Genomic DNA, 142434 nt, shown 5'->3' with positions numbered 1-142434 from the left:
CGCCTTGGGGACACCTGGGTGGCTCATTTGGTTGGGTGACTGCCTTTGGCTCAGGTCGTGATCCTGGCGTCCTGGGATTGAGCCCTGCATCTGGCTTCTTGCTTGGCAGGAAGCCTGCTTCTCCCTCTCCCTCTGTCTGCCGCTCCCCCTGCTTGTGCTCTCTCTCTCTCTCTCTCTCTGTCAAATAAATAAATAAAAATTCTTTAAAAAACAACAACAACAAATACCCACCTTGTGGGCTCTCAGGGGAAATTACATGTGTCAGAGCATATAAAATGCCTGGCAACAGTAACTGGTCAGTTAAGTTCCATCTCCTGGGCTGACCCTCTCTCCCAGGGCTCTCTGAAGCTTGGACAAAACACTGAGCATAGCTGTTTTTCAAAGTCCCTCACTCAAGACCTGCATGATCACTGGGATGAACCTCCCAGTTTGGTGAAGAAGCAAATATGAGCACCACTAGCTCCCATTTCAATTTCAAATTCAGTAGTCACTGGGTGCATGCTCTAGGCCAGGCCATGCACTGGGCAGTGCACGTGGGGACCCAGACAGGCCCAGAGAGGAAAGGGTCCCACTTGCGGGGGATTCTCTGCCCAGTGGGAGTGGGTAGGCGATGGCTCTTCTCTCCCTCTTAATTAGGGTACAGCTAAGCCACTGTAACAAAGAGGCCCCACATTTACAGCAGCTCAAACAAGTCTTCTGATAAGTTAATTAGGAGTATATGCCAAAGTTTTATTTCAAGTTTGCCATGAGGAAAGAGGCTTATGACCGACTTGGTTCAAAGAGTCCTTTCCCTTTTATAGGGAAGTGAATGGTTAGATATTTGTCGTTGGACACAAGAAAATAGAATGTCTGATTCTGGATCATTGGTGGCACTGACGGACTGACAGCTGAGTGGATAGGAAGCTCGCTTCCTAGAAGAGGTCTTACTTGAATGAAGATTTATGGGAATGTTGTTCAAGCATTCTGTCGAGAATGCCACTGTCTTCCCAGAGGAGCATGTGAATTACATCACAGGGGAAAAGTTTTGTGTCAATCCAGGTCTGGTCCAAGTTTATCACGAGGTGGCATTTTATTTCTCTTCAGGTAACAGTCCAGAGGTAGGTGATCCTCTTGGCTGAAGCTGGCTTATGAGCACCCTATTCACGTTTTAGTCCTCAAGAGGGAGGAAAGATGGAGTGATGCAGAGGTGCCACCCCTCACAACTACTCATATTGTCAGCAAGTATTTAGTCCAAGAACAGATTTTCAGTTTTGTCAGGAGAGTTTGAGAATGCATTAATAAAGATGAAAGGAAAAATAAAGTAATTATTAACTCCAGGGAAAACAAAAAGTTGCACAATAAGGGAAATGTAATCATAGCATGCTATGTGGCTGAGCTGTGAATATTATCTACCAAGGCATAATAATATAAATACTAAAAAATTATTTTAACCAAACAGGTATATAACTATATTGGGAGGAGGAGAACAGGATGCATGTGTATGGGAGAGGCTGGGGTGAGGGTGTAAGAGAACCAAATTTTCATTTTCTATATTAGGAAGTAAGATCAAAAGCAGAAAAATCAAGAACTAGGGGTATTAACATGTTATTTAGAATCTTGCCATTTAAAGAATGATCCATGGACCAGCAGCATGAGTATCATCTGGGAACTTGTTAGAAATGCAAAATGTTGGAACCCAGCATAGACGTGCTGAATCAGAACCTATATTTTAACAAGATCCCAGGTGGTTCACGTGCTCCTTAAAGTTTGAGAAACCCTGACTTAGAGAATAGCAAACAGAAGGAACAGCTAAAAGAGTTGAATTTGTTGCCTTTAGGAAAAGACCTGCAGTACAAAGATATGGGATAAGGGACTGTCAATTTTTTATATAAGCCCTGTAGCTTTTTTTTGAGTTTTAAACAATGTGGAAGATTTACGGTGCTGGAAAAAAAGTAAATCATGCTCATGGTTTAAAATCCCAACAATACAAAATGGAATGCAAAGGCTTCCTCCTACTAGAGACCCCCAAGCTTCCCTTTTGCCTTGTCAACCATTTCTATAGTATCCATTCAGAACTTTTCTCTGCATATCCAACCAATGTGCGTATGATTATCCTGTTTATTTTTTATGGACAAGAGCACATGCAATGCACTGTTTTGCATCCTGCTATTTTTTACTCACCAATATCTTGGAGATTGTTTCGAATTCGTTTATAGTTTGGTTTTATAGGCTATTACAGGATGCCTAGTCTTGTAATTTATTTAACTGCCCCCCTACTGATGGGAAATTAGGTTGTTTCCAGGCTTCCTCTGTTCCAGGCAATGCTGCAATAAGCATTTTGTAACTGCAGTATAGTGTAGAAATAAGGGCAGGGGTGCTGGGCATAGCATGTCTGGAGTGGAAACCCGTGGCTGCTGCTAAGGCCAGTTGTTTCATTTTCATGTGCCTCATTTTCTGTGAAATGGGAATAAAAACAATACCTCTAAGTGTCTCTAAAGTGGTTGGGAGGAATTTGCTCAACAAATATTTGTTGAGCATCTATTATGTGCCAGGCACTGTTTTAAACACGAAGAATTCAGTAATGAACAAAACATAAAAATCCCTGCCTGTGTGGAGTTTATATTCCAGTGGTGGGAGACAGATAATAAGCAAGATAAATTAATAAACTATATGATGATGAGTGCTAAGGAAGTGAAGCAAGGAAGAGGGATGGAGTGGGAGGTTTGCAATTTTAGATAAGGCGGTCACAGATGGACTCACTGATACAGTGACACTTGAGTGACAGCTGAAGGAGATGAGTGGTGAGTCATGTTAATACTGGAGGGAATGCACTCCAGGCAAAGGATCAGGGATGGGGAACTCACTCACTCCTTCCCAAGATGGGTGGTGCTGGCAATGGAAAGGGCCCTATGCTTTTCGCCCTTGAGCCCTAAGTCTGCCCTTGGGGAGTCACACAAAATAGAACCGCTCCCCTGCATACTGCAGCCCTGCAACAGATGCCAGCAAGAGAGCTCCTGCCTCATGATCCTGTGTTATGATGAGTGGACCCCTGGCACCAGGGGACTTTGCCTTGAGGCCTGGGTCCTTCTTCCGGAGTGGGACGTGGCTGGGAGGAGGAACTGGAGAGTGAGGGGCTGGGATTGCTATCTCTGAGTCAGTACCCTTGTGTGGGCTCCGCTTTGCGAAGACAAGTTTCAGGGCTGGGTGAGCCGTGTGTAGATCTCAGTGAGGCGGGTCTCAGGTGTGGGACGGCAGCGCCCTCCGGCCTTGTTGATCTCTCCTTCTGAAACCAAGTAAGATCAGTTCTAGAACTTCTCTGTAGACATCTTTGGGAGGGCAATCTGATTCAAAGAGGAAGAGGAAGAGGTGATTGTTTTGTGGCAACAATGGAGAGCAGGGGTACTGCTGAATTTAGAATATGCTTATTTGGGATGACTCCGCGGGGATCTGATGAAGTGGTAGGAGGGCTAAAGCCCCGCAAGCCATCCCTTAGCATCACCATAGCCCCTGGGTCCTAGCCCCAGGGGCAGGAAGGTCCTTCTCATCCTTTAGCCTCAAAGTCTATCTCTAGCGCCCCCTATGGGCAGAGTGTACACAGGGCGCTGACCCAGAAGAAAGCTGGTTTGTAGAATCCTGCCCTCTGCATTGCAGAGCGAGTGTAAAGAGGTAGGTTTGAGTTTAATATCTGGCATGAGAGCATTTCAAATTAGTGAGGAAAAGATGGGCTAGTCTATTTTCTTTCTTTTTCTGTTTTCTTTGAAAAAAGATAAATCCAGATCCTTACTCAGTGGATACTTCACTCTTTATTTTTATATTTTTAAAGATTTTATTTATTTATTTGACAGAGGGAGAGACAGCGAGAGAGGGAACACAAGCAGGGGGAGTGGGAGAGGGAGAAGCAGGCTTCCCGCTGAGTAGGGAGCCCGATGCGGGGCTTGATCCCAGGACCCTGGGATCATGACCTAATCCAAAGGCACACACTTAACGACTGAGCCACCCAGGCCGCCTCATGGATACTTCACTCTTCAAAGCATAGGAAACACCAGATAGATCAAGGGTTTCAAACTTCAAACTAAAACTATAAAAGAATTAGGAGAAAATATGAATGAATTGAAAAAAAATCTCGCTGGGAAAGTGTCCTGCTGGCTAGAAAACAAGTTCAGAAATCATAAATTTGACTATAAAAAATGTTAAAATTTCTACACAATAAGAACTACCACAAACAAAATAAACACAAATGGCCAACTGTTTTTATTTATTTTTATTATTATTATTTTTAAAGATTTTACTTATTTATTTGAGAGGGAGAGAGACAGTGAAAGAGACAGAGTGCACAAGAGCAGCAGGAAGGAGAAGCAGACTTCCTGCTGAGCAGGGAGTCCAATGCAGGGATCGATCCCAGGATCCCAGGACCCTGGGATCATGACCTGAGCTGAAGGCAGATGTTTTTTTTTTAAGATTTTTATTTATTTATTTGTGACACAGAGAGCATGAGCAGGGGGAAGGGCTAGAGGGAGAAGCAGGCTCCCTGCTGAGCAGGGAGCTCGATTCAGGGCTCCATCCCAGGACCCTGAGCAGGGAGTCCAATGCAGGGATGGGATCATGACCCGAACCGAAGGCAGACGCTTAACCTACTGAGCCACCCAGGTGCCCCAACAAATGGCCAACTATTTTTATTTATTTATTTTTTATTTTTTTAAAAGATTTTATTTATTTATTTGAGAGAGAGAGAGAGAGTGAGAGAGAGAGAGCCCAAGAGGGGGTAGGGTCAGAGGGAGAAGCAGACTCCCCACTGAGCAGGGAGCCCGACGTGGGACTCGATCCCAGGACTCCGAGATCATGACCTGAGCTGAAAGCAGTTGCTTAACCAACTGAGCCACCCAGGCGCCCGGCCAACTATTTTTAAAGCATACAATCCAAATGACAGAATAAGGTTAGTATTCTTACTACAAAATTAGCTCTTACAAATCAGAAAGAGATGGCCCCCGAACCCCATAGGACAAACAAGCAAAGACCATGAAATGGCAGTTCCAAAATAAAGAAAAACAAACTGCCGACAAGTATGTGGGGAAATATATTCAACTTGTCTTGTTCCTCAAGGGTCTTTGCGTTTCCTGGTCTTTTATCTGGAACACTCTTGCCCCAGGTTGCAACACAGCTTGCCACTCAATTCCTTCAGGTCTGTGTCACTGTATCAAGTGACACGAAGGGCTATAAGTGACCAGGGGCCTGAATTACAGGATATCTCAGGTGGAAAGTCCCCTGTAATGTCTTCTGGGGCAGGGATCCTCTCTGCTGCTCTGAGGTAAGGCTAGCAGGTACCAGGCCATGCCAACAGGTAAAGAGTTTTGATTTGATCCTAAGAGCAAGTGGACATCAATGTGGGGTTCGAAAAGCTCCCTGTGGCTGCTGGGAGGGTGGGCAGGGTGGTGGTGGAGAACCCACACAGATGACACAGTGGTCCATGGTAAAGGTGACAGTGATCTGGAGAGGACTGGTGGTATAGTGAGACTGGGGAGAAGTGAATGAATTAGAGAGATATTTATTTAGAGGGTACATCTCAGGACCTGGTGAGGCATGATGAAGAGGGAGGCATCGAGGATGATGTCCCAGCATCCAGCTCGCATTTCTAGATTGATGGTTTTACCAGTTACCGAGAGTGGTATGGGGGACCAAGAAGGCAAGTCTGGCCTGGTAGGAGCCGGGGACCTTGGAAACACCTGGGTGGAACTGTGGGGTCAGAAGTTAGCGCTACAAAACTGAGGCTCTAAAGTGAGGTCTGGACAGACAGCGATTAAGGCCAAGAGCGTGTGTGTGATGTCAAGTAGGGTCAGTGTGGGGTGAGAGAAACCCAGCCTTGAGGAACCCCAACATTGGATTGCAACATATGGGGCATGAGCCTATGAAGGGAATGGAGGAAGGGAAGCCAGCATCACAGAAGTTAACATTTCAAAAAGGAGGAAGGGAGAGTCAGTCAACACGTTGAATGCTATGAGGGGTCAAGGTATATGAAAACTTAGAAGAAGTCCACTGCATTGGATGCCAGAGATAATCTCAATGTCAGGAATCTCAACACTGGCACTGTTGACATTTGGGCTGGATGATTCTGCATTGTGGGGCCTGTCCTGGGCCTTGGAGGATGATTAGAAGCATCACTGATCTTTACTAGTGAGTAAATCTAGAATCACGAGAAAATACGATTCTGTTCTTTAAGCCACGCAACCTGTGGAAGCACCCCATCCCCAGCCGTGACAATAAAAATTGTTTCCAACATTGCCTGATGTCCCCCGGAGGACAAAAATCACACCCAGTTGAGAACTCCTGCCTTGGCAGTGTTTTGGGTAGGTGTGCAAACGGAGGCAGTGACATTAGATAGATGTTTCTAGAAGTTTGCTTGTGGAGCAGAGATGAGAAATAGCATAGTGGCTGGAGAGGACAAAGGAGAGCACTTTGAAAATGTATAAATAATGGGGTGCCTGGCTGGCTCAGTCGGAAGAACATGCAACACTTGATCTTGGGGTTGTGGGTTCGAGCCCCGTGTTGGGTGTAGAGATTACTTAAATAAAAACTTTAAAAAAAGGAAATGTATAAATAATGATGAAATGTCAACCTTTTGGATTTTTTGGTCACTCTTTAACAGGTGAAAAACAGCCTCTAGGTATCGTTTTGATGTGCATTTCATTTCCCTTATTACGAGTGAACTTGGCATCTTTTCATAGGTCTGGGGAAATTATTCTTTAGAGACTGTCTTTTTTATATTTTTAATCCATTTTTCTATTGGTTCATTGGTCTTTTTATTATTGATTTTAAGAGTTGCACATATTAGGCAGGAGAGTCCTTCATTTGTGATTTGAGTTACAAATATTTTCCCCTAGTTTGTCATTTTTCTTCTGACTTGAGGGAGCTGAAAGAGAAGTGGGCACTTGTGTACATTTCTGAGGGGTTTTGCAAATTTGAATAATTCTTGTGATTGACGATTTGTCGCTATCAAAATTACAGGTGCATTTATCCTTGACTCAGCAGTCTCGCTTCTGGGAATTTATGCTATGGAGCTACTTGGCATGGATAAAAATTGTGTGTGTGTGTGTGTGTGTGTGCGTGCGTGTGCGTGTGCATGTGTGTGTGTGTGTGTGTGTGTGTACTTGGTCATTGTGGCTTTGACTTTTTTCTCACGAGACTGGAAATAGCCCAATAGGGCACAGATTAAATAAACCATGGTACATGCATAAATGGAATATTTTGCTGCTATAAAAAAATGAAGAAAGTTTCTGTGTACTGTAATGGAAAGATCGCTAGGATATACCGTTAAGTGAAAAGAAAAAAGGCAATGGGAGGAAGTGTGTATTTGGTGTGCCATCTTTTGTGTAAGTCATGGGGAAAATGGGAAATATGAAAATATTTCTGTATTTGCTTATATTTGCATAAAAAACACTGGGGAAAACAGTAAAATGTGGTTCCACAAGGGGTTCAGGCATGGGGAGGGTGGGGAAGAGGGATGACAAATGTAACTTCATTTCTGTTTTTAGGGTTTTTTTTTTTAAACTGGTGAATTATCTTTAACAAGTTAATGGGATGGGTCCAGTTGAAAGGGGTTGAAAATATAGAAGAGAGAAGTTTTCAAGAAGGTGGGAGAAGGTGGGATTCAAGGTCCTGGTATAAGGGTAGGGATTTGCCTCCGTTTCTCCATCTGTAAAATGAGGGTTCTCCAGCTAACCATGAAAGGCATCTGGAATGGACCTTCGTCAGATATAAGTCTCGTCTCTTCTCTGAAGCCCAGGGCAGGCTGGCCGCGGGGACAGGCCTTGTCCTCAGCTCCTTCAAGTGCATCGCGGGAAGACGGTCGGTGGTCAGTGGAGGGCCTGAGCCAGTACCAGTCTCCTGGCAGGTGTGTGTAGAGCTGAGCGGCGTGGCCCTCCTCCAGTGCGTGTGCAGAAGTCCTAACCCCCGCAGCCCCAAGCGTGAGCGTATTTGGAGATGGGGGCTTTAAAGAGGTGACGAAGGTAAAAAAGAAGTCTTTTGGGTGGGCCCTGACCTAATATGACTGGTGTCCTTGGAAGAAGAGGAGTTTGGGACACAGAGACACACCGAGGGAGGACCACGCGAAGACAGGGAGGAGATGGCAGTCTACACGCCCAAGCTGGAGGCCTGCCGACACCTTACTCTCGGGTTTCTAGCCTCCAGAATCACGAGAAAATACGATTCTGTTCTTTAAGCCACGCAACCTGTGGCACTTTGTTTGATAATAGTGTGTCTCTCATTCATGTCAAACATGTCGGAGGCAGGCAGGCCACATCACAGGGACTCGGGCTCCACTTTCTCTCCCACCTTTTGTTTTCAAGGTCACCTCTTGGACCAAGATGGCTGCTGGAGCTGCCTATGCCAGGTAGCAACCAGGAAGAAGGGACAGAGAGCAGGTGCCTCCCTTTATTTATTTATTTATTTATTTATTTATTTGGGAGAGCAGAGGGGGAGAGAGAGAGAGAATCTTAAGCAGGCTCCAGGTGTATCCCAACTCAGGTTCGATTTCACGACCCTGAGAACAGGACCTGAGCCAAAATCAAGAGTCGGATGCTTAACTGACTGAGCCACCCAGGCTCCTCAGGTCCCTCCCTGTTAGGGCAACTTCCTGTAAGTCCCACAGAGCAATTTTTTAACATCTTTCTGGCCACCACATAGTTACACAATCACAGTTTACTGCAAGGGAGTCTGGGAAATGTATTCAGCTAAAAGTAAGGGTTTATTCCTAGGGAACAAGGGGAGAATGGATGTTGGGGGAGGCAACCAGCCATCTCTGTCATGGACTATCACCTCAGTCCACATACTCAAGGGTGCACGAATAACTTCCTCTACGTTTTTTGTAATTCACCATCATTCCTGTTGCAAGCCAAGATGGCACCTGCACCTTGCTGTGGAATGTGTCTAATTCCTGGGTGGCCTTTGAAGTGCCTAGCTATGGCGGGCAGTGTTGGTCCTGAAGTCCATGCAGGTGTGCCTAAGACATCCGTTCTTAGCCATCTATCCCTGACCATCAGCTTACACAGCCCACTTAGTTTCTGTCTGCACAGCTACTTTGGCCTCTCCTGGTCCATTGCCAAGGCTCAGGGATCATTCTGCTGCTCTCATGCCCACTGGGAACCAAGGTACTCTGGGAAGTATTTTTTCCATCTGCTCTTGGGCTTCTCAAACCTTTCTTTGGAGTCTTGCTGCCTCCCCCACGAAAAGTAGGGTTCAGGGCCTGGCCTTCAGAGACTTCCCAAACTCTCTCTTTTTGCATTATGTCTCCTCTTTCTCTTTTTCCCTATACCCCAGGGAAATATTCCTGATCTAAAGGGGGCAAACCCTATTTTTGGCTTTTATGTTTCTCTGATAAGGACTTAAAATATTGAGACACAAAAGCCAGACCCATGGCTTTTTCTGTTTCTCACTTTTTCACATTCCTCTCTTGAGGTGACAAGCACAGCTTTTAGCTTGATGGCAGGGAAGAAAAAAAATATCAAGAAATTGAAAAGAACAGAGATTGATGTCCCCAAAATATTATACTGCCATATTTATAATAAACTTTCCTGTGGTTGACGCTGTTTGGTATTTCTCACTCCTTCTACTGTCACTGTAGTCTAGTAAACTAGACTGCCTCCTTTCCTAGCTGCTCTTGCAGCTTAAGGAAGCTGTATTTCTCAGTTCTGATCAATAAGATGGGAGCAGAAGGCTGCTCAACGTTTATAGGAAGGTTTTTCTTTATCCAAGAAAAGGGGGGGGCAGGTGTGGCTGGCACATTCTCTTTCCCTCTGCTTCTTACTTAGAATGTGAACACAATGTCTGGAGCTGCAGCAGCCATCTTGCCACCATGAGGGCAAGGCTAAGAGAATCACAGAGATGCCATAGCACCGTTGAGCAGCTGAGTCTACACAGCGTCATGTCACTTATTTACTAGTATGCAAAAAAAGTCCTCATTTTTAAGTCTTTGTTATTTGTTGCTGAAGCATTCCTAATGTATATACATATTCCTAATGTATATGTATAAATCACTGTATTTAAATTAGCACAAGTGGGTTTTTGTTTATTGTCACACATGTTGCCTAAACAGTGGCGGCCTCTTGAATTCTGGGCCACATGGATGCATGACAGTTCCTAATGACGCTCCAGCTTGCTCAGCCCAAGCCCAGCCACCAGTTCTGTCCCCAGTGGTTCCCATGCCAGGCTCTATTTGTCAAAGGGAGTCATGTGGATAATGCTGCTCAGGGGTACTCAACAGAAGAACATCTTGCTCCTTCAAGCAGCTGGAGGATGGGGATAGCTCACCAACTATTGTCAACCTTGGGACCTACCACATCTTTTTGGCTCCCTTTTGTCCAGCAGAGGCTTCCATTCACTGAATGAAGAAAATCCAGACCTGTCTACTAAAGGTTTCTACGGCATGTGTCATGATATGCTGGGCAGGTTCCTGACTGCTCCAAGAGGAGGTGCCAGGCTGAGGTCTCCCTTTATGTGGGGAGAAGTCCCTTTGCTAGTCTCTCCCTTCTGCATCCTTCCTGAGGTCACCAAAATCTGGAAATAGAGGAGTGACAGAGTACAGATATGTACCATCCAGGACTTCAAGTTAGATTCCACCCAGCTCAAAAGTGATGGCTCAATTAAAGCTAACCTAGAATAATCATAGGATCCTTTCCAGAACAATTCAGGAAGAAAATCATTTTTTCCTTTAGACTTATTCCTGAGAGGACAAGAGTCTGATACAGCCAGGGTCCACCACTAGGGGAGAGCTTGGCCAAGACCAAAGGATCAACTAAAAGACAGTGAGATCAAGTTCCAAGGACCTGGTAGGAGTCCCTGGATCAAACTATGCCTGAAGGCCACCTATACCCGGACTTTTAATATATATGAATCAGAATATATACCTGTCTTGTTAGAGCAAATTTGAATTGCTTTTCTCTCATACAAACTAAAACAGTTTCGAAAATTTCAGCCCATGACAAATAGTGTGGCAGGTGAGCAGTTAGGCTGACACCTAAAGCCCAAATTGCCTGCTGTTGAATCCAGTGCAGCATGCTGATTGACCAGAGTCTGAATCCAAGATGTCCCTGGGAGAATTTGTGTGCACATAGCTTCTCTTGATGTTTGAGCTCTGCCTTGTCTCTGAGGATTTCCCAGACCATTGGGTTCACCCCAGAGTGCATCTCTGTGCTCTCCACGTTTATCTGTGCAGTGCATTTGGCATGGAAGTGTGTGCCATTTCATTTCATTTTTGTCCTGAGCTGGTCTTTAAATCTTGGCAAACTTTGGCTGCTCTTCAACTTTTCTCTTTTTGATGTAAACTCCTCCAAGCCAAGGGCTGGCTCTTATCGATTTCATTTTCCCACACAGCTCAGGGCTCAGCACACAGATGGAAATTTTGGGTGGCAGCATGGGACAATGGAACACTGGCCCTGAATCCTGGCTTGGCCACTTACTAGCTGGGTGACCATCAGCAAGTCACTTAGCTATTCTGAGCCTTACGAAGGTGATTATGAAGACTACACAATATCATGTGTCATTCATTTGTTCATTCAGTAAATATTTACTGAGTGGGCACTCTGTGTAGGCATGGGGTTGGGGCTGAAAGTACAATGGCAAGTGTAACACTCAAGTTATACTTTGGTTGGTGGTGAGCAGTATAAACCCTGTTTCTATTCTCATTCTGACAGGTGGACCTCATTTCTTACCTTCCCTTGCAGTTGGGTGGGGCCATGTGACTACGTTCTGGTCAATGGAATTTGGGGAGAAAGTGATATACGACCTTTCTCCCCCTAAAGCACTTCTGGGGCAATCCTCCACATTCTCTTCCTGTTTGCCAGCAAATGCAGAAGATCTGATAACTCTAGAGACCTGAAGGGAGTGTTGAGACCCAACATGGAAAGGGCCTGTGACCCTGAATGACTTGCCAACCCTCCGTGACTGTGACATGAACAAGAAATAAACTTCGACTGTGTTAAGCTACTGAGATTTTAGGTTGTTACTGCAGCATAGTGTACCCTGACAACTGTGGCCAACTTAAGCAAAAGTGAATTTCTTGGTAGGAAATGGGCTGTTCATGGGGTCAACAGGAGCCTTAGAAGTGGGCAGCTCTAGAGGCTAGGAAGGAGGACTTGTCACATAGAGTGGGCACACATCTGGAACAGCAGTCCAAACATTTCTATCTTTGTCCCAATATTCAAATTCCTGGGAGGGAGGTCCATCTGGCCTACTTTTGGCCGAATGTTCCTCACCTTGGCTGGAGGGGAGAAAACTTTTGATTTCAGCCCCTACTCACTGTATTTAATGAGAGGAGAAAAACCTCAGAAGGGCATTGAGGGAGTGATGGATGTTGGGCAAGCTGAAAACAAGCACTCCCTGAAATGAACACATTCCCTTCCCTCTTAGAGCCACAGCCACAGGGAGGTACAGACTCATCACGTCCTCCCACAGTGCAGCGCAATGACTGGGGTGACCTCCATGAGGGACAACTACAGGCCACCCAGATTTGGGTAGAGAGGTTAAGGAGAACTTCCCAGAGGAAGTGATATTTGATCTTGGGCTGGAAGTCTGATAGAAGTCTACTATGTAGGGGCACCTGGGTGGCTCAGCCAGTTAAGCTTCTGCCTTCAGCTCGAGTCATGATCTTGGTGTCCTGGGATTGAGCCCTGCATTGGACTCCCTGCTCAGCAGGGAGCCTGTTTCTCCCTCTCCCTCTGTAGCTTCCCCTGCTTGTGCTCTCTCTTTCTTGCTCATGCTCTCTAAAAAAATAAATAAAATCTTAAAAAAAAAAAAGAAATCTACTATGTAAAGGGAGAGGGGGTGGAAAAGGAGTGAACATATGTAAAGGTGAGGAGGCACCACCGGAGATGTGAATTTCTCTTTTCTTCCTCCTCCCTGAACATGCAGGACTTGGAATCAGCGGAAACACCCTTCTCGATTTTCAGTCATCTCTATGAAGTGGAAAAAGGGAGGTTTCCTTCATACAGATTTTTTTTAAGTAATCTCTATGCCCAACGTGGGGCTCAAACTCACGACCCCAAGATCAAGAGTTGCATGCTCTACCAACTGAGCCAGACAGGCCCCCCTCAGATGATACAGTTTTGTACCTGGCAAACCTAAGTGAATCTGTTGGGAAAAATAAAGCAAAACAAAACAATAAAAATACTCAGTTGGCTGGGTCCAAAATTTAATGAAGGAAATCAATAGCCTCCTTATTTTTACTAAAAACAACCACTTAGAAAATAATGGAAGTGGTGACTCCCATCCAGAACAGCAACACAAAAGGTAAAGGACCTAAAAATCGACTTAATAAGAAATGCATAAAACCTATATGAAGGAGGGACACCTGGCCGGCTCAGTCGGAAGAGCACGCAACCCTTGATCTTGGAGTTGTGAGTTCGAGCCCCACATTGAGCGTAGAGGTTACTTAAAAAAAAAATCTGTATGAAGGAAACCTTAAAATGCTATTGAATGATACAAAAGAACATTGAATTTATTTATTTTTTTTCCAGGCTTTGTCTGGAGCCCAGAAGCAGCTACTCAGGTCCTTCTCCTGGTCTCCTTGGGTCCTCATGCTGACGGGGACCCTGGGTTTGCTGTCTTCTTGCTGTCACCTTACTGGAATGTGGTGCTGCTCCAGCTGTCCTGGCCAGTTCTGGGTACCTGTTTTGTTTCATGCATCAGGTTCTGGCAACTGGTCTGGCGTCTTTCTGGGAACTAAATCACCTTACTCTGTACCTGGTTTGGGTTTGGCTTCTCCTGTCTCAAACAAGAGCTTGGATTCTGACCTCATGTCATACACCAAAATAAATTCTATGTAGATCAAAGATTAACCTGTGTTTTCTATTAAAGGTATAAAAGTACTGGAAGAGAGTGTGGGTAAATTCCTTTAAACATTGGCATAGAATCATCCTTATTAAGTATGACTCAAAATTCAGAAGCCATTAAAGATCAATTAATTCAACTATAAAAAAAATCAAAACTTCTTCACTGAAAAGCAAAACCATAAGCAAAGTCCAAAGACAAAAATCTGGGAAAAATATTTGCAAGTCAATATCACAAAGGGTTAATCTCCCTATTGCATAAAGAATTCCTAGAAATGTGGCCAAAGAACCCAAGAACTCAAGAGCAAAGAGGGGCAAAGTACAAAAATGGACAGTTCACACACACACACAAAAATGTGATGTTGGGGCACCTGGGTGGCTCAGGTCATAATCTCTGGGTCCTGGGATCAAGCCCTGCTTTGGGATCCCCATTCAGCGAGGAGTATGCTCGTCCCTCTCTCAAGTAAATAAAATCTTCAAAAAAAAAAAAAAAAAGAAAAGAAAAAGTTGTGATGTCACCTCTCAGATGGGCAAAAATCCAGAAGGTTGACAGTATATCCTATTGGCCGGTCTGTGTGGAAATAGATACTGTCCGTGTAGCTGGTAAGAGTGGACAACTCTTATAGAGGATGACTCAGGAAAATCCATCAAATCACAAAGGCATTTACCCTTTGACCTAGTAATTCTACTTTTGTGAATTCCTCCTATAGAACACCTGCACATTTATGTGTATGCATAAGATTATTTTTTACAGCATTGGTTTTGTTAATAAATGAACAGAAATCACATTTTCTTGGGTCACAGTCTTACTCCTGACACTGAGGAGTGGGGTCAGCCCCACCCAAACTTCAAACACTGAGCATAAAGTAAAGATGGTCCTTGGTAGCAAAACTGGAGTTATCAGAAGGGACATGAAAAAAAACCCCAAAAAACAGATATCCCCTGCATCATCTATACCCTTCTTGTTTCACACGATGGAGACAACTTTGTTTATTTGAATGCTCCAGAGCAAACACAGGTGACACAAAACTTGGGTGTGGTCAAATAACCAGCAATCATGGGTCAACCACCTTCTACTGATGGTGGGTTCTATTAATGTGAGGGCCCTTTGCACTGCCCATGATGAGTTGGAATATACAAATATGGGGTAGCATCACGGGCAATGTTGAGGTGCCTCTCTGCATAATAGTGAGGAGAGAAACTTGAGATTTGGAATGAAATTCTGGAGGGAAGAAAGATAAAGTAGACAGCCAGGCATTATGAGGGGTGAGGGGCTAAGGCAAAAATAATCTATTAGCAGTCTGGCTGATGAAGGATTGCAGAAAATCTGAGAAAATGGGAATGAAGGCTTTAGATTGTTCGCTACAGAATGTGTGATGTAAGTCCTTTCTTCTGCATCCTTATGAAAACTTCAGTAAAGATCAGTCCCCATTGCTTTGGTGCAGGGTTTCCCTGTTGAGGGTGATACCGCCTTTGGAGCACTGGAAACACGTGGGCTTGGTTTTACTTGCCATAATGACTGCTGGGGGTTGGGGGCATGGTCATTACTGACTTGGTGACCAGGATCATGTCACCTGATGAGATGTCTCTTGCACAAGGCCAATTGCACCCCCACTGGAAACACTGCTTTGGTGTGAGTGGATTGTTATGGGAAACTTAAAGATGTTCAAAATTTTGTATCTGGGTTGAAACTGGACAAAACCAAAGCACACAGGAACCAGAGGACAAAAGAACACCTGACACCTGGGTTGCACCTGTATTGAAGACTTTGATGATATCTATAATCATCTCATAATGAGACTTTTTATATCTTCCTTCATTACAGCCTTGGTTTATTTCCTCACTTGTCATCTGCTTCGTAATAAGCTGGCCTTTTAATTTTCTGCATTTTACATTTATTTTTTATTAGTTCTAATCTGCATATAAAATAGAGGTATTTTGTATTCAATTTGTATTCATTGGTCCACAGACCAAGGCTCATCTTCTTTTTTGTCAGCACCATATTTTTGGATCCATTTGTGATCTTTTATTATCCCCCCATTTTTGTGTGCCATTAAAAAAGTAATTATTGTTCCATAACACACTGGATTTCCTAAATTTAGATCTTGTTCGGGAAATAATTTAGATAAAAATAACTATTACACACATTGTTCAGAATTGAGGTATTTCAATTTCACAGACTTTTTCCTATTAGTTATACACATATGCCCTGCTTTAGCACTTTGTCATTTCTTCAAAAGTTTGCCATGACAACAGAAATCCATTTCAGCAACTAGCTCACAGTGAAGGTGATGAGTTGGCCTCAAGCTGGAGGGTCTCTAATCTGAAGGTCGTCCTGGACTCACTGAAGCTGAGAGACCTGGGTGTGTTTTGGGGTTGGAGGAGGGGTGACCTTGCATAATGTGAGCCTGAGGTACTTCCTGTCTTTTAAGGACCCAGTCAACAGAGATGGGCCAGGTCTTAAGGTAGGGGGTTGCCCAGCGGCTGATTGGAGTTATAGGCAACTGATTTTTCATAGTCCTCCTAGAAAGGAGCTGTGATGGCTCCTTATGAGTCTCCTTAAAGGTCAGACCCTTACTATAGTATTCTGGTTATATATTGTTATATCCCCAAACATAATGACTTAAAATAACAACTCATTATTATCCCTTGTAGTTCTGCACCATTGATGGGGCCTAGCTGGGTGGTTCTCATTTGGAGTCTCCCATGCAGTTGCAGTCAGAGAGGTGCCAGAGGCTGGATCTTTCTAAGTCATGACTGGGCTCAACAATCCAAGATGGCCTCTTCACTCACGTGGCTGTGCCTTAGCTGAGCTAACTGTGATGGATGGAGCTGGTCAGGCAATACTCTCTCTTTTCACATGGTCTTTCCATATGTCTGGTTAGAACTTTCTCACAGTTTGGTGTCCTCAGGTAATCAGATTTCTCCCATGCTAGCTGGCTTGTCCCAAAGAAAATATCCTAAGAAATTCAAGCAAAAACTGTCCAGCTTTTTAACACCTAACTTTGAAAATCATGTTCCATTTCGTTCCATTTTATTGGTCAGAAGTGAATTCACAGGGCCAACCCAGAGTCAAGGTCAGGGGACTTACAAAGATGGGAATTCTGGCATGGTTCAGTGGGGGCCCTTCTTTGTAGACCACCTACCACACATAGTCTGTGTACTAGTCAGGATAGGCCAGGTTGTGCTGCAGTAATCAACCACCCCTAAATCCCAATCCCTCAAAACACAAAGTTTGTTTCTTGCTCATTTTGCTGGCCTGGTATGGTTGAAGGCAGGGTTCAGCCCCATGTAGTCACTCCAGCTCATGGTGCCCCAATCTCAACATGATGCCTCAGGGGTCACTATGGCAGGGGAAAGCAGAATCAGAGGGACTTGGACAGGCAAGGAAATGCTCTGGCCCAGAAGTGACACCGTCACTATAAACTTCCCTTGTACTTGGAAGAGAGCCGAGGCAGATACCGCTGAACATTAGATGTCTCTCTCCCATCATGCCCTGCCCATGGATAATTCCTATTGGATATTTCTGGTGGATGTCACAACTAGGTAAGACTTCAGACAAGATTTCTCCCTTAATCATATTAGTGGATGTTTGTAAATAGCTATTTATTTACACGAGGAGGTCCCTTAGGAGGAGGCATTTGCATCAGGTCTTTGGGATGAGTTGGAATGTATGGGAAGAGATGAGGAAAAGGACATTCCAAATGATGGAAGAGCCTAGGAGCCATGAGAAGTCTAGCTTGGTGGGCTTGCGGAGGGAAAGCAAGAGGTAAGGTGGGCTGCGACTTGGAGGGAAACAATAATCAATAATTAATAACTAAACCTTATTGAACATCTTTTTGATGTGCCAACCATAGTTCTAAGTGCTTCGCGTGCTTTGCCACAGTAATGGTAATGCTCTGTTGGATCTCTTCCATGTGCACCTCTCGAGTCCCATTCCCCCTTCTCAGTGTCCAGGACACTGGCCCCAACAACTACATCACCATGCTCCCTTGCTCTCTGGCTTCTGGATGGATCAGTCCAACGGGGAGCCCCAGCACGAGATAGAGAGAGGGAAGAGAGTGAATTCAGGGTATTTGTTCCACTGGCTTCCTCCGTGCAGGAACACCCCCTCAGCTGGTGTTCTTGCACCATTTTCCCTAGAGAGGTTTTGGCGGTGCCTCCTCTTGCCCCTTCAGGCCTAGGGGTCCTCATAGTCCTGCTGTTACTAGATTGGGGATACTGTATGATCTTTTGTAGGGTTTCCTTACAATCCTTTAAAAATAGCTCCCTTGTTAATTCTTCAAATTCTAACTAGAATTTCCTGATAGAACCCAACTGATAGAGGTACGTAATGGACCAAATGGGTACTAGTACTGTTCTCATTTTATGGATGAGGAAACTGAGGTACAGAGAGTTTAGCTGACCTGCTCAAGGCCATCCAGCTGCATAAGAAAAGTAAAAACTCAACCAGAGAGTATGGCTTGAGGTTCAAAGACCTTCAAAGGCCTTGAATGCCATGTTAAACAGAGAATGTTCCTATCACCTACAGAGGGTGCCAGATGTTCATCCCTTCTTTCTTTTTTCATTAAAAACATATTGAGTAGTACGCCTATGCCTCTTGAGAAACCAACGAGCTTCCTCACACGGAAAATGAGAGAATTCCTCAGGCTCTCATGGCCTCACAGAGCTGTGGTGGGGCTCTGAGAGATTTTAGCCACAGAAAGAGCTATTCTGGAAATTGGGGTGGAGCATGTGACTGAGGTCCAGACAGTCAGAGCATCACATTCCCCTGGTCACAGTGATTGGCTCAGGACTGATCCAATCAAAGCCAAGGGGATTATTTCTCTGGAACACCTGTAGCTTTCTTCTCTGCCAGACTTCCATTTGGGATATGCCAGGGGCAACAGTGTGGATAAAGGACCCCTGGTCAAGGAATCAGAACCAAGAAATGGAGAGAAACTGAGTTCTGTGATGACATTTCAGACTGCGTGCAGCCATGTCTGAAATCTATGTAAACCTTTGGATGATTCTCTTACATAAGACAATAAAATCCCTTTTCCCCTCTTACAGAGTTCCAATTCCAGAGTTGCAAACTCATCACTTGCAATGGAAAGAGTCTTGATGCCGTAGGAGAGCTTGGAGTGGAAAGGGGAGTGGGGCCTTTGCAGCAGTCAAGCGAACCTCTGTTCATCCAGCAAGACCCAATGAAAATGTTACCATCTTTGTTCAACCTTCCAACCACTCCTCCCTTCATAGCTAGTTGCTCCTTCCCCTCTTCCTTGTGCACTTAGGTTTGTACACACCTCTATTATAGCGCCTCCTTGTGCTGGAATTGTTAGGGTGGCTGTTTCTGCTATGAGGCAGTGAACGATTTGTCTGAATCTTATTCATTTTGGAATTTTCAGTCTTTAGGAAAAGACTTGGTATAAAGTTGATACTCACTGAATGTTTGTTGAATGAATAACTGAATGAATGGGACCAAGGCGGGAGCAATAGGAATGGGCAGGAGGAGATGGATGGGGGTCATCTCTGCAGTGCCAACAAAAAGTAATCGCAGTCTTAAATCTTTTTTTTTTTTTTTTTGAGTAACCAGGCTTGAGATTAATATTAATAACAAAGTGTTATTTAGTTGACTTGGACAAAATCCCTGGACAAAAATTAATAATAGCTGTGATTTATTGCATGCCTTATGTGCCAGTTGTTCTGTGTACATTCAATTTGATATTAACTCCAGCTTGGTGATGGAGGTATGCTGAACATGTGGGGACTTCAACACATCCACTTTATTCTGAGGAGTTGAAATCAACTCCAGGGGAGGATTCTCAAAGCCAATCATAGCAATTCCATCCTCCTCTGCAGTGGCTAGCTCAGGGATGGACAGGCCTGGGCCAATTAGGACCAGTAGGATAAAGTTTATTGCCATGAGAAAGGATGTGAGATAAGGTGCTCTCTCTTGCTGGATGTGAATTTGGATGTTTGTGGTACTGGCTGTTCCTGGAAGCCATCTTGAGGACAAGGCTGATCCACTGAGGAGAGCAGAGCCAAGAAAATCTTAGAGGAATGGACCCAGGGCTTCCATTACTCCCAGCATGAAATTGACCTCTTCTTTTCCTTTTTCTTTCTTTCTTTCTTTCTTTCTTTCTTTCTTTCTTTCTTTCTTTCTTTCTTTCTTTCTTTCTTTCTTTCTCTTTCTTTCTTTCTTTCTTTCTTTCTTTCTTTCTTTCTTTCTTTCTTTCTTTCTTTCTTTCTTCCTTCCTTCCTTCCTTCCTTCCTTTCTTTCTCTCTCTCTCTTTCTTTCTCTTTCTCTCTTTTTCTTTCTTTCTTGAGCTCTCTGCCCAATGCAGGGCTCGAACTCACGAGCATGCACGCTCTATGGACTGAACCAGTCAAATGCCCCAAACCTGACCTATTTCCAGAAGTCCAGTTATGAGAATTATGTGAGTCAAAGGCATACCTCTGAGTCTGAGTTGAGTTTCTGTTATTTCATCCAATTACACAGTGAGGAAGCCAAGACTTTGATAGTCATGTGCTTAACATACCTCAGCAAATGGTAAGAGCTGGTATTCCACTCCAAATCTGTCTTATCCTACAGCCTTTGCTCATCCAGCTAAGCTGAGCCAAGAAAAGTCAAGTCACTTGATTTCAGTTCTGATTTATCCATTTACTTTCGGATATGGATTCTCTAATACATGCCGTTTCTACTGTCTAGAATGGTCTATACCTCTCTCTCTGCCTTTCAGGCCTCAGATTAAATAAATGTCACTTCCTGACCTCCTCCCCATTCCAACCCTGGCGATTAACCTAGATCCCTTGGCCATTAATTCTCATGGTGGTTTGTATCTTTCTTTTACACCCTTATCACAATTGTAACTGATGACTTATCCTATTGTATAATACTTTTAAAATAATTTGTCTATTTCATAAGGGCACATGTGTATCTGTTTTCTCGGTTCTGAATCCTCAGAACCATGGATGTCACTTAGCAGGTGACAGTAAATATTTGATGAAGGAATAAATGAAAGCTGTTGCTCTCTGTGGTTAGGAGTTCTAGCAGCAGCTCTCCAAGCGTGGTCCCAGGACCTGCAAACATTAACATCACCTGAGAACTTGTTAGAAATGTAAATTAGGCCCCACTCAGACCTACTAAGTGAGAATTTCTGAGAAGTAGGGCTGGAGGGCAATCCGTGTTGAGCAGGCCCTCCAAGTGATTCTGGTTCTCGCTGGTTTGAAAGCCACTGGGTTATATACAGATTTGCTCTTGTCTATGCAGTGGGTACACCCTAGGGTTCAACCTTTGCTGATCGGGGTTCTTTGCTGCTTCTATTTCTTAGAAAATCAGTACTTTCACAAAGTAAAGTGGGTTGGAGGATAGGAACAGGAACTCATCGCATCCTACGCCCCCAGCACCTCTGCAGTTGCTGTTCCTTCAGCTTTTTCTTCTTTTTTCTAACGTTTTTTTCTTAAGTAATCTCTACACCCAAAGTAGGGTTCAAACTCAGAACCCCGAGAACAGCATGCTCCACCGACTAAGCCAGCAGGCACCCCTACTGCTCCTTCGGCTTTGATCATGCTTTCCATTATTGACTTTATTCTTTGGGTGTCGGTTTACATTTCCATCCCTCCCTTGCATTTTCTATCTCAGCCCGCTGCCAGTTTGTTGCGTTCATAACATTCACAGCACTCCTCCTTTCTTACAGTTAATTTATTCATTTGCCCTTGTTGCTTCTCTGCCTCCTCGAGTGCAGGGACTACAGCAGTCTTGCTGACTGCACGGGTCGTAGCGTCTGGGTCATAGCAGGGCTAAAACGTGCGTGAACTGAGTGACTGTAGGCTCCACGACGGCAGAGGCTGCAGGCCACGGACTTCCGGGCCGGGAGCCTGGAGCGTACAAGACGCTCCCTAAAGATCTGCGGAATGAATGGGCTACCGAAGCGAAAGGGAAACCGCCCCTTTACTAAGATGGCAGACCCAGGCCCTTTACCAACATGGCCGCCGGCCCGCGTGGATGGGCGGTGGGCGCGAGGAGGGGCCGGGCGGGGGCGGGGCCAGGCGGGAGCCGTCAGGTGCGGCCCCGCCCCGCCCCCCTCCCCGCCCCCCCCCTCCCCGCTCGATTCCGGATTGGTCCGGTTCCAGCGCCGCAGCCCGGCGGCCGCGCCGTGGGGCCGCGCCGGGCGCTCGCCACTTCCGGCGCGTTGGGGCTGTTGGTTGGGGGCGGCCGCGCGGCGCGAGCGGGCGGCTCCAGGGCGGACGCGCGCAGGGATGCTCCGGGGGGCGGCGGCGGCGGCCGTGTGGGCTGAGGCGGCGAGGACAGCGCGGGTCCCCGGGCCTCTCCCCTGAGCCGGCTGCCCGGGCTGCTCCGCCGAGGCCCCGTCAGCCTCCGCCCCTTCAGCCTCGGGGCCGGGCCCGCAGCCGCTTCTGAACGCGGAGGCCGGGAGCCCCTGCCTGGGCCCGGAGCCTCCCCTCGGGGGTCGGGCCCGGGCGGGGGGCCCCCCGAGCCGCTGCCCTCCTCACCGGCCTCCGAGCCCCATTTCCTGCTTTTTCAGTTTCCTTGGGGAGGGGCGGGTGGGTCCAGATGAATTGTTCCGGGGGTCCCCGATGAGGCGGGCCGGGGGGCCGCGCTCTTTTTAGAGGGTCCCCGCGGGGCCCGGGTGGGGCAGCGGTTGTCTTTGCATGGGCGGGGGACTTCCCGAGTCTGCCGGGACCATGACCTGAACTGTGCGAGCGGGACGTGTCCGAAGCTCGAGAGCCAGCTCACCTGAGCCGCCCCTCCCCCGGCCAGCATGGTAAGTGGGGGCCGAGCCCCTTCCCTCCCCCGCCCCCCCGCCCCCCGGTGCCGGGTCTGAGGGGTGGGAGCGGGCCCCGGGACTGCTGAGCCATCGCTTCTCCCCGGGGCGGGGAGAGGCGCGTGCCGAGCCCAGCAGTGACACATGCGTGCAGGCTTTGCAGCCCCGGCTCGGCGCTCCCATCCCCCCCAGGGATGTCTCAGGACTGGGAGGGACCTGGAAACGCAGCAGGCACTACCCTTGAATCTGGGGTTTGCCTCTCTTAACAATGTAGCTTATGTGACAGGAGCTATCCTGTATTTATTGAGGGTTTACTATGTGCCAGGGCTTGTGCTGCGTGATTGACATTTGTTACTTAAGGAGCACACTAGCGCTCTCCTGAAGTGGGGAGACTGAGGCACAGAGCAGCTAATTACCCAGCTCAAGGTCACTCTTTTTTTTTTTTTTTTTTAAAGATTTTGTTTATTTGAGAGACAGAGTGAGAGAGAGAGCACAAGACGGGTCAGAGGGAGAAGCCGACTCCCCACCAAGGAGGGAGCCTGATGCGGGACTCCGGGATCATGACCCGAGTCCAAGGCAGTCACTCTTAAGTGATAGTGGCACGATCTGAAGTTAAGCAGTTTGACTTCAGAGCTTCTATTAGATATTAACACATAGGGCTGAATGGGGTCTTGCTGTAGGTTTACATAGAAGGAAACAGAAGGTTTGTGATTTGCAGAGGTCACTCATCCGGATAATAGCAAAGTCAGGAACAGGGGTGTCTTTTGACACCGGGGCATGCCGTTTCTGCTTCATGTTCTGGCCTTTTCCCTGGTAGTGCCTGGAAAGCTGTTCATCCTTCCAGATCCAGCTCAGAAGCCACTTCTTCTGAAGATACTTTCCACGTTTTTCAGACCCAAAGACACTCTCAGCACTCCCTTACATTTGTGTATCACATCTGTTTATTAAGCCTTTGTCTTGTTATAATTGTTTCTTGAACCTTATCTCTCCACAGCAGTAGATTCAGTTCCCTCAAAGATGAAATTTTCTGAACCTTTATCTTCCCCAACTCCTGGTACATAGTAAACCCATGGGGGAGCGGTTGATTGCTCAGCCTGTGTTTGAGCACCTCCAGTGAAGGAAGTGTTAAGGCTGTCCATTCTACCCCTGTTAGGGATTTAGTAGAGAAAGGGACATAGTGACATCTGTGATATAGATGTTCAGGCCACTGGGATTTTTTAAAACTTTCAAGGGGCCTGTGGGTGTTGTGTCAGGTTCTGGGTCTTCATGGGGCTTAGAACCAGTGCGGTAAAATGCACCATTAATGCTGAGCAGCACTATATAGTAGATACTGTATGTAGTATAGTGGCAGATGGGTTAAGCTCTGTGAGTCCCAATTTTCTCATCTATAAAATGTGTTAGGAATTCCTTAATGAATAATCCAAAGGTATGAGAACATTTAGTGAGTGATAGTACTCAGTATTCCTTTTCTTCATTTATTCTTTCAGTTAATTTTCTGGTTTTTCCTTTTAAGTTGTAAAATACACAGAACATAAAATGTACCATTTTAACCATTTTTAAGTGTTACAGTTTAGTAGCATTAAGTACAGCTGACCCTTGAACAACATGGGGGTCATGGGCGCTGCCCCCCATTGATGTGGAAAATCACGTATAACTTTTGACTCCCCCAGAACTTTACTATTAGTCTACTGTTGACCAGAAGCCTTACTGATAACGTTAACTGTCGATTAATATTTATTTTGTATGTTATATGTATTATGTACTGTATTCTTTTTTTAAAGTTTTTTTTTTTTTTAAAGATTATTTATTTGACAGCAAGAGAGAGAGAGACAGCAAGAGCAGGAACACAAGCAGGGGGAGTGGGAGAGGGAGAAGCAGGCTTCCTGCTGAGCAGGGAGCCTGATGTGGGGCTCCATCCCAGGACCCTGGGACCATGACCTGTGCTGAAGGCAGACACTTAACCTATTGAGCCACCCAGACACCCCTATGTATTGTATTCTTAACAAAGTAAGCTGGAGAAAAAAATGTCATTAGGAAGATCATAAGGAAGAGAAAATAATTTACAGTGCTGTGCTGTTTTTATTGAAAAAAAAATCTGTGTTTAAGTGGGCCTGTGTAGTTCAAAGCTATGTTGTTAAGGGTCACATTGTACATTCACATTGTGGTGAATGTACATCCCCACATCCCCAGAACTTTTTTCATCTTGTAAAACTGAAACTACCCATTGAGCAATAACTTCATTCCCTTCTCCCTCATCCCCTGGTGACCACACTCTATTTTCAGTCTCTGTGAATTGGACTACTCTAGGTATCTCATAGAAGTGGAATCATACAGTATTGGGTCTTTTTTGACTGGCTTATTTCACTCAGCATAATGTCCCGGAGGTTCACCCATGTTGTAGCATATGTCAGAATTTCCTTCATTTTAAACACTGAATAATCTGTTGTGAGTACATACCACATTTTGTTTATCCATTCATCTGTTGATGGACACCTGGGTTACTTCCACCTTTTGGCTATTGTGAGTAATGTCGTGAGTAGGGGTGTACAAATCTTTCAGTGAATTTTAAGTTGCCACTGGACACCAGGCTCTAGGGAAAGTCAGATGAATAAGCAAACAAGCTCCTCCCCTCAGGGAGCTTGCAAGGAATGTTGCTTTAGGACCCCTGGGCAGAGTTTTATTGGTTTTTGACTAAGCTAGCCAAGCACCCTTGCATTCAGATTTCATTTTAATTGGCAATCAGAGCATTATGAAAATGGCCACTTTTGAGCGATTATTGTAAAGTAGTTGACTTCATGATTACGATGTACATTTTTTTCTAGGGGTAAGTTTTGAGTCAAGGTTTTTGTAAGCTAGACCTCACATAGTTCAGCACACAAGGGGTGGCCACGGTGGCTGTGACCAGATTAGGAACTTCTATTCACATCCTTTCTTCATCACTGACACTGGGGGTTCATATCCTGTAGGTGTCCCAGAGTCAGAGGTGTGGGTGGGGCAGGCCTTGTCCCCAGAATGCAAGGAAACCGTTTCCTGGTGTGTGTCTTACAGGAGGAGGAGCTTTTCCCTGGGATCACATCTCTTTCTTTCTTCCAGGAAATTTTTTTTCCTCTCTATTTCTTACTTTTAGGAGTATTAGTTGACACATGTTTGAACCTTTTTTATTTTTTAGAGAGATTTTATTTATTTGATTGAGAGCGTGGCGGGGGAGGGGCAGAGGGAGAGGGAGAAGCTGACTCCCCGCTGAGCAGGGAGCCCAATGTAGGGCTTGATCCTAGGACCCCGAGATCATGACTTGAGCTGAAGGCAGATGCTTAACTGACTGAGCCACCCAGGCGCCCCTGTTTGAGCCTTTTTAATGTCTTTGTAAAACTTCAATCCTAATGAGATGAAAATAGTATAATATGCTAAAAACACCATTTATTATATATCTGCTGTAAGCTATTTCTCATTTGTTCATTTTTCTTGTAGTCCTTCGGTCTGGTCTGGTTAACCAGACCAACCCTGCTAGGTTACATTATGGCCAGTTTTCCCAGAGGGGGAGATGACAGACATGCTGTAGGATACCTGGGTGGAGCCGGCATTTGGACCAAGGTGCTCTACTCCAAAGCCTGCACTTTTTGGCAGGACAGATCTTCCTCAATTTACAGTGGGGTTATGTCCCGATAAACCCCTTGTAAGTTGAAAATATTGTAAGTCGAAAATGCATTTACTACACCTAACCTACGGAACATCATAGCTTAGCCTAGTCTACCTTAAATGTGTTTAGAACACATAAGCACACAAGGGGTGGCTTGTTGGGCAAAACCATCTAACACAAAGCCTGTTTTATAATAGAGTGTTGAATATGTCATGTCATTTATTGGATATTGTACTGAAGGTGAAGAACAGAATAGTTGTAGGTGTATTGGTTGTTGATCCTGGTGATCATGTGCTGACTGCGAGTCGCAGCTGGCTGCCACTGCCCAGCATCATAAGAAAATTTTGTACTGCGTGTCACTAGCCTGGGAATAGATCCAAAGTCAGAATTCGAAGGATGGTTTCCACTGAATGTGAATTGCTTTTGCAGCCTCCTAAAGTCGAACCATTGTAAGTTGGGGACTGTGCATCTGCACATGTGCAGATCTCAACGTGGAAGATCATTGAAGATGATTGGACTGTCATCCACATATATTCTGTTTGGTTCTGAGGTCGATAGTGATGGGGGCTAGAGAGTATGGACATTTCCTTTAAACTGTTCCTCTAGGAGTGATCTTGACCTACAAATTTAGAACCAGTTAAAGAGATTTGTAGGGGCACCTGGGTGGCTCGCTCAGTTAAGTGTCTGACTTAGGTTAGGGTCATGATCTCGGGGTCCTGGGATTGAGCCCTGTGTCTGCCTCCCAGTTTGCTTGTCCCTCTCCCTCTGCTCCTCCCCCCACTTGTTCTTCCTCTCTCAACTAAATAAGTAAAAATCTTAAAAAAAAAAAAAGGATTTGTAGTTGTAGTACAAAATTACTATAACAGCTATACTGTAAGTACATTTGATTAAATCATTGGGTTTTGTTGAATTCCCATGAGTTCTTTTTTTTTTTTTGAATTCCCATGAGTTCTTAAGTGATGTAATATCTTAGAGGTTCCCACTACTTCTCCGAAAAGTTGTTACTTAATATTGAATGAGCTGTTGGTTATTATGGAAATTGTGTGCAAAACTGAGTTCTTGCTTAAATTAGTGTTTTTCTAGTTGCTTAGAAAATTGCTTTGGTTACAAAGACTTATGGTTGAATGTGACCTTCCGTGACATTCCCGTAATGAGTGGTGAGTGGTCCCTATAATGGAGGCAAAATCAGACCTTAGATTTGGCCTCTCAGATGGTGTGTCATCCACTTGTTCATCAATGGTGTTACATGGCGCCCCCTGCCATGGGAGGTATGAAGAAGCCATGGTGGTGCAGGGGGATGCCAGGGAAAGGTTCTGCAGTTCTCAGAGGTTCCGTAGGCAGTCACATAATTAGAGCTAGGCTGGGAGGCAGGCTCGATAATCAAGAAATGACTTTAACAGCTTTTGAGAAAATTGGACATGACATGGTTCAAATGGTGGAATTACTTTACTGGTAAAGTAAACAAAAACACAGTCTGTAATGTATAGAGAAGTAATTCTCTACAGTAAGCGAGAGCTTTTTAGTGCCTCATTTTATTCATTTGTGAAATAATTTATTAATTTCCTATGTCAAGCTTATAATCTTAGGTACTGTGGATACAATATAATAGTACAATAGTTAATATTTATAGGGTTTAGAATATGCCATGTATTTTACATATATTAACTCATTTACTTTTCCAGACGGTGCCAGGAAGTAGAGGCTATTTTTATTTCTCATTTTATGGATGAGAACATCCAGGGCCCTTCTACACTACAACTGAGTGATGGAATTGGGATTCAAACTTGGGCAGTCTGGCTCAAGAGTCAGAGCACAGTCAGAGCTCATAACTGTTACACTTTCACCCCAAGAGGGTTAGTAGTACCTGCCCTCTAGGAGTCAGTTTCATGAGGCAGATGGGACTATATTCGGCAATTACAAGAGCCTGTGATGAGGGTGATAGTGGAAGAATGCATTGGTACAAAGGTAGCCTATCTGAGGGAGACTCACTGAGGAGAGCGGCCAGGGAAGCTTTCCCAGGAGGCATATTTGAGTCTTGAAGGGTTAGGAAAAGTTGTTTGCAGATAGTTACATAGATCAGATATGTATCAGTAAAGATAACAAAATCATAGGTGTCAAGGGAAAGTGAGGGAATTAAATTTGCTGAGTGCTTAGGACTTTTTAGGGCTCTAGGTACTTGCAGGACACAAACACGTTATGTCTTTACTTCTGCAACCCAGGTCAGCTGCTGCCCCATTTCTTTGTTCCCCTTTGCAGTAGAACTTCAGGGGAGAGGGCTCTCTGATTGCTCGCCTTCCATTCTCTAGCTCACAGTCAAGGGCCAGCCGTCTGCAGGTGCTACAGTGATGGTTAGTTCTCAAGTCCTCTCCAGAGCTTCCACTCCCACTCCTTCACATCCTGCTTTACTTCTTTTTGTAGCATTTGCCTTCTTATTTATTTATTTATTTATTTAATGTAAGCTGGATGTTCAACGTGTGGCTTGAACTTGCGACCCTGAGGTCAAGAATCGTGTGCTCTACCGACTGAGCCAGCCAGGTGCCCTATGTAGCTTTTACCATTTTTAAACATTTTATATACATAACGTTATTTATGAAGTCTATTTTTTGTTGCCTCCTCCTGCTAAAATATTGACTCCATAAAGCTAGGGATCTTCACTTTGTTCATTGATGTGTCCCAAGAGTCTGGAACAATTTCTGGCATAGGAGACAGTTACATTGTGGTCGGAGTGCTGTGGAGGTCTTGGCTGTTCAAGGGACCTTTAGAGCGTGGGAGTAAGCGAGGTTCCCTGTGACAAAGAGAACTTGCAGAGAGAGCATATTTCGGAAGAGAAGGGTGTAACCGTGTAATGTTCAGATCGTTGGATAGACTGGTTTGGCTGTGGTGGTTTTTGTCAAGTAGTAGTTGGAGAGAAAGCCATAAAGGTAATTTATGGCTAGATTATGGAGGGCTTTCAATACTACTCTAGGGAGTGTGGTTTTGTCGGCTGGTTTTTCCTTAAAGGAAAATGAATCCATCTGCCGTGCAGAGGTTAGATTGGTGGGAAACCCGTGACACCTTACATGTCTGGATGTGACAAAGGTCGGTTCTTGGGTGTGGAATTAGGGTGAGGAGGACTTGAGCAAGAGAGTTTTCACTGCTTAAAAAACTGATTCTGGAGTCATCCCTTCAAGGGATGAAGAAAAGGGAAAAGCTCAAGCTGATTTTGGAAGCCTCTAACGTGGTGACTGGGAATAGTGGGTGTTTTACTTAATTGGTGATTTGGATTTGGTAGTAATGGAGATGACAGGTAAAGAACCTGACAGGAAGATGACAGGAGACTTCGCTCTGTAAGGAGATGGGCAGTTGCTGTGGTGTTGAGATGCAGGTGATTGGCATTGGGCAGGGCAAGGATCTTGACGATTTTATGAAAGTGGATTGTTGACATATGTGTCCAAATCGAGGAAGATGTGACAGTACAGGCTGGGGTGAAGTGGGGGAGCTCCTGAGCTTGTAGCTGCTGCTCCGCCTGCGCTTTCTATAGACCATTGCAGACTGACCTGTCTTCACCATTTTTCAAGATCAGCTACAACTTCTGTGTGCTGAAGCCAATATAAAGGGCTTCTTTTCAGTCCTTATGCCATCTGACTTTTCCTTTTGGCCCCTGGCAACCATTGGACTTTTTCTCTTCTGAAACACTTTTTCTTGGCTCCTATGATATTACTGCCTTGGGTCAGTCTCCCTTAGTCTTTCCCATGGCCTCAGTTAGGGCCTGTGTGCCAGTGAGAACTCGGCCTTACTCTCCTGCCCTTGGTATTCACCTGGCTGTCCTGTAGACATCAGATTAAACCAAATCCATCATCTTTCCCTCAGGCTAGCGCCTGCTTCCCTGTGCCCTGGTTCTGTTCATGACTTTTTTCACTGGACACTCAAGTGGCAAACCTGAGTCATCTTTAACTTTCTCTTTGCTTTCAGTCCCCCACCTGTAGACCTGTAGATGCTCTGCTGATTTGTGTTTTGACCCCAGCCTTTCCTTCCATTCCCTCCACTTTGGTCAAGCCATGTCTCTTGCTTTCACTCTTAGTGTCTTGACAGCTTCCAGGTTCTCCCCCTAGCAGTTCATCTTCAGTATTCCTGCCAGAGTCCTCTTCACAGAGCTCAGATGGGAGCATGCCCTTTGACTCCAAATCATTCAGAACTGAGGGTCCCCATTGCAGGGACCAAGTTTATTTGTTTGTTTTGTTTTGTTGTTTTTTGGGGAGAGAATTGAATGAGAGGGAGGTAGGGAGGGTAGGGAGGAGGGGCAGGGGGAGAGGGAGAGAGAGAATCCTAAGCAGGTTCCGCCCAGCGTGACAAGGGGCTTTATCTCATGACCCTGAGATCATGACCTGAGCTGAAATCAAGATGCTTAACCGACTGAGCCACCCAGGCACCCCCAGAGACCAATGAGACCAGAGAGTGATGGGAAGCACTTGGGCCCTGGATTTTCACAATTTTACTTTTAGTCCTCTCACTACAGATTGAAGATGATGTATTAAATGCTTAAGTGATTTATTTGGAATGTCTTTTAAAGACTTCCCAAATTATACCTGTTCTGTAGCCACAACAAACCACCTGTCATTCTCAGAACACTGAGTACACTTCATACCTCTCTTTGCTCAGTGCTGTTCCCTCTGATCTACTGTCCTTTTCTTCATTTTTTTTTTTTTAAAGATTTTATTTATTTATTTGAGAGAGATAGAATGAGAGTTAGAGAGCACAAGAGGGAAGAGGGTCAGAGGGAGAAGCAGACTCCCTGCCGAGCAGGGAGCCCGATGTGGGACTCGATCCCGGGACTCCAGGATCATGACCTGAGCCGAAGGCAGTCGCTTAACCAACTGAGCCACCCAGGCGCCCCCTTTTCTTCATTTTTGAAGGTGAGACCTTCCCTACCATTTCAAGGCCCCCCTAAATAGAATCTCTTTGAGGCCTTCCAGTTAGTAGTTTAACAGTTATCTTTGATTATAGTTAGGTTTTTTCTTTTGGCTTTTTATTATTTTGATATATTTGTTATTACTATATAGAAATTCTAAGACTATATTCTTCTAGTAAGTGTCAAACAGTTTAGAAGTTTGAAGAGCACAGTGTAAGACTCTTCAACTCCTCTAGCCTCCCTTCAGTTCCACTCCAGGCCTGCAGGTGGGGAGGATTAGTTCTTTGTCTTTAAGAGTCCATATCAGGGTGAGTCTTAGGCCTCTTTGCATTTCCAGTGCCCCTTAAGCATTCTGCAGATATTGAGGCAATCAAAAGAGGCAGGGGTGAAAAAAAATTCAAGAAGGATGACAATGGCAGTGTTTGGAGAGTGTGGTAAGATTGAAATAGAGTATGAATATAGTAAATTAGCACCCTCTTTTTCCAAAACCTAGGCAGCCAGCACGCTCAGAGAAGGGCATTTTTCCCCTGGGCAAGTCAGCACAGTGGGATGGGGGTGGACAGGCGAGCAGGGAAGTTGTTAAAAGAAATGTTGCGTGGATGTGTGCTTAGGGGGAGGCTCCAGACACTAATTGCTGCTGGGAGAACTGCTGGGGTGCAGTGGGGATGGGGTGTGGTGAGGGAAGGGGTTGTGGATATTGAGGAAACTCCCAGTGTAGAGGGAAGTGAGGGAGGTTCAGGAGGCTGATGGGAAAGGAAGGAAGCTGGGGGTCAGAGGGAGCAAAAGGTCTGCGTGTTTCATAATTACACTCGGCACTAGTCATTGTTGAGGGGCCCTCGTGTACACTGTGTAAGTCCTTATTTAATTTAACAGCAGCCCTGCAAAGTAGGTCTTATCTGTCCCCGTTGTACATTTGGGAAGATGAGGACACTGAGGCTCAGGGAGGGTAATGTTAGTAACTTGACCAAGATTACACAGCAAGTTGATAGAGATGGGATTCGGACTCAAGGTTCTAACTCCACAGCCCATGTTTTTTCTGTGCCAGTAGGTTTCTCCTTAAGCCAGTGCACATTTACACAGGCATATTTACTTGAAATGTAGCCCAACTGGGTGTATTGTCCCAGGAAAAATAGTACATCTAGTCATCTAACTGTAAAACCTGTAAAACTGACTTCATAATAGAAAGTGCAAGATGGTAAAAGTTTCCTACAATAGAGGAGAAACTAGGTCCCTGCATATCCTCTAACGTGATAGGAATAGGAAAAGCATGATTACTGAGAGCACAGTGGTAGCTGGACCACATTACAGGACATCTACAGTAAGGAGGGTGGCTTGACTTCATACAGTTCAGTTCAGCTAAGTCATTAGGTGTGGCAGATGCAGTAGCTCAGTTAACATTAAGAGCAGCCTGCTGCTGTTTTATACGAAGGTTATCATGAAAAAGATCTCTGGTCTCAGACTCCCTGAAAAGGTAAAGGTATTTTATGAGCTAAATGCAGCTGGGGGGGGGGGGAATCATTGGTTTCTAAATTGGCTTGTAATCAGACTTGGGAAGATCTCTTTATTTATTTAAAAAAGAGTAACAACTGGATAATTTTTTATAAAAATGACATGTTCTTATTAAAAATCAAGTAGTAGTAAAAGGTGCCAAGAACATTGGCAAAAAAAGAAGTCACCCCGAATCCTACTATCCTGAACTATGATTAACTTTACATAAACATCCATATGTCTTTGTACGTACGTATGTATCTGGATAAGTGAGATGGAGTCCTAAAATAAGTACTTTCATTTAAAAAGTGATCATGCTGATTTTTGGGATCATGCTTTAAAGTAAAAGAAAAATCAATTTATTACTTGCATTTTTAAAGAAAGGCTATACTTTTTGAAATATTTAAATGCAGAAAGTTGCAAAAGGAGTGCCATGAGTCTCCAGTGTGGAATCTTCAATACCTATGTCCAGTATCAAAACCAGGAAATTGACATTGGTACGTGTCAATTATTGACTATAGACCTTATTTAGTTTTCACCTGTTTTTAACCTGTAGTCACTTGTATGTATGATTCTGTGCAGTTTAGTCCATGTATTGATTCATGTAACTACCACCTCAGTCAGGATACAGAGCTGTCCCATCAGCATAGAACTCCCTCAAGCCTGATGCTGTCTGTGTTATAGCCCCCTCCCCTCTTCTAGCATCCACTTATCTCTCTGTCTATAGTTTTGTCATTTTGAGAATGGTGTATGAGTGTAGTCAGTATATGTAACCTTTTGAGATGGACTCTTCACTAAGCCTAGTGCCCTTGAGGTCACTTGAATTTAATAGCAAAACAAGAAATCAAGTGAAACTGAAAAAGGAATTGTCAATTGCAAATAAATCTTTGCTTCAATAATTGTTAGCTCTTGATAAATCCCTGTAGGTTAAGGAAAAAGGTTACGAAAGATATTAAGAAGATGGCACCATTTTTATTTTATTTATTTTTAAGTAATCTTTATGCCCAATGTGGGACTTGAAGTCATGACCCCAAGATCAAGAGTCGTGTGCTGTACTGACTGAACCAGGCTGGTGCTCCAAGATGGCATCATTTTTAATAAATATATTCCATGTTTCATTTCTAGGCAATATCAGTGAACTTAATAATAGGAAAAATAAGAACATTTGGACTCCTATTTCCCTCTTCTCCTTCTTGGTTGTTATTTTACTTTGTCAGGGTCTTTAGAGCATTTATAGTATGTTCCATAACCATATTCCCTCAGTATTTAGTCTTAGTTTTATATTTTAAAGGATTCATTGTTCCCCACTGGTTCTTTTAACTGGTCTTTCTATATCTGAAGTCTTTAATTCATCTTCCCATTGGCTAGATTTTATTGTCACTTGTTTGGTGAATTAAGAATGCCTGCTTTTATGCTTGAAGGACATCTTGGCTAGGTATAAAATTCTGGGTTTGCACTCTTTCTTGCAGATCCTTAGACATTGTTCTACCATCTGGGATTGAGTGTTTTTGTTGACCCTCTTAATCTGTTCAGGATTGTTTAGCTGATAATTTTTTTCAAAAGAGTTATGGTTGCTGTATTCCTTGAATTATTTCATGTTTGAATATGCCTTTCTGTTGTCCTTATCCATAAATGGTAATACTCATGGGTCATACCTTCTTTTCCTTAGAATTTTGTTGATATTTCTCCATCGTTTTCTGCCATCAAATGATGTGTGGAAAAGCATGGTTAGCCTAATTCATATAGTGCTGTCCCTTTACCCCAGTTAGAGGTAGCTTGCCTTTTTTACATGGTTGTTAGAAGAAATATATGTTGCTGAAGTTTAGTAACTCAATTAGGCTATCTTTTAGCGTGTGTGTGTGTGTGTGTGTGTGTGTGTGTGTGTGTGTGTTTTAAAGATTTACTTATTTTTTAGAGAGAGAGAGTGCAAACGGGCAGAGGGAGAGGGAGAGGGAGAGACTCTCAAACAGACACCCCACTGAGTGCGGAGCCTGACTTGGGACTTGATCTCATGATCACGAGATCATGACCTGAGCCGAAATCAAGAGTTGGACGCTCAACCGACTGAGTCACCCATGCACCCCAAGTGTGGATTATATTTTTATCATTTTGCCCTAGAACTTGGTATGCCTGCCTTAAGGTATTTAGCTAATTCCCTGATGCTGGCTATTTTAGATTTCTTGTGTTTGCTTCTAATACTGCAGTAAACATGTTGAATATATCTTTGTCCACTTTGTGAAATTGTACGATAAATCTCTAGGGGGAATTGTGGGGCAAACAGTAAGTGTATTTAAAAACTGTGGTAGATAGTGGTAGTCCTGCAAAAAGGTTCTGTCAGTTTCTATTCTCATTAATGGGTACTTCCTATTTCCCTGCCTCTGGCCGACCATTACAGCTTTTTAACGTGAAGAGTGAAAATGGCACATCAGACACATCATATGTGAGCCTTTCTTTAGTTGTGAGTGAAGTGGAACATCTTTGGTATTTTATTGCCATATGTATTTTTTCCCACTTCTGCTGACCACTCCTGGTCTCCAGAACTTTGTACATTTTTCTATTGGGTCAGTCAACAATTGTTTTAAAAAAATGTAATTTGGCTGAATTTTAGAATTGATAAAGTTATGTTTGGAATGGCTTGCACATTTGGTTGATGAATCTCATGCTGCTGATTTTATTCAGAATAAGAATGCAAACATTTCATGTATACTTCTATTGTGGACTTGACTAAGGTGATTGTCTTAGTGTTGGGACTGTGTAACCTGATTGTTTTCTAAACTTTTGTCTGATGATCCATGTGGCTAAGACTTAACATTCTTCCCCACTTGGCTTTGTGTTTGTCATAACATCACGTAAAAACATGTTTAATCGTGGGAAGCAATTCCATTGCCAGAAAGCTGCAGAGCTCACCTTGGTGAAGTGACTTTTCTGGTAATTGTCTCTTAACTGGGTTGATGAGCCGGAATGTTAATTTAGAATGCTAAAGTATATATGAAGTAATTTCATAAGGGAGTTTATCAGTCATGCATAGTATGTCTCTGATTTTATTTTCTCCTGAAACTCCCCTAATGGCAGAGAGCCCCTACACCCAGTTAAAGGAAGGCACCTGTCTTGGGGCTGTAGGTCAGAGCATCTCTCTGTAAATCTGACATTTCTTTTTTTTTTTTTTTTAAAGATTTATTTATTTGAGAGAGCGAGAATGGGAGAGAGAGTACATGAGAGGGGAGAGGGTCAGAGGGAGAAGCAGGCTCCTCGCCGAGTAGGGAGCCCGATGCGGGACTCGATCCCGGGACTCCAGGATCATGACCTGAGCCGAAGGCAGTCGCTTAACCAACTGAGCCACCCAGGCGCCCAAATCTGACATTTCTTGAAACTCTTGGGTTGTACCTTAAACATTTATTGTTTAAAAATCAGTATATATTCTATCTTCCTCTCTTCCCTCTTCCTGTCCTGCCCTCCCCAGTCTTCACAAGTGAATTAAAGGCTCAGGCCCATATGTTATCTTTGGGGGACACTGAATGGCCTTGATCTCATTTTACTGTGGGGGTGACTGGCCCATGTTTCCAGACCTTTGGGGGCAAACCTACGTGGCTGAGAGGAGCTGAAAAATCCCATCCTGGTGTAATTGTGAGAGTTCTAATGAAGAGAAGATACTTGAAGGCTTTTAAAGACCTCGAAAAAATACCAGAAAACATTTTGAGAAATAGAAAACCCCTTTATACCTTGACAATGAACAGATCGAAAGTGAAAGGGCTTTGAGTGGACCACTTTTATCGGCACATACTCCTTGACATTTAACACTTGTGGTTTTGATGATTGCCAGTGACCTTCAGAGCCTTTGATAAATCATTTGTTATTTTAAAAAGGTGGTCTTGCAGTGTCTAGAACAAGTCACTTGGCTAGTGAGTGGGTCCAGTCGACCTCCTAGCTCAGTGCAACCTGGGGGTTCTTTACCATTCTGGGTTGTGACTTGGGAGTTATAAAAGTCTTCATTACTTTATGGAAGATAATCCCCCAAAGAAATTCAACTACTGGAACTGGTGATACAAATGAAAAGATGAGGAAATTAAAGTTCTTAGTGAGGAAATAGAAGTCATGGATAAATTCAAGAGTAGAATGTTAAGTTTGGTGTCTTGGATTCACCATGCCCTAGGTGTAGAAAGAAAGGAAAGCAGTTCCTAATACTGGAGGAGTGCTGGGTTACTGCAAGTATTGCTGATGATGGAGGGAAAGTTGAAAAGACTTTTAACTTGCAAGGTGCCTGGGTGGCTCGCTCAGTTGAGCGTCGGACTCTTGGTTTCGGCTCAGGTCATGATCTTGCGGTTGTGGTATCGAGCCCTACATTGGGCTCTGTGCTCAGTGTGGAGTCTGCTTCAGATTCTTTCTCCCTCTCCCTCTGTCCCTCCCCACTCATGTGCGCGCGCGCTCTCTCTCTCTCTCTCTCATGAATAAATAAAATCTTAAAAAAAAAAGACTTTTAACTTGTGGTATGAAGTCTATGCATGGATATGTGTGTGTGTTTTTTTTAAGATTTTATTTATTAGAGCAGGAGCGGGGTGGTGCGGGGAGAGGGAAATGGGAGAGGGAGAAGCAGACTCCCCACCGAGCAGGCAGCCTAGTGCGGGGCTGGATCCCAGGTCCTGAGGTCAGGACCCGAGCTGAAGACAGACCCTTAACAGACTGAGCCACCCAGGAGCCCCTATGTGTGTGATTTGTAATTCTTTACCAAAACGGAAAGTTAGGAGGTGGAGGAAGCATTGTTGGTGAATTTGAGGGCTTGCTTGCAAATAAGAGTTGCAAAATAATTGGGAACAAATCTGGTCTACAGTTATTGAATGTGAGGATGGAAAGTGTGAAGAGAAGTTCTAGAAGTTTATAACTTCTGGAAGTTTCTAAGTCTGGATGAGATGTGCATGTCAGCAAATGATTCCTGTGCTGGAGGATAAGTGCAGAAATAGAGCCTTGTAAGAGGTACAACTGTACTAAAAAAAAAAAAAAACCCTGGCCAAATTGGAGAGCTGTGTCAGGGAAGGCTTCACAGAGGAGGTGACACCTCGGTTGGGTTTCAGAGCAGAAATATTAGGAAGTCAAGAGGCAAAGAATTTGGGGCTTGAGGTGGAGAAACAGAAGGGCCATTTTTGGGCAGATGGAACTACACATGGATACACATGGAAGAGTGGTCAGTTCTTGAAGATGAAAGCTTTGAAATGCTGAAGAGCGAGCTGTCTAATCTACTAGGCAGCTCCGGTGATTTCTGTGAAGGCATCCACTCCAGAAAAGGCTTTTATTTAATTCATGACAAAAGGAGCCCTGTGCTTTTATCCAGCCCAGGAAATTATTCATCTACGTTCCACATTCTGTTTTGAGAGAAAGACAAAGTAAGTGATCTTTCAAGGATTTATGTACTTAACTTAAACATCTTACTTTGAAGTACTTTTAGACATGCAGAGGAGTTGCACAAATAGCACAAGGGGGTTCCTGCATCCTCTTCTCCCATGGGGATTTAGTTTTTAAAAAAGTGACTAAAAAAAGTAGTTAAGCCTTCCAAGATTTGTGGCCAGTGAGTTAGCTCAGTTTCTGTGGCTGCTTCATTCTCCTACCCGTTTGGTGATTAAAGTAGGTGCTGATGTTGTCACGGTCTTCTCTGCCACCTCTTGATTTGCCTAGTCATTTTTTTCCCTGATGGGAAAAAGTATTTTGAACTCTGTAGACTATTGTTATAAGTACAAAACAGATAGGAGCTCACTGTCCTCTGATTCAGCTTCTTGGATTTTGTTTCCTTCTAGTCTTTTTTCCTGTTTGCTTTTTAAATGTGGCTGAGATCACACTGTAAATGCACCTTTTTCCTTCTGCTTTTTCCATGTAACATTATAGTATAAGTGGTTTTCCAGATCATCAAATACTTCATAAATATTTACAGTGGCTGTGTAATATTGCATTGCATGGATTCTTGGGCAGTTAGATTGTTCCATTTTTTTTGCCATTGTAAATAATAATGTGATTAATGTTTTTGCAAAGAGCTTTTTCTGTATTTCAGAAAATTGCCTTAGGCTCGATTCCCAGAAGGACCCAAGGGTATGAAGATTTTTTAATAAACCTTTTATTTTAAAATAGTCTTAGATTTAGTATGAACATTTTTAAGGTACGTCATCAGATATTTTTCAGAAAGTTTATTCTTCCCGCCAGCTGTAGATAATGCACCCCTCAGCACTGGGTAGTCTTAAGAAAATTGTTGCAAATTTAATAGGTTAAAAAAAATGGCTTCATTCTTCTGTAATATCTTTTGGAGGGGGGGTGGTAGGAAAAGTTATCACCAACTTAGATTTTTTGTCTGTTTTTTTAATTTATTTTATTTATTTTTTATTTTTTGCTACCTACGTCCTCTTCTATTTTTGTTTCTTTATAGGATTTATAGGTCACACTTGTAGGTTTATTTTGTTTACTATTCACTTAATCATCCTTATACTTTAATATATTAGAAATGGTGCCTTAACATTTTTTCCCCACAGTCAAGGGTTTTTGTGTGTGTGTGTGTGGTAAAATAAACATAAAATTTACCATTTTCTTTTTTTTTTTATTATTATTTATTTGTCAGAGGGAGAGAGCACAAGCAGGGAGAGCAAGCAGAGCAGGCAGAGGGAGAAGCAGACGCCCCGCAGAGCAGGGAGCCCGATGTGGGACTTGATCCCAGCGTCCTGGGATCATGACCTGAGCCGAAGGCAGACGCTTAATCGACTGAGCCACCCAGGCGTCCCTACCATTTTCAAATGTACAGTTCAGTAACATTACAGTGTGTACATTCACCATGTTGCTCCTCTGTCCTCATTCCTGGCTTGCTGTGCATTCGAGGGGTTGTTATCTGCACCCCGGGTGGGAGCAGTATTGGAGCACATTCTTCTGAGCTCCGTCTTCCCCTTCTCATTCTTTCCTTACTCCTGATTTATTTATGAGGGGTGCATTTGGAAGAGCCCAACACCACTGGCCCTTACCTGCCAGGTGTGAGGTCACTGTGTCAGAACACTGCCTAGCTCTGTCCTTGGACTTCTCTCACCTGCTTATCTTCAAGAGAAGTTTGTCTCCCGCCATGTCCTGCCTTCCTACTGTTGCTAGGCTTGGCTGGTCAGTTCAGGATGGGGAGGAGGCGGCGTTGCAGCTTTGCCATTCGTGAAGAGGACATTGGACTTTGATCTACACTTGATTGCTTGAGACTGTAGCAACGGGGTAGAACCTGGAAGGCGGAAAGGAAGTGATTGTGCTCCTTCAAAACCCAACAGTCTGTAATACGGCCTGGAGTTTTTTGCCAAAATGAAATAAATGTTATTTTAACTGGTATTTAAAATGCCAGTGCTATCTGGGAATAATTCAGGATGAAGGTGGCAAGGGTTTTACAAAACTTGCTCTTAAGCAGTTGCAGGTAGTAAGAGCAGCTGATGTGAAACCCTTTATGTATGAGCTGTAGTGTTGATTGGGATTTTAGATTTGCAGCATGTGTTTATAGTGCTCTATCAACTTCACACTCATTCATTCCCTGATTTCATGCCCTGCAAGGTAACGCCAGCTCACGCATCATCCTCATAGAACTCTGTGTCCTTCTTTAAGGGGTAGAGGAGCTGCCGCTGGGAGAGGGCTCTGGTGGCCCTGTTCAGGGCCTTCACTTCACCAATAGCTGATTGACTTTGGGCAGGATACTCTCTCTGAGCTTCGTTTTCCTTCTCTGAAAGTGAGGTTGGAGTTGCTGTTCTCTGGGGTTTGTATTTCTCTCTCAAGATTCTGTGGTTCTGTCTTAGGATTTCTTGATAGCGTGCCTTGTGTTAATGTGCTCAGTATCTCTTGCGTTTAATTGACTAGGCATGCAGATATAAATACTCATCTTCTTGGGAGAAGTACCTGGGAAAACGCAGCAGATGGAATCGTGAAGAGAGAGCCTATTTTGGGCTCTATTACTTACTTATCTTAGACAGTTTCTTGCAGAATAACTATTCTTATCATTTGCTTTTTTGGCTGTGTAATTAAAGCCTTCCACTGTAATATAAATAAATAAGCATGTAACTTACATGTATTTTAGCTCCTAGTGGGATATGCTTGTTGCCCAACCAGCAGATGCAAAATTTTTAATGCCTAGGCTACGTACTATCCTCTTCCGAAGCAGTGTGTGATAGTAAAGCTGGCATCTGAGAGAACTGTCAGTCTCCTTTCTCTTGCCTGTTGTATCCTTGTCTCACTTCCTCTTGCCTCTTCCCCTAGCCAGCTCGGAGCAGTGAGGAGCAAAGTGGGAGGGTACCAGTCTGACAGAAGTTTTAAAAACTTTTTTTTTTTTTTAAGATTTTATTTATTCATTTGACAGAGAGATAGAGAGCACAAGTAGGCAGAGTGGCAGGCAGAGGGAGAGGGAGAAGCAGTCCGGATCCCAGGATCATGACCTGAGCTGAAGGCAGCTGCTTAACCGACTGAGCCACCCAGGTGCCCCTAAAAAACTTTTTATTTGGAAATAATTTGAAGCTGACAGAAAGATTGCAAGGAATGAGTAGTAGCAAGAACACTGTCATACCCTTTACCCAGACTCCACTGTTGTTAACATTTTGCCCTTTGCCTTATTATTTACACCTTTTCTATGTATATATATGCACATGTATATATAAATGTATGCACAAGTAGTGTTTTTTTTCTGAACTGTTGGAGAAGAAGTCACCTACGTCCTGGCCCATTGACCCTCTGTAGTGTATTTTCTCACAGGGATGTTCTCTACAAAGCCATAGTGCAGTTATCAGCCTCAGTTAATATAACATTGATTCAGGACTTTATCTGATCTACTGTCTGTATCCAGTTTTGTCCTTTGGCCCAATTCTGTCCTTCATATCATTTTTTCCCCTTCAGCACAGGATCTAGCCTTAGAATCAAGTGTAGCATTTACTTGTCATGACTCTTTAATCTTCTTTAGATTTGTTTTAAATTTTTGGGAAACCAGGGTTCCTGTCCATTGGTAGTTAATTGGTTCTTCTTGTTTTTATCTACTGTCCCATATAGTACATGGATAGGTTTTCCCGGCATAAAACATACTGTCCTCTGTGTCCAAGATGTTTCCTCTAATTGGTGCCAGGGGGGCGGATGGGACAGAAAATGCTGCCTCGACTTTATCACCACCACAGGGGGACCAGTTGGACTTTCTGGCTCAGATGCCTGGCACTTACCCTGTTTCTACCTCCTAGTCCTCAGCAGTAAACAGACCCCTTTTTTTTATGGAAGACACACAGAATTTGACCCAAACCCAAGAAATACTGTGCAAACCCAAGAAATACTGGGAGATATTTTATGCCATTGGTCAGCTTGATGGTAGTTTTAGACTAATGCAGGAAAGTACCTTTTAATGATTAGAATTGTTTAGATGTGGCTAAAGTACATGTTTTAATCAGATATTAATCTGATCATCATCAGTATCTGTATGATGATACTGTACAAAGTTATATCCATGGTTACTCCCAAAGGGTACATACTTTCAGGGTTATGCTGTAGGCAAGACAACGAGCAGTCCTTCTGAGACAAATGCATAACTTCAATCATTCGTTTCAGACACGCGTTCCTGGAGTCATGGTAAGTGCTTCTGCCCTTGCTTTCCCAGAACATGGCGTGTGTCCGTTTTTTTCCTGCAGTAGAAAACGTTCTTTCCTGTAACTTCTGTACAGGAAAGTAAGAGAGTTACTTCACTGTACATCTGGAGCCCTAGACGACCCCTCTGTTTAGCCTTGCCTCTACGTCTCTATCAGACAGGCTAAGGGACACCTGGACACGGGCGTGGATGTGACGGAGTTGGGAGGCTTGGCTTGCCGCTCACTAGTTGCGTGCACGTGAGCAAGGCACTTGGCGCCCTGGGTTTCAGGGCCTGCCCTTCTGAGTGCTGGACTTCCAAGGTCCAACTGGTTTCGACACAGTTTGTTTTTAGAGAAGTGAAGTGAGATTTCTACTTAATCACGATGTGTGGTTTTCTTTTTCTTTCTTTTTTTTTTTTTAAGGTTAGTATCTGCCATTTGAGACCCACAGAACAGAGACAGGAAGGTGGGAGAAGACCTATGAACGGTGCCCTCCTGACTGGGGCTTCCTCTCCAGGCTTTCCTGCCTTCTAGTGTTTTGAGCCTGAGCTGGGTGACATCAGGGGGGGCCACATAGATGTCACATTGATTCCCATCATGCCTTCTTTTATCTTTGTATTTCATCTCATGCTTATACGCTGGCCTAAGGGCCACGGGGACTTCTTTGCTCATCTGTTTTCTTTGCCATGAAGAGAGTAGGGGAGAAAGAGGGTTCTTTTGAGAGTTTGAACATCCACGATAATCCTGTTAGCTTCCCAGGAAGTTTATATGAGATTGAATGTCTTTGCTAATGGCATCTGTTGTAACACATCAGGTATGCTTTGCATACTTTTCAGCCTCAGTCAGTAGCTAGTACAGAATCACTTTTCTCGGAAATCTTCTTTATATATAGGCAGATGGAGTAAAAACATTGTTCTGGGTATGCCACGGGAATGTTTGAATGGGACTCCGGGATGCTAGTTTTCATTTTTTTACGTTTGGTGTCAAGGAGGCCATGAACCTAAATATAGGAGGCTCATATGATTTACCTCCTTGTAGGATTTGCAGAATGTGGCTCATGGAAAAGGTGCCAAAAAGCTTGATAAAAGCTTCTTTGAAAAAGAGCCATTTTTTTTCCCCAGCATTGATTTTGTAAAAAGGTTAAGCTTTATTTTTTTATTTTATTTTTTTTAAAAGTAGGCTCCATGCCTAGCATAGAGTCCAACGTGGGGCTTGACCTCAGGACCCTGAGATCAAGACCTGAGCTGAAATCAAGAGTCAGATGCTTAACTGACTGAGCCACCCACGTGCCCCAAAGGTTATGCTTTAGAGGGGGTGTTTTATAGGCAATTAGATAAAACATAACAAATTTTAGTCAGGGTTTGAGAAGCTTGTCATGTAGGTGCCTTAAGGGACAAAGCACCATCTATCCACCTTCAGTCTCAGTGTTTTTTAAGATAAATTGTTAGCAGTCTCCTGGTTTTTCTTTTTTGTTTTTGTTTTTTTATGTATTGAGTGCTTGGGAGCAAAGGTCATTGTGGTCAGAGACCCTAAAGGGGGGAATTTAAATAGTCACATGTATCTTAAATCTGGAGGGACTACCGGTATTCCTGAGAAACTAAAAGTGACACTCTCTTGTTTCTTTTTCTCTCCTGAATTCGGACTAAAATATCTGAGCAGCAGTCCATGCTGGATGTGGTAGAAAGTACAGATGTGTTTGGCAGAGTCTCTTTCCAGGCACTTTATGTTCCTGGTTAAGGAGAGAGGCCTAGTACCGTTGAAGTGTTTGTTAACACTTACAGATGGGGCTTTTGGCCCTTACTTTATTCCTGACATTGTGTTCACTGTGTGCTTTACACAGATTATTTAATCCTTAGAATGATCCCATGTGTTGGGTTCTCTTATCCCCAGTTGGGCACAAAAGGAAAAAAAGTGACAGATTAAATAACTAGGCCGAGGTTGAGGTGCATTTGGAGTCAAACCCAAGGAACCCAAGCCCAGAGCCTGTGCTATTTCATCATGCCATGCTGAACTGACCAGAGAACAGGGCCACGGGCAAAACTGTGGTACTGATTACATGACAGAGACTCGAGATACAAAGAAAGGAGCCATGCTGTAAACTTTTGTGAAAAATTTCATGAAGGTAGAACTATGAATTGCAGACCCAGGAGCAAATGCAGGATGGGAATAGACATTTGCTTGGGAGACCATGGGTGTTCAGACTTTAGTGATGGCTTCTTGTGGTGAGTGATGGTGAATCAGGCATGCTTTCCTTCTCCTTTCATCCTAGTAAACTCTGCATTCTTCAAAACCCAAGATATCTCCTCTGCGAAACTTTCCTTCTGTTTCGTCAGACAGAGTTAGTTCCCTTTGGGCTTCTGAAGCTTTTTATACATGTCACTACTAGACAATGTAAACCATCATAATCTCTTTTTTTGTTATAGGCTCTCTCCGTCTCTCCGTCTCTTCCCCAGGCTACCTCCAGTTCCTTGAAGGGGCAGTCTTACTCATCTTTATATCTCTGGGGCTTAATGCAGAGTCAGTTACTTAGTGAGCATTGAGCTTGTTTGTCGAATGAATGCTGAGTTTCTCAGATCAGATTCAAAGGCTCTTTAAAGCTAGATTTAGAATAATTGGGGACAGAGAATCAATATTGAGAAGAATTTATCTGGTGGTGAAGCACAGATTGGATTGGAATTGGGGAAGCTGACATCAAGGTGACCAGGTTAAGAGAAATTACAGTAATCTAGGCAGGAGGGGAATAGGGCCTGGTAGAAGTAGTGGTGAGGGACAAGGTACAAATTTAAAAGACAGTGTAAAGCAGGAACCAGCCAGCCTGATGACCTTAGTTGTGGGCATAGAAGATACAAGGAAGAGTCCAAGAAGATTTCAGATTCCGTGATCCTTCCCCTTTCAGGTTTTTCTTGTAATTTATTAGGTGATTATGGGTGTTGGTTGACTTCGCTGTTCCTTAATAAATGAGTCAGTAGTAGATAGGTCTCTGGACTGCTGAACTGTGAGTAGTGCAATAAAAGGAGCAGATAAAGTCCGAGCAGGCACAGCTGAAAGCTCCTCCACTTTACAGATCTTAACTCTTTCTGGAACAGAAAACTTTGGTTTATTTTAGATACACACATAGCTTTCTGAGAGTATTTTCTGACCCAGGTTTATTTTCGATTCCTGCTCCAGGGTTTTAATTTGCTGCTGTGGTAAGCCAAGGAACTCTTGGAGAAGCATACATAGGCTTTTGGGATTGTAATCCTTTGCATTGTCACCCTCACAGCTCTGAAAACAAATAGGTGATGGCTCCCAGCAGTCCAGGAGTCTCCCACTCAGATGTGACCTGCAGGCCCCCAATTGCTCTCAGTAGTTGCGTTAATAGAAGAAAAAACACAGCTTCTAAATTCAGTATCTGAAAATACCAGCCTGAATGCTAAAAATAAGTATGACATTACTTTTTTAAATGGTGTATGTGTATTTACAGAAAAGTGCACAAATTGTAATGTAAAGATCATCCTTGTGTGCCTAACACGCAGATCAAGAAAATAGAATGTTTTTCAGTATTAGTATTTCAGAATCCCTCTTCCCTACAGGTAACCACTATTGTGATTATAACACACCACAGATTCATTGTGCTTGTTTTTAAAATTAACATACAGTGAATAATGAAGGATGTGTTTTGGCTTCTTGTACTCCACATTGTGTTTGTGAGATTCATCCATGTTGTTGCATGTAGCAATATTTATTCATTCTTGTTGTCTTATAATATTCTCCTGATGAATAAACAATTTATCCATTCCACTGGTGATGGTCATTTGGGTTCTTTTGACTTTTTTGGATATTATGAATAATGGTGCTGTGGACATTTGTGTACCTTTTTTTTTTGTATATGTGTACAGATTTCTGTTGGAGTTATCAAGGAGTAGAATTGCAGGATCATAAGGTATGTGTGTGTTCAGCTGCCATTGGTTTTCTTTAAATTCCAGTAAGTTAGCGTACAGTATTATATTAGTTTCAGGTGTACGATATAGTGATTCAACACTTCATACATCACCCTATGCTCATCATGGTAGGTGCACTCCTTAATCCCCATCACCTGTTTTACCCATCCCTCATCCGCCTCCCCTCTGGTAACCATCACATTGTTCTCTGTAATTTAAAGAGTTAGTTTCTTGGTTTGTCTCTTTTTTTTCTTTGTTCATTTTTGTTTGTTTCTTAATTCCACACGTATGTGAAATCATATGGCATTTGTCTTTCTCTGATGACTTATTTCTCTTAGCATTATACTCTCTAGCTCTATCCATGTCATTGTAAATGGCAAGATTTCATTCTTTTATGGCTGAATAATATTCCAACTCTTCTTTATCCATTCATCTATTGATGGATACTTGCGCTGCTTCCATAATTCAGCAGTTGTAAATAATGCTGCTATAAACATAGGGGTGCATGTATTCCTTTGAATCAGTGTTTTTATATTTTTTGGGTTAATAAACATTAGTGTGATTACTGGACGTAGGGTAGTTCTCTTTTTAACTTTTTGACGAACCTCCATACTGTTTTCTAAAGTGGCTGCACCAGTTTGCATTCCCACCAACAGTGCATGAGGGTTCCTTCTTCTCTAAGTCCCCACCAACACATGTTGTTCTTTAGTTGTTGGTTTTAGCCATTCTGACAGGTGTAAGGTGGTATCTCATTGTAATTTTGATTTGCACTTCCCTGATGATGAATGATGATGATGAGCATCTTTTCATGTGTCTGTTGGCTATCTGGATGTCTTCTTTGGAGAAATGACTGTTCTTCTGCCCATTTTTTAATTGGATTGTTTGCTTTTTGGGTGTCGAGTTGTATCATTTCTTTATATACTGTGGATACTAACCTTTTATCACATATGTCATTTGCAAATGTCTTCTTCCATTCAGCCAAATGGTTTTCTAAAGTGGTTATACCAGTGCATACTCCCACCAGCAGCACTCTATGCATGTTCCAGTTGCTCAGCATCCTTAGCAACACTTGTTATTGTCTTTTTAATTTTAGCCATTTTGGTGAGTGGGTAACACTGTCAGTGTTTTTAATTTGCATTTTCCTGACAACTGATGAGGTTGAGCACTTAATTTTCTGTATAGGCTTTTGAATACCTTCTAATGATGATCTCTTTGCCTGTCATAAAAAAATTGAGTCATTTGTTTTTCCTCTAAGTCCTCTGTTAGTTATCCTCTGTTAGCCCATTTTGTGACTTTCTTTTGAACTCTCTTCATTGTGCCATTTGATGAACGTTCTGATTTATCAATCTTTTCCTTTATGTTTAGTGCTTTTATGTGTCCTATTTAAGAAGTTTTCCCTTACTCGAAGGTCATGAAGATGTTCTATATTGTCTTATAGAAGCTTTACTATTTTATCTCTCACATTTTATATCTGCGGTTCAACTGGGATTTTTTTCATGTGAATGTGTCTTACTTGGTTTTAATTTAATCTTTTCTTTCCTTCGTTCTTCAAGATCTGGATCTTAAATCCAAGCACAAGCTGGGAAGCAGTTGGGTGTATTTGAATCCTGAATGTGCTTTATAAATTAGTGCAGTGCTTGAATGGTCTTTGGAAATTGGAGGCTTCTCTTCCTACCACATCATGGCACTTGGTTTTTGTTTTATGTTCTTCATCCCTTTATTACTGGAAAGTGTAGTCTGCTGGAATATTACCACTTCCTTACTTGCCTTTAATTCCTAAACCCACAGCAATCTGGATTTTGGCTTCTCCACCTGCTTGAAACCTCTGGCAAAGGTTCCAGTAGCCTTCTTGCTAGTTGGGGTGAATTCTCCAATATCCTTTGACCATTTGCAGGTCTTGAACCTGTCTTTTATGTCTTTACATCTCTGTTCTAATTGTATGACTTTGGCAAGGCCTTAGTCTCCTTTTTGTCTCCTGTAAAATTACATAGTTTCATTTTTGAAATCCAGTTGGAAAAGCCTCGCTAGATATGTTCGGACAAAGCCTGTAAAGCCTGAGGACATGAATCTCCAGTTTCAAAGTGGGCCTGACCACTTCTCTTTGTTTTGTTTTGGTCTGTTTTCATTTGGTATTTGAGACCAAATACAAATGATAACAGCCATAACTATGAATTAGATAATTTCTTAGAGTTTACATAGCAGCTTTACGTGGGTCACTCTGAGGTGGGAATTAGTACTTACTGCAGTTATCGAAGTGATTGAAAATGCGAACAGCACACTATTTGTTCTTGTTGGGAAGCACCCTACTGGGTTAGGTTTTATAGTTTCCTTTTTCATGTAACCATCGTTTGGTGGAGAGCATCCAATCTGTGATCCTTTTGGATACTTTCATCTTTCTGCTTTTCTGCTGGAATGCTTCTTGGGTTGGAGCAGGGGAGGAGTGGATGGGACTGGAAATGGAGTTGGAATTGCATTCTTTGGAGAGATTGTCCTGAACTTGCCCCAGTAGCATTTAATGCATAGCTGGTAATTGTCAGGTTCACAAACTTCTGCCTCAAGAACCAGTACAAAATAGACGTTGATGGTTGAGTGCCTGAATGTGGTGAGCTCAGGTGTTTGCTAGGATCTGCTCTGAAATGATTCACTACAAGAAAAAGTTGTGGAGCAGGTGGGATTTGAAAATGTGTCCTTAGTTCTCAGGGACCCATTTTGGCTCCAGAAGAACTGATTTATTTTAACTAAATAGCTGATATCTTTTAATTTATGTTAATTTTTATTTTATTTTTTTGCCAGTAAGTTACTTGTGAGATTTTCCTTTGATTCTTTCATATCTTTCCAGAAACTTTTCTTAAAACAGCAAATCCTTTTTTCAAATGAAATGGGTATCCCAAGTCGATTTATGAAACAGACCAAAGCATTCTTTTATTTATATCAGTTCATTTTAGGAATTTGAATTTTCAGCATTTACTTAGGAAAGTGAGAATAGTGAGGATGTTTTGATCAACACAGAAACTTGAAACAGGTGAAAAAGATTGCAGCCTTCTTTTAGCCTGACATTTCAATTTCTCCATTTGAAAAAATGTGTAGTTTTTTTTTTTTTTAAAGTAGGCTCCATACCTAACATGGACCTCAAACTCACGACCCTGAGATCAAGAGTCACTCCCTGTACCAACTAAGCCAGCCAGGAGCCCCAAAATGTGTAGTTTTTTTTTTTTTTAAAGATTTTATTTATTTATTTGACAGAGAGAGACATAGTGAGAGCAGGAACACAAAGCAGGGGGAGTGGGAGAGGGAGAAGCAGGCTTCCCGCAGAGCAGGGAGCCCAATGTGGGACTCGATCCCAGGATCCTGGGATCATGACCTGAGCCGAAGGTAGACGCTTAATGACTGAGCCACCCAGGCGCCGATGTAGTTTTTTTTTTTTTTTAAGATTTTATTTGTTTATTTGACAGAAACACAGCGAGAGAGGGAACACAAGCAGGGGGAGTGGGAGAGGGAGAAGTAGGCTTCCTGCTGAGCAGGGAGCCCGATGTGGGGCTTGAACCCAGGACCCTGGGATCATGACCTGAGCCGAAGGCAGACGCTTAACGACTGAGCCACCCAGGTGCCCAGAATGTGTAGTTTTTAATAAAACAGCTTAACTTGCAATCCAAGGATATTTTTCAGTTGAACTGATTCATTGGTTTGAAAAAAGGGTAAGATTTCAAGGGCTAATCTTGATCATAAATATAAAATTCCGACAACTCCCAAGTGCTAAAGCTCTTGTGCAGTGATGCGTCACTCAGCATGTCATTGTGAGTTGCCCTGGCACAGCCGTTCATATGTGACTACAGCATTGGAGGGACAGCCGTGCCCGGCACTGTTGGAATGCGGCCCACGTGTGCTCTGCAGCGTGCTTGCTCTGCTAGTTGTCGATGGACTGGTGCAAGCCTGACTCAGCCTCTATAATAGGTACCAATCCTAAGTGCCGGTTTATCCACAGAGATGGCCCAGGTTCCTTAGTGTCTTCAAAAGTCAGTTACCAAGTTGAGGCCTTTGGTAATATTACAGTTTGATATGTACATTTGAGTGTGGACTTGTTTTAAAATGCAGTTTTTATAGTCTGCTCTCACTCTGGGGGCAATGGAGAGGATGTGGAGAAGGGGGGAGGGTGGGGGAGGCTGGAATTAAGAGATAATTAAGAAATCAGAACTGCTCTTGGCTCTTGATTATCTCTGGGTAAATAATGCCAGTGAGGATTCAGAAATGGTCTAGGAATGCTCACCTTTCTGCAGACGGGTGAGTGAAGGAGTGTTGACTCCAACTCACTGCTTCAAATGACGTCTCCTACATGAGTGGGAGAAGAGTATATGGGTTTGGGGCTCCACATGCAAGAAGGAGAGGATGGGCATTGGGGTCGAGAGCACCTCTCCTCTCATTCTTCACCTGAGCAGCTCTGCTGAGAATCTGGCTGTCTGTGGGTCCATGGTTGGGATGTGTGCATTTTGAGTTCCCGCTCAGCTTGGCTCTTAGCTGCCTTAACTTTAGTCTCTGGTGGCTGCTCATTCGAGATTGAGAGTTGTCAGAACATGTGACTCCGGAAGTGCCTTCAGAACCCCCACGGATCCATGCAGCAGTTTAACTGCAGTTCTTCTGAATCCCAATATGGCTAATTATTTAGACTTGGGGCAAATGTATTATCGACAGGAAGTCTCTAGGGAGCCCTAACCTTCTCTCCCAGTCTCTTCACTCTGCCTGTTCAGTCAGGGCCAGGGGCTGATATTTTGCTTTTAATATATTTCCGGAATTATATTTTGAGTTATTTGTTCCCTTTTCCTTAGCATAAATAATTGAGAATCTGTTGTACAGTAGCATGAATTTATAGAGTATACTCAAAATTTGGGTTTTGAGCCAGCTGGGAAATTCCCTTCAGTTTTTCTGAATCCCATGCATTTGAAGAATGTTGAACCAAGATGTTTGAGGAAGTAAATTACGAATGTGACCTGGAGGGAAGTGAGGAAAGTAGGAGACACAGTTACTGATTTTTTTCTTTTCTTTCAAATTCCTTTGTTAGGCATCTGAAGAAGCCTCCCTCAGGGCATTGGAAAGTCTCATGACAGAATTTTTCCACGATTGTACAACCAATGAAAGAAAACGTGAGATAGGTAAGTCAAGTGTTGAGTCGTCAAGAGTCACTTAAGATGAAAAGGCCCTAGTGAGGAGGAAGGAGTTTGTTGCCTGCGCTAGTCAAGCCTGCTTGTTTCATCTGGAATTCTTGCTCTTTTTGCTCTCACTTTGCTGGTTGGTGCTGGCTGCAAATCTAGCTGTGCAAGGACTGTAGACCATGGGGCCCACTATCATCCAGAGTGATGGGTTTTCTTCCCTTTGGCCGGGTGTGGAAAACCCCTTCCGCTGCTTTGGTTCTTGAATTTCAGCAATATTAAACTTAGGTAAAAGAGGCCTGCGACTATTAACTTAAACAAAACCTCATGAAAGTGTCAAAATGACATGGTTTTGGTGTGTGGAAGTCTCATCCAAACCTTATCTAGTGCCCACAGGTCTTTAACTGGTATTCCCTTTGGGGGCTTCTTCTTTTCCCTTATCTCTACTATTGTCTTTCCCATTCTGCAAGTTTTGATGAATAAAGGCTTCAAACAACACAGAGATGTAGATATAATTACCTTGGGTCTTCTGGGAACCTCAGCTCTTTCTAGAAATTCCTTTTGAATTTCATACTCATTTACATGAACAATATTCATTAAAGCATACTGTAAACTAGAATGTGTATTCAAGTGTCAAATCTCTGCCTCCGAGACATGAGACATGTTGCCCTGTGTTCCTGGAGTATATCCTTTTTTCCCTCCGAGTCCTCACTTAACCCCTGAACTTCCAAACAAAAATGTTTTCTTCTCTATCTCAACCTAAAGGCTTTTCCCCTTGGATGTCTGCTCTGTACTGACCTCATGTTCATTGCTTTCACCTCTGGAGAGGGCTTTTTCAGTCTCTAGGACTCGGAAGGCCCATTTCTCTGCCCCACTTGACTTCTCTAAGTCATACTGGCCAGTTGAGTGTTGTGGCTGATTCCTGCCTTTAGTCCAGAGCTTGACTGGAGTCTGGGTTTCCAGGTGGCCAGTAGACCTTTGGCTGTAGCCCATTTTCTCTTGCATTCTTTGAACATCACATCAGCTCCTGGTAGTTGTGAATTTCTTAGCTTTTTTTTTTTTTTTTTTACTTTGAAACTTGGTGGTTTTAGGCCTGCCCTGTGCATGTTATGCCTGTCTTTTCTTAGGGAGTATAAGTAGAGAATTAAAATATTTGTAAATAGGGGAGTGCTGACGGAAGCTGAACCCAATAGATAATCAGGCATTTGGCTTAGAAGATCCACTCTGCTTGCTTCCCTAGATTCTCTTATTACTCAGTTGGGCTGACCCTTCTGCCTCCAGAGTGATCTTCTCATTAGTTTTATGCTACCAGAGTACCTTATACTTAAGTAAAAATACCCCTGGTGATGTTTACCAAAGGAGGTGAAGGATCTGTCCATCAGTCTGCTATAGCCCAACACTAATAGCTTTGAAGTCCTATTTTTAGCTTATTAATTGAAATGCTTTTGGTTTTTCTCTTAATTTTTTGGTTTACAAAGCAAATATTGCTCACTTTCAGTGTTCATGAATTAAAAGTGGAACCTCTGAACTAAAATTGTATTCTAATCTGATTTAAAATAGCGTTAAATAGGGGCGCCTGGGTGGCTCAGTTGGTTAGGCGACTGCCTTTGGCTCTGGTCATGATCCCAGGGTCCTGGGATTGAGCCCCGAATTGAGCTCCGTGCTCTGCAGGGAGCCTGCTTCTCCCTCTCCCACTCCCCCTGCTTGTGTTCCCTCTCTTGCTGTCTCTCTCTCTTTCTCTGTTAAATAAATAAATAAATAAAATCTTAAAAAATAAAATAGCGTTAAATAACCAGATACTACAAATGTCTAATTTAAATGCAAGCTAAGGGGGATCCCTGGGGGCTTGGTTCTGTATGGTGGGTGTGCCTTAGTTCAGTTCTCTTTGTACCTAGTCTTTGGAGCTTTGTCTGAGTGTGTGGGCTAGAACCACTTTCTTCTTTTTGATATCTTAGGAGAAACTGAAGGCTTTCCTAGTGAGGTGGGAGAAAGGAAGCAGGCCTTTTATTACAGGGGCTCCACCTGCCCTCCACCAAAGGCGTGTTATTAGTGCTGTTCGCAGGGAACCTCGAGGGACAATCTGTTCATTTTCACAGGGGAGGAAGCCGAAGCCTCAAAGAGGAGCAGTGATCACCTGGAATGAGACTCTCTGAATGAGCGGCAGAGTCTCTAGCCCAGAGTTCCTCATTTCCGGCCAGAGCTCATTCTGTCTGTTTTGACTCCCGCTCTGGGATTCTTACAGACTTTCACTTAGTCGAAAGACTAGGCATCAGTTTCCTTGTGTGGGATTTTCAGTGAGGCTGTGGAGTACTAGCAGAACAGTGATTTTAGGATTAGAATGGGCTGCTGTGCTTCCTGCTTTTCCAGGCGCATCCTAGAATCTGTTGGGGTGTTGACGTTTATATGTCTTTTTACTCTTTTAAAATTTTTTATTTTTAAATTATTTTTTTACCCTTTTAAATTTATGTTTATTTTGATTTTTAAAATTTTTACCGCTTTTGTGTTGTATTTCATGACCAGAACAGCAGGTCAAGGTGATCAAGGGGCAGCGTGTCCAGAAACGTGGTGACACACTCTTAGTGCTTGCTGTCTTGGGGTTCTGGCTGATGCTACCAGCAGTCTAAGGAGGAGGAAAATCATTTCTAACTGATTTGATATGGACTGGGCTGCTCCCGGCAACTTCCACGATTGCTGCTCTTATTTACAGACTGTTTTTGGTGTGGTATTTTAAAATAAAACCAAATGAAAACCAAATAAAGAGAATTATCCATCTTTAGTTCTCTTGCATTTTTTCCTGCCCTGCATTAATTATATAATTATTAATTAATTTTTTCTTGTCCTGCTTCTCTAGTCATCATTTTGTGTGTGTGTGAACAGTGTGAGTCTTAAGGAAATATATATAATCAGTACCCCAGAGGAGACAGGTTAACAATTAGCCATAGTTTGTAAGGTGAAATGATCTTCTTTTTTGAAATGATATTTTATAATTGTCCATACTTAGGTTAAGTAAGAACTTTTTTTTTTTTTTTGAGGGGGGTAGGGGCAGAGGGAGAGGGAGAGACAGAATCTTAAGCAGGCTCCACGCCCAGCACGGAGCCTGCTATGGGGCTCGATCTCACAACCCTGAGATCATGACCTGAGCTGAAATCAAGAGCTGTATGCTTAACTGCCTGAGCCACCCAGGTGCCCCAGGTTAAGTAAGAACTTCAACAATGAAAGTTTCTCTGCCTAAACGAGTGCACATAGGCTATTGGATTGTAGATGGCTGAACACACCATCCATGCTCATGGTCATGTTGTATGGTCTGTCCTTTCTATCTCGAAGACATGGCCGGATTTTTCTAGTTGGTTTTGGCATCAATCATATGATATGGAGAGATGTGTGTTTAAAAAACTAATGTGACAGCCTGGCCTTGTGTTGATTTCATGTCTTTTCATAGCCTTGTTTTGTTGCTGTTTAACTTTTCCAGAGGAGCTTCTTGATAACTTTGCCCAGCAAATAGGAGCCTGGAGACTCTGCCTATACTTCCTCTCCAGCACTGGGAATGACTATGTCATGATGTATAGTTTAACGGTGTTTGAGGTGAGTTGTCAGATGACTCTCTACTGTTTGGAAAAGTATTTTGTGGACACAGTGCCGGGTCGTTGGCACTGGACTTGAGCTTCAGTGTGCAGACAGCTGGGAAAGAGTGGTAGCTCAGCTCGGGCTACCTCCCACATGCTGCCTCTGTCGGGATGTCAGCTGTTCTGGGGCACCTTTCCATCTTTGACCCCAGAAAGGTGAGATGGGTCTGGGTCGGTAGGTAGGTTGTTTGTGGTAACATGTAACTTTTCCTTCCATGTTATCATTCAAAAGAGAAAGATAATGAAGGAAAAACAGTTTGGGAGGAGAGATGGTACCCATAATACTATTATTCCAACCACAAACATACTCATTTATTTCAGCTGTCTTCCAATTTTTGTATTTCTATGCACATCTTTTTTTTAACTTAATTATAATCCTATTGCTCATGCCACTAAGTATTTATACCATTATTCACCAAGCCATTCTCCTATTTTTGAACATTAAAGTTGTTTTTGCCATTTTTTGGTGGCCATCAGAGGGAGTGGTGTAATAGAAAGTTTTACACATGGAGCTTTTTGTTTCTGTGAAATTATTTAGCAGATCTTTCCAGGAGTGAGAATGTTGTATAATAGGGTTTAAATATTCCTGGTACTCTTATTGCCAAATTGCTCTAAGCCTTTGTTTAAAAGCAGGGTTTTTTGTTTGAGATGAGGTAGCTAACCATTGGATGAAAACCAGTTATTTTTGTGTATAGAATGGTTAACTTAAAAGATGTATACTTGTGTTTCAGAATCTGATCAATAAAATGTGGCTTGGGGTCCCATCTCAAGATAAGATGGAAATCCGTAGCTGTCTGCCCAAACTCCTTTTGGCTCACCACAAAACCTTACCTTACTTTATCCGGAACAAGCTCTGCAAAGTTATTGTTGATATTGGCCGTCAAGATTGGCCCATGTTCTACCATGACTTTTTTACGAACATTTTACAGGTAAGGATTTACCTAAGAAACCTCATCTCATAAGTTGTTTGTAGAAGTGATTATTTCCTTGTCTTGAAGAGGAGTTTTAAGATTAGCATTTTGGAACTGTAGTAGCAAGTTCATTATAGGATAAATGATTTCACTCACTTAACTTTGTATTCTTGAGACATGTTGTACCTTTGTGCAGTGGCAAAAGAGGGGGGAAAACCCAGTAGCATTGTTAACCTATTGTGAAATTTTGTTCAGCAAAGATTTGAAAACCTGTTAGGTACTGCGTCAGGAGTAGGGGTACAAGGGTGAGGCCTTCAGTAGTTACAATTTGATGGGGGGGCTTGCTGTGTAAACAGTAATTATCCAGCACTGTGGTAATTACTGTGTGGAAGTGCGTGTGTTCTGTGGTGGCATAGCATTTAGCCTCCAGAAACTGAGGTATTTTCAGCGTTGTTGGGTGCTGGAGTAAGTGGCCAGGTTGATGGGCCGGGGCCAGGCCAGGAAGGGCCTTGCTCTTGCAGGGGGCTTCAATTTGTAATTCGTAGTCCTTCCTTGGGAGCTAATGACAAGTGTGTAGAGGGGAGAACACATGACCACATTTTTGTGTTGGAAAGACAGTTCTGGAACAGTAGGGTCTAGATTGCAGAGGGGCAAGGCTGGAACCCTGAGTGTGAGCGAGACAGGGAGGACCTGGCCCTGAAGCCTTTCTGGTGGGTGGAGGGTAGGGCACTTAGGAGACCCAATCAAGAGGCTTTGATCATTGACGGGGTGGTAGGGGTGAGGGAAGGGAGGTTTCTGGTTCAGGTAGCCGATTTTCTAGGCCAGGGGTAAAGGAAGAGGAAATGGATTTGGGTAGAAGATGGGGAATTCAGTTTGGCAGAAAGCACATTCAGGATTTGTGTGTTCTGTGTATATCTAGTGAGAAGTTGACAGCTGTGGATCTGGGGCTCAGGAAAGAGATCTGGCCACTGGTCAGGATTTCGAACTCATCAGAGTATAAAGGTGGGACCTAAAAGCCAGGCAGGAGATGCTGCTGTTCATTTGAATCCTGTGATGAAGTTGGAAACATTTTCATATTACTGAGATAGTTGTGGGTGTACAGGAAATGGGTATTATGTACAGTTTATAGGAATAAAATTCTCTGAAAATCAGTGTCTCAGTGACTATAAGTTCAGGATTTTCTAGAACAATACCGTTTTCTAACATTCTGTCTGCTCTCTCTACAAAGCATTTGAATGATGAGGCAGCTAAGAAAAAATATAGCATCCTTATTGCTTCTCTCAAATTGCCTCACAGTGGCACAAAAATTCTTCATTCAATTTTTTTTTCTCTGTAGTGATCCATTTATCTAGAGATTTATTGGATTGATACTGCAAAGGAGATTCATTCATTTATTCAGTAAGGTATTTGTTGAATGCCAGCCGTGTGCTGACTAAACATCTGGTGGGGATAAAGTAATGAAACAAAAACAGTGTCCCTGCCTTCGTGGAGCTTATAATCTCAAGGGCAGACATCCATTAACAATAAATAAATAAGCTTACAAGTAGTGATAAGTACGACGAAGAAATTTAAATCCAGGGTAAGGAGAAAGAGAGAATGCCAGGGGGTGTTATGTAGATGGGATGATGATAGAAGGCTTTTTTGAGGAGCAGCCATTTGAGTAGAAACCTAGGTGGGAGTGATGGAGTGAGCTATGTGGGTATCTAGGGGAACAGCATTTGAGGCAGAGGGAATAGCAGGTGCAAAGACCCCGAGGAATGGCAAGGAGGCTAGCGAACCTAGAGTGGTAGGACATGAGCTGAGAGGTTTTGCTGGCTCTCTCTGATACGCTTGCCTTCACTCCAAGATGAGGACAGTTGTGGTAACTCTCCATCGCCCCCCTAGAGGGAGAATGCATTCTTAGGTGGGTTAGTGCAGGGCACGTCCTGTGAGAAGAAGCAGTGGAATGTGAGCCGGAGATGCATGGTGCTCGCCGCAGCAGGTGAGGAGGAGCCATGTTTCCACCCAGCTGGGATCACTTCCTGTGATGGAGAGCAGACATTTCCTGTCTACCCTTGAAATGTAATGTAATTACTGGTAACAAATGACAATTTGGAAGAGCATTTTTAGGTGAAGTGCTCATGAAGTTTAAAAAGGCTAGTTTTCTTTCTCTTTTGACCACTTCCCTCTTCCCACCCTTCAGAAATGACTCTGCTTACCTCATGCAACCTTTGTGACTTTGAAACACCCCGTAGTGAAAAGAGCATGGAGAGAGCATGTGGGTTTGGGGTCTTTGTCCATTTTTGTCACAGATCGTCTTTAATTTTAGCAACTCCTGACCCTTTGGGAGCGTCCATTTCCTTCTTTGTGAAACAAGAGGATTGGACAAAGTGATCTCTAAAATCCTTTCAGTCGTAATCTCTGCTTCTCATTTATCCATGAGAACCAGTCAGTGGCATGAAAGCCATGTCTAGAATAATGGTGCTTAGTTGCTGACTTTTTTTTTTTTTTTAAGATTTTATTTATTTGAGAGAGAGAGAAGAGAGCAGGAGCAGGGGGAAGGGGCAGAGGGGCAAGCAGACTCCCCACTGAGCAAGGAGCCTGACGCGAAGCTTGATCCCAGGCCCCTGAGATCATGACCTGAGCCGAAGGCAGACGCTTAACTAACTGCACCGCCCAGGTGCCTCCAGTTGATGACATTTTTAATAATGATGATGAAGTAAACTTTTCTTTAGGTAGTGGCAAACAAGAGTAAACTAGTTCTGGAGTCAGGCTCACCATCCTTCATCCTTTTTTTTTTTTTTTTTGAAGTAGGCTCCATGCCCACCGTGGAGCTCAGTGTGGGGCTTGAACTCACGGCCCTGAGATCAAGACCTGAGCTGAGAGCAAGAGTCAGTCCCTCAACCAACTGAGCCACCCAGGTGCCTCCATACTATGATCCTTTGAATAAACTATCTAAAAGGGTTTTTTCTGGCTCAGTTCCCATCATTGCCTGCTTGCTGTCTGGGTGCATAGTTGTTTGCTTTTGTTTTTAATTCTGTGATGGTTGGCTGGGCTTCTATGCAATTTATGCCATCGTTGTGGTGACCACATAGCAGGCCGAGGGGAGTTGATTTGGGGCCCCAGAAGGATACTTGCAGTTCTTTGTGTTGATTATATCCTTTGTAGCCACCGGAGAAGGAAGTAGTTGAAGTCGAAACTGACCTCTGCTCCTTCTTGCCCCCAAACACAAGGCCAAACATCACACCTTTTAAAGTCTATTCTTCAGATTCCTGAAATCTGCTGAGCTGGACCTGTGGTCACATTGTGCCTGGGACCAGATAATTAAGGGGCAAGCAGCATGGAAAGAATTGCCATTTCTTTTCTGATACGGTGGTGTAATAAAAATTATTGAACTTTTTCAGAAGCTCACACTAAGAACCTGAACTTCAACCTAAAAGTGCTTATTCTCTGTTAAAGTAAATTGCCAAGAATTACCTATGTTACGAGCATAAATTATAAATGTGAAGATGGTAAAGGGAAACACTATTTTGCTAACAAGCCTTCTGGACACAAAGCTAGTGAGAAAAAAAATACTTGATCTGGCTGTTCTTTCAGGTAAAGAATAACTTTCATTTTCAGTTGGCTTTTGCCTGGTCGTCTCCCCTTCTTCCAAATGAGAGAAAGGAGGGCTTTTGGCTGCATTTTCCATAGTGTAGGAATTTTTTATTTCTGGGAGCACAGAGCATTTCATGTCTACAGGAAAATGTATTGCCAAATGGAATATTTGGTAATACGAGGCATTCCCAGCTAAGAGGGTAAGAATGAGGGCTTTGGGGGGAAAATAGAGACAAAAGAGGTAGAGGAGAAAAACAGAAGTGTAAGGGGGGTAGTGGGGGAGGAAAGTAATGGAACTCTTTATTATTTTTATTTTTTTCAATTTTTAATTTAAATTCTAGTTAGTGAACATACCGTGCAGTGTTGGTTTCAGGGGTAGAATTCAGTGGTTTATCACTTACATACAACACCCAGTGCTCATCCCAACAAGCGTCCTCCTCCTTAACGCCCATCACCCTAAAGTATGGATTGATGACCCACAGGCCTCTGGATGGACGGAGATGCTTATGAAGGGTCAGTTCTTTATTCTGTAAAGAAAAGGTGCTGCGGGGATTTCTTGTTCCTCCCCTGTTGCATTTTCTCAAGTTGTTAGAAGTAGCCCAGACTTGCACAGAATGAAGAGAAAGCTTGTGGAGGTTATATTTGAAGTTGTAGCCTTCAAGAGAATTGATGTAATAGCATTTTCAACACGCTGCTCATGGCCACTGTTTTTATATCATGCTGCTCCTGAGGGCAGTTGAGTTTATCCTGAGTTCACACTGTTGAAGGCATTTCCCGCTCTTTGGGATGAGCTTTCCCTTGGTCTGCAGTGGGGAGAGCTGTTTTCAAGGGAAACCAAGTGCCCTGCACTGCTTGAAGTGGAAAAGAGGCGTTCTGCCCGGCTGCCGTTCCCGGTGCCCTCCTCCTCCCTCATTTCGTAGATTGAATAAACAGACAACCTATTATTATGATTAAAGAAGATGGTCAAGTGTTCCTTCAATTGTGTGTCCTTTAATAGATTGTAGCCTATAAGTCAACAGAATTTTAGTGGCAACTTGCCTTTACCAGTTTCTGGAAACTAAAAAATGAATCGTAAGTAATGTTTTGAATTTTGTGAAATTGATTAGAAAGAGCTAAGTGGTGTTATGCTCTTGAAGGTGTACCTTCTTCTGTCTGTTGCTTAAGGCAACTTACAACATAGTGGATATTGCCGGTGATAGAGTAACTAAAATTTGGTACGTAGGTATTTGCAAAATCATAATCGTAGTCGATGATGAAGTCATGGGCGGATGGCGTGTATGCATGTTTCTGCTCTGCCACATGTTTAGTCTTGAACTTTCATGAAGCATGCAAAGCTTAGAAATGTAAAATTGATTTAACACCCGAACGTTGGAAAGAGATCACAAACCGGTTCACATATATCTCTGTCGCTAATACTTGAATCTGGGCAAAGTGACCAAAGCTCTGTTGGGATTGTGGATGTGTAAAAAAAATTGTCATGTTAGATGTAAAAGAGCATTGTGTTCATGGTTAGAATCTTAGTCCTTAGACTAAGATGAGAATACACTTTGGCTCCAAAAGGGACCTAACTAGACTGTAGAGCCCTGAGCGATGCGGCCTGTGCCTGCGAGATTCAGCCATGGAAGGACTTCGAGGTTTAATGTTCCCCCATCCTCCTTGTACCTTCGTCAGCTGGACAGCCTGCTCAGAACTTCCTTTTCCCTGCAGTTGATCCAGTCCCCCGTGACAACCCCCCTTGGGCTGATCATGTTGAAGACGACTTCAGAAGAGCTGGCTTGTCCCCGCGAGGACCTCAGCGTGGCTCGGAAGGAGGAGCTGCGGAAGCTGCTGCTGGACCAGGTGCAGGCCGTGCTCGGGCTGCTGACAGGTGAGCAGTATGGCGCTGGCGCTCTGCGGTCTTGAGCAGTTGTTCTAGTTGTGACTGTGACGGAGCTGAAAAACAGAATGTGGCATGTGCTGTCTGCCGCGGGCGCGGTGTCCGGCGTGCGGTAGGACCTCCGAATGTACTTGTGACCTACTTCCTTTACTGTCTTTATGGATTGGTCGGCCTGGGAACTGTGATTAATGAGGCTGCAGGGATGTGATTGAAATGCCAAGCACAGCATTCTCAGGAAGGTGGGTGGCAAGCACCTTATTGAAGAGGATTTGAACTTAAGATCAGGAGAAGTTGGGGGAGAGGAAGATGGGAAAGTTGCAAATTTTCTGCAGAGAAGGAAGACCAGGTGTAGAATCAGCACCCTGTGTGCTAGGTTTTAGCTGTAAGTAGCATTTTCTTCGTCATTTTGTTTGTCAGAGCCTTGTGACGGCGTGTGGGGAGTAAGAATAAACAGAAAGCAAAAGCAAACCGCAGAATGAAACAGGAAGGTGGGACGAGGGTGGAGCGTGTTGGCCCAGTAGGGCCAGGCTGCTCATGAAGAGGCACAGGTGCAGCCCTGGTCCCAGAACCCTTGAGGCACGGGTGGGGGGGAGGGTGGGGGTGGGGGCCCAGGCTTGCTGCTGGAAGGGTTGTTGTAGTGAAAAAAGCCTTTTTAAAAAAATCTCCAGCTCCTCTGCCTGGCTTTCCTCTTGGATGTCTAGGAACTTTTTTCTTTTGTAGGGGTTACAGAAGTGCTTGACATGCAGTGGGCACTTAAAATTGGTGAAGAATGCTTGATCAGAAGTAAATTTGTCATTTGCCCCCTGTCCTTCCCTGCATCCCTAGGGGAAACCCACACCTCAGAACATTTCATTCAGAGCACATTTATTGATGCCCCCAACTAGAGGTTACATTTCTGCAGTTAAGGACCATGTCTGATATCTCTCTATCCTACTGTGCAGACATTAAAATTTTTAAAATTGGGATTAGTTCACATAGCATAAAATCCACCTTTACAATGTTACAACTCTGTGGTTTTTAATATATTCACAGAGTTGCACAGCGATCATACCATCTAATTCCAGAACATTTTCCTTACCCCCTCCCGCCAAGCCCTTGGAAACCACTAATCTGGCTGTCTCTGGATTTTCCTATTTGGCCTTTTCATAAAAAAGAAATCATACAGTATGTGGCGTTTTGTGTCTGGCTTCTTTTTCATAGTGTGATACTTCAAGTTTCATCTGTAATATTAAATATTTTGAAAACAGTATTTTCAAAAGCTTTTACAATCCATCATCTTATGTGGTAGGTTCTGTAAGGAGATACAGAAAGGAATAAAACGCAGTCTCTGCCTCTCGTATGGGGTACTCTAGTAGGAGAGAAAGACAGCTAAAACCAGTGTGTTAAGAATTACAGTAGAGGTGTGTTTTACGTGCAGGCAGAACTGAGCAGACAAAACTCTGGGAAAGATGACAGCTGGGTGTAACTCTGAGGGACTGATAGCAGCCATCAGTCTGGGCGGGGGGGGGGGTGCGGGGGAAGGTCAAGTTTGGAGGGAGGGAGGAGAGCAGGTCAGAGGTTGGTGTGGACGGAGTAGCACACAGTTCAGCGTGTGCAGCCTTGTGTGGGGGTGGGGCAAGGCCAGATGGGCCAGCAGAGAGGCCTGAGGCAGAGATTGTGTGGGATGCTGCTGTTGGCTGGGTGAGGAGGTAAGGAGTAGCAGCAGGTTTGTGGGGGATAATAAAGGGAGTTTGGAACATCCGAGTGGTGTTGTCCAGGAATGTCCACTTGGACATACGGTGGAGAGAGGGATGTTTGATCAGAGATATGAGATCATTTTTCTCAATCTTGATTTTCATAGGTTAGACTTCATTTCTCTCTTAAACTCAGTTTCTCCTTTCTTGATAGGTATCTTGGAGACTGTCTGGGACAAACACAGTGTCACTGCTGCCACCCCACCACCATCCCCGACCCCAGGAGAAAGTGGTATGGTCTGCCCACCACATATGCTCTTCCTCTTTTTAAATGCAGTTTGGGGTCTCGATGGGGTAGCGATTGCTTACCTATGCCACATACAGATGCTGATTCTTCCTTGATCTATTTTTGGCCTTTCTGCCCATGTTTTCTAAGGAGCTAGCTCTGCTTAGTTCTTTGTAAGTACTTGTACTTTCTTTCTTTTTTTTTTTTTAAGGATTTTTTTATTATTTATTTATTTGAGAGAGAGAGAATGAGAGATAGAGAGCACGAGAGGGAAGAGGGTCAGAGGGAGAAGCAGACTCCCCGCCGAGCAGGGAGCCCGATGTGGGACTCGATCCTGGGACTCCAGGATCATGACCTGAGCTGAAGGCAGTCGCTTAACCAACTGAGCCACCCAGGCACCCCAGTACTTGTACTTTCTAATATATTTTGAACGACTTATGTTGTTTCTTCTTTACCTGTCGGAAAGATGACATCCTTCCTTTGATCTTCTGTCATCCACCTCCATCCCCTTCAGTTTACAGCTCTTGGTTGTCCCTTCTGGTTTGTTTTTTGCTTTTTCTCAGATTTCATGGTGTCTTGCTCATGCTGGGGTTAGGATGTGCCCGTGGGCTTGATAGGTCTGCTGTGCAGTTACGCAGGGGTCAAGGTCACAAGAGCTGGTTGGCTTCCTGAAGGAGGAGGGGGAGGAAGAGGATGTGGAGGACTTTGTTCCCTACTTGGGGCTTAGGGAGGGTGAGGTCAGTGTGCAGTAATCAGCATTGACTTTACATCAGTTCAGAATAATTTGATCAAGCGTGGGCATATTTGCAGTGTCAGTAACTCGTTTACTGGTGGCTAATTATCCACAGTTATATTAGTATCTTTTTCAAAAGTCAAAGTGCAGTTTGCTTAAAAATGGCTACTTTCAATGGTAGATAGAAAGAGGAAATTGTGTTTGAGTAGAAACTTTTAGTTTCTGAATGCTTGTGTTTTACATTGAATGATTACAGATGCTTTTCAAGTAGAGTACGTCCTGTGAATTGCACACATTTTTTCCTCTACCATAAAGGTTGGTATGGCTAATGAAAGATTTCCCCATCTTTCTCCTTTACCCCAGGAAACAGGCTGTTGAAATCAGACCCCTCCAAGCCTGAGCTGTTTCATGTAGCCTGTTGTTGTTAATAAGTGGACATTAAAATTCTTGCAGAGCTGCTGTGGAGCTGAAAATATAGCGTGATGTTTTGAGGACAGCTCATAGTAAACTAATTTATTCCAGATTCCATTTATCATACTGGGATAAAAACTGTTAGTCATTTGTCACACTTGTTAGATTAAACACTATTATAGAGTTTGAGAGTGTATTAAAAGCCGACAGGGATTTGAACTTTATTTGTACTTGGTAGCTTTCATTTTCAGTGTGGATATTTGAGATGACTTAGCAGATTTATATTTTGCAATATTTGGTGATTAAAGAAAAAAATTGCAAATGAGGCAGAGCTTTGATTTTTATGGGTGTATGCTTTGGAATCTCCTGCAGTTGGGCTGATCTTAAAATGTGTCATTTCATTTAAATAATAGTTTGCAAAGATTAGTTCTGTTGGATCGGATTTGGTTTTAGGTAGGTGAATACTGGCTTAGCATTCAGTTTGGAGTTAGCAGTTTGCTCTAGTAAAACTTGTTTTTCAGAGATCATTTTCCAGTGCCAAAAGCTGTGTGTTTTAGTTGGCTTTGTTCAGCTGCATGTTCTGAGCAAACTCCATTTCTGCTTTGATAAACCTGTTTTCCTGGAGGCCAGGTTGGGGAATATCAGATAATACAAATCAAAAATATATGCTTACCTCTCTTCTGCGTTGCCTAGGTTTTGTTGATGAGGTAAGGTGAAACACAGTATGAACTAACTTGATATTTCCATATAAACAAAACCTAAAAATGTGGTGCGTACTTCTTGAAAATTGCCTCTTAGGCACTATTAAAACATTTTTGAAGTCTTGAATTTTAGTATTTGAGAAAAGGCAAAAGAAATGGAGACTGCTGGGGGCCTGGGAAGTGAAGTAGGCTTTTAAGCTGACGTACTTCTGAAAAAACAATAGGCTTACACGTTCATGTGATACGCCTTTTTTCTTTTTATGACGGTTGCAAGTGAAGCTGTCAGATCTTGTTCCATTATTTGGACAGTGCTGATGATTTAATTAACATTTGTTTTGATGGTTTTGCTCAACTGCCTCTGTGCGTTGAAGACACCAAGTGAAGCAGTAAAACTTCTAAGAAGATTGTTTAGCTTTAGTGACCATAAGCTCACTATTGTGGAGGAAAATCATTCTGAGAAACCTTAGTGAGTAAAGGAAACCCAGTGAGTAAACCAGATACTTCGTCCCGTCACCCCCCGCCCCCCCCGCCCCGCCAACCCGGGTTGGCACTCCCTGCCTGCCTCTCTCTGCCCTACCCGAGTCCCCATGCAGCTCTCTGGCAGCCCCTTGGCTTTTGGCATTTTTTTCCTCATACGCTTTCTGGTAACATTGATTTCGGTCTGATCACTTTAAAAGAAAAAAGCCCAGGAACTAGTCCCTGCAACGGCTACTCTAACAGTCTGGATATAGAAAAAGCTTTGAAGGGCGCTTGTGGTCTGCTTTGCAGAATAGTTCCTCAAATTGTTGCCTTATCTTTTAAACTTGCCTCACTAGACCAGAATCCTGTGACATAGATGATGGTTTTATCTCTCATTTACAAACAAGGAAACGGGGTTGGGGTTGGGGGGAGTCCCATCGCCAGTAAGTGTCAGAGCAGGGATGGAAACCTATCTGAGCCTAGGTGCGTGGTCTTCGTCCTAAGTCTGCTTTCTCCGCCACTGTCCCCACGTCTGCCGGCCTCCTCCTTCCCCAGGCTTAGAGCCCTGGCTGTGCCATCTACTCTGTGTCTTCCCTGACCGCTGGCCCCTGTGCTGGGAAAGGAGAGGAGGGGTCCTCTGAGGACCTCTGCATGCTGAGGCTGGGGCCTCCTGCTGCACTGGGGCAGCCTCAGCCCTCTTCCTTCCTTAGCCTTCTCTTGTCCTCACCTCTCTTTGCTTGGACAAGTAGGGGGGCAGGGAGGAAGCCAGGAACAACATGAAATGGTGTAAATAACTGAGATTCTGAGTTTGCTTTCGTCGTTCTGCGATGAAACTTGAGACCCTATCTTTCCCGTCTGCATGGTGCATTCTCTCGAGTATGGATCTGTATATATACTGGCAATGGCAGGTTTCCGGGGAGCTCAGATTGGTGGAGACCAGTTTATACCTTTCTGTTTTCTCCCAGACTTTGCAAATTGCAGGTTTTTGTGCACTTGCAAATCTTTCCACATATCCCCTTATAAGTATTCCCTTTTAAGCTACTTGTAGGAAGATGGGACTGGGGAGGGCCACTCAACTCCTGTGAGCTCATTTTATCCCTCAGGCTCCTTGAATGGAGTTTTTCCCCATTTTGCTGGATTGAGGCTACAGTGAGATCCCTGTTTCTTATTTGGGGCTATTTTTGTCCTGCAGTAGCTTTTAGGCAACATGGGGAAATATTTTAGCTAACATAATGAGAGGAGAGGGTACTACTGGCATCTGATAAGTGGAAGCCACGGGTGCTGCTGAATATCCCACGATGCGCAGAACATTAAAGAATTAATTATCCAGTGCCAAATGTCAGTAGTGCTGAGGTTGAGAAACTCTGAGTTAGTAAATGTAGAACTGAATAGAAAACATTAAATTTTAATAATTAAAAAAGTAAAAAAGCCAAAGGGATCTTTGCATGAATGCTTAACCCGTCTGGGTTGCCTCCAACTGAGTAAATGCAGCAGAGTTGTCCACGACCTCTTGGCAGGGGTTGTGTACTGCCGCCAGAGCCTGGCCTGATTCAGAGAAGCTGAAGTCGTCTGCAGGCTTGATTATAATCAAGGTATACCCTCTTGCATAGGTAGCTTGTTTAAGCTCTCTCGGGTTTGCATTGGAAACGCTGCAGCATGAAGCAGAGTCCCTCTCTTCTGTGGGAATTCCTTCCCACTTCGATTAAAATACAAGTTTTGAAAAATTCTTTGTAACCTACTAAAAGACTTTGGAACATTTGAAGTTGAATAAAACCATTTTCATTGAGAACAACCTTCAGAGATTCTTGTTTTGAGGGGAGAAAAATAATTGGTCATCTTATCCACTTAAATAATTTTTACCTTGCATCACCCCGTTCAGCATTTGTCCTTGTGCGCTTATCTTTCTGAAGTTGCGGTCATGGCATACATGCTGTTTTACTCAGGACTTCGGATCATGCATATTTTTCTGCATTTGAATATTAGCTCTCTTCCAGATCACTTTTCCTGGCTGCATGATCTTTCCAGTTGACCTGCTTTTTGGGAAGGAGCATAGGCTTAGGGGCCAGACCTCTGTTTCCGTTTCTGCTCTACTTATTAGCTGAGGAACATGGGGGAAACGCTTAATCTCTCTGTATCTTAGTTATTCTAACAGTTTGTAAATGCAGATAATAATACCTACCTTAGAGCTGTGAGCATGAGATGAGAATACGTATGTAAAGTGCTTAGTGCTGCACTGTGCATATAATAATAGCACATCAAATGGGAGCTGTTCGTCACATAATTATTGTTGTTTTGCCAACCCCCCCCCCCGTTAGCAGTCCTATTCTGGAAAAATTCTTCTGAGCTAAAGAGTAGGGACAACTTTTTTGTTTTGTTTTCGTTTTTAAAGCCACAGTTTATTTCTATTTAAAAATGTTCAAGAGACTTTAAATAGGTCCAGAGGCCCAGAGATGTTCAGGTTTAATAGAAGATCATACTGAGTTGGTGTCTTTTGGTTCCTCCTTTGCTAAAGCCTCCATTTGATTCCGGTTAATTATTTGCCCCGATAATTCTTCTAGTTGGGTAGTGGTGATTTCTCTGACTCCAGCATCTTCGGTAAATGGCCACCGGTTCATGAATGACGAGAAAAGCAATGCCAGAAACTGTCACTGTCATTGAGTGAGAGAAAGTTGTACATATGACTCAAGTGGACAGCCACCACAGCAATTCAAAACTCACCTTATTAATCCAGTAGCAAACTGGATAAGTATTTGCAGATTGTACTTGAACATCCTTCTTGCGTTATTCTTTGAAACCAGGTCCTCTCATTATCAGCGTGGGTAGCTGAGATCATGATGAGCCTCATCTAGTATTAACTGCAGCTCTTTCTCGGGGTGCCTGGATGGCTCAGTTGGTTAAGCATCTGACTTGGCTCAGGTCACGATCTCATGGGTCATAGGATCGAACCCCTGTGGGCTCTTCTGCACTCAGTGGGGAGTCTCCTTGAAGATTCTCTCCCTCTACCCTCTAGTGCTCTATCTCTCCTCTCTCTCTCAAAGAAATAAAATCTTTTGGAAAAAATGCAGCTCTTTCAGACAGAAGCCGGTGAACACCTTACAAGATAAGATACCAGGGGACTTTTTGATCTACTTTTAACAATAGAGATTAAACCCCTTATTAATAAATCACAAAATTCTCATTTTAATGGCCAAGGAGGTGAGGCTGAGAAAGGTTAACTAATCTGTTCATGTTCATCTGCATTAGTGTAAGGCAGGAGTTCTCAATAGATCTGGGGGCCCTGGAGGTCCCACAAGCCCTTTCACGGGTCCCAAAGGTCAAATATATGTTCATAAAAATACTAAGACGTTATTTGTCATTTTTACTCCTTCTCTCATGAGTATACTGAATAAAACTCATTCAGATCCCACACTGCAATTAACCTTTAAGAAATTATTACTAGTAAAATTTTTATATTGTATTAAAGAACAGGTACAGTCACTTAGGAAGGCCGCAGAAACGTTTTAGTCTTTGTCAGTTGCATATCTGTGCGAAGCCGTTTTCTTCATATACTTCAGTGAAAACAGCATATTGCAGCAGATTGAAGCAGATTAAAGAGTCTGTCTTCTTTTAAGCCAGACAGACATTACAGAGATTTCCAAAAATGTACAGTGCTATTCTCACTTATTTGTTGGCGGTAAACTACATTTTCTTCATTTAAAAATATTTTATGCTAACATGTAATGCGTTTATTAAGTGAATATTTGAAATATTTGAAAACTTTAATTTCTGTTTAATTTTTATTTAATTTCTGTGTGACGAATATCAACAGAAATAACCTGCATACACAAAAGTTCTTTGACATCCTCAGTAATTTTTAAGAGTATAAAGGGGTTTTGGGGCCAAAATGTTTGAGAACTGCTGCTATGTAAAGCACAAAATACAGTATAGAAATGTAGCCAGTGTTCTACCATCGAGAAATAACACCATTCCAGGTGCCTCTTTATATGTAGTTACAGAGACAGTAAGCTAAATAAAAAGACAAAGTGGCATCATATATTTTTATTTTTTAATTTTTAGTTTTTTAGAGATTTTATTTTTTAAAAATGTATTTATTTGTCAGAGAAGGAGAGAGGGAGAGGGAGAGAGAGAGCATGAACAGGGGGAGCAGCAGGTAGAAGGAGAAGCAGGCTCCCCGCCGAACAAGGAACCCAACATGGGACTTGTTCCCAGGACCCTGGTATCATGACTTGAGCCAAAGGCAGAAGCTTAACCGACTGAGCCACCCAGGTGTCCCTATTTTTAAGTAATCTCTATACCCAACATGGGGCTTGAACTCACAGACCCTGAGATCAAGAGTCCCTTACTCTTCTGACTGACCCAGCCAGGTGCCCTCAGTTTTATTTTTAATAAAAACAAATTATAATTTTACCTGAATTTAATGGGAGGTTTTAAAATGAAAGGAATTGCTTTTTCCACACGGGATATTAGTTTGTAAAAGATACCTCTAGGCTTAAGAAAAATAAAAGATGAAAACCAATTTCTTACTACATGTTTTAATTCTAGCCCATATATTTTGAGACTTCTTGCTTGTGAAAGAAGATTGGCTAGCACACCCTCTGTGATTCCTACATCTGTTTAGTCTTGATTCTATATTTAATTCAGTGCTTGCTCTGGTCCCCTTGCCACAGCTGCTCCCTTCCTTAATTCTTCATTTTTATTTATTGCTTTATTTGCATGGTTTCACTATTCACTCTCCTCCCTAAGAAGAGTTTGGGAGGCCGGGGGTGGTGCCTGGGTGGCTCAGTCGGTTAAGTGTCTGCCTTCAGCTCAGATCCTGATCCCAGGGTCCTGGGATCAAGCCCTGCATCGGGCTTCCTGCTCAGTGGGGAGTCGGCTTCTCCCTCTGCCCGCCCCCCCGCCACTCGTGCGCACACTCGCTCACTCTCTCTGTCAAATGAATAAATAAAATCTTAAAAAAAGAGAGAGAGAAGAAGAGTTTGTGGGCAATATATTACTTGAGTTTCTGTGTTTGAGAAGATGTCCTCTTCCTTTGTACTCAAAGGGGAGCCTTGGGTTAAGTTATTCCCTGCCCCAGCACTTGCGAACACAGTACTACTGTTGTCTGGCTTCTTGTGTGCTGTGAGGAAGTCTGTGGTGTTTTCTCCTTGGTGTATGTGTTTTTTTGGCCTACGTTTCTTCCTTATTCCTAAAATTCTTAGTATTGATTAGCTGTTATCATTTCTTCTTGGGGCAGAATAAGCCCCTTTCTTTTGTATACATACCTCTTTATTTCAGGTAAGTTTTTTTCTTGTTATAGTTTTGAATATTTGTCTTTTGTCCTCTCTAAAATCATTTTATAGCTTTTTTGCAATCCCATTTCAGTTTACATGATTTTCTTTAGTTTAATGCTTCTCAAAAGTTAAGCAAGCATGTTGGAGGTTCCTCAGAAAGTTCAAAATAGAACTACCCCACGATCTAGCAATCGCACTACTGAGTATTTACCCAAAGAATACAAAAACATGAATTTAAAGAGATAATGCACCCCTATGTTTATAGCAGCATTATTTATAATAGCCGAGATATGGAAGCAGCCCAAGTGTCTATCAATTAATGAATAGATAAAGAAGATGTGGTATATATATGCAATGGAATATTGTCAGCCATAACAAAGAATGAAATCTGGGGCACCTGGGTGGCTCATTCATTAAACGTCTGTCTTTGGCTCAGGTCATGATCCCAGGGTCCTGGGATCGAGCCCCACGTTGGGCTCCCTGCTCCACGGGAAGCCTGCTTCTCCCTCTCCCACTCCCCCTGTTTGTGTTCCTTGTCTCACTGTGTCTCTCTCTGCCAAATAAATAAATAAAATCTTAAAAAAAAATGAAATCTTGCCATTTGCAATGACATGGATGGAACTAGAGAGTATAATGCTAAGTGAAATAAGTCAGTCAGAGAAGGACAAATACCATATGATTTCACTCCTATGTGGAATTTCAGAAGCAGAACAAGCGAGGAAAGGAAAAAGAGGCAAACCAAGAAACAGACTGTTAACTGTAGAGAACAAACTGACATTACCAGAGGGGAGGTAGGTGGGGGATGGGTGAAATAGATGATAGGGATTAAGGAATATACTCGTGATGAGTACAGGGTGATTAAAGTAAAAACTTAAAAAAAAAAAACCTAAAAAAATTAAGCAAGCATAAGAATCACTTCTTGGAGAGTGTGTAAAAACAGGTTTTTGGGCCACACTCCTCCAGGATCTTCCGCAGTACATGTGGGGTGGGGCTTGATAATTCGTATTTCTCACAATTTCCCAGATTGTGCTGATGGTGCAGGTCTACAGACCTAATCTCGAGTAGCCCAGTAGTTCTCAAAAGTTTTAGTCTCTGGACCCCTTTACTGTCTCTTTTTTAAATTGAAATATAATTGACATATAACACTGTTTCAGGTGTACAACATAATGATTTGATATGTGTTAAATGTTGCAAACTGATCGCAAGAGAAAGTTAACATCCTATTACCACACATAGTTAAATTTTTTTTTCTTAGGATGAGAACTTTTAAAAATTTACTCCCCTAGCAACTTTCAAATATACAATACGGTATTGTTAACTAACTATAGTCACAGCTGTACATGACGTCCTCCGTACTTCTTTTATCTTATAACTGGAAGTTTGTATCTTTTGACTCTCTTCACCCATTTTGTCTACCCTGCCACCCAGACCCCTTTATTCCTAAAAATTATCGAGGTCCTCAAAGAGCTTTATGGGTTATATCTCTTGATATTAATACTGGGAACATTTACATTGATTCATTTAAGATTCTTTTTTTTTTTTTTTTTAATTTATTTGAGAGAGAGCGCGAACCACGAGCAGGGGAGGGGGCAGAGGGATAAGCAGGCTCCCCTCTGATCAGGGAGCCTGACGTGGGACTCGATCCCAGGACCCTGGGATCATGACCTGAGCCGAAGGCAGATGCTTAACGGACTGAGCCACCCAGGTGCCCTACATTGATTCATTTAAAAAGAGCTGTGATGAACTCTGCATATAAACAAGTGATATGTTTTCATGAAAAATACTTTCTCCAAAGCAAACAAAAATTTACTGAGCACCAAGGAGTGTGAATGGCTTTCTTTTACATTTCTGTAGATCTCTTTAATATGGAGCTTAATGAAAGATGGCTTTTGCTTTCTCTCTGTTGTAGGTAAATTGGTTTGTGCGAGACTCAATAGTGTGTATGTTGAAAGCTCTTTGTATTTCCAGGTGACTTACTGAGTAACCTGTTGCAGAGTCCTAGTTCAGCCAAACTGTTGAATCAGCCAATCCCCATCCTTGATGCGGAGAGTGAGTATATCTGTTCCCTGGCCTTGGAGTGCCTGGCCCATCTCTTCAGTTGGATTCCTCTGTCTGCCAGCATCACCCCATCCCTCCTAACCACCATCTTCCACTTTGCGCGCTTTGGCTGTGACATCCGGGCCAGAAAGATGGCGTCTGTTAACGGCAGCAGCCAGAACTGTGTGTTGGGTCAGGAGCGCGGCCGGCTTGGGGTCCTGGCCATGTCCTGCATCAATGAACTCATGTCCAAGAACTGTGTGCCTATGGAATTCGAGGAGTACTTACTACGTATGTTCCAGCAGACTTTCTACCTCCTGCAGAAAATCACCAAGGATAACAATGCCCACACGGTGAAGAGCAGGCTGGAAGAACTCGATGAGAGGTAATGAAAACAGGTGTGGAGTCGGCCGTGTCCTGAGAAGGGGCCGTGACTGTTTGTCACCCTGTGCTTCGTAGTGTCTGTAATCCTCTTTGGTTTCAGAGTGTGGGGCTCCTGATGAGGAATGGACACGTAGGTGTGTACCAGTAAGTCTGAGCTTAGCTGGAAGGGCTAGGGTGGCTAGGGGGATGAGCCGAGCTGGGAAAGTGACTGTGAATTGTGTAGGTGTGTTGTCTTTCCCCCGCTCTGCCTCCTGTCCTCCCTTCCGCCCTCCCCCCCACCCTGCCCCGTCCTCACGATTCGCCTGCAGGTCTGAGGTGGCGCAGGAGCCGAATCTGCTGCTCGTGCGTAGCCAGGAGCGTGGGAGGAGGCCGTGGAGGTACAGGAGCTCTAACACCCCCTCTTCACTTGATGTTGCCCGCCAGTGTTTACTGCCGGACCCTTCCCAAGTGAAACCGTGCAGTGTAGAGGAATGGTGTTGCTCTGAGCTCCGCACAGAGGGCCCACTTGCATCCAGAGACAGAGATGTGAATGAGGGCACGTGTTACACGTGGCACAGACTTGGGTTTCTTTGTTACCTCCCCTTGAGTGGAACCGAGAATGACCTCGCTTTTCTTTCTGAAGTACTCCAAAAGATGACTCCGTCACGGTACCGTGAGGTGTGGTCTTCTGGATGATGTCCTTTATCTGTCCCACAGCTTTCGGTGATGCGATGCCACCGCTGCGTCCCAGCGAGCGGGGAAACTGGAAACTTACAATACCAGCATCATGTTGACGGTTCAGAAACATCCCGGCGGATAAATCGTATTGAGTTAGAAAATATTTATAGATTGCCAGGCAGCAAATGTTGTTAATGTCTTAATCCATTTTCCTTGGCTTGTTTTTTGTTCCAAAGCTAGCAGAGTTAAGGCATTTTCCTTTTCCTTAGAGTTAAGCAGCAGAATAGAAAGTCAAGTGTTTAAAGATCGTCCTAGTGCTTTTTAAATTTAGCAGTTTTATTAAGGGTTTTCTAAAGTTCAAAACGTGGATTCTTAAGATTCTTTTGGTTTGGTTCATTGTAAACAAGCTTTGTGTGAAATTTTGTTTGTATAGTCACAAAAGAGCTCATAATCCTGTATGGTGATGTGTTGGTTTTATTTTTCATTATTTTGTAATAGCTTTCTCTACAAATGCAAAGGCATCAGTATGCAAACACACAATTTTATATCCTTTCTAGCTTTCGTTAAGAAAGGCTGTATTTTCATATGTTAACAAAAAGTCCAGCTGCTCGCACCAACCATCAGGTATCCGCTGTTCTGAGTTGTACTTGTAGCACAGTGTTCGTGATGGCTCACATTTGGGCGGTAGAGGAATGTGGTCACGGCTTGTCAATGTAATGCTTTTGTTATATGTAACTTTTGTGCTTTTGGTTTTATATTTTAATCCTGTGCTTCCTCTTGCCCTGAGAAAGCTGAGAGGTGCCCGGAAGCAGAAAGGTGACCTAAACAGTACTGTGTGCTTGCTTCCTGGCTCTCGGGCCCCTGACCACTAATTCTAAACAGCTAAGTCCATTCTCAGTTGTTTAGGAGCTTCTGACCTGGGGCCTCTGCCCCTCTTCTCCCCCAGTGCCTGTTTCTAACTTTCTACTGCTCATTAGCACCTGTGCCAGAAGGTGGGCAAGGGAAAGAAAATGAGGTGAAATAAAATCTAGAGTTTCAGCTACTGAATGGCCCTTGTCTGTATGCTTCAAAAATTGGGTTGGAGATTAAGATGAAATCGAGGCAGGGCGGCATTGACCCAGGACTTCTGTTTATTTTATGGGTGGCAGGGAATTGAGTGCATCTTCCTAATGATGGCTCTGAATAACCACAGCAAAAGATCACGTGATAAGCAGAGCGACGAATGAGGAGCTCCCGCTCTTGAGTATCCATGATCCAAGGCATCAGAGAGAAGTCTCCTCATACCTGACTTTCTCTAAAAACAGTTGATTCAAATGCCTTACTGTGTTTCAAGGACTTGGTCCCATGATCCACAGAGGTGGCCATTCTCCTTATCAAGCAAATTAATGGTTTTTATTTTTGTTTTTTTAAACTGCTAAAAAGCTTACACGTACGTTTTAGCTACTAGCCGTGCAGAGGTCAGAGAAGCGGGTTGGCCGCTGGGTCATACCCAGGAACGGTATGGGACATTTGATTTATGGGCCAATTTTGCTCTTCTAAGTAGTAGCCTTTTTCTTCCCCCTTTATTATTTTGCATAATCCTTTCAAAAAAAAAAAAGCTTTTTGAGTGGTGAGTTTCAGAATTGCCTGCAGCCATTAATTAATTTTTGACTAAGGCCTGTAGTGAATCTTTATCTTTGTTTATTGGTCTCTGAAATGTGATTTATGGAGGTATGTCCATCTCATTTTCTAATCACCTTTTGGTATTGAGGGGCTTACAATGACAGTTGCTGAAATGTGAGAGTGATGATGTGCTGTGTGTTTAGTAACAGCAGTCTCTTATCCTTGCAGCTGGGACCCACACTCCTCTGGGAAATGATACTGTGAATTCACAGGAATTGGGGAGTCACTGTGCTGGGAAAGGAAAAAGCACTGGCGTGGGAGTGGATGGGGGTCCCACTCTGCCATGAGCTGGCTCAGCAACCTTGGGTGGGTCACTTTATCACCCTGGGCCTCGTCTGGCCAGTGAAGCACCAGACTCAGTTGTCCTCGGGGCCTGTCCAGCTTGGGCAGCCCTCCTCCCTTATTTTTGCAATCACTTTCAGAGTGGACTGGGGTGGACTTGTGTTTAATTAGCACTGGGAGCCAGAGGGCGGGGCAGGGGGGGAGCACGAGCATTAGGTTGCAAGCCTGCATAGACTTTACCTGGATGCCATGCCTTTGGTCTAGCTTTGTTTTGTTTTTGTTCTTAGCACATTCATTTTAATACTTTGGCCCCCTAGCAAAGACAACCAGCCTTCCGGACTTGCCACATTGAAATGATGCACATGCTCTGCCCACCGACTTCTTAGTACCTTTTCCTTTCACTTGAATTGGGTCATAATGTGAAGGAGTTAGAATCTGTGAGAGCACTAGTTTATAAGATGCCTTAATAGAGAGTGTCTGAGGATTAAAGTTGCTTTTCTGCTATGTTTCAGGTGGTAATGGAATGAAGGGTTGCCTGACCTGTAGGTAATTGTTGCAGGCCTTTATATTTTTAACTGAAAAAGTATTTTAAATCTATATAGTTCTGTACTGAAAGAAATTTGGATTGAATTTGAGTTTTCTTCTAAGGAGGTGGCTGGGATTCTGATTGTCACCCTTCGTCTTCTTGTCTTACTTAGCTACATCGAGAAGTTTACTGACTTCCTGAGGCTCTTTGTGAGTGTCCACCTGAGAAGAATCGAGTCCTACTCCCAGTTCCCCGTGGTGGAGTTTTTGACGCTTTTGTTCAAGTACACGTTTCATCAGGTAAAACACCAGAACTGCTCATCCTTTCCCCCTGAAAAAAAAGTCCACTCTGTTGCTTTCAGGGGAAAGAGCTTCTTTATTTCCCAAACATTTATATAGTACTTACTTTGTGAAGATTAACACATGTATCCTTTGTAACAACCCTTGGGGGTGGGTATTCCTAACTGTCTCCATTTTCCAGAATAAAGAAACTGAGGCACAAAGAGTCACTTGCTTAGGGTCATACAGTCAGTAAGTGGTGGGGTCAGGATTTGAACTCACAGAGTCTGTGTTCTTAACCACTGTATTGTTGGAGAAACAAAAGATGGAAGTAGTCTGAAATTCGGGCTTTTAATTCTATTCTAAAGCTGTCACTAAAACTCCCTACAAGGAGATTGTAAGTAGTGAAGCTCTCAAGAAAGAGTTAAGTTTTGGCAGATCTGATTTTAGCTCCCATTTTTTGATACTGTTTGAGCTTGTCTTGTATATCAGGGGCTAGGCTATAACCCTCACAAGCAAAGTCCGTGCCTTCATTGAGTTTACATTTTGTGACCCACCGTCTTTTATTTATATATATATGTATATTTTAAAAGCTTTATGAAGTAAAATTTACATCTTACGAAATTCACCCATCGTAATTGTACAATTCAGAGATGTTCAGTCGGTTTATAGACTTGTGCAACCATCATCGCAGTTGGGTTTCAGACATTTCTATCATATCCTATCCTGCGTGCGCACGTGTGTGTGTGATTTATTTTTTAATTCCAGTATAATTAATGCAGTGTTACATTAGTTTCAAGTGTATAGTGTAGTGATTCAACAGTTCTGTACGTTACTCAGAGCTCATCCTTTTGTGAGTGTCTTTAGAATAAGGTTTTTATTGAAGTATCACAGAGAAGTGCACAGATCATACATGGACAGCTTGGTGAATTTTCTCAAAATGAACAAACCCATGTCACCGCCACCTTAATCAAGAAATAGAACATTCCTGCCAGCACCACCTGTATCCCTTCCCAATTCCTTCCCCTTCACTTCTCCCCATGTGGAACCCAGCCGTGCCTTTAACAGCCCAGATTAGTTTTGCCTCTCTGAGAACTTTTCTAAATGGAAGTCTCAGTATGTATTTGTTCTGTCTGGCTTTTGCATTCAGCGTCCGTTGGTGAGGTTCATCTGTGTTGTGTGTGGCAGTAGTTTGCCCTCATTGCTTTATAGTAAGTCATTATCTGCAAAGCCATTCCATGGCTGATTTGGGCTGCTTTTGGGTTTTTGGTGATCATGAATGGTGTTGCAGTGGATGTTCTCTTGCGTGCTTTTGGGTGTCCCTGTGTAGCTCTTTCTGTTGGTGTATCCTGGTGATGACATTACTGGGTCAGTGAGGGCATGTGATTTTATAAGTAGACCGTTTTGGTAGTTTAAACCACTAATGTAGCTGGAAGAGAGACAGGGGCCTAGGCCGGGAGGGGAGTGTGTATGTGGTCAAGGGTATGGTGGTGAGCTTGGTTTTCTCAGGGCACATAAAAGTAAGCGCCCCCAGTGTGTAAGGGTGACCTGTTCCTGGGAGCAGCGGGGAGGGTGCCAGGTGGAGGAGGACTAGGGTTGAGGAAGTGTCAAGATGTCTGGTAGAGGGGTGAGTGGGCACGGAGCTAGAAGGGCAGCACGCTGAGCTCACCAGACCTAAGAAGGAATGGAAGAGGTGATGAGATGTGGGAGGGTGAGGAGGTAGGACAGAAGCATTTGAGGTGGGAACGTTTTGAGATGGATTCAGAGAAATGGATCCAGAGGGGACCAGGAAGAAAGGGTTCGGTAGACACCTTAGAGTAAGTGTAGCAGAAATGAAAGAGATGAGCCAGTGCTGAGGTCAGAAAGAAGGGGTTTATTTGGGGAAATGGAATGAAAATGTTTTGCCGTTTTGCTTTGTGTAGGAAGTTTTCTGTCTGCCCTTTATATGTGGTATAGAAGAAAGCTAAATAGAAGTTTTTTTTTTTTTTTTAAAGATTTTATTTATTTATTTGACAGAGGAGTTGGTCGGGGAGAGAGCACATGAGCAGGGGGAGGAGCAGAGGGAGAAGGAGAAGGAGGCTCCCTGCTGAGCAGGGAGCCCAATGTGGGGCTCATTCCCAGGACCCTGAGATCATGACCTGAGCCGAAGGCAGACGCTTAACCGACTGAGCCACCCAGGTGCCCCCTAAATAGAAGTTTTAAAGTATGCAGGTCTTATGCCCTACTTCTTTGGACCTGGACCCAGTTCTATGTTTGAGCTCTGGTTATTTCTATGAGGCCTATGTCCTTGGACCAGTCATCTTAATTTCCTTAGATTTAGTCTCCTCACCTAAGGAGATGGACTGTGGTGGGCACCTTCATAGTCTGGCCCAGTGTTCATCATCTGTGGTCCCCTCTTTAGAATCCTATGTGTTCGTTTTCCGTTGAACTCATAGTGGTGGTTTTATATATTTATATGTGTTATATACTGGGAAAAGAAATGGCTATGGTCATGAAGCCAAAAGCAAGCTTCTTTCTCCCTCCATTAGCTGAGGTCACTGTCAGCCGAGCTCCCTTGTACTCTCTTGGCCTCCTGTATGAGGACCTTCCTTTCTGGGCACAGGCTCTCAGACTGTGGGAGTCGGTGTCCTTTGGGAGTTTGGGGTCCAGGCAGAAGCAGATTTGAGCATCAGGCAGAGGAGCAGGAAGCTGGAAGGTGCTCTGTGCAGTTACTGTAGGCTGGGCCGCCCTTCGCTGGAGAGGCAGGGTGGAAAAAAGATGGCAGGGTGCACTCCAGGATCAGGAGCTGATGGGAGTAGGGGAGTTCTTTGGGGGTAATATTTAAGAATAAGAAATGAAGTGCTCTCAAGAGGTAGTTTTAAGTTCTCATCTATTCATTAACAGTGTGATCTAACTTTATCATAATTTAATTATCTGTGAAGTGGGAAAACGTACTTTCCTCTTATCTAGAGGGTTATGAGTGTACCCAAGTGTTTCTGCCTTTTGTTTCTAAAATTCAGAGGGGTGCCTGGCTGGCTCAGCGGTAGAGCATCCGACGCTTAATCTCAGGGTCATGAGTTTGGGGAGCCCCATGTTGGGTATAGAGATGACTTAAAAAATTTCATAAGAAATTTTAGTACTGGTCACGATATATTGAAAGAATAGTAATGAGACAAAGATGGTGTTAGTATCTTTCTGTAACTCTTGCCGCTCTCTTCGTTTCTTTTCCTACATTTTTTTTTCGCCAAAGTATCCTGTCGCAGTGCCTCCAGCCCCTGGAGCTCAGCAGGTGTTTGCCTCCACCATTGCTCTCCCTTCTGGGGTGTGCCTAGAAGTATCTGATTTCTGTCTTCCTGTCCTTCTTTTACCACATTGTCACCAGGTCCTTCTTGGTCTTGCATTTTCAACCCCCTCCCCCCACCTCTCTTTCTTACAACAGTGCCTGGGGTAGTGTGGCCCAGGGGAGAGGGCTCTGGACCAGGAGGCTTAAGTCCCACATTCTAGTTCTCTTTCTGTTCCTTATCTTGTCACCTTGGGCAAGTGACTTTGCTTCTGAGTCTTGGTTTCTCTATCTGTAAAATGGGAAGAAGAAAAGCACCTGTCCACTTTCCAGGGCTGTTGTGAAGATCAAATAGACCAATGCAAATAACCACTGTAAAGTGCTTGGAGAAGGGTGGTATCATGAATTTCTTGAAGAAACTTGTCAGGCTCTTTAGTGATTGATCAGCCCTGGAGTGTGAAAAATAAATCTGAGTACAGGTACATTTTTAAAATGGGTCTGTGAGGGTTCTGAAACATTGGATGACTCCAAAAGTGCAGCCAGCCTGTCATCTTTATGAGCTTAACGATCTGTACCCACAGCAGTTGTCATAGGTGAGATTATGGGCAGCGCACAAGGCCTCACAGTGGGGCCTGCAGGTGGGGATGTGTTTCAGGTCCTACGGAGGGTGTACCTGCCCACCTTATTTTCCAGTCTTGAGCCACGTGGTAAATCCTCAATTCAGAGGCATGGGGAGGACATGTACAATTGTAAGGTACTTAGACATAACCATAAACCCTGGGTTTGTGTGGTGACTTTTCCCAAAAGCACTTCCACAAGTATCTGATCAGTTATGTTCTGTGGAGGGGAAGGTGGGTGTGTTCAGATCTAGGAGGGACAACTGAATGATCAACCTGCAGGAAGCTCAGCAAGCCACAGCCAGGAAAGATTCCATCTCCTGTCTACAAGCTACCCATATTGTCTCCACGTGGCTTATTGTTTTCTCTCCTTATTCTTTGGGCTCATTTCATGTCGTGGACATCCTGGGTTTTGCAAAGGATGAAGTGGAGACAGGAAACGGTCATTCTGTTTTCTGAGGATGGCCCTGTCGGTGATCCTTATTGAGCTATGCATTCCAGTTCCAGGGCGACCCTGTGGGTTGTGAGGTTGGACTCTGCCCGCATCTGCCCCAGAAAAAGTTAGGTTTTCTGTCTCAGACTCAGCATGGGTACAGAACTTCCATCTCATGCTACCACTCAATATGCAAATCCCACATACACCCTTGTAAGCCTCTGGATTTCCTTGTAGATCTGAAATGGAAGGAAACTGATCATAGAAGACGATGGTATTATTTCTTTTCCTGTCTGATCCTGCCACCAAACATGGGGCTCAGTGAAGTAGTCCACAAATAAAATCAAAGAGCTCTTGGAGGTAGCAGGAATTTGAGTGGATATAGAAGGGATTGGGGGCTGCAGGTTGAAATCGAATATGTGTGAGAAGGACTAGATTTTGGAGAACATAGTGCCAAGATTCTGCATGAAGTAGAATCTGAAGGCTCTTGAGAAATTGGAGCACTAGGACCCTACAAAGACTCGCTCTTCTCTGCTCACTTTGTCTTTATCAACACCTGGTTAGAGATTGCTATTAGCCTGTTGGACACCCCTTCTTCTGCAGAGGAGATAATGCCTGAGGGTCAGAATGAAGCTCGTTTTCAGTCTCTTTGTACGAAGACTGCAAATGTTACTTTCCTAACCTTCAGATGTGTAAACTTGGCACCTTCGGAGCCACTGGGTTTTTGGTTTTGTAAGGGTGTGTAGTGGAAAGAGCATTGGCTGGGGGTAAAGGGACCTGCTCCTACCCCTGACCTTGAATAAATCATGTCTCTGGATCTCAGTTTCTTTTTCTCTAAAACAGATTTGAATTGGATGATCTGTGAGGGCCCCCCCCCAATCAATCTTAGATTTAAAGATTGGCATCTGCTCGGCTTATTTTGTAATTCAGTTTGTCCTGCATAGTATCTCCCTAATGATGTGTTCGCGGCACTCTTGTCTTGTTAGGATCACCAGGGCCCAGTCGTGAAGACCATCTAAAAGATACCAGTTGTGGTTACCAGGAAGCGGAGGGAATCTAGGCTTTTGGTTGCACCATTCTGGTGGAAATCAACACTGGTGGGTATGTTTCTAAGGAGGAGTCGCATTAAGTAATTTCATTGTCTGGATTTCTTTTGCATCATAGCCTACTCATGAAGGTTACTTCTCTTGTTTGGATATCTGGACGCTCTTTTTGGACTATCTGACAAGTAAAATTAAAAGCCGTCTGGGAGACAAGGAAGCAGTTCTCAACAGGTAAACCCCAGAAACATTGATAACTAGAAATAGACAGTTTTGCCAGTTTTTCTTGTGGCCCAAAGGGATAGCCATGCAGCCAGACCTCTTCAGTGAGACTGGGTCACGTAAACTGGTTAGGTAGTTATGTCATTACACATTTTCGTATTCTTTTTTCGTATTCTTGTTTTCTTAAAACATTTTTTTCTGATTAAAAATGTAATTTGTATTGTTAATGTTTTAGGTGTGACAATGTTTTCATGGGTTTGTTTTTAAGTGGCCCTTATTTTAGAGATGAAAAACTGAAGTATTGGATGAAGTGATATGACATCTGGGATTTGCTTTAAAGTAATGCACTGGGGATAGAGGGAAATGGCCATGTGTTGATAATTGATGTTGACCTTTATTGATGCTAACTTGGGGTTCGTTATATTTGTGGTCTTTTTGTATGTGTTTGAAAATTTCCTAAACAAAGTAATAAAGGCTTGTGGAAAATAAGTATTTTAAAAACTAGGAAAAGATAGAAAAATATAAAGAAAAGTTATCCATAATCCCATAGTCCAGCAAAAATTACTTGTGTACTTTTTATTGTATTTTTTTTTTTTAAGATTTTATTTATTTGACAGAGAGAGAGATAGCGAGAGCAAGAACACAAGCAGGGGGAGTGGGAGAGGGAGAAGCAGGCTTCCCGCTGAGCAGGGAGCCCAATGTGGGGCTCGATCCCAGGACCCTGGGACCGTGACCTGAGCCGAAGGCAGACGCTTAATGACTGAGCCACCCAGGTGTCCCCTTTTTATTGTATTTTTAAAAAACAGTAAATGGGGAAATGTTTTTTTCCCCGTGTGTTTCTCAAGGTCATTTTTCTTATAGGCAGAAAGTATATTTCCTGTACACTATAGTTATTTCAGAAATGAAATAATGAGCTAATGCTTGGCACATTATGAATGCTTACTCAGTAAATGGCATCAGTGGTTGGTGGTGGAGATAGTGAACACCCCTTCCCCAGAAATGTGCCAAATGGAGGTGGTGAGGCGAATCCCCGCCTGGGAAGAGGGTGGACTGACCTTCTCAAACCCTTTGTATTCCTGAGGTTTTATGAGTTTTTCAAATTTGAAACGGAATATTTACATTCCAAGTTGAAACATTTGCACTTTTGTTCCCAAAACATTATTTTTGTGATTGCAAAATAGCTTCCATGTTGCTATGGTGTCAGGTCAGATGTGCTTTATGGGTAGTATATTCGTGTAACTGAAACTTCATTACACAACCGTAGGTCCTGTTTTTGGTGAATTTGCCAACTATAAGTAATTGTGTTTTTGAATGAGCTTCTTCAAAGAAAAGGTATTTCCGCCTTATTCTCTATTTTGTATGCTGAACAGTTGTATTCTTTGGTTCTGGGACTGTGCCTGATTTTGCTATATTTAGTGGTAGATATTCTTTCACATCTCTCAGGTTTATTGGAAGAATAAACTGAGGAAATGATTAATATGTAAATGCTTTTTAAAGCACAGTACAAATGTGTTTTAGGTATGGAGAATCTGGTTTCATTGAGAAAATATGTGCTGGCAGATTATTAGTATTAAATATACACTTGTGCATATTATTGTACCAACAGAAAGAACGGTAGTATAGAATTTAAATTCCTTTTCTGCTTCATGGGAACAGTGTTACTTTTGGTCAAGTTATATGCTGATTACATTTCCTGTTGCAAAATGCGCATACTGACATCTCTTGCAGGATGGTTAGGATTCAAGGAAATCATATGTATAAAGTGCCTGAGTAGTTAGCCTGTTTTTGGCCCTCAGTCATTGGTCACAGTGATGACCACAACTGTGATAATAAGTAACAGGAGACATTGCTGCCCTTTGACCGTGCCCATGACCGTGTAGTTAAGTGATAGGGCCCTCCACCTGTACGTGTTGACCCGCCTGTCACAGTTGTTTGGCGTGGTGGCTGTGACCGCTTTAAACACTAGGAATTTTTCTCATTGATCATTTGATCATCATCCTAAACGAGGCTTTCTAATTTTTTTTTTTTAAAGATTTTATTTATTATTTGACAGAGAGGGAACACAAGCGGGGCGGGGGGGTTACGGTGGGAGAGGGAGAAGAGGCTTCCTGCCGAGCAGGGAGCCCGATGCGGGGCTCGATCCCAGTACCCTGGGATCATGACCCAAGCCGAAGGCAGATGCTTAATGACTGAGCCACCCAGGCGCCCTGAAGCTTTCTAATTTTTTATGACTTTTTAAAAAAAAAACATACAGTTAGAATGCTTTTATGCCCTTGAAAAAACAAACAAACCCTAAACCTTCAAAGCTGGTCTATGTTTTTTTTTTTTTTGTCATTGAATAGTAACCATCACCTGGGGAACTGTTTGTTGATCAGACACTGCCTAGTGGTCTAGGGTCGCAGGCTACAAAGAAGGTGTATAAGGTAGTCCCCTGAGGGGCACAAAGAAAATAGTTGAATTTTAATGTCTCTGTTTTTCCTGTCACCTCTTACACTGTATGTTTATGCAGGTGTGCGCTCACGTCCTTAAATAAAAGTTTTTAAAATGTGGTGACCACTGTTCTAGGTTCTAAGAGACCCTGGTGTGTCAGACATGTGCTGTTTTGCAGAAGGGCTGATAAAGAGCTCTGGCTACTGGTAATGACCCACTCATTTTAATAAAGCACATAAATGTGATCAAATGTTTTTCAGCTGATAAAATTCATCTGAAAGAAGTTGAGGTGCTTTTGGAATCACATTGGTGGCTTGAGCCAGAATTTCAGAAGCAACTGATCTTGCAGGAACTAGTCAAGAATGTTTTCTTGGTGTCTTAAATGGGAAACGTAGGTGTGGTTAAGTTACAGAGACAGCACTCAGTTCCTGTCCCTTGTGGTTTACAGGTTTTGCATCATTCATCACAACAAAGTGGTGTAGGCATTGTAGGCTATAAATTTAGAAGCACAAATGTGCATGGATTTATTTTTGGACCTAGGAGCTTGGAAATTGGAGCTCTGCATGTTCCTTACTCAGTGAGAATGCTCAAGTGTTTCTTGATCAGAGCTGGTGGGGACTTGCGTCCCACTGTCAAAGGAATGTGTTCTGTAACATAGCCAGCTGAGCAAAGCTGCTGCTGGAGTTTCGTTGTCCAGATTGGCCATTTTCAGGTGGTGGTTTGGGAAGACCTGAAGTTCAGTCTCCTTTTCCTCTGCTGTACTCTGGGGAGGGTTGGGTCTACTCACAAGCTGTTGAGAAAAGGAAGTGAACCAGTGCGTGTTCAGTACCTTGGCTGACAGTAGTGAATAAGTACTGATTCTCTTCTGTTCTCTCTCCCTCACTCCCTTCTCTTTGTGCTTGTCACTGTGAAAGCAGCCACCTCTGTAGAAACTTATTTTTACAGGAAGATGAGGAAACCTGAAGGGAGTTAAGCAACCTAAAGTTATTGAGTCATGTCCTGTGAGCCCCTTTGTTGTGAGAGTACTGGCAAGTACTGGCCACAAACCAGCCAGGGATTCTGAGTGACGCTGGGTTGGACTGTAAACAAATGTGGGTGAGCGTGAGAAAACCTGCTCCCCTTTCTTTTCCGGTTGGGTTTTTCTGCTTAACAAAAAGGAAGTGCCTTTGTGGCACGTGGCATTTTGATACAGTTAATAAAAGGTGATACCTAGGTTTGTGTCAGGGCTCTAGTAGTTTTCTAGGTCCTGTGAGGAGAAATTCATGCTGTTGATGGACTTAGAGATCAAGTGATTGGGGTCTCAGTTATTTCATTGAGTTGAGAAAGCGGTCTAGGGTCCTGCTCCAGTCCTTTGTAGTTGCCTGACTTGGACTTTTGTCTTTTTCTTGCCTGTGCATTTATTCATTTTTTTTGTTCATTTGTACTTTTCACTCATTGTTTGTCTACTGAACACCTACTATGTAGTTGCTTCCATGTACATTTTTATTTAACCCAGCCCTTAGGGTGCCTTGGAATCACATTTGTGGCTCGAGCCACACAGGTCTACAGGTTTATCTCCATTGCATGTTTAAGCATGTAATGCTACAAATTTCCCTCTGAGTACTGCTTTAGCTGTGTCTATCAGATTGTCCTATGTTCTCTTTTCCTATTTGCTGAAGAGATTTTCTAATTTCTCTTTGTTTTTTAACTTCCAAATATTTGGAGATTTCCCACCTATCTTGTTGTGACTATTTTCTAGTTACTGTGATCTGCAAACATAGTTTGTGTGATTTCAGTTCTTTTCAATTTGCTGAGGTTTGTTTTATGACTTAGTCTTCTTGGTGATTGTTCTGCTGTTGTTGGATGGGGTGTTCTATAGATATCGGTTAGGTCAGGTTGGCGGTGGCATTCTGTGTGTCCTCTGTCATGTTCTGTCCGTGGGACAGAGGCGAGCTCTTTGTGTATATTTGTGGGTCTCCTTTCAGCCCTATCATTTTTGCTTCATTTATTTTGAGACTCTTTTGTTAGTTTCACACAAATTTAGTTTCCCTTTTCAATGTATTTATTGTTTGATGATATCTCTGAGATTTTTAGAGCTTGCTCTGGTATTACAGTGTATTTGCTTTTCACATTAACATTTCACCACTTCAAGTATATGTAGAAACCTTACCACCACATAGATCCTTTTCCCTCCCTTCTTTGTATTGAGGTTGCCACATTTTACATCTGTATCCATGGAAAACCCCATCAGACAATGTTTTATTTTGCTTTCATCCATCATTAATATTTTAAAGATTTTTTTTTAAGATTTTATTTATTTATTTGACAGAGACACAGCGAGAGAGGGAACACAAGCAGGGGGAGTGGGAGAGGGAGAAGCAGGCTTCCTGCCAAGCAGGGGGCCTGATGCGGGGCTTGATCCCAGGACCCTGGGTTCATGACCTGAGCCGAAGGCAGACGCTTAACCGACTGAGCCACCCAGGCGCCCCTATTTTAAAGATCTTAAGAGGAGAGAAATAGTCTGGAAAATACTAGGGAGATGGTATTTACCCAGACACTTGGCAGTTCTCTTTCTTTTGTCCTTCATTCTTGAAGTGCCAGGTTTCTTTCTCGTGATCATTTACCTGCTGTGTTAATCAGCTCAGGCTGCCGTAACAAAATACCACTGGCTGTTTTATAGGCCTTATCTCCAAATATAGTTACATGGGGGTTAGGGCTTCAGCATAAGAATTTTGAATGGACCCAATTCATTCCCTAGCATCTTTTATCTGAAAAACCTTATGGAAGATGGTTGTAATAGTTGCCTTAAAAGTCTTTGGTAATTCCAGTCTGTTGTCATCTCTAGGTCGGCTTCTCTTGATTGTCTTTCCCTTGATAAATGGTCAGTGCCTCCTCATTCTTTGTATGTTTACTCATATTCTTTCTGGAACCTTTTACCTGCCTCAGACATGGCTTCCATCTCCACAGTCACTTTGTGGTCAGAGATGGATACTGCATTTACAGACATCACACCACGATTCAGGTACCAGGAATAAGAAGGGGAGAGGTTGGACAAAAGGTGCTTTTCCAGAGGCTCTGCCTAATGACTTTTCTTAATACGTCCTCAACCACTGCCATCTGCAAGGGAGGCTGGGAAATGTAGTCTTCCAGTTGACCTCAGTGCCCAGTTGTCTAACTGAGGGAGAAAGGAAGAATGGGTATTGGGTAGGCAACCAGAGTCTGCCACACCCATATACTCTCCCCACCTTCATCAAATACTTTGGGGGAGCAATTACTACCTAAGTGTGCTTTAGCCTGGTTTCTAATTGGGTTTAATTATCTATGCTTAGATAAACTTTTTTTTTGCAGCCAGAGTTGCTGACTGCCAGTAGGGTTTTAGGTCTAATTTAGGGTTAGCCTATACATACAAAATCTTTAAATTCCCTTTTAGCTCAGCAAGACAATTTGTAGATGACATGTTTCTTCTGCCCTCTGGTCTGAAGTGGATTTTCTTTCCTAGCAAAATTGTGAAGATGTGTTGGTCCGTCATAGCAATTTATAGCATAGAACTTCTGTAACTAACTTTAGGAATCTCTCTCTGAGCAAATGGCAAATACAAGCTCCGGGCTTAAGTGTTTGATCTTACCTTTTTCTCTGAAGTCTACTGAAATGGAATTTTGAGTCTATTGGCAATTTTTGCCACAGATGCTGCCTATTTTATTAGTGATTTTCGCCGCCAGCATTTGTTTCTGGGCCATGCTCAGTTGCCCATCTGGCCTAGGTTAAATCGTTTGCAAACACTGTGGGGAGGGGTGGTCAGTGTTTCTGTCTTAGTGAAAAAATGAGCTCTTCTGGCCACCAAACTCTGCAATATGACATTTCAGGAGGATGCTAAATGAAGTCTTTAGACTGTCTGTACAGAGTCTCATTACAGGGGTCGTAACTTAGACTAGATAGACTGTATTTGATCTTGGCATTGGTTACCTTTTAGCTATGGTTAGCTTGTCCCAGTACTCGCCTGCATTGGATTAGATGGTTTATGAGGTAGAGTCCTGTCAGGAAGATGGAAACCAGACTTAATTATTTTAAGAATTCAGTGTAGGAAATTGGTGAAACTGGCGCTGGAGGATTGGAAGAGCAAGAAGGAAACACCGAGATAAAGCAGATGAGAACTACAGGAAGCAGCCCCACCCCTAGGGCTGAGGGTACAAAGGAAAGAGGTGGAGTTATTAAGGTCTAGATCAGAGGGCTGGACCCCATGCCCCTGGAGCGCAGGTCTCTGAGGAGGGGGTGGTGCCCAGCTGCCCTGGGAGCTCAGAGGAGGGGCCCAGTGGAGTTGGTACTCACGGTGTAGAGGAGGGGATGCGGGCTGGCTGCTGCTGGCACCTCTGAGAGCCTGAGGCGGGTCTAGGCGTGGGGAAGCTGAAAGTGGACCCATGTATTACTTCCAGGTGATTGTTGGCTGGGCAACACTGCCAGGACGGTGAGCCCACAGGAAGAATGGTGTCTCTGTGCCCCTTCTGCCGCTCCGTCTTCCTGCGGTGCCCCTGCTGCAGAAGCTCCAGGCAGAGGACAAGGGTGCTTTGTGCACTCTCAGCTCCAGTAGCCTGGAGGACGGCAAAGACCGTTGCTGAGGGCCTGGCATGGGTGCTCAGCTTTATGAAGGGGAGTAGTTCCTGAACCTATCTTAGAAATGCTTCAGGACAGACAGACATTTAGGCAGCTGGTTTGTTCTTGAAAATTAGTGGCCCTTGTGGTGCAACTGCTGCAGGTAACTTGGTGTCTTCTGAAGTAGGTTCTTATCACATGTGGGAAATATCCAGACCTGGGGCTTTAAATGTTTTCTTTGAGAAGTTCTTAGATATAGGTCAAAGGGGCAGGGTTTCCCCAAGCTTCTTCCATTTATTCCTTTAGGTTTTTAAGTGTTCTTAAAAACTGACTGAAGGTAAGGTTTTGGGGAGTGGGTAGGGCAGGCTCAAAGACCATTGGTGTTTTACGTAGAGAGCATGGGATGTTGAGTTATGGAACCCCGGGTTCAAATCACCTAGCTTGGTGACCTTGGGCAGTTTATTTAACTTCTTTTAACTGTGGTTGCCTCGTCAGAAAAACACCAGTAATAGCATCTACCTCTCACAGATGTTAAAAGGATTGAATTATTGAATCATATACTGAATCAGTATAAATTGATATTTATATGTAATTACCTGTAATCCCCAGGGCTAACTATAGAGCAAATGACTCACAAATGCGTGGTGAAAGGAATGACAAAGGAATGAAAATGGCATACTAGGAAATGTCTGTACACAAAAGGAGGCGGTCATGGAGGAACTGAACGAAAGCCATGACCTAGAGGAAAGAAGTAGCACAGTGGCAGAAGTCCTTCCTTAGCAATAATGACATTAAATGTGAAGAATTAACCTCTCTGGTTTAAAAAGCAGTGATTGGCAGAATGGATTAGAAAAACATGATCCAACTACATGTTGTCTGTAAGAGACTCACTTCAGTTTCAGAGACACAAATAGGTTGAAAGTAAAACTGTTCCATGCAGACAGTAACCAAAAGAGATTTGGGGTAGCTATGCTAATATCAGGCAGAGTAGACCTGAAGATGAGAGTGGCTGCCAGGGGTGGGGGTGGGGTGCCCAGGTGGCTCAGTCGGTTAAGCGTCCGACTCTTGATCTCAGCTCAGGTCTTGATCTCAGGGTTGTGAGAGGAGCCAGTGTGGAGCCTACTTAGAAAAGAAAAAAAAAAAAAGTGGCTGCCAGGGACAGAGAAGGACGTCATCTAATGATCTAATGATCCTTCAGTCCCTCAGTCCAGATGGATCCATCGGTCCATCAAGAAGGTGCCTGGAACATGATGAAATGAAGAAATACCCCTGCTCCCATTCCACCCTGCACACGCTCTTGTCAACCCACAAACTAAATCTAGTTCACATGCTGCTTGTATATGGTAATCCAGCAGGGACGCCGTTCTTTCTCATAGTTCAGGAGGCCTTTTCAAGGCTAAAAGCCTGCTGTCACCTGATGTTGAATTTCTCCCTGTCACGTAGGTACGAAGACGCTCTAGTCCTTTTGCTCACAGAGGTGTTGAATCGAATCCAGTTCAGATATAACCAGGCCCAGTTGGAGGAGCTGGATGACGAGACTCTGGATGACGATGTAAGTGGCATGTTCTAATCGACCTTAGTCATTGTCGTTTTTGGTGTGAGTCCAGATGGAGACTGGGAACCTGTAAGCTCTCTGCTCTGGAGCCACAGTAGTCTCACAGTTTGAGTTGTGCATTTGAACTTTACAGCTGACCTTGAACAGTGCAGGGCTCAGAGGCGCTGACCACCCGCACAGTCAAAAATCTGAGTATAACTTTTGACTCCCCCAAAACTTCACTGGAAGTCTTATCAACAAATGGTCAATTAACACATATTTTGTAATATGTATTATATACTCTATTCTTACAATAAAGTAAGCTAGACAAAAGAAAATGTTATTAAGAAAATCATAAGAGAAAATAAATTTCCAGTACTGTACTGTTTATTGAAAAAAAAATCCCATATAAGTGGACCTGCGCAGTTCATACCCCAATTGTTTAAAGGTCACCTGTATTTCCTGTTCGTCTTTGTGGGTTTGTTAATTGTAAAAGGAAGTTGACAGGCATTTTTATCTGTAAGGACTAGAGATAGGAGCGAGAAACCATATGCACAGTGAGAAGAGGTTTAGTAAGGGCTCTGTACTCCCCTTGTTCCTCTGCCTCGTACCCACACCTCCGCTCCCTCTGGGCGATAAACAAACAGCTGGCTGGATGCAGGTGGAAATAAAGTATGACTTAACTGGCAAGCCTAGAGTGAAAGGAAGGCTCTTTTGAGTGTATGTTGTAAATCAGTATCTTAAAATCAATCTTGAATTTATTGATGCTGGTGTGCCCATCATGGATAAAGAAGATGTGTTGAAGGACACAATTCCCATGTTCCTTTTTCTTAGTCACCATGCACTTTAGAATTTTCAGGTCACTGGTATGGCTTTCAAAATAACAGTGACAGTGGCATGGTTAAGACCTTGAGGGGTGGCTATCTTTGGGTTAGAAAGAGCCTTGTACTTGGAACCCAAAGGCCTTGGACCCGAAGGAGATAGAAGTCTGGGCCTTCAGTTTCTCTGAGCCTTAATTTCCTCCTGTCACAAAAGGGGAACGATGTGTCTGACTGGCCTGTGCTGACAGTTACATGAGGGTCGCTTGTGGAAGGACTGGCTACATGCCTGGTACATTGTGTGTGCTTGGTAAACTTGAGCTTCACTTCTTGTTAACCGTATGATTTAGTACAGTGCTTCTCATATTTGAGCATGGGTGAGAATCCCTGGGACAGCTTGTTAAACAGACTTTGATTTGGGAGGTGGGGCCACAGAATTTGCATTTACCTACCGACCTGCAGGAGATGCTGGTGCTGTCTTGTCTGTGGACCATACTTTGAGTGGCACTGATGTAGTCCATTATACTGAAAGGAAGGTAGTCATGGACTGTTTCAGAAGGTAACAAATGAGTGGCCACTTTCTATAGCTAGGATGTCATAAAGGGGACTTGAACACTTCACAGGTGACTTTTTGAAGTCTGTATTCCTCTGACCGTAGGGGAAAAAGTAGGTCATTCTCTGTGGATCATGTGCTTTCTGAGGAAATAACTTTTTATGAAGTTAATTCATTGGATCAAAAAATACTCTAGGTTGATCTTTTTAAAGTACTGAGTAACCCAGTTTGATCATTTGACATTTCTTCAAGATCTTCTAAGAGTGGACTTGAGGTTGTGGTTGAAGGGGCAGGGGAGATGTCGAGACTCTGCCTTTCTGGGAGAGCTGATCCTTCTGTGTTTCCCCTGCAGCAGCAGACAGAGTGGCAGCGATACTTGCGCCAGAGCTTGGAGGTGGTGGCCAAAGTGATGGAGCTCCTTCCCACACACGCCTTCTCAACACTGGTAACTCACCTCTTGGAGGGGAATGAAGAGCCTAGTGTTTTCCCTGCACATGTAGCATGGGTAGTAAGCGTCTTTGCTCACCGATATTTAAAAAAAATATATGTGTGCATGTGTATATATGTACATATATATATATTTAATTTAATTTATTTATTTTTAAAGAGAATAATAATTACTATAACCAACCCTCAAGTTTAACAAATGTTAACATTTCCCCCGAATATTTTAAATCAACTTCTGGAAGTGCTGTTTTTCTTTCCTGAATTCTTGGATGTAATATGAATTTTTCTAATGCCTTCCTCCATGCCTGCATCAGTAGCTCAAAAATGGCCAGGCCACGTAGAGGACTTACTTATAAAGATTACACTGCTGGAAAGCGAGCCTTTGTAAAGCTCATTGCTAGCACTCTGCCTATATTTATGTGCTAGAATCTTAGGCATAAGGACTGCTTTCATTCACTAAGTGGTGCTTGTTATTTGAGGAGGTTTCATTAAGCCTAGCTCTTCTTCAAGGGCCCGATGATTTCGGGGGCTTGTGTTCTCTTGTAGAAAGTGCTGTTGTGTTTTGCCAGCTGCCTTTCCTAGGGACCTGTCACATTAAAGTCTAATCTATATCTTCATGGTGAGTGAGCAGCTTTAGAGAGAAAAGATACAGCTTTGGTTATGAAGGTCCTGTCTGCTAAATGAGTAAAGGAATCTGACTTCCAAAAAATTTGGCCTGTCTTTTCACTTTGCTATGCACTTTTAATAAGGCATATCTGGTAGTTCTTTCCAGACTATAGAGTTTCCCTTGGAATTGTAGGGAGATAGGCCCTGTCTCCGACCCCTAGAACGTATAGATCATTTGGGGTTTGATGTCCCCTCTTTTAGGAACATGACAGTCATTATAGTCCTACCCAGCATCCACTGCTTTATTTAGAAAAAGAGTATCGAACTGATAATGTTGTTTTCTTTCTTATTCCAAACGTTAATTGGTGGTGTGAATTGGAGAAATTGCTGAGGGCAGGGCACTGAATCGAGACGCTTCTGCTTAGCTGCCTGTAAAGGTTCCCAGAGAAAAGTTTCTTTTATCTGATGCCCGCCCCCCATAGATACTTAATAATGTTTTAATGTTAAAATGCTGTTAAAATTTGCATTTATTTATTTATTTTTTAATCTTTGTTTCTTTGTTTTCAGTTCCCAGTTCTTCAGGACAATTTAGAAGTTTATCTGGGGTTACAGCAGTTTATAGTTACTTCAGGGTCAGGTAAACTGGTTTTTATTTTCTAATTTAATCAACATTAAGAAAAATATCGGGCTGATATTTAATTATTGCCATCTTTGCTGTCGGAACATGATTTCTCCACTGCCACCTTCCCATGGCTCTATCTCTCCCCACGTCTACACAGGGAAAACTTTCCTAAAGAATCATGATAAAAAGGAGCTGTGGGGGAGGTAAAAGATGAGACTCTGACAGTGCGTTCCGAAGAGCTGTTTCAGTGAGAGAGAGAGACAGAGACAGAGACAGAGACAGAGGTAGAGAGAGGGGCAGCTAATTTGAATCAAAGAGGGAGGACTTTCACAAAACCCCCAGCACTTGGAGTATTTCCTTAGGTCTTTTAGACTAGCAAGTATGCTAGGGAGAAATGGCCTTGGGCTTCCCTGCCATGTGCTCTTTGTTGCCTGGTTGTTTGGAAGCAGGACACAGGAGCGGCTCTGGTGCAGGTGGACTCGTGTGGAGCACGCTGACAGCTAGTGATCGTTAGTTTTCCTTTTGTCAATGGCCCGTGGGCGGCCTGGCCGCAGCTGGGCAGTCCTTTGTAGGCTTTGCCTGCTTGGGGTTTCGGCTTGGCATTTTGGGGTTATTTTGTTGATAACAATAATAGCTTCTGTTTGTCGAATGCGCATTACGTGCTCGGCAACTGTAGTATTTGCCTACTTGCTCCTTAACTGTCTCACCTGTCCTGGAGTTGGGAGGACTAATACCAGTTGCACCTGTTTCACGGAAGGGGAAATTGATGTCCAGAGATGTTTATTTGTCCCAATATGATATCACAGGGGATGATTAAGAAGTTGAATTAAATCAAATCTGACGTCCATTTTGCTAGCTAAAAACGCCAGAAACTTACCATTGCGCTTGCAGACGCACCTGTGTTCACCCTCGCCCCCCAGTCCCTCTCATCTCTGGTGGTCGTTTCACTCTGCTCTTCTTCACAGTCTTTCCCCTTTGGGCGTTGTGCCTGGCCTGGCCTGCAGTCCCTCTGTTGTGTAACTCTTGTCTCAGCCTGGCACAGAACTGCCCGGGGTAGAGACCATCTCCTGCACGAGCTTGTTATTCATGGCAGAGCCTCCACGAGAGGCTCTTTCTGAGGCTGCCCTTCTTAGTGGCCTGTGACGGTTTGTTTCCATGACTCTCTTAGCTTCTAAATAATCCGCTGGGCCCCAGGAGGTTGATGGGACTTGGCATGCCCCAAAGTTTGTAGATAGGCTAAGAACAACTTACAAAGAACTTGAAAAAGACCACTTTTCAAAGCAAACATGTGCCTGTAAAATACGCTGTCACCATTAATGAGAGTCGTTTGTGTACCAGTGTGACTGATGTTTCTAGCAGCCATTCTTGGGGAAAAATTGTGCCCTGGTGGTCTCTCCCTCAGGGCCACTCATCAAATTAGAATGTTACTCGGCATCCTCAAGACATTATTCTTGATCTTTAAAAAAGTTGAGCAGGCACTCCCTCCCCCTCACTTCCCTGCATCGACCCCATGTTCCTTTTCGGGGTTGTCGCTGCCTTCTTGATGTTACACTGAGTCTGTCTTTGGGTGAAAATCTGAGTGATTTTTAAGTCCTTTTTCTGAGACATAATCCGAGAAGGATAATCTGTTTTATTTTTCCCTACATGAAATATCATGTACCTGTTCTCATTGAAAGCCATTTGCTGACAATTTCACAGTGTGCTTGGCTTTTCCAGATTGTTTTTAAATCGCATCCCTAGCGCTGATCCTTGGTGCATACTCCAGGGGCAAAACCTCTCAGGCCAAAGAAATACTTCCCGTTTTAAAACAAGCTCTCTTATCCATGATGAAGCATTCCCCCATCCCTTGGTGGCTCCGAAGCCAAGTTTCCAATGCAAGGCCTTTAAAACAAATGGAAACTCTGAATACATTTTGTTCCCTGGTTCCCATGGCCATTCACCCTCTCCGGTAACCTCTGTGCTGGGTCAGCAGCCTTGCTGCCTCTTAACAGAAACCGGGGTGTCTTCCTCTGACAGGGTGGCCCCGCCACTCGTGTGCACCACCTCTCACCAGCCTTTACTGCTGTCCCCTCTGGAGCCTGTGCCGATGGGAGTCTTCCTGTCGACTGTTGTTGGCCTTCTGCCTCCCCTTCTGTGATTAGGTCCAAGGCGAGACGTGTTGTTGCTGCAGTGCCTCAGTGGCTGGGTGCCTCTCTCTTAGCCCTGGGACGTCCCCCTTTGCTCCCCTTTTTGCTCCTCCACCATTTGTGGGTTGAGAAAGCCTGTCTTTGGTTGTGCGTCTCTTAGATTCTTTGTTCTGCTGGGGTTTATTTACGACCTACTCGTTCTCTCAGAGTGGAATTCCTCAAATGTCGATCTGACACCTCTGCCTCCCTAGGCCCCCAACAAAGAGAAGGTGGAGTTCTAGCTAACGTGAAGATGGGACTTGCAGGCAGCTGTCCTTTGGACGTGGTCAAGAGTGCATCTCGACAGCCTCAGGGTGACTTGCTTTATGGGCGAGAGGACTTCAGTGTGGCCATGGTCTTTTCTCTCTCGAAAACCTCTCAGCAGTAATTCCCTTTGGAGGGTTCCCCTTCGCAGATGTTCTTTGCTATTAGGGGGACATCCAAGCCTTGGCCAAAGAAGATGTGGGTGGTTTGCTCAGTGGCTTTCTCGGGGGGAACTCAGGCCTGCCTCTCGAGTTGAGGTGGCTGCTTGCCGCATTTTGTGCTGCTGGTGGTACGAGGGTTCTAGGTCTGGGGGTGGGGGCGGTGACTTTGATTTGGGCTCCTTCCTGCCTTGCAGACAGAGTGGGAAGGAAAGAAGCAGCAGTTTGCACTAATGTGAATCTTAACATGGCACATGTGTATTCAGTTGAATTATATGGAATTGCAGTTTTGGTTGGTCGGAAATGGTCCAATATCTGCAATTTCTTATGGTTCACACTAATAGTTTAAAGTCACAGCAGTCCCAAGCTGTTTTTTAGTCTAAGTACTGCTCTTTGTTTGACAAATTCGGGCGGGTTAGAGGGGAGCAATCAGGATGGCAAGGACTCTCAGCAGGAGGGTGACATGGGGAGTGAAGGGACCCAGGGTGTATTTCAGCCGAGAGGAGAAGCTTCTTCGCCTCTCCCCAAGACTGCTGTGTGTCAGCAGGCTTAGGCTTGTTTTGTGTTCTCCCCTCAGGGGGTGGGACCAGGGATGATCATAAGGAATTGGGGGGGGGGCACTTTTTCCCTCATTGTTTAAAGATGGAACACTCCTTGGAGAGGCATGGGGAAGAGGCCGAAGGGTCAGTGCTGGGAGGAGGCCCTGCCTCAGGTGTATTTGTGTGGATTCAGGGGCATGGGCGGCGGGGGGGGGGGGCCCTGCTCGGGATGACTTAATGACTGTTAGGAACTGTACTCCAAGGGAAACCCAATTTAGGGTGGTATTTTTGTTTGGTTTTAAAAAGGGAAACACAAAATGTTTCCTGTCATGTTTAAACACTATTCAAGCATCTAGTTCTTAGGTAAACCTAAGGGTACCTAGCTGTAGGGTTAAGTACGTGAATAAGTTGAGAAGCAGTGGGCAGGGTGGAGCCTCATGGGTGAGGGTGAGGGCCATGAAGGTGGAGGTACGGTGCGCAGGAGGTGCAGTCAGAGCCTTGGCCATGCTGCCCTGGGGAAGAAACACCGGCCGCCTCTCTTTTCGGCCTATACTACCACCACACCCGGGCCCGGGGCAGAGTTTTCTTAAGGCTTTATTTCCACAGCCCGAAAGCTTGGTTGGTGTGCAAAGGAACAACGGGTCTCAGTTTACGCTGGGAGTTAGTTACGTAGCTGTAACCCTGAAAATCCTTGACGTTCAGAAGGTGCGTATTTGTGGTGCTTTTGTTAGCTGCGAGAGGAGGGGAGGCAGTATTCTCTCCACATGACCAAAAGTACCTCCTGGTTCTGTCTGGTCCGTGGGCTCGTGTGGCTGGCAGTGCGGGGTGGTCTTGTTCTGCCAGGGGAAGCTGGCTCGCCCTCCTTGGCGCCCACCCCCATGGCCTGGGCGGGGCTGCCGGCTCGGTGTTTATTGCACTGCTTCCTGCGCAGGGTGGTGAGTGGAGGGACGGGTGATTTGGGGGTAGGTGAAAGCTGGCCTTTGTCACTGGCTCTGTCCCTGAAAGGTCCTTCCTGGAGTCGCCCCTTCCTTTCGTCCTCTTGCTCCCCGGAATGTGACCCACACGTCCAGACTGCTGTCCACCCTTGGGGGCTGTCACTGGCTCTCTTCCGAGCTTCATCGCTTGGAAGTCAGTGAAGGATCTGAGGCATCAAACTTGCTACTTCCCAGCACCTTCTTAGGTGTTCAGCCTTGCTGTTTGCACCTCCACAGGTGTTGCTTGTCCATAGTCACCTTTAAATAATCCAGGGAACATTCCCAGGGGCCATATGAGGAACTCAAGCACCCGAGACTCTGGTCCTGCTCTCGTTGGCTCTGTGTTCTGTTGTGTTTACCTCAGTCATTCATTGTGGCCACCTGGTCTGTACCTGGCGCCGTGCTGGATACGAGCCACAGCCCCTCCCGGTGAGGAAGTTCCCAGTCCGTGAGGAGACTTGTAGATCCTCAGTTGATCTGCCATGGGCATGAGGTGCCCTGGAGGGGAATGCAGGAAGGGAGGGAAGTGCGTTCCTTCTGTTGGGCAGTGCAGAGGGCAGGCCTCCTGGAAGGGGACTTGTGTGAGTCTGGAGACTGTGTAAGAGTGTGCGAGGCATGCGTGGCCAGGGATGCCGTGGGCAGTCCAGGTAGGGACCTGAGGCCCTGGGGGTTCCCCGTGGGTCCAGGTGAGAAATGGGAATGGCAGGAGGCAGTGAGGTCACGAGAGCCCTGGAGTGGATGCTGGGGGGTTCAGGTTCTCCCATGGAGCCAGGAGAGAGCCCCAGGAGGTTTGGCACCTTACTTAAGGGGAGCTGTGTGCTTAGGTCCGGATTCTAGGAAGATGCTTGGGGAACGCCGCGGGAGGAGGGTTGCCTTTAGCCACTTCTTGTCTCCTAACAGAGGGAACTCCTGAGATGGCAGCAGGAGGGGGCTGGTATTTCGCGACTGGTGGCATTGCAGGTGCGCTGCAGGCAGGGGCAGGGGTCGGGGTCTCCCTCGCTCTGCCTGGGTGAGGGCGGAGAACGTTATAGACACAGAGTGAGCTCTCCCGGCCCAGTGGTTCTCACTCTCTTTTGTGCACCTTTGTGAAGAGGGGTCCACAGGGCAAGGAGGTGGCTGAATTGCAGACTTTTTTGTCCTTCACCTTTGCATCCTCATCACTCAGCGTGAAGAAGTTATGTTGAAAAGAAAGTTTCAGGCCTTAGAAAATCACACGCTCTTTGTTATATATCATTATTACAAGCATTGAATGATGCTTTATAGTTTACAGGGTTTTGTATGCATTCTAACTTTGCCCCTAAACTAGTGAATTCGATGGGAGCATTAGTTTCCATTTTAAAGATAAGGACCTGGGACTCAGAAGGGCTGGCTGAGGCCCAGAGTCAGCAGGTGTCAGGGCACGTGTGTCTTCTGAATCCAGGCCCTGTGCCTTTATTCCAGACTGTACTTGGGACCTTCTGGGGCGTGGAGTGCTGACCACACTCTGTTCTTTGAAGAGAGGTGAATCCTACCTGTCAGCCCATGGAGATTTCATTCTGTGACAGGGCCATGTGTAGAAAGCAGGCAGGTTTGCAGTTGTAGAGGCTTAGTCTGGGACACCAGTTCTGCCCCAGAAATATGACCCACATTGGGCAAGTGACTGGGCCGCCCTGCGTGTGTTTCCTTGGGTGTAAAATTGGTGGTGTCACTACCTCTGGGTCAAGAGGGATCACATCAGGTGCTCCGTCCATGTTCACACACTCTGGCCCGAGAGTGCCTGTGGGTATAGGTTTGGGTGGAGACAGGGCCTGCTGTCCCGGCTTGTTACTGGGAAACAGCCTGTGGGTTGCTGTGTTTCACACTTGTTTTTGTTGTTGTTGTTGTTGTTTTAAGATTGATTTATTTTAGAGAGAGTGTGCATGTGAGTTTGCACACGTGTGGTGGGGGGAGGAACAGAGGGAGAGGGAGAAAGAGAATCTCAAGCAGACTCCCTGCCGAACGCGGAGCCTGATGTGGGGCTTGAGCTCATGACCCTGAGGTCATGACCTGAGCTGAAAACAAGAGTCCAGTGCTTAAACTGACTGCACCACCCACGTGCCCCTCAGCAGTTGCTTTTGCTCACGGTGGCTTGCCTGGATGAGCTGTTGCCGGTAGTGGTAACTACAGCACCTTCTTCCTGTGGGAAACCGTTGGCGGTGTTCTGTTTCAGGACACAGGTTGAACATCACCGCGGAGAATGACTGCCGGCGATTGCACTGCTCCCTGAGAGACCTGAGCTCCCTCCTGCAGGCCGTGGGCCGGCTGGCCGAGTACTTCATCGGGGACGTGTTTGCGGCGCGGTTCAGTGATGCCCTCACAGTCGTGGAGAGGTAGGCAGCATTCCCGCCGTGGCACCCTTCCTCCCTCAGAGCCCAGTCGTTCCTTCTTGTGGGAGGGCGGCATGTTGCCAGGCTCAAGGTGCAAACGGAGCAGCCACGTAATCTCTGAGAACTTCAGGTCTGTTGTCTGTAACATGGAGGGGACCTCGTGTCTTGTAGCTTTTTGTGAGAATTAATGAGAGGAAGCACTTAGCACAGTGCCTGGCACGTAGCAGACAACACAGGTGAGCTGTTACTTCGTCGAAGATTGGGTCTGTAGACAAAAAGAACTTGCCTCAGAAGAAACCAGGTGAGGTCAGTCGTATGTCTCTTCCCACAGGGTAAAGAGACAGTCGGAAAGGCCTGGTAGTCGAAGGACAGACAAAGTCAGTCGGCCTCTTCCAAGTAGGCAGACAGATGCCAGAAGTGGGACTTTTTCCAGTACTGTTAAGGTCCTGAGGAGTTAACGCTGACCCAAGAAGTGGTTCCCATCCTCTCCACCAGCAGCCTTATTCCTTACCCCTCCCCTTGGGGCCCTCCTCGGGTTTATAGCTGTATTTGTTGCGGACCACTTCCCACTACCCAGGCCTCCCTGCTCCCTTCTCAGGAACTCATATGCTTAAAAAGTCAGATGCTCGGCAGATGAATGGATAAAGAAGATGTCACACACATACATACACACACACACACACACACACACACACAGGAATATTAGCCATCAAAACACACACACACACACGCACACACACAGGAATATTAGCCATCAAAAAGAATGAAATCTTGCCATTTGCAACGATGTGGATAGAACTAGAGAGTATTATGCTGGGTGAAATAAGTCAGAGAAAGACAATGTACGATCTCACTCATGTGGAATTTAAGAAACAAAACTGATGAACAGAAATGAAGGGAAGGAAAAATAAGATGAAAACAGGGAGGCAAACCATAAGAGACTCTTTTTTTTTTTTTTTAAAGATTTTATTTACTTATTTGACAGAGAGAGACACAGCAAGAGAGGGAACACAAGCAGGGAGAGTGGGAGAGGGAGAAGCAGGCCTCCCGCCGAGCAGGGAGCCCGACGCGGGGCTCGATCCCAGGACCCAGGGATCATGACCTGAGCTGAAGGCAGACGCTTAACGACTGAGCCACCCAGGCGCCCCCATAAGAGACTCTTAACTCTAGGAAACAAACTAAGGGTTGCTGGAGGGAAGGTGGGTAGAAGGATTGGGTAACTGGCTGATGGACATTAAGGAGGGCACTTGATGTAATGAGCACTGGGTGTTACATGCAACTGATAAATCACTTAGTTCTACCCCTGAAACTAATGATATACTGTATGTTAACTAAACTGAATTTAAATAAGAAATTTAAAAAGAAAGTCAGATGCTTCCAATATGATAGGAGGTTCAGATTGTTTCAAGGTAACTGGTGGATTGATTAGAGCAAAACTGGGTGGATGTGGGTCCAGCCCGAAGTTGGGACACCGGACTCTTCCGTTGGCCCAGTAGCCAAATCATTGGTAACACACTGAGCGAAACCAAGCCCCAAGCCTAGTGACTTGCACACCAGAGTTTTTTTTAACTGTTACTCTTAGCTTAAAAGCAGAGATAACTAAGAGTTTTCAAGTACATTTTTAAAAGCCAGATTAATAATAATAATAAAAGCATGTGGTAGTAGGAAATTTTCAAAAGTGGTTTTGCACATTTTATTTCATGCTTTACTTTGAGGGACAGGATGGTCATGTTATCTGTGAGCAAACTGTGGGCCAGAGATGGTGAGTGCCTTGCTTCAGGTCACACTGTTCACCAGAGGGAACACGTGGATTGTAAGCAGTTTCCTGAGTGCACCTGCTGTGCTCTTTCCGGACCGCAGAGCTTCTGCCTCCAGCGTCCTTTTTCCTCTCCTTCCTGGCGGGGCCTCTTGCCGCTGATGGTTTCTTCCTGTCTGAAATCCATATTTTTTCAGACTTCAGAGTCCCTGCATCGGTATTTTGTAGGTCCTTAACGTGTACATCTTCCTGCACTGCTTGGGTTTGTAGGCCCAGTACTTAAAGATACTTTGCTATTTTGTCTTCCTTTAGAATAAAGTGTGAGAGAAGGCTCCTTGTTACGGCTACGTGATCTTCATAGCCAGTGTGATGAGCTGGCTTTTCACTTACAGGTTACACACAACAAACCTACTAGTGAAACTGCTAAGTGTAGAAATGGTAAAAGACATGTTCAGCAGGCCATTTCTAGTGTGGCACAGCACTAAAGGCTGCTGTAGACGTGAAGTCGAACACGGTGTGATTCCACTCACAGCGGGTGCAGAGACTCGTCAGAGCCTGAGAGAAAGGGTAGTGGCGGGGCCAGGCTTGGGGCTGGGGGGATGGAGCTGCTCCTCAGCAGGTACAGACACTGGGTTTTATAGGATGAAAAGGTAAAGCGCCGCTGAAGTGTACTCTGGGCACACAACAGAGAGCGGTTTAGAGAATTACACACTGGGTGCACGTGCGTGCACCGCTTATGTCATCACGCCGGCCCCTTCCAGAACTTCCCGCTTGAGAGCCCTTGGCTCTTTGGCCCTCATTTTCTGACTGCTCCCTAACCCTGCGTGCTTTGGGACTCAAGCTTGTGGTTTTCTAGGGAAGTCCTGCTTTCTGCTCCCTTCAGAGAGGAGCAGTTTTCAGAGTGTGGTCCAGATTTCCGGGCTCCTCCTCACGAGCACAGGGTCAGTCTGTGGGGCTGGACCAGGGAGCTGGCAGGGTAACAAGCTCCCCAGTGGGTTCTTTGGCTTGGTGAAGCTTGAGAAGCTCTGCACTGGGGCACCGCGGGAGAAGAACGCCCGCTGTCTTCCCTGGCGTCCGCCTCAGACCTGCTCCATAGAGAGCTTCGTTACAGAGCAGGCACAGATAGCACTTCGCCGGGCCTCCAGCTTCTTCCCTTTGCCCAGAAAAGAACGTCCGTCTCTAATAACGAAAGAGGCGTTTTCCATTTCCCCATGGAGCTGGCTCTCAGTTACTGGGATTGAAGGCTCGTTTGTATGCATTGAGCCCTTGGGCAGCCAGTGGGCTCAGCAACTTTCTTCTGAAAGGATTGTGCTTGAAGTTAAAAACCTTCAATTTGTTCTAAAAACTTTTACTTCATGCCCTGCCCCCTCCCTCAAATATTTTAACAGGAACATTTTTTAATCTTCAGAAAAGTTGGAAAAATTGTATAGCGAACACCCATATATACCCATCACTTAGATTCTGCAGTGACCACTTTCTATATTTTCTTTATCATATAGCTAGCCATCTGAAACATTTATTTTTTCTCGAATTTTTCATCGTGGTAAAATATACAACATAAAATACTTCCATCTTAACTACTTTTATGGTGTATATTATACTCTGTTTACCTGTTAGATATTTATTTTGTGTTCAAAATTTTTTGGCTCTGTAAGTCATGCTTTAGTTAGTATCTTTGTATAAATCTTTATGCACATCTCAGATTTGATCTTTAGGATAAAGTTGAAGGTCTGGTCTTGATTCTTGTTTAGATGGAAACATGTCTGTCCTCGGGACCTTTGTTGGTACTTTGTTTTGTCTGTTTTAGTCCATAAGCTGAGTGTTTCCTTTTACCGGTTTCTCTCCCAACAGGTTGGTCAAAGTCACTCTGTATGGATCTCAGATAAAATTGTACAACATTGAAACTGCCGTACCGTCAGTACTGAAACCTGATCTCATCGATGTGTAAGTACGGAGTGGACTGTGGTGCATTCTCGGGAAAGGCTGAGTCCTCCAGTTTATAAATCAGTTTATAGATAAAGAGGAGTAGTGGTGGTTGCCACGAAGAGGAGAATGACTCCCTGCTCCAAACCTGGAAGAGAGGCTTGCCTGGGGGCAGGGGGGTTGGAGTAAGTGGAACGCATCAGGCGGGTGAGAGCTGGGAGCAGAGGGTGTATGGAGTGGGCATTTCAGGAGGGAAGAGCCGGAGGAACTGAGACACAGATGTGTCGCACGGCGCTGAAGTCAGGGAGGTGGTGAGCGGTTTGTGCGGTGGGAGAGGGGGCCGGAGAGGCATGGGAGGACTACGGTGGGAACAACTTGAGTGCCCCAAGCCTTATCCTGTAGGCCAGTGACTGAAGCTGTGGCATATGGAGAATGCCTCGGAGATTCTGACTACAGCAGGATGGCCTGAGGCTCCTTGGGTGTTTGCGTGTTACTCAGGAACGGGTGATTTTGAAGGACATTCAGGGACCACACTTGGAGAAGCTTTTTGGACAGTGGAGAGCCATTAGGAAAGTGACTGTGGAAGGGCTAAAGGAATGGGGACTGGAGATGGGGCCATGTCCCAGCGATCACACTGTCCAGAAGGCTTGCTCTAGACCAGAGCAGGAGTGGGCAGACTAGGGCCTGTCCCACGTCCGGCCCACTGCCAGCTTTAGTAAATTCAGATTTATTGGAACACAGCCCTGCCCATTCATTTACGTATCGTCCGTGACTGCTTTCGTGCCAGTGGCAGCGGTGGGTATCTGTGATGGAGAGAGTTATGTATGACCTGCAAAGCCTGAAGTATTTACACCCTGGCGTTTGCAGAAAAAGTCTGCTGACCCCTGTTCTAGCTAGTTCTTGAGCTGCAAATTAGGTAAATGATAGTCTTATTTACTATAGCCGTTTAGGGTTTTTTTTTTTTTTAAGAGTTGTGTGTGTATGCGTGTATATATATAGCTTTCCTTTTTGAGAATTTAGAGAGAGCTGTGAAGCTTCTGCTGAGAAGAATGCTAATTTGCTCATAAACACAACATCTTGCACACAATTTCAGGAAGTTTCAGAGCCCTTTCTCTTCAGCCTTACGGAGCTCTGTAAATTCGATAGAGCGACTGAAATTTCTAGACCCCAAAGGCACACTTTGATGTCCTTTTTCTTAATTTTGGTACTCAAAGCTTGAAGGGTGAAACGATCAGTGTATTCTAAATATAAAATACAAAATAATTGCTTGGTCACTATGAATTACCAGTATTTTCTTACTTTAAGGTACTTAATACCTTAGCTTACCTACCTTCTTATCTTGAAAAAGTTACCACCTGTAGAAAAGGGGAAAAAATAGAATGAACACCCTTACACTCTCAAACTAGATTCATCAATTATAAATATTTTCCCCGTTGGCTTTTGTTTCTTTTGCTTTCTTTTTGTATACACATGTGAACCCACACTTTTAAAATTTTTTTTAGGTTAACTGTTTGAAAGTAAATTGCAGACAACATGTCACTTCACCTATAAATCCTTCAGCATGTTTCTCTAGGAACAAGGTCATCCTCCTATATAACCACAATACCATTATCACCACTCATAGACTTTCATGGATACAGTAATATCTAGCAATTTTAAAAAGATTTTATTTATTTATTTGAGCTAGAGAGCAAGCACACATGAGTGGAGGGAGATGGGGAGAATCTCAAGCAGACTCTGCACTGTGCCGGGCTGGATCTCATGACCCTGAGACCATGACCTGAGCCGAAACCAGGAGTTGGGATGCTCAACCGACTGAGCCACCCAGGTGCCCCAATATGTAGCATTTTTAAGGGTAAGGGTGTGTGTGTGTTTGTGTGTGTGTGTATAAAATATTTTCCATACTCAGATTTTCCCAGTCATCTCAGAAATGTCCTTTATATCTTTTTTTTTTTTAATCCAAGGCCTAACTAATCATGAATCACATTACATTTACCTTCTGTAATCTAGACCAGCTCCCCAGATTGTGCATGTTGGTGGGAGGTAGGGGAGAGAGGAAGAGAGAAAAAGAGAAACTGAATTTTTGGAGATTTAGACCTTATTTTTTTTTTAAGGAAAATCTTTTTTTTTTTTTTTTTAAAGATTTTATTTATTTATTTGAGAGAGAGAATGAGAGAGAGAGAGAGCATGAGAGGAGGGAGGGTCAGAGGGAGAAGCAGACTCCCCGCTGAGCAGGGAGCCCGATGTGGGACTTGATCCCGGGACTCCAGGATCACGACCTGAGCCGAAGGCAGTCGCTTAACCAACTGAGCCACCCAGGCGCCCTTTTTAAGGAAAATCTTAAAAAAATCTGGATTTGTCTAGTTTTTGTACTGTGTGAGATTGATGTTTAACATTTTTAGTAAGAACAGTAGATAGGTGGCAGTGTGTTGTTCTTGCATCATATCTGGAGGCACTTGAGGTCAATTTGCCCTCCTCTGAGTTGATGCTCAGTTTGATTTCCACGTGGGGTCAGCCTGAATCCTAGCTCTGCCCCCTAAAAGGTCCTAGGAGCAGTGAGACCCCAGAAAGAATGCTCCCCTGAGGACCCAGGCTCTTGGTTTCTAAAGTGCATTCTCCATCAGAAGGAGCCACAGCTCCTTAGCGGGCTGTCTCCTGTGTTAGAGGCAGCGGTGGTAAGGTTTAGACGATGCGTTTTCATTTTCAGGTCCTACCTGAGCAAGTAAATGATTTCTGCGCCATCACATGTGTCTTAGAACAGTAAATGCACTGGGTGGAGTTCTTCCTTCAATGCTAATATATTTTGACCTTGACCTTTAAAGTCGCATCTTCTCTCCCCTTCGCAGGCACGCTCAGTCCCTGGCTGCTCTGCAGGCTTACTCTCACTGGCTAGCGCAGTATTGCGGTGAAGCTCATCGTCAGAACACACAGCAGTTTGTTACGCTCATCTCCACCACCATGGATGCAGTCACACCTCTGATCAGCACCAAGGTCCTGGAACAGCAGGCGTTGTACTTTGTAGCTGACTCTTTGTCCTTCCTGTACCCACTTCCTATAGCATCAAAATCTTGCTTGGTATTAGACCCTTCATTCTCAACCGCTGCGAGAGAACTATGTGTCATTCCATGTTCCTTTTGAACTGTGGGCCACATAAATTCAAATACACCTTTATTTTTTTAGCCAAGTCCCACATGAATATATGCTCATTGTGAAAATGTAAAGTACCATTCAAATTTATAGACCAAAAAGTTGTGATACTCTTTGTTCCCCTTCTCCAAAACACTGCTATTCTACAGTGGGGATGTTTTATAATTTTCCTCTTGATGGAAGTCAGTTCTTGGTGTGTATATCCCTGTAGGATGGATTCCGGGAAGTGGATTGCTGGGCCAAAGGTGTATCCAAGTAAATTTGTAGGTTCTACTCAGTTGTCCTTTGAGAAGACCACCAATTTATATTATATGGCATATAGATGTTTATTTGTCTTTTTGTAGTTTTAATCGCACGTAGCATTCTGTCCATTTTTGTTGAGTTTGTTATAAATGAGTTACAATGTCCCATGAGGGGCATTTATATAATTTATAATTTACCTAGCCATTGCTGGACTTGAAAGTTGCTTCCGTTTGAAAAAAAGTTATCCTAGATAATTCTGAAACACATGTACTCCCGAACTTAACTTTATCCTTTTGGGTGATTTTCTTAGAGTAAGTCATCGGATTAAAGGTTAGGGATGGTTTGTGGTTCGAGGAAATTCTAATAATCTTCCTTTCCAGAATAATTCTGCTTGCCCATGACTCTTTGGTGTGCTTTTTTTCACCAGTCTTACCAGCATTAGGGCCTGTCCATAAAGAGTTTTCTCTTTTGCTAATTTGAAAAGGACGGATGGTCCTCGAACCAGGGTTTTGATTGGCACGCCGAGGGAAGGAAGCAGGAGAGCCTGGCGTGACTGGTGGGGTGCAGGAAGGTGGGTGGAGAGAAAGATTGGCTTGGTTGGAACAAAGAGGAGTGAGATGAACAATCCCGAGTAGTTTGAATGGTATGCCGAGGAATTTGCAGAGGGATCATAGAGCTGAGGAGTGACAGAGCCCAGACGTGTCGGTGACTAGGGACGAGAGGAGCCAGAGGGTGGCGCTTCCGGCTTGAGGTCGGGAGCCTCGACGAGGCACGGAGTGCGGTGCCTCATTGCTGGGCGTCGTCCCCGGAAGCTTCTTTGGTACAGAGCCTAGGTGGTATAGTGGCTCCCGGCGCCATATTTGGCTTGTGGCTGCCTCATTAAAGTTCTTCTAATGGCAGCCTTACCTGGTACGAGAGCGAGTAAGCTGACACGTTCTCTTCTGTCTCCAGGTCCAGGACAAGTTGCTGCTGTCTGCATGCCACTTACTGGTCTCCCTGGCCACCACCGTGCGGCCCGTCTTTCTGATCAGCATCCCCGCGGTGCAGAAAGTGTTCAACAGAATCACTGATGCCTCTGCTCAGCGACTCGTCGATAAGGTGAGACCCCGGGGCCACCCTGCGTCGGCCCTGGAGCCCTGTGGCTCAGACTCAGGGAGGCTGAGGAGGGGGAGGCTGGCCTTTCTGTTGCGCTCGGAGTTTAGAGGCCACGCCAGCGGAGACGGGGTCCTCACATGTGGCCCATAGGGCAGCCTCAGTGCTCTCTCGTCAGGCCCTTCCCAGTGCGGCTGCCACGTAGGGTGCCGATTAGGTTGCAAAAACCTCCTGCTGGCGGCACGCGGGCACTGCTGCTTAGCCGGCGACCTGGCTGGTGTCGTCAGAGTCCCCTTGCGTTCTTTTTGGTTTTAAAACAGTCTATTTTTGTGGTTATATTTGTTTTTTTCGGATAGAGACACTCCATCCAGACAAGGATCTTCATAAACTTCAGGAGGCTCAGGCTGGAAGTTAAAAACAAACAAAACGGGGTGTCAGAGGGCAGTCAGACCAGTTACTGTAGAGCACCTGGGATTGAGTGAGAGAGCCGCTCTTATGGCCTCGAGCTCTCAGCCCTGTTCTGAGCAGCTCCTTGGAGGGTGTGAAGGCCAGCATCTGCGGTGTCCATGACCTCTCCCTCTGTAACGCTTCTGGTACCCGACTAGAGGGAAGGGGTGGCCCCAGGAAAGATTATTGGGGTTGGGCCTGGAGTGTGCTGGACCCAGACTTCAGTTTCTCTCCCCTCCCTGCATTACTTTAGACTTGGACCAAAGCTCCAGGCCCAGCTTGTGAGAGAGGAGCCTGGAGGCCCGAGGTGTGTGTGTGTGTGTGTGTGTGTGTGTGTGTGTGTGTGTGTGTGTGTGTGTGTGTGTGTGTGTGTGTGTGTGTGGAGCCTGGAGGCCCGAGGTGTGTGTGTGTGTGTGTGTGTGTGTGTGTGTGTGTGTGCCCGAGCTGTGTGTGTGTGTGCCCGAGCTGTGTGTGTGTGTGTGTGTGTGTGCCCGAGCTGTGTGTGTGTGTGTGTGTGTGTGTGTGTGTGTGTGCCCGAGCTGTGTGTGTGTGTGTGTGTGCCCGAGCTGTGTGTGTGTGTGTGTGTGCCCGAGCTGTGTGTGTGTGTGTGTGTGTGTGTGTGCCCGAGCTGTGAGAGGAGCCTGGAGGCCCGAGGTGTGTGTGTGTGGAGGCCTGAGCTGTGTGTGTGTGTGTGTGTCCGAGCTGTGAGAGGAGCCTGGAGGCCCGAGGTGTGTGTGTGGAGGCCTGAGCTGTGTGTGTGTGTGTGTGTGTGTGTGTGTGTGTGTGTGTGTGTGGTGGGTGCCTAGGTTGTGTCACGTGCACTTGTGTGTTGCTCTTTGCCCTCTGATGGATGCCTGTGGGGGTCTCTTCCAGGCTCAGGTGTTGGTGTGCAGAGCCCTCTCTAACATCCTGCTGCTTCCGTGGCCGAACCTCCCCGAGAATGAGCAGCAGTGGCCTGTGCGCTCCATCAACCATGCCAACCTCATCTCCGCACTCTCGCGGGACTATCGCAACCTGAAACCCAATGCTGTTGCCCCTCAGAGGAAGATGCCACTGGATGACAGTAAGTGTCCCCCAGGCAGGGGTGGCCCCGGAGATAGGTAGGGCAGGCTCTGTCTTTCTTTGTGGCCCATGAAGTATTCACCTGACTCTTGTCTCACGGCTGCTGGGTGGGAGAACCAGCCTTGGGTGGTGGGGTCATGCCTCTCTGTGGAATTCTGTGAACACATCAGCTGGACCTGTTTCCTGAATGTAGGACACCCCTTTTCTTAGTTAAAATAAATAAACCATTGACGGTGCCTTCCATGGATAAAAAAATCCACAGTGACTAATTGATCCATTTCAGATATTTGTATAAGCTAAGCAATCAAAGCAATTCACCTTTACACATTGGGAAAAATGGATTTAAGTACTGTCTTTTGAAACTGTTTTAACCTTCCTCCAAAAACGTGTTTCAGAGGCTTTGAAAGAACTTGGTATCTTCACAAATGGCACTTCAAGTCTGATTGTTTATATTCAAAAGGGAGGAAAAAGATGAATCAAGAAAACTCAGTTCAAGTAGAAGGCATCAGATTTCTCTGAAAAGTCTTGCAGAAAGTACGAATTTTATAGAAATACTTAAAAAATGTATTTTCACGCTAAGAAAATACTGGAACATTGGAAGACGTTGTTTTTAGAATGTCAACAAAAACACTTTGTGAAATGTTAGAAATAGGGGCGCCTGTGTGGCTCAGTTGTTACGTGTCTGCCTTCGGCTCAGGTCATGATCCCAGGGTGCTTGGGATCAAGCCCTGCATCAGGCTCCCTGCTCATTGGGAAGCCTGCTTCTCCCTCTCCCACTCCCGCTGCTTGTGTTCCCTCTTTCGCTGTCTCTCTGTCAAATAAATAAAAGCTTTAAAAAAAATGTTAGAAATAGCAATAAGTACTCAACATTCTTGTTAAGAACATTATTTTTATAATCAGGAACATTAACAAGTGCTCGTTGTACAAAAATATTAGAATAGTATAAAGATGGGAAAAACTCTTAAATCTCTTGTTTCAGTATTTTAGGAAGTAACCATTTTAGCAATCTTGTTGTCTTCCTTTTTCTGTGTTTCAGTATCTTCTGTAGTTCTGTGGGTGCATGAGAAATGGCGGAGTTAGGGAGGGCGCCCTGCACGCGGGGCCCCTGCCCGGGTCTTCTCTCCGTCTCTGCATCTCTGGCCATGCTGACACCGCCCTTCACAGTCCGGTGCTTCTCTGGTCCTGGTTCTCAGTGTTTTGTGTTCAGTCATTCACTTAATTCCCACGTGAGCCTGTGCGTTAGTTGCTGTTAGATATCCTGACTTAGTCCCTGAGGAAACTAGGGTAAGACGACCTGATTTGCGCAGGGGTTATGTACGGCTAGTGTGCACTCACCTTCTAGAAAGTTTAGTGGTCTTTCTCCCTTTATCTTACACGTGCTTATTATCAGTCAGTATAGGCTACATGGTAACAAACAATCCCAAAAGTTGTAGTGGCTTCATCCAGGAAAAGATGTATTTCTTGCTCCTCCTACATGTTCAGCTGGGGCCAAGGGGGTTGGGGACGTCCTGCTTATTATTCTGGTCACTCGAGGCCCCAGGCTGCTGAAGGCCACCCTGCAGTCTGTGCTTACGCTGGGACGGGGGCGGGGAGGAGGGTGCAGTGGCGCTCCAAGTGCTGGTCTACAGGGGACACCTGGCCTTCGTATGTCCGCTCACGTTTTACTGGCCAGAGCATAGGGGTATGCGGCCACAGCTTCCCTGCAGAACGGGTGCCACCCTGTGTTGGAGCCACTGTGTGCTGGAGTGATCTGCTGAATGGGAGCAGCCATTTCCACAGGGAATAGACTTAACAGCAGTTAACATCTGTGGCGTGTTCCCTGTTTGCCAGGCGCTGGGCTGAGAACTTTCTGTACAGATGTTCATTCAGTCTTCCCTGCAGCCCAGTGAGGTTTGTCTTCTTCTCCAAGTGGTAACATGAAGGCCTGGAAAGCTTTTCCCACTGCAGCTTAGTACTTTGACAAATTTTGAAACCTACACTTAGTTGAAAGACTAAGCAAAGGAACAACCGTATATCTTACGTGAGGGTTACTTGCTAATATTTTGCCACACTTGTGTTCTCGCCCACCCCCCACACTTTTTGTTTTTAACAGAGCCATTTAAATAAAGTACATTGCTGACATTGACACTTTATCCCTGAATTCTTTATTTTACTTTATTTTTTAAAGATTTTATTTATTTGACAGAGAGACAGCGAGAGAGGGAACACAAGTGAGGGGAGTGGGAGAGGGCAAAGCAGGCTTCCTGCGGAGCAGAGAGCCCGATGCAGGGCTTGATCCCAGGACCCCGGGATCATGACCTGAGCCGAAGGCAGACACTTAACGACTGAGCCACCCAAGTGCCCCTATCCCTGAATGCTTAACCTTTATTTCTGAGAACAAGATGCTCTCTTATAACCCAAACACCACAAACACAACCAAGCTGTGTGGCCTGGTAACGGTAACATCATTTAATACATAGACGCAGTCAGTGTTCCCCAGGTGCTACCAGAGTGGCCTTTTTTGCTTCTTAAAAATCGAAGATAGAGTCCGGGATCCTGTGTTCTCTTTGGTTGTCACATCTTTCTAGTCCTTTAATACAGAAAAGCATTCCTGGTTCTTGTTTTACATGACATTGACGTTTTTAAAGAGTCCAAACCCATATTCTCGTAAAATGTCCTGGAAGCTCTTCTGATTGTTTCCAGCAATTTGGCAGGAATACCACCTGGGCAGTGTTGTGTGTTTTCCGTCACATCGCTTCTGTGTGTCCCGTTACTGGCATGCTCAGTGTGGTCACCTGCCTCAGCAGTGCCTGCTGGTCTCTTCGCAGTCAAGTGCCCCCTGCCCCATGGCTCAGCAAGTGTAGCTTGCTCGGGATCAGAGAGAAGGCAGTGGGGTCAGGAGTGAGACCTGGGTCTGAATGGCTCCAGATCCTGATTCTTCACCACATTGCCCCTTTGTTCTTGAAAGCACTGTTTTTAATGGTCTGGTAACAGACCGCCTATCCAGTGGAAGTACCACACTTTATATACCTATTCTCCTATTACATATTCAGTGGTGCTTTCAGTTTCCCCTTGTACATTTCTGTGAATGCATTTTGGTTCTTGTTTCAATTTCCTTACACATCAGAGGTCAGATTTTGGTCTCTTTCCCCTGTTGGCTTTTCCTGCTAAACTGCTTTCCCTGTGCCTTGTGTATCTTAGAGAAACATCTGACCCAAGTGCAGTTTCCTGGCTCAGTTAGAGTCCCTGTGCTTGGAGTAGTGGTGTGTGAGTGGCTCCTTCAGTATGATGCACGTGTCTTTGGCTCACGTGCCAGTGTCCACGTGACCAGCCGTTAGAAGACCAGCCTGTTGTGAGCCATTATTTTCAAATCCTTTGAGTGAGGTGGTGTTACCTGTCTATCCACATTTTCAGATGACGAACTGAGACTTAGAATCTAGTGGAGGCAGGAGTCAAACCTGATTGCATCCACCTCCGGAGCATCGATTCTTTCCGCTGTACCCTTCCCTGGAGGCTGCTTCCGCCCCCACAGAGGCTGGTGAGCGTGGAGGGCCAGGTGGAGGCCAGCTCTTAGTTTAGCTCTGGTTCTGCCCCCGGAGCTCCACCAGGGCTGAGTCTGCCAAGCTCAGGCTGCGCCATGGGGGGCTTTTGGGGGCAGCTGGGGGCACGCTCTGTGTCTAAGGGGAGAGCCGTCTCCACCAGTGATGAGGAAGGATGGTACCTTCCCTATGCTGAAACTTCCAATAGTCCAGGCACTTTAATGGCAACATTCTCAACCTTGTCTGTCCTCCTCACAGCAGCCCTGCAAAGCTGGGGCTGTTGGCTGTCCCTGATGTCCTGACAAGGGGCCTGCCCCGCTTGTAGAGCCATCTAGTGCTCGTCTGTAGCTCCCCCCGGGGCTCCTTGGAGCTGGGCCCTTGCTGTGTCTTCTGAGCTCCTGCCCGTTTGCCGGCCCCTGCCTCTGCTTTCTCTGGGCGCTGTGTGGAGGCATCATGTGAGCTCTTGCATCGGGGTCTGGTTAGGAGTGATGTCGTTAATAACACAATATCATATGATAATCATTGTACATATTGTCAGACCCTGGGCCCAGACAGTGTATTCCTGACAGCAGCAGCAGATGTGCCGCCGGGGGCTGATATGGATTGCCTGGCCAGCCATCTATCTGGAACTGACAGCATGTCTCATCTGCATGTGTCCATTCTCGCCTGGGGTAGTTCCCTTGTGAGGCTTATTTTTTTTATCTGTCACCTAACCTGAGGCTACACTTTTATCGTTCCCTCTCTGTGGACTTGTTTCTGGTGGACAGAGGCAGAAGAGAGGCAAAAACCTGAGCAGGCAGGCCACTGGAGTCTTGGCGGTAAAAAGGGAAAAAAGAGAGAAAAGGATATAGGGAGAGAGAGAGAGATGGATAACTCAGTCAAGAGAGAGAGACGGTGTTCCTTTAGCAAGACTTCTGCAGCAGTCCCCTGAATACCTGTGCAAATGTCCCCCCTTCTCGTGTGTTCCCCGTTACATTGCTTTATCCTCAGACAAGTCCTAACATACACTGAATCTCGATTTGCAGCCAAAGTGATTATCCACCAGACACTTAGTGTCTTAGAAGACATCGTGGAGAATATCTCCGGGGAGTCCACCAAGTCCCGGCAGATCTGCTACCAGTCGCTGCAGGAATCTGTGCAGGTCTCCCTGGCCCTCTTTCCAGCTTTTATCCATCAGTCAGGTAGGAGCTGGCTGCAGGCCCCCTGGTGGGGGGAGCGGAAGAGTCCAGAGGGACTGCTGGGCTCTGTAGAGCACACCGAGCGGGCAGGCGGTGCGGCCTTGCGGCTGAAGGCAGAGCGCGGGGACGGTTATGGGCAGTCTGGGGCTAAGGCCCCCCGGAACCCTCACCTGGGCCTTGTACCTGTGTCGTGTGGCCCGGAGTCACTTGGGGCATTTTGCCTCATGCACTTCTAAGTCTTTTGCCTTCTCCCAGTGTGGAATGTCAGAGGATGAGGTGATGGGGTCATTGTACAGGAGAGGAAAGAATTTTTCCCATGGGTGTTGCTTATTTCCTTCGATAGCAGGGTGGCTTTTGCTGACATGGTTCCCACCCTCTGTCAGTGTCACCGATAGAGGTTCTCTGACTCTGTGGATGCACGTGGCCTGGCTCTCCTGAGAGCACTTATGGTAGTCTTGTCAGTCACGAGGGAAAGATCGGAGCTTGCTAGTTAGCACGCGTTCCCTGATTGCCTCTTGTAAGCAGTGTGTGTGAGGTTAGAGCCAAAACATACTGTACAAGATGATTGTCTAGATCTGCAAGTAGAACCAGACTAAATGTAACCAGTATTTTCTGCAATTAATCCCTTTAATGGGCCAGGGCCATGCAGCCTCAATACACCCTCATTATCCACTTTCAGCCACTTAACCCGACCCAAGTGCAGGGATTAGTGGTCAGAGAGAGAAATGGCAAGAGCACTCAGGTGTTGACCCAGTTGAATCACTCCATCAGTGTGAGCACAAAATGATCCATCTGCAGTGAGAATTCAGCGTCGCTGGATGCCGGGTGGTGAAGGCAGCTGCCCCGTGACCTTCACTTCTAGTGAGCCGTCGTCAGCCAGAGGTTCAGGATGCCAGAGCTTTTTTCTCGGCATATCCCTGATGGTTTCCCACTTTCCATCATGGGCTCCGGGGGCGTTGGGGAAACTTCTTCCAGCAGGAAGCCTTTAGGCGAGGTGGTAGTGCAGCTTGCAAAAGGAAGGCCATCAAACCGAGGGGGCTTCCAGTTATTCCTGTGTGCAACTTCTGACCCATTTGCTTTGTGCCTTCATTTAGATGTGACCGATGAGATGCTGAGCTTCTTCCTCACTCTGTTTCGAGGCCTTAGAGTACAGATGGGCGTGCCTTTCACGGAGCAGATCATACAGACTTTCCTCAACATGTTTACCAGGTAACCGCAGACCTGCTGTCCACCGTGGCTTCCAGACTCCCAAGGGAGGAGTAGTCGGGCTGGGCTAAAGAGCCTGGGACTTTATGCTCCTTTTCTTCATGTGCCACAAGCGTTGGTTTTCATGCGGGCCCCCAGAAAAACATTTCCTTGGCTACCGTGTGCTTCCCATTGTCTGTAGAGAACAGTTGGCCGAGAGCATCCTCCACGAAGGCAGCACTGGATGCCGGGTGGTGGAGAAGTTCCTGAAGATCCTGCAGGTGGTGGTCCAGGAGCCTGGCCAGGTGTTCAAGCCTTTCCTCCCCAGCATCATCGCCCTGTGCATGGAGCAGGTGTATCCCATCATTGCCGAGGTACGAGGGGCTGGGCCGGTCCCGTGCTGCCTCCTGTCTGCCCCGGGGAGGGAATTAGTGAAGAAAAGGCATTGTGTTTTAAAGCTAATTTGCTAGTTGTTTTTTTTTTTCGTAAAATATTTTTTTCCGAGAAAGAATGCCCTTAGCTTGATCCAGTCTTTTTATATTGGTTGAGTTAATCAGAACTAGTCTAGTGAAAGCATAGCAAGGTTGGTTGGTGAGTAAGAGCAGTCTGCCGTGGCAAACAATTTATAACTTTAGGTGAATATGCGGTTTTTTTCAGTGAACATTGTAACAAATGTACTTTCCTAGTAAGAACTTCCACTGATCTCAAGGATATAAGGTTAGTTCTTGGAACCGTGCAAAGGTTTTATTGTTAAAGGAACGTTCTTTGTCCTTAGAAAACGGACATTCAGCGTGACAAGATCCAGAATAAGTGTGGATTTAACTACATTTTATGTGATAGTTAAATAAGAGCTAACCTTTTTAAGGGCCCCAACTAAGGCTTAAATAAGTCAGTTGCTTTGCATCATTAAACACACTTGGGTCCTATAAGGATTCCTGCCATGGGAGCTCGTGCCCTCTGGTCCCAATTTAATTTTAATCAAGACTGAATTAAATATATCTGGGCCTTACAGGTTTTGAATTCTCCAGAGACATCTGGAATACTGTAACCTGGCATGCCCTCCAGTGACTTGGAGATTTTCGGTTCAATTAGAAAATACTGCTGAGCCTGCCTCCCTCTCCCCCTCTTCCCGGAATCCTGCCAGTGACAGAGGAGACAGGCCCAGGGAGCAGTTAGCCTCACACGCTGCCTCCCCCTGGAGGTCTTCTGCCGTTGCTCTCTGTAGCTCTAGGTGCTCTTTAAAGTCCTGCTCCGAGGGCAGAACTGCTTTTAAAGCTTCTTACTTGTTTTGCATAATAAGATCAACAGGTTAGCCGGGACAGCCTTTTTTATCCTGGGAAAAGGAACGTGACCAAGAAGATGTGACAGGTCACATCAGCTGCTTTCTAAATAGGAAACCCACATTCCTAATTGTTCTGCCATTTGGTAGCCTTTTTTTCCTGGCTGAGAGGGCTGAGTGCTTCTGTCAGAAAAAGGGCCCCTCTGGGTGCCTGGCTGGCTCAGTCGGTAGAGCATGCGACTCGTGATCTTGGGGTTGTGAGTTCAAGCCCCACGGTGATTGTAGAGATTACATAAAAATAAAATCTTTAAGAAAAAAAAATTTGTTAAAAAGAAGAGTAGAAGGATAAAGGGCCCTCGGCCCTGGCCTGGGCATCGTGTCTCTGCGGAAGTACGCCTGGTTTGAAGTGCCAGCCCGAGGGTGACGTGACCAGATGAGTGTGGGGGGGACACTGACACTCTGCTTGCTGGTAGCAGGCATCGTTCAGGTCTCTCTTGCTCTGAGCCACAGGAAGGGCAGGTGTGAGGGTCTCTGTGTCTCTGCAGCGCCCCTCCCCTGATGTGAAGGCTGAGCTGTTTGAGCTCCTTTTCCGGACGCTCCATCACAACTGGAGGTACTTCTTCAAGTCCACTGTCCTGGCCAGTGTGCAGAGGGGTATTGCCGAGGAGCAGATGGAGAATGAGCCTCAGTTCAGTGCCATCATGCAGGTAACGTGCAGCAAGAGCCCGTGAGGCTGCCATGTGATCCCAGGACGGAGAGCCTCATTCTGGACACCACCTGGGTCCCTCAGCTGTCTGTCCCTTGGTTTGCTTCCCTGGCATACGGGGAGGCCACGTAGTCTCTGGTCAGAGCTCAGTGCTACCTCTTAGTACCTGGGAAGTTAGTTAAGTTCTTGGGGCTTCAGTCTCTTCATCTGTAAAGTGGGAAGAATGCTGCCTATTTTGTGGGTTGAGGGTGAGGCTGACTGGGTTAGCTTCTGCCCAGCTGCTGGTGCATGGGGGTGCTAGATAAGTACCTGTATGCCTTGTAGCGGTGCTCCCCCAGTGTGAGGGGCCCGCCTGCAGCACATTGAAGCCCCCTTAACTGGAAGCTGAGTGGAGTCTCTTGGGGAGGGGCCCAGGGATCTGCATCTTGTAAAGATCATTCCAGCTCATACCATACTGGGAGAGCATAGCATACTGGGAGAGTGCTGCCCTGTGAGTGGGCTCCCTGCGGGGCTGACTGCACCCTGCTGTAGGGGCCGCGGTGCCTCCCCTTGCTGGGGGTGGCTGGGCTGCCTTGTGGCTACTGTCCACTGCTGTCCTCCTTCCACACTTCATGGTAGAACTTTTTATTCTGAGCCCAGGTCCAAGTAGAGGATTTTCTTTTTGTTTGTTTGTTTTTGTTTCCAGTGCAAATTTTTCTCCTTGGGGTAGCCAGAGGGATTCTGCCTTCCTCCCTTGAGCTCCCCCGTCAGCACGCACACGTGCAGTCCCTGTGCGGAGACGCTTCTCCGGATGAGCACATGCCCTGCCCCTGGCCTCTCGCTGCCCTTCTGTCTCCAGCGCGGCGTTGGGTGTGGAATATTCAGTGTTTGCTCTCCTACCCCCCATGTCAACCTTGCTTTTAAGCCTTCTTGGGCAGATGGGTGCCTGGCCCTCTACTAGGCTGGTGAAAGCCACTTTGGAAAACAGCTTCACAGTTTGGCAGTTTCTTATAAAGTTGGGTATGTAGTTACTATCCGACAAACCACTTCTAAGCATTTTACCTAAGCTAAATGAAAACATATTCATGTCACATGTCCACAGGTGTTTATAGTGGTTTTTTTCATAATTGCCCAATTTGGAAATAATCCAGATATGTATCAGCTGGTGAATGGATAAACCAAGACACATGCATATAAGGGACTGCTACTTGACAGTAAAAAGGAACATATTCTGACACTTGAGACCAACGTAGATGACTTCCAAATGGTTATGCTGGGTGAGAAGCCAGACCCCAAGGGCTCCAGACCGTATGATTTCCACTCCATCATGTAACGTTCTGGAAAAGGCAAAACCAGAGGGACAGAGAAGGGGTAGGGGGAGAAGACTGACTGCAAAGGGGACACGAGGGGACTTTTTGGGGAGATGGAAGTCTTGTGTGTCTCGATCGTCATGGTGGGTAGATGACCGTGTGTTGGTCAGAATTACACAAGGGTGAACTCCAAAAGGGTGAGTTTTACTCAGTGTCACACTTGAGTAAACCCAACTTAAAAAAATAAAACCATCGGGCATCATGGAGATCCCATTGCTGCCGCAGGCATTATGAGACCCCTCATAGCTCAGGGGCATGGGAACAGGATGACAGAGCAGGCAGCAGCTTGTTGGGAGTGGGGGCTTGCACATCACTGGCTTGGGGTTTTTTGGCAAGGGAGGGGTGTTACTTTTTGCTTTAGAACTTGTAACTTTGACAGCCCGGAAACTGCAAAGGAGTTTAAAAATTTGTTGTTGCTTAGCCCCAAGGCAGAGGCAGCCAGTTTGAAGGAGCCTCCCAGGATTTGTGGTTTGTAAGAATTGGGACACCAGGGAGAGGGTATGTGGCTGACAGAGGGTGAGGGGTTGGTTCGAGGGGAGGCAGGAGGCAGGCTTCAGAGTCCTCTGGGTTTGCTGAGGTTTTGACTAGAGTCACTTGACTAGCTTCTCGCTTCAAAGGCGGAATCCATGAAGGGATCCAGAGGTTTATTACAAAAGGTCAAGTTGAGACCCATATGTGAAGTGCGGCCCAGTGGGGAGGACTTCAGAGCTATGACTACTCGGGAACATTCCAAGATCTGACCAGAAGACTCAAGGCCGTGGATACCCTCATCCTGCCATGGACATGAGGAACCACTTGCAGAGTGCTGGTTCTTTTGGTGTGGGGTGGGGGCCCTAGGAGGGCCAGGTCTGAGGTGCTTTAAATGCTGCTCATAACATAGTGGTCTTATTCCCTAGGCTTTTGGACAGTCCTTTCTCCAGCCTGACATCCACCTATTTAAACAAAATCTCTTCTACTTGGAAACTCTCAACACCAAGCAGAAGCTGTACCACAAGGTCAGCGCCCCCTCTCAGAAAGGGTCCTTCCTCCAAGGCGTCAGTGGGGCGGGCAGAGTGCCACCCTTCTGGGGCAGCAGCTGGGGTGCGTGGCAGGAAGTGGGCTGGGATGCGGACGGGCCCCGGGGGTGGAGTGAGCCCTCGTGCCATCGCTCACCCCGGCCTCTCTGTCTGCAGAAGATCTTCCGGACCACCATGCTGTTTCAGTTTGTGAACGTGCTGCTGCAGGTCCTGGTTCACAAGTCCCACGACCTTCTGCAGGAGGAGATCGGCATTGCCATTTACAACATGGCTTCTGTGGACTTTGACGGCTTCTTTGCAGCCTTCCTCCCAGAGTTTCTGACCAGCTGTGACGGCGTGGATGCCAACCAGAAAAATGTGCTGGGGCGGAATTTCAAGATGGATCGGGTGAGGAGAGGGAGGCCAGGCTACGGGGAGGGCAGGCGTGGGTTCTCACCCTGGCACCTGCTCAGGGAAGAAGGGGCAGGCCACTTCCGTGTGTGGTTTGTGCCCGCTAGTGGCTCCTGAGCAACTCGGTGCTGTGGCTGGATGCGGGGGGCCCCCGCCTCCCCACGGTGGGGGCTCCTGCAGCCAGTGTGTTCTTCGTCTCAGCCATTGGGCTCCAGCCCCGGCCCCAGCAGTCTGTCTGATTGCCTCTGCACCCCATCGAGCACACCCATCCCCCTGGGCGCAGTCGTCGTTTCCTCCTGGGTCCTGAGCCACTATAGCCCAAACTCTCAGTCTGGGAAGACTGGCGCTCAGGAACCACGTCTCTGAGTCCCCCCCAGGGTTAGGGATGGGCCCTTGGGCTCTGCCCAGGCCTCCTGGTTCAGCATGGGCTGACCTGCTGTCCACCCAGGGAACGTGGCGGGAATGGGGTAGGGGCTGGGGTGGTGAAGGCGCTGGATGCACGCAGAGCCATCGTGGCCGGTGCATCTGGGTCCCATGGCCCCCAGCTTCTCCTGTCCCGGGGTGTCCTGTCTGGACACTCACCTGCCCTCTTTCCTCTCTCAGCCGTTAGGTCTCTGCACTTGCCTGCTAGGCTCTTCCTGGAACTCTTCCCGTGGAACGAGTCCGTTTCATCCTTCACCGCCTGACACGCGGCAGAATGAAACCTTTCTCCCTCATCCTCGTGGTGTCCCTGCCTTGCCTCCTGCGCTGGAGCAGCCGGCCCGCAGTCCCACTTCCGTGTGCAGACTTACACGGGGCTCTTGCTGGAGCAAATTCTGCTCACTCCTTGCTTATCTCATCTGTGATATGCATCAGGGTAGTTTTCTCTTAGACTCACTCGGTTCCTGTTTTCCTTTGTCTTGGACTCTCTCTTTCCCTGTTTTCCTTTGTCTTGGAATCTGTCTTTCCCCAGGATCTGTCTCGTCTTCTCCTGAGCTTCTGGAACCTCACTTCAGCCACTTGGGTAGTGTTCCTTCCTGTTTCTTGAGGCCAAGTCCTAATATCTAACCCTCAGTTTCTAATGATGTCCTTATCAGTAGACGTCTTGATTGAGAAAGCGGTGGCCTTCAAATCTAGTTCTGCATCTGTGCACCTGGGGGGCTTATTAAATACACAGAAACGTACTCTTGTGTCCTGCCCCCCCCCCCAGGGCATTTGAATTTGGCATTTGGGAGCCACTGATCTAAAAGACACCCCTTTGGTTTGTTTTCTGGAGGATGAAATAAGTATACGAACCTGTGCCTTCATTCATCTGTTTACCGTGTACCTGACACTGGCTGGCTCTCGGGCCCTGTGTGGGGTGTTGGGGCTCCAGTCCCTCTCCCTGGCTTCAAAGGAGCCTTGCTGGGAAGACAGGCAGCATCGCCCTCTGTGGATGACACTTGGGCCAAGCACTTCACATGCCCCAGCTCTTGGAAGCCTTCCAACGACCTTCCAAAGTGTAGATCCTGTTACTAATCCCATTTCACAGATGAGCCGAGGCTCAGCAAGCTCAGCCAGGAGCTGGCAGTTAGAGAACTTGGGAATGCTAGAGCCAGGAAGCAGGATTCCTGGCTGGGTGTTGGGGCTGCGGAGCCAGCGTGCACGGCCCACACGCAGGGTGAGCCAAGGGCACTTGGAGAGTGAGGAGCAGAGGTGCTGGCCTCGCCAGCTGGGGCCTCTTTGGCAGAGGCAGGCTTCGAAGTAAGTTGGAAGAGGAGAGAAGGTTAGCCAGGTGAAGGGCGGGTGGGCCGAGGCGCACCGCAGAGCCCTGCCAGCGGGCTTCCAGAAGGTACTGCTGTGGCCCTGCCAGCCACGTGGGGTCCCACTGGCTCCGTGGCAGGCACCGTTGATGTTACTCTACATTTGGAGCTGCAGTGTGGCACCCAGTGATCCCGGTCTAAGCACAAGGAGGTCTCGGCTGGTCTTACTGGGTTATGGTAGAGTTGGGGGTTCCGACTGCAAGGGGCCCTCTCCATTGGTGTCTGCAGCCTGTGGGCTCCTGCGGGAGTGTCCCTCCTGATCGGGAGGGCCTGCCCGGAGCCCGGGGTGGGGGAGGAGTCTGTGGACACAGCTCGGCCGGCTGGGATGAAGGAGAGGTGTACGTTGGCAGACATACCTGTGTTCACGAGCGAGTTCAGTCTAGATCTCCTTCCCTTCTTTCTGGGGGACCTGGGGCAAGTTTCAGAATCTCTCTGTGCTTCACTTTTTTCACCCTTCACACGGGGGCACTAACAAAACCTGCACCGTGGGCTCTTGGTGAAGTTGAAGTGACTTAGCATCTGGATTGCTTGGGGCAGGGGCTGGCCTGTGGTGGGCTCCCACAGGGCCTTTGCTGTCATGTGGTGCATGATGGGCGTAGATGTTCTGACTTTCGTGAAGCTTTTGCAGATCTCTGAGGCCCACCCCAGGATCGAAGTAGCTGGGGTAGGATTGGGGGGTGATTTGGGGTATTGGGTGGGGCTGGGCTGCAGCTGTGCCCCTGCCTTCCAGGACCTGCCCTCGTTCACCCAGAATGTGCACAGGCTGGTCAACGACCTGCGTTACTACAGACTCTGCAATGACAGCCTGCCCCCCGGCACCGTGAAGCTCTAGCACGGCCTGCTTACCGCCAGGGGACGCGCGCTCCGGCTGTCACCCGCCTCCCCTCTGCCCTCTGCCACGGACGGCGCCCGGACAGGCCTCGGCCGCTCCCTGGATTCTCGCACCCTGGACAGTGGTGCCTGCCCCCCACCCCTCTCCATGCTCCTCTCCTGTTGCCCACCCAGCCGAGCTGGCTGCAGGGTGCATCTTAGCACTGGTTGGAGTGCGCAGAGCACCGGGAGCAGGCAGAGGGTCGCGCGACCAGGTTCCAGGGAGGCCCCAGGGAATCCTGCGGGCTGGTCCGCGCCATGCCCGCGGACGTCAGCCATGAGGCAGAAACGCCAAGGACCGCTCATGACAGTGCCACCTTCTTACCATTCCGCCCCCGGCCCAGCCGGCCCCGGAGAGACTTGATGCTGGAACTGTTTTGGCACTTCTGTCAAGCCTCTCCTGCCCTGCCCTCCGATTGCCTTGAAGTCTCTGCTCTTCGTCAGAGATTTGCAGACTTGTGGGTTTTTTTGTTCTTGTTTTCTCATCATTCCATTGTGATACTAAGAAACTAAGAAGCTTAATGAAAAAATAAAACGCTTATGTTGTTGTTATATAAACACTGGTCAGGGAGCATCTTTCCACTCAGCCCCCCCCGCCCCCCCGGGGCCATGTGCGGGTGGAAGGCCATCCTGGTGGGGAGCAGGGCAGTGAGGTCGGGGCCTGTGGTGGGGCCCTGGGAGAGCACCGCAGAGGAGGGCCAGCTCGGGCGGGGTCTCCTAGACAGCCGCTCCATTAAGCTGCGGGAAGACACAGGGCCCCCGGCTCACCTAGCAGTGTGGGTGGGTGAGGAGCCCACGTGCGGTCTGCCACCCCTCCTCCTAGAGAATGGATCCTTCCTGAGAGACCCAACCAGGCATTGCCCATCGGTGGACTGAAGTCTCGCTGGAGGTCAGCAGCCGGGTGGAGGGCTGAGTGGGTGGCGGGTGTGAGGAGAGGTTGCGCAGGAGAGGGCACTCGGGGCTCACTCTCAGGTGTGATGAGAGCTGGGGCTGGTCGGCCATTCGTGTGTGGCAGTGGTGCTTGTCCTGAGGTTGCTGGGATGATGCATCAGCAGCTCCTCCTGCCTTGAGGGTCCCGGTGACCAGACTGACAGGACTAGGCTAGATTCTTCTGTTTTGTTTTAAGATTTTATTTTTAAGTGATCTCTACACCCAGTGTGGGGCTCGAACCTACAATGCTGAGATCAAGCATTGCACGCTCCACTGAACCAGCCAGGCCCCCCTGGACGAGGCTAGATTGTCATGTGGGATCCCAGCCCTGGCTGGAAGAGGCTTGCTCACCTGCAGTGAGGGTGGCCACTGGCTTGGTGGTAGAACTGGAGAGGAGGAGGGTGTTGGGGGGGCTGATGGCTTCTGCTTCTGAGGCCTTTATTAGCATCACTGTGGGGGCTGGGAGGGGCGGGGGTACCTGGGCCGTGTGTGTGTGCACACGCGTGTCAATCACAGCCTCCCAGCTGCAGTTAGCCCCACTTGAGAGTTCAGAGAAGAGGAAATTGAAACTCCAGTCGCTCTTTTGCAGAAAGGAATTAACATCCAGTTATTCTCGGGCTATAAATACCATGTCACCTGCCTGTGTGGGAAGGCTCGAGTGTGGTCTACGCCTGAGCCGGTGAAAAGGCTTTTTGAATGCCCGCAGATGGGAGGGGCAGAGGGATGGGATCTGTCGCCTGAGAGCTGGGACGGAACTTGAAGCAGGACTTGGGGTGGTAGGGGAAAGGCCGTGGGGAGTAAAGTGGGCCCAGCAGTTTTGTTTCTAGACTGCTGGGCATGGCTCCAGCTGTGTGAGTTGTAGTGAGCTCCCAGTCCTTGGAGGTGTGCAAGCAGAGGCTGGGTGACCTGCAGAAAGGGTCTGCTCCCCTGGTGCTCCCCTGACTCATTCCTCTTGTCCACAGTGTGCACCCCCGACTCCCCTGCAGGGCCTGGCACAGAGCAGGCCTTAAGGAGTGTGGCTGGAATTGGGTGTGTTCCCAGGTCCTTGACAAACCCAGAGACTGTCTGCATTGTGAGGGAGGGGCCAGGGAGAGGCCCCTGCAAGCCTTCAGTCAGTCTTGGCCGTGGACTGACAACGCTGAGGTTTTCACCGAGTGGGCCGCTTGCCCTGCCACCTTTGAGTGCAGGGAGGCTGTCACGATGGTCTGGCCCCATCGGTGACATCCACCCGAGGCATAGCACTGGCTCTGGGAAGGGGTCTGATGAAACACTTCCAACTTCCAACCTTTTCCTCTACTTGTCTGCCATCGGCCTCACGCCACAGACAGTCGACTTTCTTTTCCATGGCCTTTTTTTTTATTCCTGACTAAAATACTGTAGTGAAAAATGCAGAAAGCTAAAAAAGTCACCTAATCCTACTGCTCAGAGAAAACCACTGTTAATATTTTGGTGAATTTTCTTTCGCAAATACGTACAAACATGTATGGTTTTGCTCTTTCTTTTCCTTTTCATTGTAAAATTGAGCTCGTGTTGTTTTGCAGGCTCTTTTATTCATTATCGTGCTGTGACCGTTTCCTCGTGTTACTGGTCTAAAACGTGATTTTGAATGGCGGAGGGCATTCCAGGGACATGCTTTGTTTACAGTTTTTCTGATTACAAATGTTTGCTGCTGCAGTGAGCATCGGTGCACACGAATCCCCGTGCTTGTGTGATGGTTCCACGGGTCCTCGTACTCCATGTGGAAGTGACGGCACAAATGTTCTCGAGGCTTCTGATGGATCCTGCTAGGCCTGATTTCTCTTCTGAAGAAGCTTAAGTTACAGACTTCAGAGTTGCAAAATGTCTGAGCTTGTAAGGCTCCGCTGAGATCATTTGACCAAATCAGCCCCTGCTTTTTGTGGATCTTGGGGACTCTCCTGCCCACTTCTGAGTGCCACCGTTATCCCCGAGTGACGTCTCCACAGGGAGGCTGGGACCAGGGAGAAGAGAGGTGCTGATGGTTCTAGTTGACTCCCGGGGCCTTGACAGGAACCCTGATTGACGGCAGTGAATTTAACAAACATTTCCCGAATCCCTGTCTAAGCCCGGTGCTGGGTTGCAAGTGAAGGACTTGGAGGCTAATAAGGCAGCTGGTGCCTGCCAGGACTTGCAGGCCCGTGACGAGACGGACAGACAGGTTAGGTTGATGCCCACAGGTGTGCTAAGTGCAGTGATGGGGGTTTGGGGCCCAGGAAATGGATGGAGAGCCGAGGATCAGGGGGGCCTCACCGAGGGTGATGACCACTGAGCTGGTTCCTGGAGGGTGTGAAGGAGCTCCCCGGTGGGCAAGCGGGTGAGGACACAGGGACGATGGCGTCTGAAGGTGGGCCAGCAGGCTGGAGCTGCCTGGAGACTTGGCAAATTGCCAAATTGGCATGAAGCTTTGATGGGGAAATGGCTGGGGTGCCCATCAGTGTTGCTTTTCTTTCCAAACAAGGACGTCTGGAGTGAAAGCAGACGGTATCAGCAGGCATCCTGGGGCAGCAGGGGTAAGCTGGGGACTTCGGGTCTCCCTCATCCCGGAAGAGAAAGCGTCTGGCTCTGTGGGGCTTGGTGCATCAGCACCGATGGGAGGAGACAAAGGCCCAGCACGCTCTTCCTTTCAGCTTCAGGTGCAGCCCCCTGGCTCATCGGAGGGGCCCACCGTGGTCACCAGCCCGGAGACAACGCAGCTGATGACGGGCAGCGTCCTGTGCGGCGAGCACGTGGGAGGATGTGGCCTGACAGCACTGGGGCGTCTCTGGGACCCGCTCTGGGGCAAAGCAGAGGTCTTCCCTGACCGCCTCCTCAGGAGCGCCCCTGAACCCGCCTTGACTGCCCCATGGCACCTGTGGTGGCCCCGCCCACATGAAGGCAGGGGTGGGACTAGGCCCACAGCAGGTGCCCCAGAATGTCGAATGCCTGAGGGTTTTCCAGATTCATCCAAATGGGTTTCTCCTCACACGAGGAAGCCTGGAGTCACTCTAATTTTTAACATAATGAAGCTACGTCCTCGGTGTCTGCTCCCAATGCCAAGCCTTACTTTTCAGGGCTCCTCGGGGAAAAGCCCTCGAGTGAACAGCTCTTCAGTGAAGGATTTCTTTAGCTCAAGGGCTCCCTTCTCTGCTCTTCCCTGCTTGCATCATTGGAAACATCTGTAGAAATCCATGTTAATTAATTGGCTCCAGCCTTGGAGTGGGTGAGGTGCATGGTTGATGGCACGGTCATGTGGCCTGCTGGGTTAGGCCTCAAGCTGGCTCTGAGCCCCGGTGACCCTGAAGGGCACTGGGAGCTCTTGCTGAGTCCACGTTGGGTGCCTTCCCTGGGGTGGGCTGGGGTTGGGCTGAAAAATTATTTAAGTGAAACATAGGCCAGACACCGGTGGGCATTTTGGCAACGGGTAGATTTTAAAAATAAGCCGGGGTGGCTCAGTCGATTAAGCGTCCAACTCTTGGTTTCGGCTCAGGTCATGATCTCATGGGTTGTGGGATTGAGCCCTGGGTCCGTGCTCAGCACAGAGTCTGCTTGGGATTCTCTTTCTCCTCTCCCTTTGCCCCTCTCCTGCTCACGTGCATGCCAGTGCTCTCTCTCTCAAATAAATAAATCTTTAAAGAAATAAAAATAAGCTTCGTTCCCCCCCATTATAGAAATAATACGTGTTCCTTGGAGATAAACAATACTCGCTGCACACACGCACACACACACCCCCCAGCTCACTCTGGCTATTTCAGCCTAAGCCACGGCAGGCCAGTTGGGTGGAAGTGGCCTCTGGGACGTTGTGGGCAGTTAATCTGGGACCTAGTTTCTCAGACTCACATTGGTGTCTGCAGCTAGCTGCGGCCTGAGGCCAGAGGCTCATCCAAAGGTGCGTCTTCTCCCTGAAGTCAAGAGAGTAAACCACGGTCATTCTTGGAGCTGCTGAGGAAGGCAAAATCCCCATTTTGCAGAGGTGGAGCCTGAGGGCCAGAGGCTCCAGTAGGTCTGCGTCCTGCCTCTTCCCCACCGGTGTTCCCATGCGGGAGCCGATGACTCCTAAGCTCCCCAGGAGTGGCGGCGACCTTGCTTCCAGCCTCGGAAGGACACTCAAGTAGGAGTGATTCAGACTCTAGAGAAAGATGTGCAGACCATCTCAATCTTCGCTGCTGAGCCTGCCTGGGGAGGTGCCGGGAGCCCAGAGGAAGCTCTGGGGGCTTTTATTACGTTAATGATCTGTGTTGTGGCATTTCCAAAAATGGTTCCCACCTCCTCCATGCTGGAAGAGGCAGGAGGAGACAGGCTGTCACTGCCTCCCAGATGCAGCCGGCTTTGCCTTTGGCAGGTGCCCACCCACCCCCTTAAGGATTTCCTGCCTTCAGAGCAAACGCTTACAGATGAGAAAATCGAGGTTCAGAGAGGGTAGTGACTTGCCCAAGGCCACACAGCACATCACTGGCGAAGCTGGGGTCCACTTTCAGGTCTATAGGGCTCAAGTCTGGAGAACTCCAAATCCTGCTCTGTTCCCTGCCAGAGGCACTATGGCTACTTTACTCTGTCTTCTGCCTTGTGACAGACCTGAGTTGAGGCACTTTGCAGGTGGCGCCTGAGCTGTGGGAAGAACAGGGAGCTGAGAGCTTGGAGTCTGGGTCCCCGTGGTGGGTCCTGGATTCACTGTGCCTGCCCATCCCATCCCCTTCCGTTTCTGGGCCCTCTCTCTGCTCGGGGTGCGGTGGAGAGTCAAGACAGTGGGCGTGAGGAGGGGCCCTGCTTCCTGGCGCACAGTGAGGTGGGACCCGGGGCTGCACATCGGGGAGGCCCTGGGCACTCCGGCCCCACTGAGGGCAAAGGTCCTTGGGGTTTCTATGTGGACGGGCTTGTGGAATCCAGGGCCACCGTGTAGGTTTCCCTCACGGTGACAATGCACGTCGGACTCACCCTCAGCTCAAGGATGCGTTTCATTTATGATCTGGTCCTTTTGCTCATCGCTGGACATTTGCTGAGGGTCTTCACTGTGACAGGTACTGGGTCAAGGGCTAGGCATGAAGCATGGATAACACAGGAGTCCTGGCCTCCAGAAAGGGAGGGGGGATCCTGTTATGTGCCACGTGGCTTTATGTGAGTATGTGTGTGTGCATGCATGCACACACACGCGCGCTGGGGGGTGGACAAAATGTACTCTGTACTCTGATCGGAGTCAGATGTGCACAAAATGTACCTCCTTCTATAACTGATCTCATTTTGCTCTGAAAAACAGGTGGCAGGAAAAATGTATTTTTAAAAAAATGTGCTGATTTAACAGAACCCGTTCTCTCCACATTTAAAACAGGCTCTTCTGGATAAAATGTTCAGTTAAAGTTCAAACTCTAGACGGGCTTTATGTGAATTCCGAAAGGCACCTCTTCCTCTGAGCAGGTGCAGCTCTGTACCAAGGAGGGTGGAGGGTGGGCACAATTTCAGCCGGGACCTATCCCCTCAGCCAGGCCTTCTTGGACAGTGAACAACTTGCACAGCTGTCCATGGTGGATTTGTCAAACTCCCCATCAAAACTGTCTTGTCTCAGAAGACCTCCCTTTCCCTTCATCCCTCCTCTTTCCAAGGCGGCTTCAAGGGGGTGTTGCTTATATGTCTCTGGGGTTGCAGGAGGCATCTCTAGCCCTTGTTTTGGATTTTAGACCCAGAAACCAAAAGGCCACTCTTAGATGGGGCTGGCCTGAATATCCAAAATGGACTCAATCCTGGATCCGAGGCTCCGTGAGTCTATAGGCTGTGCTCCCATCTGTTAACACCTGACCTGTACCAGTCTCCTGCAGGACAAAGTAGGTGAATATTAATGAAAGCGGTCACTGGCCCCTGCAACCCCCACCGCCCCTGTCAGCGGGGTAGAAGATCAGGAGTGAGGCCTCAGGGCTGTTTATAGTGGGTATGGAGCAGCCCCCCCTGCCTTCCCAGCCCCGCCAGTCCGGGGGTGGGGGCTGCAGCCCTTCCCCTCCCCCTGGGGGGCCTGTTGCTCTGGGCAGCGCTGGGGTCCCCCTGCTCATGAGCCTCAGCTTTCCTCTCTCATCATGGGAACTGGCCCCATCCCCCTGCCCTGGCTCAGGTGACTCAGCGGCCCCCCTCTGGTCCTCCCAGGAGCCCTGGGGGCTTAGGACTTTCTCTCCTGCTGTCAACCACCCCAGCCCCTGGAGCCAACCCCCACTGCCCTTCTAGATAACTCTGGAGAATCCATGGCCGTTGAAAAGGGAGTTGGCAGTGAGAAGAGCCAAATGGACATCTGTCTTGCTGGTCGGTCCCACGGCAGCGTGCTGGCAGCCACCCACAGGAAGTCCTCAGGGGACACCCATGAAAAGCTCGACCACTGTGGCTCCCGAGGGGTCCGAGGCTCACTGGCCAGTCCTCGCTCCAGCAGCTTGGACGTGACGACAGGTGAAGGTCATGGGGGTGGTGGCCGCTGGTCCTCTCTCCATGTGGTCTGTCCCCTTCCCCCTCCTTTGGTCTGTCTGCCCTCTCTCCCTTCCATCCCCCAGTTTCCTTCAGCCTCCCAGGGGCCGAGTTTTGGGGTCCGTCCAGGACTCACACACCTGAGGGGACAGGAGCTTTGTGGCCGGCCGCTCACACTGGGAAGAACCAAGGGAATCCACTTCCGTAGGGGAAGGCGCTTTGTTGCCATATGTCCGTGCTTACCTGCGGGACTTGGTGAGGACATCAGGCTGCTCAGGGAATCCTTAATCAGGCTTGGAGCTCTACCACCAGGGGCTACACTCCAGCCGCCAGTCCATCCTACCACCCGCCTCTGAAGTCTTGATGTCCTTCACCACGCACGCTTGGCCTTCTGCTCCGGGAAGCGGCTTGACTCGCTCCCACGTTGGATTCCTATGTAGGCATATCTGGTAAAAGGGGGGCTGGGATGTGAGAATCACCGTCTAGACCCGGGGGGGGCCTGGGGGGGCCGGGGGGGCGGGCGGGACTCCTGATGGGAGAACTTTCCCCAGACACAAAGCAATGGGCAGCTGCAAGGTGACCAGTACCCACTAGGTGGCCACACAAGTATTTCTGGATCCCTAGGCCTCCTAAGGCCAGACCTGCCTCCTAAGGCCAGACCCGCCCCACAGACCCTCCCCATAGGTGAGGCAGGGGGGCGCCCTGCGGTGCAAGGCTGCAGGCCTGGGCCTTCCAGGTCGAGGCGGCGTGGCGGGGGGGGGCACCCTCTGTCTTCTCTCTCCCAGTCCCGACCCCTCTGGGGGCAGCCAGAGAGGTGGGGTGTCTGAGGGCTTGGTGGTGGGAGTCACGGTCTGCCTGACCTCACTGAAGAGGTGAGAGTCAGCCTCGGGCAGATCTGAGTTCAAGTTCCCATGCTCCTGCTTCCTCACAGCAGGGTCAGACCCTAAATGTTGGAAACACCGTAGTGCCGACACCCACCCCTAAGTAATTCAAAATAGAAACAGTTCTAAGTCAATTAGACCAGTCAGTTAGTAAAACTGGGTAAGGGGGACAGGGAGAGAAACAAAAACAATACTAAAGTCACAGAATTAGATAGATTTACTATTTCAAAATGATACTATTTCCCTTGGGTATGTAGGCTGGTTTCTTGGGCATCCAAGCGCACATCCATCGGCCCAGCTCTGTGACCTTGGCCAAATCACTTAGGCTCTCTGGTGCTGGGCCCTTGTCTACAAAGCAGACTCAGTACGCGTTCCTCCCGGGGATGCTGAAGGAGCCAGAGCCCAGAGCCGGGCCCCAGGGCTGCTGTGTGCACACCTGCAGGGGCGCATCAGGCTCGACCACACCCTCCTCCACCCTCGCCCGCTTACCGGCTCCTTCGGGGTTGGAGGCACCGAGGTCCCTACAGATGGGGTCCCATGTCAGTCTGGAGTGGAGGATCCCTCGGGCACTGAGCTGGCCTCCTCCATGGCTCAGTCCTCAGCACTGTGTCCAGGTCAGGAGTCTGCACCACCCCTCAGTTCTCTGGTCACCGGAGTGGTCCTTTGATGCCATCTCCTCCTCTAACTTTTGCTGGGACAAAGGGGGGCCTTGCCTATCTTTTTGAGGGCCCCAGGGAAAAAAAGGTGATTTCCCCTTGGTCCCACCAGGTGCAGTGCCTTCAGATCAAGATCAACTAGGGGCCTGGACACCTGCAATGGGCCTCCCACCTTCAAAAGTCACTGGGCTAGAAATGCCACTGATGTCCAGGTTCCCAAGTGTACCCCCAAATTCCAGTAGCCAAGCACTGTGCAGTACATCACCATTGCACTGGCTCTTCACCCCCTCCACGCTTGCCCTTTGCCTGGTGGCTTGCATCTCTTCCACTAAAGAGGAGGAATTTATTTCCCACCCCTTGACTCTGGGTTTGGCCCTGTGACTTACTTGGGCTTACAGGGTAAGTGAAAGTGACAGTGGTCAGTTCTGAGCCCGGACCTTCAGAGACCCCATGCTTGTGTCCTTATCTGCCATTGTCAGGAAGAGTCGGCTGGGACTGCCCCACTGGTCCTAGGAGGGGGGTGGAGGGCCCGTGGGGAAGAGCCGAGGCCAGCCTAGCTTGCCGACACTAGCCCGCGGCAGACCCCTGAGCGGGCCGGCCGAGCTCAGCGAGCTGCCCTGCTGAACCCCGCCTGGATCCACCCCATACAGGTGAGCAGGTGGAGCTGAGAGCAGGAGGATGTCAGCCGCGCCCTGCACACACATGAGTGGGCCCAGGGGAGGTCGGCAAAGCTCTCCAGGCGGCTCATTCTAGATCATCCGGCCCCAGTGAGCTGCTATTCCTGAACTAAATAAACATGCATTGTTGTGGGCACTGATGTTCTGTGGCTCTTTTTCCTACAGGATTATCATGGCCCTGGGTAACTGATACACACCCCCATCTTCCACCCCTCTCTGGGGGAGAGGGACTGAAAATAAAAATGCATTACTCACCTCCCCAGGCTCTGAAGAAGCTCCTGCCCAGGCTTCTTGCTGGCAGGGGCAGCGGTGTGGCCCCGCGGAGCCTCCAGCTCAGCCACAAACCCAGCCGGCAAGCTGAGGAAACTGAGTCAGCGGGGGTTAAGTGACCGGCCCAAGGACACAAGTGATGGATCGGGGATCCCAACACAGAGGAACCTGCCATGGGAGCCTGTGTTCCTGGTCACCGTGTCCTGCCACATCCTGAGGCAAAGCATCTCAGCGAGCAGTGGGGCCGGCAGCCCTCTCTAGCTGCCTCACAGAGTTTGGGCTGAGAAGGGCTTGCGGCGTCTGGAAGTGGCTCTTCACCATTCCTCTCCCGCTTGCCTCCCCCTTGCCCCCGACGAGCTGCTGCTACCCTGCATCGGGTTTGTGGGTGAGGCCTGGGCGCCGTTTACTGGGGGGGCGGAGTAAGGAAAGAGGTGGGTGACAGTGGCCTGGTGGCCTCTCCCTCCCTCCCTTCTTCATTTCTTCGTTTAACAACCAGTGAGAATCCACCACGCCCCAGGCTCTGCCTTAGGCATGCGGGACTCAACAGTGAGCACGACAGGCCTGGTCCTGCCCTCCAGTAGCTGGTGTTCCAGGGGAGGGGACAGAACAGCCGGTAAATGAACAACTGAGGAACCACACGTGGCTGTGTCAGGCGGTGCCAAGCGAAGGAGATTGTGTTGGTGATGGGACACATACAGTCACAGGAGAGGGCACCTTTGGCTGGATGGTTGTGTTGGGGTGGGGCGGGGGAGGCTCTCTCAGGAGGGGACCAAAGGAGAGCTCTTTAGGCAGGAGGAACAGCCGTGCAAAGGTCCTGAGGCAGGAATTGGCGGGGCATGGTAGAGAACAGAAGGAAGACCCGTGGGGCAGGGGTTAGTATTACGAGGTATTATTTGATGGTATTATTTTGACATGAATTTTAAACAATATTGGAAGGTCCGCAGGAGTACAACACTGTGATCCCCGGTCCCCCAACCCTGCCCAGGCGGGAGCTGATGTCTTGCAGTTCCTTGGCAGCCCTTGCTGAGGCCTCCGTGCCCCCACCCCAAACTCGGGCAGCCTAAAAGCGGCCTAGACCCTCGGGCCCCAGACAAGGACTAGAGGACAGGGAAGCGGCTCAGAGACTGTCTGCTGGTGCTGGCCGGCCTGTTGGCCCGGTGCAGATCACACAGGACGGGCTTGCCCAGCAGAGCGCCCATTGTGTTTTCTGTGATAATGGACCTGAACGTCAAAAGCTGGACACAATGGGCAGCCCCCTCCTGAGCTCCTCCCAAGCCTCCTGCTGTTAGTTCTGTAATCTGGGTGAAGTCTGTTAAACCCGATTCTCCACAGCAGGGCTGTGAGGAGTGGGGGGCTCCAGGCCTGGAAGTAACTCCGGGGTCACCGCCCTGCCGCCCACGGGCTAAGTGACCTCCCACAAGTCACTGCAGTTCACTTATCAAAATGAAAGAGGGAAGGAGGCCAATCATTACAGTTTCCAAGTTAGGGATAAACTGAGATTGTCCCCACGAGACATGGGTACATAAACAGAACCGAACTGCAGTAGGGGTCCGTCCTGCTGGCTATGTGGCCAAGGACCTGGACACAGCAGCCCCTTAACTGATGGTACTCAAGACTATAATCCTTCTCTTCCCGTCTTGCTCACTTGCCTCCAGCCGCACGGGGACCCCTAGCTGCTCCTCGCGTTGCCAGCATTCTTCCTGGAAGAATCCTCCCCTGGAGCCTCCGGAGGGAGTGTGGTCCTGCCAATCCCTTGATCTCAGACTTGTGGCTTCCAGAACTGAGAGGGTCCATTTTTGTTGTGTGAAGCGGCCCAGTTTGTGGTGATGGGTTGTGGCAGCCCTGGGAAACCAGACCCCCTCTGTATCACCGGTACCCAGAACAGGGCCTGGAATGCAGCAGAACAGGGAGCATCAGGCTTTCTCTGGAAAGGGCCAGACAGCAAACATTTGAGGCTCTGCGAGCCGCTTGTCCCTGTCGCCACAACCGAACTCTGCCAATGGAGCACAAGGCAGCCATAGACGATAGGGAAGCCACGGGGCCGTGTTCTAATAAAACTTGATGGATGCCAAAATTTGAATTTCACAGAATTTTCCAGTGTCACAAAATATTATTTTGATTGTTGCCCCAACTATTTAAAAATGTGAAAAGCACCTTGTTAGCAGGTGGGTCGTGCACAAACAGGTGGTGGGCTGGATTTGGTGTGGTGGCCACTGTACATGTGCTCAATGAGTGTTTGCTGATGGATTGAAGACACTTACAGGGAGGTGGCTGGAGGCTCCAGTCAAATAGTTAGCCCAGGGACCATGATGAAGACACATGCACATTCACCTCCCCAGCGATTAAAATAGATTTGGATTCTGGAGCCCGACAAACTGACTGGGGAGGTTGTCCCCAGGTCCTCTGTGCTGATGCGATGGAGGAGGCGGAGGGTAGCCAGGAGCACTCCCTACACAGATTGGACATTGAGCTGTGGACTTATGAGGGCAGATCCTGGGATGATCATCTGGGTACAGCTCTGAGGATAGTGGAGCTGAACGTCTAACCCAGGGGTGGGCAAGTCCGGTCAGCGGCTGCCGGGATTAGGTCGGGGGTGTAAACGAGCCAAGTAGGTCTGATGTAAGACAATTGGGAGTGGCGGGGAATGTGGCAAAGTGGGGAGACCATCTCAGCTCCAGCCAATTCTGCCAGGCCCCGTGCTGGCAGAGTTTTAGATGGTTCCTGAGAAGGTGGAGAATCCAGTTAGTTGTTTGTTATGAAATCTCCTGATTAAAAACTTGGCTCGAGAAAAAACAATCTTGGCTCAAACTAAAAAAAAAGTCATGCCAGGAGTTTTCCATATGTCGGATGGATATTGTCACACCCAATTTATGATGGTTCAGGGGCGCCTGACCAACAGCACACAGCTCTGAGATGGCCGGTCTGGGTGTCCGTGACTTTGAAGTTTTCTGAGCGAGGGCTCCCTGGGCCGTGGTCACTGGGTGGAGGACGAAGGGCTCAGAGGGTCTCTCTCCAGCTGGGACAGTGGGTCCTGTCCCTCTAGTCAGAGGGGGCCAGAGACTGAGGTTCAGGTTCCTGGAGCGAGAAGGTCGCATGTGATTCTCCTCGGTTGATGGAGAGGTGGCCGGGCACACACCCCCATATCTGATGGAAGCAGCTGTCGCTCATGTTTGCTAAGGAGCCAACCCTTCATTAAAGAAACCTTGGGAAAATGGGTGTCCTTCCGCGCCTGCGTCTTCGGGGCCCGGGAAAGCACTCCGCATGCACTTAGCAGGCTAGACGATCCTTCTGCAAACCCCTCCTGACTGCACCGTCTCATTTCACAATCCCATCAGACTCGGCACCTGCTCTGCTGGAGAAGGATTTGTTCTTAATAAGTCTGCCCAGAATTGCCTTGTTTTCTTGGCGTTGACAAACTATATCCCTTAATAAAAGTTTCATGACTCAGTTTAGCGAGGGAGACATGTAATCCCCCTGATCTCAGAGATCATCCCTGGGAGTCGGTCCTGGGAACATTCCTGTGATTGACACCAACGCTGTCTTCAGGGCATCTGCGGGCAGAGGGAGCCGCCCACTCCCGCCTCTGCCCTAATCACCTGTGGCTGAGTGTCTGCAGACCTACCAGCCCTTTGTAACGTGCCCCTCCCATCAAGAGATTGGGTCTATTTGCCCTCACCTGAGGTCCGGGCTGAGGTGGTTTGACCAATAGAATGCATGGAAGGGACTCAGTGCATGCCTGGGGCAGAACTCCAGAAGTCTTGCAGCTTTCACCCCAGGGGAAGGGCTCCCGGGGAGGAGAGCTGGGATACCCCAACCAGCGCCTTGACAGCTGCCAGGTGTGCCAGTGAGGTCATTATTGACCCCCTAGCCCTGGTCGAGCCATCAGAAAACTGCAACCCATGCATGACGGCAGGAGAGAGGAGCAGGGTTGCCCAGATTCCAACCCATAGCATCATGAGAAACAGTTGCTGCTTTATGCCACTGAGTTTTGCAAGTTTGTCAAATGCAACTAGATGACAGCTGTAGCCACCTCTTAGTCTCAGCCATGAGGTTTGGGTGGGGGCTGAGCCACACACAGCTCTAGGGGTGCGTCCTGACCGGCTTAAGCCAATCAGAACATCCCATTCTCCCAGTCCATGGTGAGGCGTCAGGAACCATGTACTGGGGCTTCCTAGAGAGAGAACCTCCCCACTGCCCGAGAAAGAGCTGGTGTGCTGTGAAAATGTGAGGTCAAGAATCAAGGGAGCCATTCTGGGGACTTCCATGTGGAGCCAAGGGCAGAAGGATGACGTGAATGCCAAGGAAGATAAACCAGAAGAATGAAGAGGACCCAAGTCCTTGACATCTTTGAGCTGCTTGATCAAGCCACACCTACAGCAAGACCCCTCCCTGGGCTTTTCAATTGTATAAGCCAATGAGTGTCCCTTGAATGGTTTAAGCCGGCTCTAAATGACACACTTTCCTGCATATGTAGCACAAGAGCATCCAGGGGATGTACTTATAGATTTTTTTCATTTAAGACATTGGCGCATGTATAGACAAAGAATTAGGTTAAGGGGTGTGCATTAGAATGTTGTTTCTATCAAAAAACTAGAAATAGGGGCACCTGGGTGGTTCAGTCGGTTAACTGTCTGCCTTCGGCTCAGGTCGTGATCCTGGGGTCCTGGGATTGAGCAGGGAGTCTGCTTCTCCTTCTCCCTCTGTCTCTCCCTTCAGGCTTGTGCTCTCTCTCTCTCTCTCTCAAATAAATAAAATCTTAGGGGAAAAAAAAAGGAAGAAAGAAAGGGAGAGAGGGAGGAAAGAAGAAAGGAAGGAATGGAGAAAGAAAGCAAAATGGCCCTCGCATGGTAGAACAATTCCAAGAAGATAAAAGACATCTTCTGTGGACTGGTGTTGGATGTTGATCAGGTAGCCCGCAGCCTCCAAACTGGCCCCTAATGATCCCCACCTTCTATTCACATCTCTGAGTAGTCCTCTCTCACATTGGTTGGTATTGACCTGTGTAATGCCTTGAATATTATGGAACTGTGACATCCAAAGCTAGATCATAAAAGACATTGCAGCTTTTGCCACATTTTCTCTAAGATCACTGGCTCTGAGGAAGCCAGCTGCCATCTTGTGGGGGCACTCAAGCCACACTATAGACAGATCAGCATGGCGGTGGGTGGGTGGGGGGCTCTGTTGCTTTCTGCCAACAGCCAGCATGAACTTTTGGGGCAGCCATCTTGGAAGTCAAGCCTTCAGAGACTGTAGCCCTGGCCGACATCTTGACAGTGGCCCCGTGAGAGAACCTGAGCCAGAAGAACCCCGCTAACCCAATCCCAAATTCCTGACTCAGAGATACTGCAAACTAATAAAAGCTTCTTGCTATTTTAAGCGACTGTGTTTTGGGTATTTTTTTTACACAGCAATGGCTGACCAGTACTCCAAGAGGGAGGAACCCATGTTTATTAAACTCTTGCATTTTTCCAGGAATCCACAAATATTCTTATTGTGAACCCCTCAACAGACTCTCATGTAGCGTCAGTATGGCTTAAAGCATTTCCTGTATTATTCAGGTAATTTTCACAAGAAGTCTGAGGCAGAGGCTACTATTATTCTCACTTTACAGACAAAGAAACCAAGACACTGAAAGACTAAACGGCCATGGGATTCAAACTCACATGGTCTGGCTCCAGGGGCTACTACACTTCTGTCCATCATGCCACGTCGTGAGAAGACACCAAGGCTCAGCAGTTAGAGCAACCGATGTCCTTGTGAGTTCCCTTTCTTTCTTCCCTCTTGTCCGTCGAAAAGGAATGGTTTTATGAAGGCATGTTTTATGAACATCTCTGGGACATATGTTGGCCATTTCTGCTCTCCACATTCTTTTTCAGTTCTGTCAATTCTATATACTTTGTTTCTGGAGAAGCTGTGAGTTCTAATGGGGAGATGTCCCCATTTGACCTCTTCCCATCTTCCTGGTGACCCAGACTTGCTGCACTGGATGCCTGGGGCCACCAGTAATTCCATCTTTGAGGACATGCCTTGCACAGGTCATTAGGGAGAGGGCTGGGGGCTGGAAATGTGAAGTAATGAGAACACAAATGTCCACTGTATCGGTTAGCTTTTGCTCCCAAAATGTTATGTAAAAAATGACCCCCCCCACCAAGTGAGTGCCTTAAAGCAACACTTGTTTATTCATGAGGACCTGTGGGTTGGTTGGTTGACTGATCTAGGCTGCACTCAGTGAGGGAGCTCTGCTGGTCTTGGCTGGGTTCAGTCACCCATCTGGAAGTCAGTTGGGGGGCGGTCAGTCAAGGTCCTCCTCCTGGGGCTAGCTAGCCTAGCTCAGGTGTGTTCTTATCCTGGCAATGACAGAGGGCAAATGGGAACACGCAAGGTACCTTGAGGGCTAGCCTGGGAACTGGCCCATCACTATTTCTACCTTATACTATTGGCAAGGCAAGTCATGTGGCCAAATCCAAAGTCAAGAGCCGGGGAAGTGGGCCCATGGTGGAAGAGTACTCCAAAGTTACATGGCAAAAGGTATGACACAAAAATACGGTACAGAAATAAGTACCAGAGCCAAAACAACAGCCTAGGCAGAAAGGCTACAGTAGCTTCCAAACTCCACTGTATTTCTCTTAAACCACCAAGAAGGCAGGCTCCACCTTCTCCCAGGGCCCTGGTCCCTCTGCCCTGCAGCCAGACTACAGGTATACGTGGGAGGGGCCACACTAGGTCACAACTACCTGGTCTGCTTCCTTCCCCCATTGATTATGACCCCTTTAGATCAGTAGTACCCACATTCCTGAGTGTGAAGACTTACTACAATCCCTTTGACTTATAGCTCAAATCCACCCACTTGCGTGCCCATCCTTGGTTCACAGTACACCCTGGGGGGTGCTGGCCAGGGGTAGATTTTCTCTCAATATTATCCTTAACCCAAGAGGGGGTTCCATTCTTTCCTCCATGCTTCGCTGACTTCATGATGTCAGTGAAACCCTCTTCTAATACAATAGATTGCTTTTCTGGTCCAAAACTTCCTACACACAGAATGGAGTTGACCACTCAGAGGGTTCCTGGAGAGGCCCTTTTCAGGTTAAGGCATCCTGGGCCACTGGATTTGGAGTCACACGCCTGGGGTAGAAGCTTAGCTCTGCCATTGACCTTGGGCAGGTCACTTCTCTTCCAGTCTTGGTTTTCTTATCTATAAAATGGGTATATAAGGGCACCATCAAGGTCATGTGTGCAAAGCTCTGGGTACTCTGTGTGGCCTTTAGTGGATGCTCTTTCTTTTTCTTTTACTTGGGAGACTAAACCAATGAAAGGAGGGTTAGGCAGGTGTGTGTGTGTGTGTGTGTGTGTGTGCACGTGCATCTGCACTTTTTAACAGATTGTGTGGTAAAGAAAAAAGACTCCAGAAGATGTGTCTTGATTATAAACCCAAGGAAAATAAGGCAGCATTCAGCAGCACAGGAATGCTCCCTCTTTTCCAGAGAGTTCTGTACCCCTCACCTTCCATGAGAGCGTGGGACTTGGGCATCCCTTGCACAGGCCTGGGCTTCAGTTGGCTAGAAGCCCACAGTGTCTCCTGCATGGCGGGGGAAGCTCTGATCCCCAAGTTCAAGGGTCCCCATGTTCTCACCCTGGGGACTCCCCCTTGCCCTCCCAACAGTCTCCCTTTTGACTGTATCATCTATCACAGCCACAACAATCATGTCCTAAGAATGCTTTTTGGTTGACCTCTCTGAGTTCTGCCCCGTTCTGTGCCTCAGTTTCCCTGGCTGTCAAAGAGGACTAGACCCGTGCCTGCCTCATTGTATGGCTTGTGGGTATAATGAGTTAATAGATGGGAGCCTGCTTACATAGCTCCTGGCACAGAATCAATATTTTCTATCGTTGTATTTATCACTTCTATTATTACTGCTAAAAACAAGACCTTTACACAGAAGACTTCTCAGTGATCCTTTGTTACGAGATGGGGAGCGACCCTGAGGATGACTTTCCACAGCTGCTGAGACTGAATGTGAATCTCGTGTTTTTCTTTCATGAAAAAGACAAGTGCCCACATTAGCTGACTTCTTTTGGGGTGACACGTGACTGTCAGCTATTTGTCCCCCCCAAAACAATGCACCCAATCTGCTTTTTCAAGAAGAAGGTGACTTTTAAACAATGCATGAAACTAATTGCTTTTTGAGAGGAACTCAGGTGTTAGGAAGAGCATTTTGAAAGCAGATGTTTGGAAATGCTTCCATTGTTAGGAGCTTTTGTTGCCTAAAAGCAATCAAAGTATGTTTCCTTCAAAAACTCCCCGAGTCTGCATGCGTTAGGAACTTGAAAACAGAAAATTTCAACCAATTCTAAAATCTTTCAAAAGAAAACTTTTAGGGAGACTTGAATCCATTTGCTAAAAACACACAAATACCAATCTGCTGATTTGTCTACAAGACTAAGTGATGGACATCAAGGAAGATGGATGTATCCTAGCCAAATTTCACCGAAGACGGTTCCCTATTTTGTGAATGGGACTCAAATGTGAGTATCAATACATAGATAGCATAACCTGCAAGCCCCTTCTTCCATTTGGATTTATCAATCTTTGTATAAATCAAAATTTCAACATTGCTTTCAGCTTTAACAGCTGCTCAAATCAAGTATGGAAAGAACCTTACATAAAACCAGACCTTTGACCCACCACAACGTGGTGTTGACCCACCACAACGTGGTGTTAACCCATGCTTTTCAAAAACCGACAAACAAAACACATGCAGTTGCATTGCAAGCAGTAAAAAAACCATTAAGAATCTTTAAGTGAAAATCAAAAGGGCTGTTATGCTGTTAGTAAATAAAATAGAAACATTTAAAGTAGTGTTGATCTAGTCTTTATGCCCTTTAAATTTTTCTGGTTTTTATATATATGCTTTATACTATTCGTGATATATTTGTGCATCACTAGGGAGTTTATAAATATTGATACTCAGTTCCAGACTTCTGCTCTTAATCACTTATGGAGTCCCAGGTCCCTTGCCCCAAGATCTCTCCCCAGGCAGTGTTAACTTGGTGGTGGTGGGTGGGGAGTGGGGGGGCTTCCTCCCTGGTCCCGGAAAGCAAGGTCCGCTGTGCTCCTCTTGGCCTCTAGGGGGCAGCAGAGGGAAGCAAACAACAGCTTCAGAAGGTCCGCTCAGAAAAAACACCCCAAGAAGGGGCTGGTCCAGGAGACACCTTAAAACGTCTGTTTTCTCCCCAGTCTTCCAAACCAGCTTCAGACCTTGGAGACCGAGGAAAATCCCACTGAGCGCTGAGAACAAGGAGGGCAGTGAGTGAGGAAGGGGGATTCATTTTGGGCTGTAGGGCTGACACCTGATTCACCTGAAGACGCCAGGGAGACAAGCCCTGGATTCTGACCCCTGCCCTGCTCCTTCCTGAGCTTCAGTTTCTTCGTAAGAGCCCCATAAAGGGGGCGCCTGGGTGGCTCAGTTGGTTAAGCGACTGCCTTCGGCTCAGGTCATGA

At 46.2% G+C, this 142434-nt stretch overlaps 1 protein-coding gene and 1 long non-coding RNA gene across 11 annotated transcripts; one reads left to right on the top strand and one right to left on the bottom strand.

The window, feature by feature from the left end:
* Positions 1–21983: 21983 nt before the first annotated feature.
* XPO6 (exportin 6) lies at positions 21984–123650 on the top strand. 10 transcript variants are annotated; one of them, XM_028110181.2, is made up of 27 exons: positions 21985–22558; positions 51126–51216; positions 54653–54795; positions 55568–55765; positions 61031–61190; positions 63087–63164; positions 72701–73154; positions 73229–73287; positions 76267–76300; positions 76453–76579; positions 82032–82141; positions 90569–90677; positions 92383–92475; positions 93651–93720; positions 99994–100153; positions 103758–103850; positions 106676–106820; positions 108171–108317; positions 109632–109821; positions 114364–114519; positions 115611–115725; positions 115904–116075; positions 117526–117687; positions 119932–120030; positions 120208–120438; positions 121045–121297; positions 122953–123650. In XM_028110181.2, exons 1-27 carry the CDS (start codon positions 22556–22558, stop codon positions 123021–123023), a joined length of 3723 nt encoding a protein of 1240 aa, XP_027965982.1. In that variant the 5' UTR covers positions 21985–22555; the 3' UTR covers positions 123024–123650. The 10 variants fall into 10 exon arrangements, with proteins under 10 accessions (XP_027965978.1, XP_027965980.1, XP_027965982.1 ...); XM_028110177.2 differs by lacking the exon at positions 122953–123650 and having other exon boundaries at positions 21984–22558; positions 121045–122940; XM_028110178.2 differs by lacking the exon at positions 122953–123650 and having other exon boundaries at positions 54683–54795; positions 121045–122940.
* LOC148162857 (uncharacterized) lies at positions 59646–63833 on the bottom strand. Its single transcript, XR_015769546.1, has 2 exons — positions 63614–63833; positions 59646–61255 (listed from the first exon to the last, which is right to left on the bottom strand). It is a non-coding gene; the product is annotated as an uncharacterized LOC148162857 (long non-coding RNA).
* Positions 123651–142434: the final 18784 nt, after the last annotated feature.

The sequence above is a fragment of the Eumetopias jubatus genome, unplaced genomic scaffold (assembly GCF_037043125.1).
Source record: "Eumetopias jubatus isolate StellerSeaLion01/CBP00866 unplaced genomic scaffold, mEumJub1_p1.0 scaffold_12, whole genome shotgun sequence".
Classification (NCBI taxonomy): Eukaryota; Metazoa; Chordata; class Mammalia; order Carnivora; family Otariidae; genus Eumetopias; species Eumetopias jubatus.
Note: the sequence above shows the minus strand (reverse complement) of the source record. Positions and strands in the feature narration are given on the sequence as shown.

What these genes read in the sequence shown, in the direction of transcription:
- XPO6 (XM_028110177.2), top strand. An exon ending in GCCCTCACAGTCGTGGAGAG is followed by an intron (nt 100,154 to 103,757) that starts GTAGGCAGCATT and finishes CTCTCCCAACAG; the next exon opens with GTTGGTCAAAGTCACTCTGT. An exon ending in AGTTCAGTGCCATCATGCAG is followed by an intron (nt 117,688 to 119,931) that starts GTAACGTGCAGC and finishes CTTATTCCCTAG; the next exon opens with GCTTTTGGACAGTCCTTTCT.